The following is a 144,179-nucleotide window of genomic DNA, read 5'->3' on the forward strand; positions in this document are numbered from 1 at the left end:
CCCCGAAAGCTATTTTAACATAGGAATCCACCAGGACCCCCTGCCCAGAATTGGACAGGTTTCATCTGTCGGTGAGTTTCGAACGTTCTGTTATTTCAAAATGATGTGGAAAGTGGAAGCTATGATCCCTTTATGAATTTCCAGATTGTACTCTTTGTTTACATAATAGAAGGTGCCGCCTCATATCTAGCCATGCCCATCATGCGATGTAGACAAACAAGGGAAGTCTGTTGTCATTTGTAGAATTTCGTTGACAAAAAAAATATTATAGAAATCAAATGAACAAAACAATATCAAATCAAGATATCAGTATACATCGATAAAGTGTTTGATCAATAAATGTTTTTTTTTTAAAGTGTGGAATGTGTCTAAAGTCCCCCACCCCTATATAAAGTAAAGGACAACTGAATGGTATGGTCCACCCTCTGCTCCTGGCTGTTTTTGGATCATCTTTTAAAGCGGATTGAACCACCGAGTTGCGTTAACTACAACTGCCTTACAAAACAACGTTTTTATTCCATTAATTTAAAAGGGAAGACTGCTCTGTATAGTCGTAAATACGTATACAACGAGATATACAGTGAAATGGCAGTTGCGTACTCTCTTTGTAGGGAATCCCTTGTGTTCTTTTCCCTCTGAATTTGAGAGAGTGCATTGAGACCGAGAGGTGACTGCTGTCCATTGAAGCAAGAAGCCTCATGTTTTCACCAAGCCAGGAGGAGCAGTGCGCCCCTACAAAAGACCCCATAAAATACGGGGAGTTGGTAGTATTAGGGTAAGTTGAAGAAAAGCTTACGTTTAGTGAGTTACAAAAGTGTTGGTATTTTAGAAAGTCAACAAGTTAGCTAGCTAACAATTTGTAGGCTAGTTGGAGAAGTCGAGGCTATGTTTGACTGATTTAACTTTTTTTTTCAGCACTGAAAACACAGACTGGAGTTAGCTATCTTCGCCGTGAATAAAATTAACGCTTTAGTTACTTCGATTAAGATGGTATAGGAGACGTTTGTTTACGTAGGTACACTGCTATCGTTAGAGGCCACAGAGAACTTGACTCGCCCACGTTATCAGAAATGTGTAACGGTATAGTAGCGATCTGTTTTCATTTACTTTTTCGGAAACGGTATAAACGTTCTATTTATTCACAACGTAACCCACAATGCATGTGTAGATTGTGGTGGAAGGATTTGAGATCATTGTTACATATGAGTAAATCACAGAATTCCAAACCTTGCAACAGTGTTCTTTTAGCGCCTGTGTTGTATATTTTTGTTCCAATAAAAGTTGCTCACAAGTAATGACTGGATTCAGGGCGGATGAGGAATTCGGAAGTGGCGATTTCCCCCATCCCCCAATCCTAACTTTTTTCCTAACATGTTGCTTTGCTTACGTGATAAAGTCATCTCTCATAGCATCAGAGTATGCTAGTGTTTCCACGCGACTTTAATGAAGGCTCAGGCTTAGGCTAATGTAGGCCAGCTACTACGTCCCCAATTTTAACCCTCTTTTTATTTTTTATTATTGGTAACATTTTTTATGTAAACTGATGAAGCGACAATATAGTCTTTGCAATGTTTTAGTGCTCACAACTTTTTTTTTGAACTGACAGGAGCACTACCCACAGAAAAAAAGTAATCAACTTTGTTCTCAATCGATACAAATGCCATTTAGGGAATTTAAGGCTCCTTGATTAATCTCTTACTGACATGTTTTCGGGACATCCAAAACACAAGTGGACATGTTTGTTCTGTTTATACATTAAATGCTATACAGTAAGTAGTTTTACCATTCATAGATGCTAAAACTACCTTTAGCACCTATTGATGATAGCAGGGATGCCACTTTGGGTGTAGAAGTGGGTGGGGGGCATAAAGTCGCGTGGGTCTGGGGGTCCTCCCCCAGAATGGTTTTGTGCATCCAAAGTTGGTTTCCTGCATTTTACACAATCCAATATGTCGTCTCTATTTAGAACAAAAAGTCAGCGAAAATGCCCACAGTCATTAAGCTAGGTAAGATATAATTATTACATATGTTTGTGATTAACAAGACTGAGCTAAATCAAAGGTAATTCAATAATAAATACCTTTAACCAATTGCCTAACAAATGAACCTTATATTTTTGTTTGACATGTTTTGTGTCATTGGGAAAAGCCTCTATCAACCCTTGACACAGTTTGGAAATCAACTTTGGAGGTTTGTTGTTTTAAAATAGAATCTGGCTTGTCCAGTGTCTGCTGCACAGAGAGAACAAAGTGTTGTATCTGAATAAAATACCTCACCTCAATCAGACTGGTGTTCCCTGGCTGTCTGACCCTGCTGAGATCCCTGTCACCATCTGATCCTCTTAAAATGAGGCATGACAAATAATTCCCTTGGTGTACATTTATACATTGATTCTATTATTGGACAATATAATGGTTCCATAATTGAAATGACCATTATTCCCAGATCCCAGACTGTAGATTTAAGCTGCTGTCCTGTTGCTACTATAGGTCTACCCATCACTTCAAATAGAACTTGTTAATATACAGTGCATTCAGAAAGTATTTAGACCCCTTGACCTTTTCCACATTTTGTTATGTTACAGCCTTATTCTAAAATTGATTAAATACATGTTTTCACTCAATCTACACACAATAGCCCGTAATGACAAAGCACATTTTTTTTTACATGTTTTTGCACATGTAATAAAAATAACAAATGGCTTCTTTATATAAGTATTCAGACCCTTTGCTATGAGACTCGAAATTGAGCTACACACTATCCCATAATGACAACGCAAAAACAGGTTTTTACAAAAACATATCTTTTTTTACATTTATTACAAATAAAATAAAAACTTATGTAAATAAGGTTTCAGACCCTTGCTATGACACACGAAACTGAGCCCAGGTGCATCCTGTTTCCATTGATCTTCCTGGAGATATTTCTGCAACTTGATTGGAGTCCACCTGTGGTAAATTAAATTGATTGGACATTATTTGGAAATGCACACACTTGTCTATATAAGGTTCCACAGTTGACAGTGCATGACAGAGCAAAAACCAAGACGTGAGGTCGAAGGAATTGTCCGTAGAGCTCCAAGACAGGATTTTGTCAAAGTACAGATCTTGGGAAAGGTACCAAAACATTTCTGCAGCATTGATAGTCCCTAAGAACACCGTGGCCTTCATTCTTAAATGGAAGAAGTTTGGAACCACCAAGACTCTTCCTAGAGCTGGCTGCCTGGCCAAACTGAGCAATTGGGGGAGAAGGGCCTTGGTCAGAGATGTCACCAAGAACCCGATTGTCACTCTGACAGAGCTCTAGAGTTTCTCTGTGGAGATGTCCTTCTGGAAGGTTCCAATCTCTGCAGCACTCCTCCAATCAGGCCTTTATGGTACAGTGACCAGACGGAAGGCTCTCCTCAGTAAAAGGCACATGACAGCCTGCTTGGAGTTTGCCAAAAGGCACCTAAAAAACTCTTAGACCATGAAATATAAGATTCTTTGGTCTGATAAAACCAGTGGTGGAAAAAGTACTCAATTGTCATACTTGAGTAAAAGTAAAGATAGCTTTTTAATAGAAAACTACACAAAAGTCACCCAGTAAAATTCTACTTGAGTAAAAGTATTTGGTTTAAAATATACTTACAGTGAGGGAAAAAAGTATTGATCCCCTGCTGTTTGCCCACTGACAAAGAAATTATCAGTCTATAATTTGAATGGTTTATTTGAACAGGGAGTGAGAGAATAACAACAAAAATCCAGAAAAATGCATGTCAAAAATGTTACATTGATTTGCATTTTAATGAGGGAAATAAGAATTTGACCCCCTCAATCAGAAAGATTTCTGGCTCCCAGGTGTCTTTTATACAGGTAACGAGCTGAGATTAGGAGCACACTCTTAAAGGGAGTGCTCCTAATCTCAGCTTGTTACCTGTATAAAAGACACATGTCCACAGAATCAATCAATCAGATTCCAAACTCTCCACCATGGCCAAGACCAAAGAGCTCTCCAAGGATGTCAGGGACAAGATTGTAGACCTACACAAGGCTGGAATGGGCTACAAAACCATCGCCAAGCAGCTTGGTGAGAAGGTGACAACAGTTGGTGCAATTATTCGCAAATGGAAGAAACACAAAAGAACTGTCAATCTCCCTCGGCCTGGGGCTCCATGCAAGATCTCACCTCGTGGAGTTGCAATGATCATGAGAACGGTGAGGAATCAGCCCAGAACTACACGGGAGGATCTTGTCAATGATCTCAAGGCAGCTGGGACCATAGTCACCAAGTAAACAATTAGAAACACACTACGCCATGAAGGACTGAAATCCTGCAGCACCCACAAGGTCCCCCTGCTCAAGAAAGCACATATACATGCCCGTCGGAAGTTTGCCAATGAACATCTGAATGATTCAGAGGACAACTGGTGAATGTGTTGTGGTCAGATGAGAGACAAATAGAGCTCTTTGGCATCAACTCAACTCGCCGTGTTTGGGGGAGGAGGAATGGTGCCTATGACCCCAAGAACACCATCCCCACCGTCAAACATGGAGGTGGAAACATTATGCTTTGGGGATGTTTTTCTGCTAAGGGGACAGGACAACTTCACCGCATCAAAGGGACGATGGACGGGGCCATGTACCGTCAAATATTGGGTGAGAACCTCCTTCCCTCAGCCAGGGCATTGAAAATGGGTCGTGGATGGGTATTCCAGCATGACAATGACCCAAAACACACGGCCAAGGCAACAAAGGAGTGGCTCAAGAAGAAGCACATTAAGGTCCTGGAGTGGCCTAGCCAGTCTCCAGACCTTAATCCCATATAAAATCTGTGGATTGAGCTGAAGGTTCGAGTTGCCAAACGTCTGCCTTGAAACCTTAATGACTTGGAGAAGATCTGCAAAGAGGAGTGGGACAAAATCCCTCCTGAGATGTGTGCAAACCTGGTGGCCAACTAAAAGAAACGTCTGACCTCTGATTGCCAACAACGGTTTTGCCACCAAGTACTAAGTCATGTTTTGCAGAGGGGTCAAATACTTATTTCCCTCATTAAAACGCAAATCAATTTATAAAATGTTTGACATGCGCTTTTCTGGATTTTTGTTGTTATTCTCTCACTGTTCAAATAATCCTACCATTAAAATTATAGACAGATCATTTCTTTGTCAGTGGGCAAATGTACAAAATCAGCAGGGGATCAAATACTTTTTTCCCTCACTGTAAGTATGAAAAGTAAATGTAATTACCAAAATTCCTTAAATGAAGCTAACCAGATGGCACCATTTAAAAAATATTTTTATTTATTTACGGATAACAAGAGGCACATTAAAACATTCCAACATAATTTACAAAGGAAGCATGTGCGTTTTGTGAATCCGCCAGATCTGAGGCAGTAGGGATGACCAGGGATGTTCTGTTTATAAGTGCATGAATTGGACCACTTTCCTGTCCTACTTAGCCTTCAAAATATAACAAGTACTTTTGGGTGTCAAGGAAAATGTATGGAGTAAAAAGTACATTATTTTCTTTAGGAATGTAGGAAAAAATATAAATGGTGAAGTACAGATACCCCCAAAAACTACTTAAGTAGTACGTTAAAGTATTTTTACTTAAATACTTTACACCACTGGATAAAACCAATATTAAACTCTTTGACCTGAATCCCTACGGTGAAGCATGGTGGTGGCAGCATCATGTTGTGGGAATGTTTTTCAGTGGCAGGGACTGGGAGACTAGTTAGGATTTGAGGGAAAGATGAATGGTGCAAAGTAGAGCATACAAGACTTGTTTTTTAATAGCCATTCTCACACGGGTTTGTCTTAAACTGGTGGTGGCATAGATGCTTTGCCTGGCAGCGGCCCGGCTGGGTGAGTGGGTCTTAGGGAATGAAAATAGGGATTGATCAGGATACAGCCTCTGCCTCTCCTCAGTCCCCTCTCTGTCTATTCATTGTGCCTGTGGGACTGAAGCTATTGACTGCATTGTGTGAGTCTCCTAGGAACGGCTCTGTGAGGGAAGCTTGTATTCGACTGGGACTTCTCCGGGTAGGTGGAGCACAGACCTCCAAACCACCAATACGGGAGGGTGGTGACTAACTGTAGATGATGTCTGCTGTTGAGGATGAACCAGAAATGTTGTTGTACATTGTAACAGTTTGGACTGGTTGTGACCTAAAGCCCCCTCAACTCTGTCACAGTGACTAGGGGAGTGTGGATGACTCCTGCCTGTGAATGTCAAGGCTGGTGGACTGGGATGCTCAGTCTCTAGTCTAATCCCTGCTATTATCCAAAGGCAAAATCCACTATCTGTCTGGCCCAGGTCAAAAGGGAAAAGGATTACAATAGCTACAGCACAGATGCTGTCCCAGCTAATGCAACGATGAAGATGGCTCCAGGTGACATTACACTTCACTTCCTGTCCTTAAAGATTGATAATGGGCTTGTATTTATGTACAGTCTTCCCATCTGACCCCAAACGGCTTAACTGGAGTGGGGGAGAGATGTTATGGCCCAGTAACATCAAGCTAGCGAGAGATCAACTTTTATGTCACATGCTTAGACTACACCTGTATACGAACAGTGAAATGCCCATCCCAACAATGTTGAGAAATAGAAGACAACCCAAGGAATACATGCACAATGGGTAACGATAACTTGGCTGTATTCACAGGGTACCGAGTCGATGTGTGGGGGTATGAAGTAATTGAGATAGATGTGTACATATGGGTAAAGTGACTGGGCAACAGTAGCAGCAGCGTATGTGATGAGTCAAAATAATTCATGCAAAGGCTGGTCAATGCACATACAGTGAACTCCAAAATTATTGGGACAGTGACAATTTTTTTTGTTTCGGTTCTGTATTCCAGCACTTTGGATTTGAAATTCAGCTTTCATTTGAGGGTATTTTTTAAAATCCATATCAGGTGAACCATTTAGAAATTATAGCACTTGTTGTACATAGTCCCCCCCGTTTTAGGCGACCAAAAGTAAGACATGCTAACCTCTCACTAATACAATAACAGGGGAGGTTAGCATTTTGGGGGTATGATATTTGTGCGTCTAACTTTCTGACTCATCATTATTCACTATTCATTCATGATTATCCCTAATCATGGTAGCACCTAGGCTTTGGCGGTATACCGTATACCAGGGTATTTGAAAATAGCGTCAATACATTTAAAAACTATACATTTTTATATTATTAGCTACTTTTTAAGTAAATACCTGCAGTCAATTTGTATAATATGTTAGGAGTTGAAGATTTTGTTCTTCATTTCACCTGTCATATTATGAAGCTTACTCTAGTTCCCCAGAACAGTTGAGCCAGTCATTTTGTTTGTTTGTAGATAGCACAACTGGAGAAAGTGGGAGCAGGTGAGTCCAGTTGTATATCAACAAGGGTCGCATTTTGTATCGATAGTCAAGTTTTTTTTTTTTTTCTTCTTCGATAGAGTGATCAGGGACCTGCAACTATAGTTTTCTTTCACATATGTGCAACGCTATTTGGCTGGCAGCCACACATGTAGGCTAAGTGATGGTGATGGTAGGCTTTGTTACTTTGGTCCCAGCTCTCTGCAGGTCATTCACTAGGTCCCCCCCCGTGTGGTTCTGGGATTTTTGCTCACCGTTCTTGTGATCATTTTGACCCCACGGGGTGAGATCTTGCGTGGAGCCCCAGATCGAGGGAGATTATCAGTGGTCTTGTATGTCTTCCATTTCCTAATAATTGCTCCCACAGTTGATATCTTCAAACCAAGCTGCTTACCTATTGCAGATTCAGTCTTCCCAGCCTGGTGCAGGTCTACAATTTTGTTTCTGGTGTCCTTTGACAGCTCTTTGGTCTTGGCCATAGTGGAGTTTGGAGTGTGACTGTTTGAGGTTGTGGACAGGTGTCTTTTATACTGATAACAAGTTCAAACAGGTGCCATTAATACAGGTAACGAGTGGAGGACAGAGGAGCCTCTTAAAGAAGAAGTTACAGGTCTGTGAGAGCCAGAAATCTTGCTTGTTTGTAGGTGACCAAATACTTATTTTCCACCATAATTTGCAAATAAATTCATAAAAAATCCTACAATGTGATTTTCTGTTTTTTTCCCTCTTTTTGTCTGTCATAGTTGAAGTGTACCTATGATGAACATTACAGGCCTCTCATCTTTTTAAGTGGGAGAACTTGCACAATTGGTGGCTGACTAAATACTTTTTTGCCCCACTGTATATGTATAACTTTATGAGCTGGACTGCATGTCTTTGCTATTAAAAAATGTTTTTTATTTACCTAGCAGCCTCCATGAAAATTTGCTATTACTTGTGCAACTTTTGTTAGCATTCTGCTAATAGATGCCCAATGGGCTTTTATGCATTTTGTTGGCGCCCCCGTGTGTACTAAACCGGTAATAACGTAAAACCTGGGATAAGAGGACAGGACGATATGAACATCTGGATACTGCCCAAACCCTACTAGCGTCCACATAATGTAGAAGTGTTTAGAAACATTCTTATTTAAAATAAGTGACTCCAAATGACACTACAATATTTAACATATATTTTTGTGTACAAAATAATCTGAAACGTCAACATGTATGGCTGAAAATAACCTCAAAGTAAAGCTGACACTCTGCACTTTAACATCATAGTCCGTTATTTAATTCCAAATCTAAAGTGAGAGCAGAGCCAAAACAACAGAAATGTGTCACTGTCCCAATACATTTTGGATCTCACTGTAGTCCGGGTAGCTATTTAACATTATAGCCATCTTATTGCTTGGGGGTAGAAGCTGTTCAGTGTCCTGTTGGCTCCAGACATGGTGCACTGGTCCTGCTTGCCGTGCGCTAGTAGAGAGAACTGTCTATGATTTGGGTGGCTGGAATCTTTGGAGTTTTTAGGGCCTTTCTCTGACAACGCCTGGTACAATAACTGCTTTAGAGACAGGTGGCTGCCAAAGGCAAACAGAAGAGTGCAATTGATCCTGCCTGATTGTGAGCTGATCACTGCGGTTGTGACTTGTTTCATATTGATCGTACTCGTGTGCAGTCAGTCAGTGATGGCAGAGATAACATATTCCCCTGTGAGAGGGTTGTGTCGAGCAGACCAGCTCTACCCTATTCTGACTGAGGCCATGTGGTTGCCTGGCTGTGGGGACAGGTGGCCTGGGCAGGACAGAGGAGTATTGGGGGGGGGGAGTGGTAGTCGCTTGCTGCTGTTGCATCAGTGTTGTATTAAGGGGGCTTTGGGGATTACAGTGTAGTGGTTTGTTGTTTAGCCCATTCACTAATTAAAATAAAGGTGGTTGACTTATTTACTTAGTGAACATAATTCATTCTGAAATACTGTGATCTCAGTCTACGTGTCAGTCTGAACTCTCTTATTTGCAAGATCATTGTGGGTGGGTGATAGGCCTGTGTTGGATGGGAGGAGAGCATGGGGTTTCCCAGCTGTAGGGGCCAGCTGGTGGAAGTAATTGTTTTGGAAGGGGCGTCTCCATTCACCAGGCAGACCAGGCTTGTAGTAACAGCAGACTGAGAGAGACTGGGCATCACAAGGGTGCACCAAGATGGAATTGTGAACCACACAATTGTTATGATGAGACCATTTTGTCCTGTGTTTTTAAGAGTCAGCCATTTCAGGTTCCAAGATATTGTGACTAATACGCTGTTGAACCTTCATGTGAGTCAGAGAGCCTCACCAGTCTGGACAGTCCTGTAAAAGGGCAGCAGGAGACCTGACTACAGGCTAGTGTAAATCAACAGCTCGAGCTATATCGTGGCTAGCTTAGACAGTGAAAGCATTTAAAGTGCGTTATGTAATAACTCAGTAATAATACAAGGTGATGCTTATATCACAAATAAAATGAATGTGATTTCTGGTGGTGGATTAATGAAAGTGGATACAAATGGCCCTTCTCTAAAACCCCAAGAACACATTTTATTATTCATCGCACATTCCACATTTCCAGACATGCGTGTTCTGTAACATATTCTCTAAGACCTTTTCTCTCCTGGAAGCAAATGTTTACCCACCCTTTGTGGACAATTTAATTCCCCTTGTCTCAAATGTTGAAAACTCACACCTTTCTCCTCTTCTTTCTGACAGGTACAATGGCTCCCTCCCGAACGGAGACCGGGGCCGAAGGAAAAGCCGCTTTGCCCTGTACAAGAGAAGCAAAGCCAACGGTGTTAAACCCAGCACCGTCCATATCCTCAACACACCACAGGCCAGCAAGGTAAACCAGGAACCTAGCCTACTCATGTAGGCTATTCATGAATGAACTAAGTAATTGGTTGGATTAATACTTGATGAGTTCTCATGAATATGTTATGACCCCACTTATCAAGTTGATAGTCTTTTTAAAAAGGTGTTTTTATTTTTATACACAAATAAGATTTTTCATGTGTCTACGTTGGAATCCCAGTCAAGAAAATATTGCTGCTCTATTGATAGATCTGTAACATTTACTACACAAAAGCTGTAGACTGCAGCCAGAAAACTGCCCGATTCTGTATATGTCTGCCCTCTTGCAATTGGTCTCCTAGATAGATCCTTTTTGAAGTTTGCGTCTTCTGGCTTCAGGCCCGAGTCTGGGTTGGTCTCCCACCCTGTAGCCTAACTGTGAAGTCTGCTGGCTGGTTGCTCTTACTGGGAGAAGGTGAGGCGTTAGCTGATAAAGGCTGTGTAATCTCTGACGGCCTGTTTACTTTACTGTACTGTGCTCTTGTCTGTGCTGTTTCATGAGGGCTGACCCCATTTAGTCGATTGTTTGGTCGATAGGCTGTTGGTCGACCAAGATTTCTTTAGTCGAGCAGTTGCAAAAAAAGAACGGTGTACCAGACACCTGTCTGATTCGTTTCTGTCTGAGTGGACTAATCCATTGTGGAGGCCATGGGGAGGGCACAGTCCATCACTCTTAAGACATGTTGTACTGTATTTGTATATGGTTAAGGACAATGGTGCAACACTAAAAATAATATTATTTTATAACATGTGCTTTCTAACGTTTGATAGCGGTCTCTGTCTGCGGTTCTGAAACATCAGTGCGGTGTTGAATTAGTGCCTTTTTACCTGACCGTGTTGCAATGTGGATAATAGCCAAGTTAACCGGCATATTGATGTTGAGAACAATGCGGCAGAGGCAGCAGTGGAGTAAGAAGACGAGAAAACAGCCCTTGCCTTAATTGTCTAGGAAAATTGAGGGGGTTTCCTCTCAACTTAATTTGGTCTATAATAAATAGTCTTAACTGTTGAATGTGCCTGGCTTTTTAAATTATCCATATATATATATATATACACAGAGTATGTGCACACACCTTCAAATTAGTAGAGTTGCTATTTCAGCAACACTTGTTGCTGACAGTTGTATTAAATGGAGCACACAGCCATGCAATCTCATAGACAAACATTGGCAGTAAAAGGACCTTACAGAAGAGCTCAGTGACTTTCAATGTGGCACTGTCATAGCATGTCACCTTTCCAACAAGTCAGTTTGTCAAATTTCTGCCCCGTTAGAGATGCCCTTGTCAACTGTAAACGTCTAGGGGCAACAACGGCTCAACCGTGAAGTGGTATGCCTCACAAACTCACAGAACGGGACCGCTGAAGCAAATTGTCTGTCCTCGGTTGCAACTCTCGCTACCGAGTTCCAAACTGCCTCTGAAAGCAACGTCAAAACAAGAACTGTTCGTCGGTAGCTTCATGAAATGGGTTTTCATGCCCCAATGCATAATGCATGCCCCAATGCATAATGCATGCCCCGAATGCCCCAATGCATAATGCATGCCCCGAATGCCCCAATGCATAATGCGTGCCCCAATGCATAATGCGTGCCCCAATGAATGCCCCAATGCATAATGCCAACTGTGAAGTTTGGTGGAGGAATAATGGTCTGGGACTGTTTTTCATGGTTCAAGCTAGGCCCCTTAGTTCCAGTGAAGGGAAATCTTAAAGCTACAGCATACAATGGCATTCCAGACGATTCTGTGCTTCCAACGTTGTGGCAACAGTTTGGGGATCGCCCTATCCTGTTTCAGCAGGACAATGTCCCTGTGTACAAAGCATGGTCCAGACAGAAATGGCTTATCGAGATCGGTGTGGAAGAACTTGACTGTCCTGCACAGAGCCCTGACCTCAACCCCATCGAACACCTTTGGGATGAATTGGAACGCCGACTGCGAGCCAGGCCTAATCCCCCAACATCTGTGCCCAACCTCACTAATGCTCTTGTGGCTGAGTGGAAGCAAGTCCCCACAACAATGTTTCAACATCTAGTGGAAAACCTTCCCAGAAGAGTGGAGGCTGTTATAGCAGTAAAGGGGAGGATCAACTCCATAATCATTCCCATGATTTTGGAATGAGATGTTTGATGAGCAAGTGTCCACATACTTTTGGTCATGTAGTGAGAAATAAGAAATAAGACAGATCTTGCTAGTATTGGCAGTTTGAGTGTTTGTTTAATAGTCTACTGATTCAGTGAGCGTCAAGCCTCACAAAATTGATAACATTTAAAAAAAATTAAACCAGGCTCTCTGGTGTTATTTATTTGGTGTTTACACTTTCAAATTGTCAAATTCTATTAACAATAATAACCCTCCTTGTTGTTATCATTACTATTATGATCATTATAAGAAGCAAAATCATTAGTAGGCTTAGTATAGCAGCCTAGTATAACCACCGCAGGCCTTAGAGCACGTGCTGTTTATTCTTAGTCCCATAATTTACGTAGGCCTATATTTCAATACTTATTTTTAAATAAAATAACAAAGTGACCCTTGAGTAATTAGCGTAAACAATAAATAAACTGTTCCGTTTTGACAATTTGCATTCGAATCGTCCCTGCAATATGCAACTGTTCAGGGAAGTCAGGAACCAATACATGCAGTCAGTCAGGAGAGCAAAGGCTAGCTTTTTCTTTCTTTCTTTTTGAATTTTACCCCTTTTTCTCCCCAATTTCGTGGTATCCAATTGTTGTAGTAGCTACTATCTTGTCTCATCACTACAACTCCCGTACGGGCTCGGGAGAGACGAAGGTTGAAAGTCATGCGTCCTCCGATACCCAACCAGCCGTACTGCTTCTTAACACAGCGCGCATCCAACCCGGAAGCCAGCCGCACCAATGTGTCGGAGGGTACACCGTGCACCTGGCAACCTTGGTTAGCGTGCACTGCGCCCGGCCCCCCACAGGAGTCGCTGGTGCGCGATGAGACAAGGACATCCCTACCGACCAAGCCCTCCCTAACCCGGACGACGCTAGGCCAATTGTGCGTCGCCCCACGGACCTCCCGGTCGCGGCCGGTTGCGAAAGCCTGGGCGCGAACCCAGGGACTCTGATGGCACAGCTGGCGCTGCAGTACAGCGCCCTTAACCACTGCGCCACCCGGGAGGCCAAGGCTAGCTTTTTCAAACAGAAATTTGCATCCTGTAGCTCTAACTCCAAAAAGTTTTGGGACACTAAAGTCCATGGAGAACAAAAGCACCTCCTCCCAGCTACCCACTGCACTGAAGCTAGGTAACACGGTCACCACCGATAAATCCATGATTATCGAAATTACAATAAGCATTTCTCTATGACTGGCCATGCTTTCCTCCTGGCTACCACAAACCCGGCCAATAGCTCCGCCCCCCCGCAGCTACTTCCCCGAGCCTCCCCTGCTTCTCCTTCACCCAAATCCAGATAGCAGATATTCTGAAAGAGCTGCAAAACCTGGGCCCGTATAAATCAGCTGGGCTAGACAATCTGGACCCTTTCTAAAATTATCCGCCATCGTTGTTGCAACCCCTATTACCAGTCTGTTCAATCTCTCTTTTGTATCGTCCGAGATCTCTAAAGATTGGAAAGCTGCCACGGTCATCCCCCTCTTCAAAGGGGGTGACGCTCTAGACCAAACTGTTAGACCTATATCCATCCTGCCCTGCCTTTTCTGAAGTCTTTGAAAGCCAAGTTAATAAACAGATCACTGACCATTTCGAATCCCATCGTACCTTGTCCGCTGTGCAATCCAGTTTCCAAGCTGGTCACGGGTGCTCCTCAGCCACGCTCAAGGTATTAAACGATATCATAACCGCCATCGATAAAAGACAGTACTGTGCAGCCGTCTTCATCAACCTGGCCAAGGCTTTCGACTCTGTCAATCACCGTATTCTTATCGGCAGAGGGCACAGTCCATCACTCTTTTCTCAAATGACTGCCTCGCCTGGTTCACCAACTACTTCGCAGATACTTCGCAGAGTTCAGTGTGTCAAGTCGGAGGGCCTGTTGTCCATACCTCTGGCAGGCTCTATGGGGGTACCACAGGGTTCAATTCTCAGGCCGACTCTTTTCTCTGTACATATCAATGATGTCGCTCTTGCTGTGGGTGATTCCCTGATCCACCTCTATGCAGACACCATTCTGTATACATCTGGCCCTTCTTTGGACACTGTGTTAACTAACCTCCAAACGAGCTTCAATGACAACACTCCTTCTGTGGCCTCCAACTGCTCTTAAACGCTAGTAAAACCAAATGCTTGCTTTTCAAACGTTCGCTGCCCGCACCCGCCTGCCCGACTAGCATCACTACTCTGGACGGTTCTGGAATATGTGGACAACTACAAATACCTAGGTGTCTGGCTAGACTGTAGACTCTCCTTCCAGACTCATATTAAACATCTCCAATCCAAAATCAAATCTAGAATTGACTTTTGTTTCGCAACAAAGCCTCCTTCACTCATCTACACAATTGCTTCCAATACTCTTCTCAGCAAATTGGATGCAGTCTTTCAGTGCCATCTGTTTTTTTTACCAAAGCCCCTTATACCACCCACCACTGCGACCTGTATGCTCTAGTCGGCTGGCCCTCGCTACATATTTGTCGCCAGACCCACTGGCTCCAGGTCATCTATAAGTCTATGCTAGGTAAGGCTCTGCCTTATCTCAGCTCACTGGTCACGATAACAACACCCACTCGTAGCAATCGCTCCAGCAGGTATATCACACTGGTCATCCCCAAAGCTAACACCTCCTTTGGCCGCCTTTCCTTCCAGTTCTCTGCTGCCAGTGACTGGAATGAATTGCAAAAATCGCTGAAGCTGGAGACTTACATTTCCCTCACTAACTTTAAACATCAGCTATCTGAGCAGCTAACCGATCGCTGCAGCTGAACATGGTCCATCTGTAAATAGCCCACCCAATCTACCTACCTCGTCCCCATATTGTTTTATTTACTTTTCTGCTCTTTTGCACACCAGTATCTCTACTTGCACATCATCATCTGCTCATGTATCACTCCAGTGTTAATCTGCTAAATTGTAATTACTTCGCTACAATGGCCTATTTATTGCCTTACCTCCTCACGCCATTTGCACACACTGTATATAGACTCTTTTTTTCTATTGTGTTATTGACTGTGCGCTTTTTTATTCCATGTGTAACTCTGTTTATGTCGCACTGCTTTGCTTTATCTTGGCCATGTCGCAGTTGTAAATGAGAACTTGTTCTCAACTAGCTTACCTGGTTAAATAAAAAATGCATGACGCTGTTTTTAGTCTTTGCTGTAATAAAGTCTTAAACAACAGACTTTCTGGTACGCTTTTAATTTATTTCGTGTTTACATTGTTCCAAGTGGTCAGAAAAAATTATATTGTAATCTATAATATGCATGCAGTGCTTGTTTCTTGCCCTCTTCGTCTTGATCTCCAGTATTTTCCACAACTAGTCAAATTTATTCCACAGAGCAACCAGTGAACATTCTCCCATTTCGAGTTTATTTGTAACGTCCTCTTCATGTGTTGGGAGTTTGTTATAACCTATTTATTGATATGCTATAAGTCAGACCTTATTGGTCATGTGCATGTGATCCATACTTGTCACATGAAGAGAGCAAGGGTTGAGGGAATAGAATGTTTTTCCTAAGCAAATTAGGGATTTCAGTGACAAAACTTTTCAGTCAAATGGCTGTAATTATGTTGCAGCTTCAGCAACAGCGTGACAAACACTTGATGTTCTGTGGTGGTCGCTGCAGCAGGGAGGAGAGACCGACAACGGGTGCTAGTCAGTCATTTTTCTTTTTTTACACAGCGCAGCAAGTCTGGGCCTGGCATAATCAAATGAATTGCGGTTGGGCTCCCTCTAGTCATTTGTGTGTCATTATTTCATCAAGCATAGCGCTTAAAGCATCAGACGAGCTCAGTGCATATAGTTCATTTGATTAAAACACACAGGATGTGTCTCTGGAAAAATGCATGTTTTAAAATTTCGACCAGATTCTCATAAGACAAAGTTCTGAGTCGGAGACAGCCCTTCATGACACACCACATTATAACAAGTTAGGTTTATGTAGGAGGTCATGTACAGTCTGTGTTTTAAATTGATTTATTACCCCCCTTTCCCTCTGCTATCACCCTGGTATCAGGGCCTGTATTAAGCTTGGTTTAGCGGGTGAAGTGAGGAGGAAGTTGTTGCAGTTGGCTGACCTTCCGCTCACAGTTGTAAACAGAGCTGAAATGGCTGTTCTTTCTGGCAGGCCAGAAAGGGAACCTTGTTTTGAAATTCTCCTTTTTGTGGCCCTCCGTAGCCTACCACTGGTGTCAGTGAATGAGTTCAACATACCTATCGTCCTTGAGCCAGCACAGAGTTCTATTTGAGAGGGCAACTATTATGGATATCCGTGTGTGTCCCCCGATGCCTCCTCTCACTCAGCAGGAATGTGTTTTTCACTCAAGACACACACGCCATGTGAACATAATGAGAAAGCTGACTGACTGAGTGAGTGGGGCTATGCACACTCTAGTAGATAATGAGGATCTCTGCCATTGCCAGACTCCTATTCAAATCCTGCCCTGCTCTCTAATCTGCCCACTTGATCTCAATTAGAGGAGTCTGTCCGTGTGTGTGTTCCTTTGGGTGTTCCCTAACATACGGTTTAGGCTACTTCGTTCTCCAGATCTCATTTGGTTGCGTGGGACTTTAGCACTGGATATGCAGAAACCCAAAAGGAGAACCAAATGTTCTGTTGAAAATGTTAACTCTATCATGGTTTCTTACTCTTGCAGACCCCCGTAGTGTGGCTCGTATGTAGACCGTGCCTAGCGTAGTGGGAGGGCTGTGACTGAGAGTATAAACTGTATCTGAGCCCAGACAGACACCAGTGGATGGATGTTAGCAGTGTGCTTTGTGTTAAGACAAGCCCCTGTATGTCTTGCTACAGGAGCTCTTTTTTTTAAAATTTAAACTTTTTTTAAACACTTCATTTTTTTCTGCAGCTGCACAATACAGCAATCGTGAGTGACCCACTTTTACCTCTCCCTTGCTCACGTGATGGAGCTGTTAGGGGAAATGGAATTTAGATTCCGATTTAGAGTGGATGGGCTGGGTGGCGGCAGGGCTGGGTTGCTTGAAATGAATCCCCCTTCATGAAGCTCAGCTGATAGCCTGGCCTTTGTTGACTGAGCCTAGAGGCCTGTTCATGGTCACTGTAATGGAAGTGTTAAATCTCAGGAACACAGATCCCTACTGTTCCGTTCTGAGTATTACTGTCCCGACTCCTATTTGTTTTTGTCTTCTACCCCCTGTTAAGACTAATCAAATGGTTACCTAACCAAACGGCTAATCAAATGGCTACCCGGACTATTTGCATTGACCCTCCCCCCTTTGTTTTTACGCTGCTGCTACTCACTGTTTATTAACTATGCATGGTCACTTTACCCCTACCTACATGTACATATTACTTCGACTAACCAGTACCCCCGCACATTGACTTGCTACTGTTACCCCCTGTATATAGCCTTGTTATTTTGTTGCTCTTTTATTTTTTTACTTAATTTCGTAAATATTTTTCTTAACTGCATTGTTGGTTAAGGGCTTGTAAGTAAGCATTTCATGTTAAGGTTTACACCTGTTGTATTTGGCGCATGTGACAAAACATTTTGATTTGATCACCTTTTTATAGCACTGAAGAAGCCCTTTGTTTCAAAAGGTTTTATGATTTCATTAGTAAGGAGCTCATACATTATTGTAATTTGCAAATGACTTAATATCCTATTAAGAGTTTCAATGTAAGATAACTATCACTATCAGTCCATTATATGCATGTGTAGAATGCATCTTTTGATCTTCTGCTGTTGTTTCAGGCGGTGAACTGCAAAGGGCAGCACAGTATTTCCTACACTCTGTCCAGGAACCAGACAGTAGTGGTGGAATACTGCCATGACAAAGACACAGACATGTTTCAGGTAAGTCCGTCCGTTTCAATATTCCAGATCCATTGGTCTAAATTTATCAGATGATGTACATTTCATTGTCCATTTTACGGAAAACCCTCAAAACACAAGTTTATACGGCAATCTGCTTAGTAATATACATTTCATGTTAATGCATTTTTAACCAAACTCTGGTCTGTTTTATTTAAATCTTTAATGAAGTCTCTGTCTTCCTCATGGAATTGTTTGCTACGAAGCTGGGCAGTGTTTCTATAGCACTGTGTTCTCTCTGTGACTGTCTGTCCCACTTTCTCTTCTCCCCACTCTCCTTCCCTCAAGTGAACACATGTTCTGTTCTCCCCCTAGCGTTAATCTACAGCACAGAGACCGCTCCACTCCCACCAGGGAGACGTTCTACTGCTACAGACGCGCTTTACATTCTAACCTTTATTGTGTCTGTGTCTGCAAATGGCAGTAAGTAAAAAAATAAAATAAAAAGCCATACCCAGCAGAGAGCTGTTTAAAATCCACTCGGGGACAAACGTTGGCCTACTAAAACAACGTTTGACACTTCAGACAGTTTGATCTTCAACTCTACAAACTGAAAATCGTATTAGTAAATCGCGATACCAAAATGATGAACATGGAAAGAAATTAGGGATAATGTTAGCACACCAGCTGTGTCAGAGAACCGCGAATCAAACCATACCGGAGATAAACGACGAGCTGGGTAAGAGATGTATTGAACATTTAGAGATTAGTTCATGCTTTCTTAACTTTTACTCACAATTATACATTTTGGAATTCGCTGGTAACGCTACCTTATTCAAGACTTTCTTTTAGAACTTAGATATTCCCACAGTTGAACCTGGGATGCTGCTGAATTGGAAGAACATTTCTCTGTAGAAGAGATTATGTTGGCAATTAAATCTATGCAGTGTGATAAATCCTCTGGGCCCGGTGGATTTCTTAACAAATTTTCTCAGGTCAACTTTTTCCTCTCTTGCATTCCATATTTGAGGATTCATTCTCCTCATATTTTTTACCCGGCAGGTAGCCTAGTGGTTAGAGCGTTGGGCCAGTAACTGAAAGGTTGCCAGGTTGAATCCCCGAGCTGACAAGGCAAATAAAAATCTGTTGATCTGCTCCTGAACAAGGCAGTTCCTAGGAACACTGTTCCTAGGCAATCATTGCAAATAAGAATTGGTTCTTAACTGACTTGCCTAGTTGAATAATAATTAAAAAACGAGACAGGCATGTATTTCAATTTTCTAATTTAAAAAATATATATTGTATGTTTCATATAGGCCAATTTCTTTATTAAAATGCGACGTTATAGATGCTTGCCCACCATTTTGAATCAGTCCTTCCCTCCATTATTTCTACAGATCAAACTCTGGGTGGCAGGTAGCCTAGTGGTTAGAGCGTTGGACTAGTAACCAAAAGGTTGCAAGATCGAATCCCTGAGCTGACAAGGTAAAAATCTATCGTTTTGCACCTGAGCGAAGCAGTTAACTCACTTTTTTCCTTGGCAGTCATTGAAAATAAGAATTTGTTCCTAACTGACTTTCCTAGTTAAATAAAGGTGAAATAAAAACTGGCTTCATTTTAAAATCCTCTTTTTCAACAATCAACGTCTTTATAATATACTTTATAATCCCGACTCATCTGACGCTCCAGAGATATTTGATTAGGTGGAATGGGTTTATCTTTTTTATACTCAAACAATTTGGATTTGATCCAAATGTTTTATCCTGGATCAAAGTCCTTTACTCCTATGGCTGCAGTACGCACAAATAATAGGATGAAAGGTTATCTTTAACGTGGGACAAGACCGGGTTCGTCAGCTGTTTGCCATCGCAATACGTTATAACGCCACTATCAAAAGTTTTCCAAGAGGGGGCTTAGAGAATAAACTCTCACTGTGTGGATGACATGCTATTTTATATATATATAGATATAATAACATGTCATCTGCATAGAGTGAGACTTTATTCTCTAAGCCCTCTCTTTGAAAACCTTTGATAAATAAGATAAGTTAAGTTATAACGCCACTATCTGATAATTTTGCAGGTCTCTTAATTTTTTCCAGGAAAAAATTAAGAGACCTGCAAAATGATCAGTTTCTATGGTTTTACTATTTAATAGGTACGTATTTATTCTATAAACTACTGACATTTCTCCCAAATTCCAAATATAAATATAGTCATTTAGAGCATTTATTTGCAGAAAATGACAACTGGTCAAAATAACAAAAAAGATGCAGTGTTGTCAGACCTCGAATAATGTGAAGAAAATAAGTTCATATTCATTTTTAAACAACACAATACTAATGTTTTAACTGAGGAAGAGTTCAGAAATCAATATTTTCTGGAATAACCCTGATTTTTCCATCACAGCTTTCATGCGACTTGGCATGCTCTCCACCAGTCTTTCACATTGATGTTGGGTGACTTTATGCCACTCCTGGCGCAAACATTCAAGCAGCTCGGCTTTGTTTGACGGCTTGTGACCATCCATCTTCCTCTTGGTCACATTCCATAGGTTTTCAATGGGGTTCAGGTCTGGAGATTGGGCTGGCCATGACACGGTCTTGATCTGGTGGTCCTCCATCCACACCTTGATTGACCTGGCTGTGTGGCATGGAGCCTTTTCCTGCTGGAAAAAACAATCGTCAGAGTTGGGGAACATTGTCAGAGCAGAAGGAAGCAAATTTTCTTCCAGGACAACCTTGTATGTGGCTTGATTAATGTGTCCTTCACAAAGACAAAACTGCCCGATTCCAGCCTTGCTGAAGGACCCCCAGATCATCGGCGATCCTCCACAAAATTTCACAGTGGGTGTGAGACACTGGCTTGTAGGCCTCACCAGGTCTTGCACCCACTATGAAATTTGGTGGAGGATTTTTCTGAGCAAAATTTTTTATTAATATATATTTTTTACCAGGTAAGTTGATTGAGAACACATTCTCATTTACAGCAACGACCTGGAGAATAGTTACGGGATGAATGAGCCATTTGTAAACTGGGGATGATTAGGTGACCGTGATGGTATGAGGCCCAGATTGGCAATTTAGTCAGGACACCAGGGTTAACACCCCTACTCTTACGATAAGTGCCATGGGCTCTTTAGTGACCACAGCGAGTCAGGACACCAATTTAACATCCCATCCGAAAGACTGCACCCTACACAGGGCAATGTCCCCAATCACTGCCCTGTGGCATTGGGATATTTTTATTTTAGATCAGAGGAAAGAGTGCCTCCTACTGGCCCTCTAACACCACTTCCAGCAGCGTCTGGTCTCCCATCGAGGGACCGACCAGGACCAACCCTGCTTAGCTTCAGAAGCAAGCCAGCAGTGGGATGCAGGGTGGTATGCTGCTGGCATGGTATTGTTTTGTTGTGGAATTTTTATTGTTGGACATAATTTACTTTAAGAAATCTGTTGCCAAGTTATTCCGCACAAATGTAAGAAAAGATTATGTTTTAGTTAAACATACAGTGGGGAGAACAAGTATTTGATACACTGCCGATTTTGCAGGTTTTCCTACTTACAAAGCATGCAGATGTCTGTAATTTTTTGTCATAGTTACACTTCAACTGTGAGAGACGGAATCTGAAACAAAAATCCAGAAAATCACATTGTATGATTTTTAAGTAATTAATTTGCATTTTATTGCATGACATAAGTATTTGATACATCAGAAAAGCAGAACTTAATATTTGGTACAGAAACCTTTGTTTGCAATTACAGAGATCATATGTTTCCTGTAGTTCTTAACCAGGTTTGCACACACTGCAGCAGGGATTTTGGCCCACTCTTCCATACAGACCTTCTCCAGATCCTTCAGGTTTCGAGGCTGTCGCTGGGCAATACGGACTTTCAGCTCCTTCCAAAGATTTTCTATTGGGTTCAGGTCTGGAGACTGGCTAGGCCACTCCAGGACCTTGAGATGCTTCTTACGGAGCCCCTCCTTAGTTGCCCTGGCTGTGTGTTTCGGGTCGTTGTCATGCTGGAAGACCCAGCCACGAACCATCTTCAATGCTCTTACTGAGGGAAGGAGGTTGTTGGCCAAGATCTCACGATACATGGCCCCATCCATCCTCCCCTCAATACGGTGCAGTCGTCCTGTCCCCTTTGCAGAAAAGCATCCCCAAAGAATGATGTTTCCACCTCCATGCTCCACAGTTGGGATGTTGTTCTTGGGGTTGTACTCATCCTTCTTCTTCCTCCAAACATGGCGAGTGGAGTTTAGACCAAAAAACTATATTTTTGTCTCATCAGACCACATGATCTTCTCCCATTCCTCCTCTGGATCATCCAGATGGTCATTGGCAAACTTCAGACGGGCCTGGACATGCGCTGGCTTGAGCAGGGGGACCTTGCGTGCGCTGCAGTATTTTAATCCATGATGGCGTAGTGTGTTACTAATGGTTTTCTTTGAGACTGTGGTCCCAGCTCTCTTCAGGTCGTTGACCAGGTCCTGCCGTGTAGTTCTGGGCTGATCCCTCACCTTCCTCATGATCATTGATGCCCCACGAGGTGAGATCCTGCATGGAGCCCCAGACTGAGGTTGATTGACTGTCATCTTGAACTTCTTCCATTTTCTAATAATTGCGCCAATAGTTGTTGCCTTCTCACCAAGCTGCTTGCCTATTGTCCTGTAGCCCATTCCAGCCTTGTGCAGGTCTACAATTGACCCCTGATGTCCTTACACAGCTCTCTGGTCTTGGCCATTGTGGAGAGGTTGGAGTCTGTTTGATTGAGTGTGTGGACAGTTGTCTTTTATACAGGTAATGAGTTCAAACAGGTGCAGTTAATACAGGTAATGAGTGGAGAACAGGAGGGCTTCTTAAAGAAAAACTAACAGGTTTGTGAGAGCCGGAATTCTTACTGGTTGGTAGGTGATTAAATACTTATGTCATGCAATAAAATGTAAATTAATTACTTAAAAATCATACAATGTGATTTTCTGGATTCCGTCTCTCACAGTTGAAGTGTTCCTATGATAAAAATTACAGACCTCCACATGCTTTGTAAGTCAATTTGCAGTCAATTTGCTGTTATGCTCTGCCCGCCCGACCATCCGCTCCAGAAAAAATTGGCCCGTGGCTGAATCTAGTTGATGATCTATACGTTATTAAACTTGTACACTCTGGAATCCCTGGACTCTTTTAATAACCAATGGGAAGAGGATTTACGTGAACAACTTTCATATGAGTGTGCTTCAGAGAATCCATTCTTCACCTATATGTCTAAGACATGCTGTAATTAATTTTAAAATAGTTTGTCTGCATTGGTCAAAGGATATCCTAGATTAGACCAGATACATCCCACTTGTGACCGACGTAAGCAGGCTTCTGCTACTTTATTGCCATGTTTTGGAAGTGCCCAAAATCGACAGATTTCTGGATAACAATGAGACATTTTCTAAGATACTGGAGAGACCTATAGTGCCTTCGGAAAGTATCCAGACCCCTTTTTCCACATTTTGTTACAGCAATATTCAAAAACTTTCCTCATTAATTTACACACAATACCCATAATGACAAAGCGAAAACAAAAGTATTAAAAAAACAAGTATTGAGGTCGAAGGAAATTTCCATAGAGCTCAGAGACAGGATTGTGTCGAGGCACAGATCTGGGGAAGGGTACCAAAACAATTCTGCAGCATTGATGGTCCCAAATAACACAGTGGCCTCCATCATTCTTAAATGTAAGAAGTTTAGAACCACCAATACTCTACCTAGAGCTGGCGGCTCAGCCCAACAAGACTCGAGGCTGTAATCGCTGCCAAAGGTGCTTCAACAAAGTGCTGAGTAAAGGGTCTGAATACTTATGTAAATGTGATATTTCAATTAGCAACATTTTCTCAAAGTTGTTTTGCTTCATCATTATGTGGTATTGTGTGTAGATTGATGAAAAGGTAATTATTTGGAGTGGCACCATAGGAGGCCCCCTCTGAACAGTTCTATGGGCAACATGCTGGTAATTTACTACTCTTCTAGGTAGACGTCTTATGCTATTTAAGTGGAAGGATCGGTTTCCTCGTACTTAACGATTGGATAAAGGAAGGCATGCAACATCTCAAGCTATAGAAAATGTGCTGCTCCGTTAGGGGATCTGCAATTACATTTTATAATATCTGGCTACCTTTCATATCCTTTTGAAGAAGACATGGACCAGCTAATTTCACAACTCCATAAACCAACCCTAATTTTCTATCACTATTTTTACTCTACTTACTCACTCTAAAAAATTATATTACTGAAATTCTATATCATGCCTGCTTTAAGTCTGGTTTTAGGGTGGGGCTTTGTTGGAGCATGTGGGGGGGATGGTTTGGGTTCGATCTGGGAGGAGATCCGTGTGTGTTTTTCCCTCTACTTATTCTGTCTGTATAATCATCATTAAAAATGCCACAAAAAAAAGAGAAATTTTAAACAAGGACAAACTTTGAAACAAAATGAAAGATGGAAAAGCATTTCCTTTTCTCTGTGACGCTCAAATTGATCTATCATTATTTAATCCGTATCTTATTGTATTACAATGCATACAAATTCTATTGGTTTGTGACCTTGTTTGATTAAACATAGCATCCTTAGCTAGCTGATGGAGGACTATATGTTGAGACATTCACTGTTCATCCTGGCTATGGAGCATTCATTGACATCCTCTCATTCATTATTATTTTATTTTATTGTGCGATCTCTGGTGCTGGCAGCATCTGAGCCTACTGTTTTTACTATTTATTAAGGAAATAGCCCATGAACGCAGGCACTGCCCTAAAAACAAACACTTTCTAAACCCTAATGGTGCAGGTGTCTGTTGTAACCTGGGCTGACTATATTGTCCTGCAGATTGGCCGCTCCACAGAGAGTCCCATAGACTTTGTGGTGACGGACACTGTGTCTGGGGGTCAGGAGGGAGAGGAGACGCCCATCACCCAGAGCACCATCTCGCGCTTTGCCTGTCGTGTCGTCTGTGAGAGGGTCCTGCCCTACACCGCCCGCATCTATGCTGCTGGCTTTGACTCCTCCAAGAACATCTTCCTGGGGGTAAGACTGGGCTCACGGGGGGGCTGTCCCAGGGTTAGAAATGTCCCCTGGGTTGATTGGTATTCAGATTTTCTTTATTAGCATTTTATGACAATAATGCACAATGGAACACTTCTAGCATGTTTTTACTTTCTCTTGTTTTCCTCCTAAGAATCTAAGCCTGGTTCGCAAGTGCTTGTCTAGCGTTCCAGACAGAATAAACTAGATTAGCACACAATTTATACTAGCACCAGTGTTATGTAAGCCCACTACTGTTTGACTTTCCCCTTGTCTTATCCTTAGGAAAAAGCCGCCAAGTGGAAGAACCCGGATGGTCACATGGATGGGCTGACAACCAATGGGGTGCTGGTGATGCACCCCAGGGGTGGGTTCACAGAGGAGTCCAAGCCGGGTGTATGGAGGGAGATCTCTGTGTGTGGAGATGTTTACACCCTGAGAGAGACCCGTTCTGCTCAGACCCGCGGCAAACTGGTCAGTAACACGGATGATGCTCCACCATTACCCTAATTGAAATCTGTTATCAGTCATTTAGGTAAAATAAAGAACCATTAAAAAATATCAGAGCATTCAACATCATACCGTATACTCTTAAAAACGTAGTTTCCATAGACTTAGTGCTCTAACCCAGCTGTCAGTGTTGAGCCCAGTGTAACCTAATGGAGCTGTGTGTGCTGCGTTGCCCCCTGCAGGTGGAGTGTGAGAGCAACGTGCTGCAGGACGGTTCCCTGGTAGACCTATGTGGCGCCACCCTGCTGTGGCGCACAGCTGATGGCCTCTTCCACACACCCACCCAGAAGCACCTGGAGGCCCTGCGGCAGGAGATCAACGCAGCGCGCCCCCAGTGCCCTGTGGGCCTCAACACCCTGGCTTTCCCCAGCATGCAGCGCAGCCGCGCCCTCTCCTCCCTGGAGGACAAGCAGCCCTGGGTCTACCTGGCCTGTGGCCACGTGCACGGCTACCACAACTGGGGCCACCGCTCGGAACAGGAGCCCAGCGCCCAGCGGGAGTGCCCCATGTGCCGGACCGTGGGCCCCTACGTGCCGCTGTGGCTGGGCTGTGAGCCCGCCTTCTACGTGGATGTGGGCGCCCCCACACACGCCTTTGTGCCGTGCGGACACGTGTGCTCAGAGAAGTCGGCAAAGTACTGGGCGGAGATCCCTCTGCCCCATGGCACCCATGCCTTCCATGCCGCCTGCCCATTCTGTGCCACCCAGCTCTGCCTCACCCAGGGCTGTGCCAAGCTCATCTTCCAGGGCCCCATTGACTGAGCTGCAGGGCCCTGGGGTGGGGGAAAGAACGAGGCAGGAGGGCCAACATGCTGTGAAACTGTTCAGACTATTTAGTGCTTTGTTTTTTTATCACCGACTGTAAAGGGGAGGAACGCTTCACAAGGTTGATGGTGTACTACAACAGTATGTTCCACGTTTCCGTGGAGATGGGCCTGTAGGCAGTGGTCCATTACACAGTGTTTGGTTTGGGCTTCTGGTCCTCTCGATGGCCGCTGGTGTAGTGTACACACAGCGATGTGGACCTAAGGCACAACCACAGAAACCATCATACTCTTTAGCTGCCAGCCATCAGCTTTCAACTCAACTGAGCTAACTCTCTGGACTTTGCAAGCTAAAATGGCTGCTCATTTCAAGTAGAAGGGCTACAAAACGTGTTTATCGATCATAAACTCCAAACGGATTACAGAGAGTAGGTTTAGTTAGGGTATGTGGGAGTTGGGTGGGTTCATGGTGGGCCTGAGGTGCATGATTTTCACAGAGCCAGACAGCTGGACTGTTGGCTGGGAGGAGGGCTGAGCGAGCCAGCAAGGTTCATGGGTAACTAGTTAAGTGCTCCCCATTGGCTCCTCAGCTCTTATTTGGTTTTTAATGGTATCCAGAACATTTAGCCTTTCCAGAGGTGAGCTGAACTCTGTTCTGTTCAGAGAACAAGTCCTTAAAAGAAAACAAGTGTTTTTCTCTCCTCTTGTACAGAGATATATTCCAGTGCCTGGGGCTCCCAGTAAAACCCTGGGAATATTTTTACTAAATGAAAAAAGCTATTTTGTTGAGGGTTATTAAGGGAGGGGAGAATTTTACATAAAGTATAAAGAAATTTAACCCACAGAATATTTTCCATCTTTTTTATTCTTTGTTAAGAAGTATTTTACTACACTGAGGTGTACAGTTTTTTTTTTGTAAATGAAAATGTTAATATATTTTTATCTTGTGTAACTATTATGTGCATGTAGGTTGGATCACATGGGTGTGCTTGAATGTGTCAACACCGGCTCATACGGAGACATTAGTCCCTTGACGTAACCACCAAAAGGCAACAACAGGCCACTGACATCAACCTTGTGGGTCATGACAATGAATCTATTAAAATACCTATTTTCCTCACCATTGGCACGTTAGCCTAAATTATGCAATTGCTTCGCTGAATGGCTAGGTCTGTTCCTTCTTAATATACTGTAAAACTCTGGTGTCTCGTGATATCAGTAAAGGCCTTTGTCAACTCTTGTGAAATAGATTAACTTTTGGAAGTGTAACTCACTCACACATCAACACACACCTGTGAGCTTTCTTTGGTCTTGTCCCATACTCAGTGTGCACTGTTGAATGTGTAGCTTTATCTCATGCTGAGTTTTATCCAATGATTTGTATGCTCCCAAACCTGAGCACAGTCACTGTAGCATTGATGATTATACCAAATATAAGTGTTTTCTCTCTGATGCAACAACTGCATCCTGCAACGCAAAGTGTTACTGTACGCAAATTAAAAACCTAACTGCTTTTGTAGAATACAAATCTAGTTCAGGATCACAGTCAAAGCTATTTGTTTAATCCTTGTGATAATGAGAATAGGGATATTATCATGTGCCAACCCCAAATTTATCTAATCCAATTGTGGAGATGGATCAAGTGGGCCAAATGCGTATGAATGGATAAGAAATGATGTTGTAGTTGGGCTGTGCGGTGGAAATTAGTTGAAACTAAAGAATTTGAATCACATCAAATGCACTCTGTCGATGCGGGCTAGTTTGACTACCCATGTATGTAGAGTGTAGCTCAACATATAGTACCATTCAAAAGTTTGGACACCTACTCATTCAAAGACATCAAAAAATATTTAAATAACACTTATGGAATCCTGTAGAAACCAAAAAAGTATTAAAGAAATCTAAATATATTTTAGATTCTTCAAAGTAGCCACACTTTGCCTTGATGACAGCTTTGCACACTTTTGGCATTCTTTCAACCAGCTTAACCTGGAATGCTTTTCCAACAGTCTTGAAGGAGTTCCCACATATTCTGAGCACTTGTTGGCTGCTTTTCCTTCACTCGGAGGTCCAACTCATCCCAAACCATCTCAATTGGGTTGCGGTCTGGGAATTGTGTAGGTCATCTGATGCAGCACTCCATCACTCTCCTTCTTGATCAAATAATAGACCCACTAAGCGCAAACCAGATGGGATGGCGTATCGCTGCAGAATGCTGTGGGAGCCATGTTGGTTAAGTGTGCCTTGAATTCGAAATAAATCAGACAGTGCTTAGCTGGTGACACTATCACACCTCCTCCATGCTTCATGGTGGGAACCACACATGCGGAGATCATCTGTTCACCTACTCTGCGTCTCACTAAGACATGGAGGTTAGAGCCAAAAATCTCATATTTGAACTCGTCAGACCAAAGGACAGATTTCCACTGGTCTAATGTCCATTGCTCGTGTTTCTTGGCCCAAGCAAGTCTCTTCTTATTGGTGTCCTTTAGTAGTGGTTTCTTTGCAGCAATTTGACCCTGAAGGCCTGATTCACGCAGTCTCCTCAACAGTTGATATTGAGATGTGTCTGTTACTTGAACTCTGTGAAGCATTTATTTGGGCTGCAATCTGAGGCTGGTAACTCTAATGAACTTGTCCTCTGCAGCAGAGGTAACTCTGGGTCTTTCTTTCCTGTGGCGGTCCTCATGAGAGGCAGTTTCATCATGGCGCTTGATGGTTTTTGCGACTGTCCTTGAAGAAATGTTCAAGGCTCTTAATTTTCTGCATTGACTTACCTTCATGTCTTAAAGTAATGATGGACTTTTGTTTCTCTTGCTTATTTGAGCTGTTCTCGCCATAATATGGGGTGGCAGGGTAGCCTTGTGGTTAGAGCGTTGGACTAGTAACCGGAAGGTTGCAAGTTCAAATCCCTGAGCTGACATGGTCGTTCTGTCGTTCTGCCCCTGAACAGGCAGTTAACCCACTATTTCTATGCCGTCATTGAAAATAAGAATTTGTTCTTAACTGACTTGCCTAGTTAAATAAAGGTTAAAAAAATATATACAAAAATAAAAAGTATGGACTTGGTCAACTGATTGGCTCAAACTCATTAAGAAGTTAAAAGTTAAATAGTGGAATTACTTTCCAAGGCACACATGTTAATTGAAATTCATTCCAGGTAACTACCTCATGAAGCTGGTTGAGAGAATGCCAAGAGTTTGCAAAGCTGTCATCAAGACAAAGGGTGGCTGCTTTGAAGAATCTCAAATAAAAAATAAATCAAAATATAACACTTTTGGTTACATGATTCCATGTGTTCTTTCATAGTTTTGATTTCTTCACTATTCTACCCTGGCATGAGTAGGTGTCTCTAACCTTTTGACTGGTACTGTATACAAACCACCACTGTATTAATGGGTAAGAATAGTGAGTATCATGATCTTGATGGTAAGTGTTCTTACTGTAGCTATGTACAAGTTGCACAATTAATGAATATGTTGTAAGAGAGCTATTCTTTTCAGCTACACTGAGAAGCCAAATAATATAGTGACATGTAACGTGTGTCTCTACAATGCACATGGGCTCAGATACAGTACAGAAGTGGTGTGTCCTCTCCTTTGTTGGTGGACTGCAGCAGTTCCCCCTCCACTCTGGAGGGTAAAGACATGACCTTGGTAGTATGAAGCTAACAGTAGGACAGATGTGGTGACATAACAGGTGCTCAGTAGCAGTGTAAAGGAAGGGTATCTTACACTAGTATTCCCCCCACTGCCCAGTCAGTGCTGACAGTATACAGATAAAGACCCTGCTCTGGAACAGCTGTAATGTAGCACAAACTGTGGGAAGTAAGGGTGCTGAGGGTGCTGTAGCACCCCCTGAAAATTCAGAAAGCAACAAAAAACGAACAAAATGTCTCACTAAAGTAGTGCACTGGGCCTTTACCAGTCCTGTGATAGTGGACCGATGTAGCACGTCTCCGAAAGAAATGCAGCACCCCATCCCCATACATCTTCCTGCTGCAATGGTGAAGGGGTCCTGTTGTTCACTCTACGACCTGTTCGGTGCATTTTGTCTCTGAACTCTGCAACCAGGTCATAGCCTACACTGATGCTCCCAAAGCCTACTTGCAAAAATAAAACATTTGTTTAAAACAGTGTTGCTTGTCTTTGTTTGGTTTCAGTTCTGTGTAGGATCTCACTACACGTTAGTCTTTCTGTTCTCCAGGGGAGAGCTCAGACACAGTCTAGTCTGGCTGACACCAAACTACAAAACTTCCTTTGCTGTGTACCACGTGAGTTGCATCAGCCAAACTAGACGCAAGCAGTCCCCAACTACCACAAATTATGTAGTCGCGATTCCCACATTTGGGAAATTCACAGGGGGGCTTGCATTGTAGGAAGGCAATGGCCGAGCCTCATTGGATCTCCCCTTCCAGGTAAGTATACATTAGTATTCCTACAACAGTATGAGCCAACTGAGTTGTGTAAAGGTTATTAGCTGCCCATTGTCTATATCTATGATCAAAATCACTTCAATTGTAAAAGGTAAGGCTCACATTTAGGCTACTAAAGCCTTTTTGAAAGATAATACTCAGGAACACATGTAAGTTAAGACAGGCTTTGCAGAATGGTGACCATGTTAAAACACTGGGAAGAAGATTCCAGTCCTGGTTGACAGCAGTCCCAAGCAGGCTGGGATTCTCTGGCTCCCCCACAGGATAACAGGCATTACTGCATCTCACGGAGGCTTTCTTCATAGTTGCTGACATGTTGCATCATTCCCAATCTTCATACAAGCATATGTAAATAAAGTTCGCTCTATAAAAGTTACAATTTTAGATAAGATGGAGAAAAGATTGCAGCTTTCTTTGTACATGTCATATCTCATCAGCGACAGCCCACTCTTTATTTTACCATACAGAACACATCAGCAACATTTCCTGATACTATCGTTGTTTCAAAATGGTCATAGCAAGTTAGTGTAGGCCTGAATCATATGAACATTTCCTGACCCTTTGTTTCCTCTGTTTGTGCAGGTCACCTTACCAACCACTAGAGGACACTGTTCCCTCAACTATGGACATGGCGCTACCCAGTGTCATGTAAGGAGCGAATGATGTCCAAGGGAACTATTGGACCCACAACTCATTGCAGCAGTGGATGACACAGATAAAAGAGAAGAAATACATTACAACAAATGATGAATAATATTTATAACAGACGGCACATCAAGATTGTATATAGATGTCATGCTTTTTCCCAAATTGACGATATTAATATGTGAAAAGTACAGTCACATGGGCGGGGAAGGTAATGTATAATTCCTTGGCATTCCTCATGTTGCAATTTATAGAAGCTAGCTATACCAGTGCAAATCATGGATCCAAGTCATGTCATTGAGTTTTCTTGACATTGTAGAATAATTGTATTCATGTAGAAACATTGTACAATGACGGTGACATTTTCCCTCAAACACATTTAACTTGCTCCCCTCTAAACTAAGGGCGCATGAAAGGATTTAAATACATAACATGTCATTTAGTCAGTTTGAGGAGGAGGATAGAGCAGTGGGATGCCATGCCTCCTAATTAACATTACTCCTGTGGATGTGAGGGGGTTCATGTGTTTGCACCCTCGCCTGTTTTTCTGAATGACAGAGGAGACACTGAAGGTGACAGAATGCTAATTTGGGAGATCACTGGTTGGCTTTCCTGCTTTAAGCGGGGCAGGGTTATGCAAATGAATGAGACTTAAACAGTGACAGTTTCTAAATGTGAATGAGCTGTTTTATATAGACTTTAGTACACATTTGCTATTGGTAAAATGTTATCAGCCCTTGACATAGGAAAGAAAATATGTTGAAAACGAGCAGTGAATTAGAACTGCCCTTAATTCATATAGTCCATTTTAACAATAACTTCATGAATTCAAGTGCATATTAACATTATAGATTAAAGCAGCACATTGAAGGGATCAGGCATGACTAAAGCATGAAATTAGCTTCCAGTTTTTTGCCATTTGCCAAGGAAGTATTCCTTTTTCGTGTACACTAAATGTCTCTACCATGTATCACAGGGGGCCACCTAAACAGTATTGCTTTAGTCTTAAGCTAGTAACACAGCAGAAGTTTGGGTGGGAGTGATGATACAATGTTGAAGCATTAACTATCAAGATGGACATAACCCATTAGTAGACTGACAGCCGCTTTGGTCTCTGGAAGTGTGGAGCTTAGTGCCTCTGTGCTGTAGAGGCTTCGCAGTTTGTGTGGTGTTGCTGAGCGGTACGCCAAGAGTACACCACAAACAGAAAGGTAGACCGATACAATGTGTCTGATTATTTCAGCCCACTGACAGACTCAGTCAGGATGCCTGTCTTCACAAGAAGCCCGTACCTGCAGGATCAAAGACGGAGGCAGGATATGTCACATCCTATCAGCCAGAGATTCAGGCGCCCACAAAAGGAGAGATGCAGGCACCCAAGGAAGCAGATTGAAACCAGAACAGACAACAGAGTCTGTGTCCTCTCCCTTCTGATAACCTTGACTACATCACTCCTCCCTTTCATGTTGTACTAAAGCATCTTTTGAAGTGATCAGGTGAACAGTGTTTGATGAGTAGGGATACATGTGTGTTTTAACAGCTGTTAGACAGGTGCTTAGATGGGAAGCTGGCAGTGGGTGAGGATGGTGGGGCAGTTTTAAGAGGAGATCAGAAGATGTCAACCTCTGAATGGTGGATAAATTATATTGGGAAGACAGCCTGGTCTTATGGACTAAACGTAACATTAGTAAATGTAAATCCGAGTCGCTCAAATTTGCAGGATATGTTACGTTTGGTATGGTTACATTAGACAGAAGGTTACTAAAGGCAAAAATGAAAGTGGGGTGGAAGTGTTGGCGTATAACGTGAACGTGGAACGTCTAGCATAACCAAAGGTTGCTGGTTCAAATCTCATCACGGACAACTTTGCAACTACTTACTACTTTTTAGCTACCTTACTACTACTTAGCATGTTAGCTAAACTTATGCCTAAACTTAACCTCTAGCCTAGCTAATGTTAGCCACTTAGCTAACATTGGTGTTAGCTACCTAGCTAACGTTAGACACAACAAATTGGAATCCATAACAGACGGTACAATTCAAAGGTTTGGACACATACATTGTAGAATGATAGTGAAGACATCAAAACTATGAAATTACACATATGGATTCATGTAGTAACCAAAAAAAGTGTTAAACAAATCCAAATATATTTTATATTTGAGATTCTTCAAAGTAGCCACCCTTTGCCTTGATGACAGCTTGTACACTCTTGGCATTATGTCAACCAACTTCATGAGGTAGTCACCTGGAATGCATTTCAATTAACAGGTGTGCCTGGTTAAAAGTTAATTTGTGGAATTACTTTCCTTCTTAATGGTGTTTGACTCAATCAGTTGTTGTGACAAGTTAGGGGGGGTATAGAGAAGACAGCCCTATTTGGTTAATACCAAGTCTATATTATGGCAAGAACAGCTCAAATAAGCAAAGAGAAACAACAGTCCAACAACTTAAGACATGAAGGTTAGTCAATCCGGAAAATGTCAAGAACTTTGAAAGATTCTTCAAGTGCCGTCGCAAAAACTATCAAGCACTATGATGAAACTGGCTCTCATGAGGACCGCCACAGGAAAGGAAGACCCAGAGTTACCTCTGCTGCAGAGGATAAGTTCCTTAGAGTGAACTGTATCTCAGATTGCAGCCCAAATAAATGCTTCACAGAGTTCAAGTAACAGACGGATCTCAACATCAACTGTGTGAATCAGGCCTTCATGGTCAAATTGCTGCAAAGAAACCACTACTAAAGGACACCAATAATAAGAAGAGACTTGCTTGGGCCAAGAAACATGAGCAATGGACATTAGACCGGTGGAAATCTGTCCTTTGGTCTGATGAGTCCAAATTGAATGAGTAGGTTTGTCCAAACTTTTGACTGGTACTGTATATGTTTTGCAAATTCGTAACATGTTGTACAAATTGCAAGTCGTAACATACTATTCAAACTGTAATTGGTAACGTATAATAAATTGATGGACAGTCACAAATTAATACACACCACATCAAACTTAAATGGTCACACTAATTGGGAGGTCCTGGATTTACATTTACTATGTTACATCTACCCCTGAGTCCAGGTTGGGGAAGAGAGTGGGGATATCATGAATTCATTTGCAGTCCATTACAAAACCACAAAAAGTTAATCATTATACATCTTACAGAAAGTGTGAGTCTAAATAAAATGTCTGTTGATGCCACATAGGCCTACATAGTTAGATAAGTAAAAAATATAAAAGAATAAGATAATAATGGTGGATAATAATCGAATAGTAGGGGAGTGTTATAAATGCTAGGCCTTAGTCTACTTGAAAACGGTTTAGATTAGATGGCCATGGGGTATGTATGGTGAGCAGCAGAGTATAATGCAATGTCGCCATGCAGCTATGTTGTCTTGTAAACCTTATTATCCTTGCTGGAGACGCCATCTCACTTGCTGTGTCCGAATGGTGTAACCACCCTCATGTCTCTTTGTCTCCTGATCTATTTTCTGTCCAAGACCCGGTGAACTGGCATGCGAAATGCCACAGGTGGCTAGAGGCTGCACGCCAAGCTATCAATAGGACACCTTAGCCAGCGAGTTGGAGGCTGTGATATTTACCTCTCCCAGCATGCTGCGGAGGCAAATGATATGCAGATCATCGTCTGTAAATAAGAGATAGGGTTCTCCCCCCTCGCTTAAAAAAAATGAAGTAACAACACACGCACACCAACTCACGCACAAACATAACAAGACGAACGTTTGTTTCCCTACTTTTTAATTGAGTAAATTTGGCAGTCGTTTTAATCTCCTGGCAAATTGAACCGGTAGGGGATCGTGGCAAGCGTTGGATGAATGCTATTAATTCTTCGCTATATCCGTGTTGCGCAATTAGTCACTGTTTGCTGCGGAAAACGTCTCATTAATTATCAACACCCGGTATTCAACCAAAGTTATATTTACCTCGAAATACGCACCAGTCAGCCCAGCAGCCCAGCAGCCGTCCACGCTTCCCGGGGCCCCTTGGTTCAGCACCTCTGCAAATAAGAGAGGGGTAGAAAAGGTATTTGAATGTTGTTGTTTTTTCATTCCTGAACTCCCAACCTCTATTTTCCTTGATATATGTAACAGTAGGATCCCAGCGTCTCAAAAAAATATGCATAGCCTACTCTAGGTCTAGTTTGAATATTACATATGACATTATTGCTCTAGGATTGTAGTGGTTTTTAATAAACCATATATTTTTAATACACTATATGTGACCCGTTTCAGGAAACTAGGCATACGTCACAAGTCATGACTTCACAGGAGAGCCGTTTTAACTTACAACAATAAATTATATATATTACTGGTTGACTTTTACTTCAGTCATTTTCTATTAAGGTATCTTTACTCAAGTATGAGAATTTAGTACTTTTTCCAACACTGGATGTGGATGGGGGTTACAGCATTTCTTTCACATAGTGGTCATCAATTTAGACAAGTGTGTCTGGGTAAGAGTCATCTAATATTTATAAAATATTTTTATCTGGACACTTTCTATTTACCTGGCATTTCCTTATTGTACTCTACTACCACTTTGTCTTAATCGATACTACATTACTCACTGTTTAGCACATGACCTCACATGTGAATCCTTAAAGAGATGGGTGGGGCTAAAGCTTAAGAGGGTGTGAACAATGCTGAATGGGTGTAGACAAAGGAGAGCTCTCCAGTGGCTACCAAAACATTCAAAGGCCCTTTTCTCAAAATGAAGTTTACAAGTTGATCAACTTTCAAAGCAGAATTACTTTCCCATTTGTCCTCAAATGCAGTGTATGATATACCATTTTGTAGCTCTGAGTCTCAACCTTCTACCAATTAAAAAAAAAAAAAAAAAAATTGTCCTACATAAGACCGAATCCAGATGGGGAGTCACATATATAAAAAAAAGTGTGGACTCCCCTTGATATTAGTGGATTCGGCTATTTCAGCCACACCCATGCTGACAGGCATATAAATCGAGCACACAGCCATGCAATCTCCATAGACACACATTGGCAGTAGAATGGCCCGTACTGAAGAGTTCAACGTGGCACTGTCAATAGGATGCCACCTTTCCAACAACTCCATTCATCAAATGTCTGCCCTGCTAGAGCTGCGCTGGTCAACTGTAAGTGCTGGTATTGTCAAGTGGAAACGTCTAAGAGCAACAACGGCTCAGCCACTAAGTGGTAGGCCACACAAGCACAAAGAACGAGACTGCTGAAGCGTGTAGCGTGTAAAAATCATCTGTCCTCTGTTGCAACACATAGTCTGGGGCTGTTTTTCATGGTTCGGGCCCCTTAGTTCCAGTGAAGAGACATCTTAACACTAGAGCATACAATGTTGGAAGCACAGAATCATATAGACATTCTATATGATTCTGTGCTTCCAACTTTGTGGCAATAGTTTGGGCAAGGCCCTTTCCTGTTTCAGCATGACAATGCCCCTGTGCACAAAGCAAGGTCCATACAGAAATGGTTTGTTGAGATCAATGTGTAAGAACTTTACTGTCCTGCACAGAGCCCTGACCTCAACCCCATCGAAGACATTTGGGATGAATTGGAACACCGACTGCGAGCCAGGTCTAATCGGCCAACATCAGTGCCCAACCTCACTAATGCTCTTGTGGCTGAATGGAAGCAAGTCCCCACAGCAATGCTCCAACATCTAGTGGAAAGCCTTCCCAGAAGAGTGGAGGCTATTATAGCAAAGGGTGGACCAATTCTGTATTAATGCCCATGATTTTGGAATGAGATGTTTTGGTCATGTAGTGTAGGGCTCCCGAGTGGCGCAGCTGTCTAAGGCACTGCATCTCAGTGCTAGAGGTGTCACTACAGACACCCTGGTTTGATTCCAGGCTGTATCACAACCGGCCGTGATTGGGAGTCCCATAGATAGGGTGGCGCACAACTGGCCCAGTGTCGTCTGGGTTTGGCCGGTGTTGTAAATAATAATTTGCTCTCAACTGACTTGTCTCGTTAAATAAATAACATTTGTCATTAAAATTGTCCCCACTCTCCCCTATACAGCATATGCCTATTGGAAGGCAAAACAGACCCAACCTCATTAAGAAGACCTTGACTATGACTAACGGTGGTTTGAAGAAGTGGACCAAAGTCAAATCAAATGTATTGGTCACATACACATGGTTAGCAGATGTTAATGGGAGTGTCGCGAAATGCTTGTGCTTCTAGTTCCGACAATGCAGTAATAACCAACGAGTAATCTAACTAACAATTCCAAAACTACTACCTTATACACACAAGTGTAAAGGGATAAAGAATATGTACATAAAGATATGAATGAGTGATGATACAGAACGGCATAGGCAAGATGCAGAAGATGGTATCGAGTGCAGTATATACATATGAGATGAGTAATGTAGGGTATGTAAACAAAGTGGCATAGTTTAAAGTGGCTAGTGATACATGTATTACATAAAGATGCAGTAGATGATATAGAGTACAGTATATACACATATATGAGATGAATAATGTAGGGTATGTAAACATTATATTAAGTAGTATTGTATAAAGTGACTAGTGATATATTTTACATCAATTCCCATTATTAAAGTGGCTGGAGTTGAGTCAGTGTGTTGGCAGCAGCCACTCAATGTTAGTGGTGGCTGTTTAACAGTCTGATGGCCTTGAGATATAAGCTGTTTTTCAGTCTCTCGGTCCCTGCTTTGATGCACCTGTACTGACCTCGCCTCCTCGCCTCGCCGTGCTTCTACACCTGCATTGCTTGCTGTTTGGGGTTTTAGGCTGGGTTTCTGTACAGCACTTTGAGATATCAGCTGATGTACGAAGGGCTATATAAATAATATTTGATTTGATTTGGATGATAGCGGGGTGAACAAGCAGTGGCTCGGGTGGTTGTTGTCCTTGATGATCTTTATGGCCTTCCTGTGACATCGGGTGGTGTAGGTGTCCTGGAGGGCAGGTAGTTTGCCCCCGGTGATGCGTTGTGCAGACCTCACTACCCTCTGGAGAGCCTTACGGTTGTGGGCAGAGCAGTTGCCGTACCAGGCGGTGATACAGCCCGACAGGATGCTCTCGATTGTGCATCTGTAGAAGTTTGTGAGTGCTTTTGGTGACAAGCCGAATTTCTTCAGCCTCCTGAGGTTGAAGAGGCGCTGCTGCGCCTTCTTCACGATGCTGTCTGTGTGGGTGGACCAATTCAGTTTGTCTGTGATGTGTATGCCGAGGAACTTAAAACTTACTACCCTCTCCACTACTGTCCCATCGATGTGGATAGGGGGGTGCTCCCTCTGCTGTTTCCTGAAGTCCACAATCATCTCCTTTGTTTTGTTGACATTGAGTGTGAGGTTATTTTCCTGACACCACACTCCGAGGGCCCTCACCTCCTCCCTGTAGGCCGTCTCGTCGTTGTTGGTAAGCCTACCACTGTAGTGTCGTCCGCAAACTTGATGATTGAGTTGGAGGTGTGCGTGGCCACGCAGTCGTGGGTGAACAGGGAGTACAGGAGAGGGGTCAGAACGCACCCTTGTGGGGCCCCAGTGTTGAGGATCAGCGGGATGGAGATGTTACTACCTACCCTCACCACCTGGGGGCGGCCCGTCAGGAAGTCCAGTACCCAGTTGCACAGGGTGGGGTCGAGACCCAGTCTCGAGCTTGATGACAAGTTTGGAGGGTACTATGGTGTTAAATGCTGAGCTGTAGTCGATGAACAGCATTCTCACATAGATATTTTTCTTGTCCAGATGGGTTAGGGCAGTGTGCAGCATGGTATGTGTTCATGATTTATTAATAGAACACTGAATAACAAACAACAAAGAGAACGAACAAAACCGAAAAAGTTCTGTCTGGTGCAGACACAAAAACAGAAAACTACCCACAAAACACAGGTGGGAAAAGGCTACCTAAGTATGGTTCTCAATCAGAGACAACAATAGACAGCTGCCTCAGATTGAGAACCACACCTGGCAAAACACACAGAAATAGAAAACATAGAATGCCCACCCCAACTCACGCCCTGACCAAACCAAAATAGACATAAAAAATATCTCTAAGGTCAGGGCATGACAGTGCACCCCCCCTCCCCCCAAAGGTGCGGACTCCAGCCGCAAAACCTAAACCTATAGGGAAGGGTCTGGGTGTGCATCTATCCGCAGTGTCGGCTCTGGTGCGGGACGTGGACCTCGCTCCACCTTAGGCTTAGCCCACTTAGGTGGCGCCTCTGGAGCGGGGACCCTCGCCGCCGACCCCGGACTGGGGACCCTCGCAGCGGGCCCCGGACAGGAGGGAGACTCTGGCAGCTCCGGACAGGAGGGAGACTCTGGCAGCTCCGGACAGGAGGGAGACTCTGGCAGCTCCGGACAGGAGGGAGACTCTGGCAGCTCCGGACAGGAGGGAGACTCTGGCAGCTCCGGACAGGAGGGAGACTCTGGCAGCTCCGGACAGGAGGGAGACTCTGGCAGCTCCGGACAGGAGGGAGACTCTGGCAGCTCCGGACAGGAGGGAGACTCTGGCAGCTCCGGACAGGAGGGAGACCGGACAGGAGGGAGACTCTGGCAGCTCCGGACAGGAGGGAGACTCTGGCAGCTCCGGACAGGAGGGAGACTCTGGCAGCTCCGGACAGGAGGGAGACTCTGGCAGCTCCGGACAGGAGGGAGACTCTGGCAGCTCCGGACAGGAGGGAGACTCTGGCAGCTCCGGACAGGAGGGAGACTCTGGCAGCTCCGGACAGGAGGGAGACTCTGGCAGCTCCGGACAGGAGGGAGACTCTGGCAGCTCCGGACAGGAGGGAGACTCTGGCAGCTCCGGACAGGCACAGGACTCACCAAGCTGGGGAGACATACAGGCGGCCTCCTCCTTGGCCGAGGCACCGGATACACTGGGCCGTGGAGGCGCACTGGCGGTCTCAAGCGCAGAGCCGGCCCCACCCGTTCTGGCTGGATGCCAGCTTCCACCCGGCAAATGCGGGACGCTGGCACCGAGCACACCGGCCTGTGAATGCTCGGCCGAGACAGTGCGCATCACCCCATAGCACGAGGTCTGACCACTCACATGGTCGCTCCGGTAAGCACAGGGAGTGGGCTCAGGTCTCCAACCTGACTCCGCCACACACCCCGTGTGCCCCCCCCCCAAAAAAAACATTTTTGGGGCTGCCTCTCGGGCTTCCTTGTCAGCCGTGTTCCCTCATACCGCTGGTTCCTTTCTCCTGGCTGCCACCACCTGTTCCCATGGGAGGCGATCCCTTCCAGCCAGAATCTCCTCCCATGTGTAGGATCTCTTGTCGTCCAGAATGTCCTCCCATGTCCAGTCCTCTCTTCCACGCTGCTTGGTCCTTTGGTGGTGGGTAGTTCTGTAACGGCTGTTTGAAGAAGTGGACCAAAGCGCAGCGTGGTAAGTGTTCATGATTTATTAATAGAACTGAACAGTGAATAACAAAGAGTACGAACAAAACCGAAACAGTTCTGTCTGGTGCAGACACAAAAACTACCCACAAAACACAGGTGGGAAAAGGCTACCTAAGTATGGTTCTCAATCAGAGACAACGATAGACAGTTGCCACTGATTGAGAACCACACCTGGCCAAACACACAGAAATAGAAAACATAGAACACAAAACATAGAATGCCCACTCCAACTCACGCCCTGACCAAACCAAAATAGACATAAACATAAAAATGATCTCTAAGGTCAGGGCGTGACAATGACCTTTTTGCTGTTATTTTGCATAGGCCTACTCTGAATGTGCATTTTTGCCATCAACTCAATTTGTTTGGGGGCAGATGGCCTTTATTCTTCTGATTTTACCCCCCCACACCCCCACACCCACCCTTCTTTATTTCTCTGTCACTCCCACCTTCTTCAATTTCCTATTTTGTGGCAGCTGTGGCATATAGTCTACTCATCCCAACAAGGGGACAAATTACTTTAATTACATAGCAATTGCAGAGTTGTGTGTTAATTAAATATTTATCAGTTTAAGTAAGTGGATTGCTCCCAGATGGAAGTCATGCTGTGACGTTCAGTCTCTCTCTCCCTCCTGTTATTTCTAAATTCTCCACACCACAGTCCTAGACTATCTTATTTCCTTTATTCTCATACTCTCAGCCCTGTTCTCTCTCTCTCCTCACCCTTCTCTCCCTCTCCCTGTCTAAATGCATTGTGTAGTAGGATTAGTGCCATTTTGGAGGGGTAGTTTGGACCAACTCTGTCAGTAGCCAGCTGCTTTTCTGAAATGCCACAACAAACATGATAGAAACCAGAGTAAGGGAGTGGCCTTCACTGCAAACTGAGATACAAGATTTATCTTCAGGTTCCTGTTGTTTTGCAAAATTGAATCCTCACATTTTAATTGGTCTCCATTAAGTGTACTGCTCTGGGCGATTGGAACAAGGGCTCACTTTGTTGTCCTCTGTTCTCCCAACCCCATTGTGTTCCATTGTGCAAAATGTTGATTATCATTTGTCTTATCCTTTCCATCTTGCGGTCTAGTTTAGAAACATTTTGTAAACCACATGGTGCAAAGGTAAAACAGCTAGCTTTAGTTTACAACATCCTTGTCATTCAGTTGATACACAAGTATGTTGGGACCCGTGTGTATTTGACCCCTGTCAACAGACTTAGATTGAGAGTGGTACCTAATTTGCTTTTTGGAATCACAACAGGATCTGTGAGAATACTTACATCTGAAATGGCTTTGCCACCTGCAGTGTTTAGACCACCTATCAGAATGCACAAAGAAAGAGTCAGTATACAGTAGACCTGGGCCTAACTATCACCTCTGGACATAGAAGATGAGTTTCTCTGGTGTAGCGATACATCCCTGTGCAGCTTTTGTATGAGGCCGACTTTCTGCTTGTTTGCATTTGATCTCCATGGATAAACACCTTGTCTGAATCCTGGCAGTATATGAATATCTGGATCTATATGGATATACACCGTGTCTGAATCCTGGCAGTATATGAATCTCTGGATCTCTATGGATATACACCGTGTCTGAATCCTGGCAGTATATGAATCTCTGGATCTCTATGGATATACGCCGTGTCTGAATCCTGGCAGTATATGAATCTCTGGATCTCTATGGATATACACCGTGTCTGAATCCTGGTAGTATATGAATCTCCGGATCTCTATGGATATACACCGTGTCTGAATCCTGGCAGTATATGAATCTCTGGATCTCTATGGATATACACCGTGTCTGAATCCTGGTAGTATATGAATCTCCGGATCTCTATGGATATACACTGTGTCTGAATCCTGGCAGTAGGCCTGTACTTGTAGACAGTATCACTTAGTCTGTGTGTGCAACTGTTTGGTGGGAGGATGAACAATTCTATTAGGACTGTGAAGCATATTTCACAGAGGCTTTAGTGGATTACACAGGGTTTGCAGGATGCTTAAGGTAAGATTAAAACAGATGTATAGTTAATCATAGTAAGAGGAGGGAAGTCTGATCAAATAGATCTCTTTGAGTAGCCATTTGTCTGTATTGGTGTGTAGTATATAAGCTCTGTATGGGTATTTGACAATGTAAGACATATACACTACCGTTCAAAGGTTTGGGGTCACTTAGAAATGTCCTTGTTTTTAAAAGAAAAGCTTTTTTTGTCCATTAAAATAACATAACATTTATCAGAAATGCAGTGTAGTGTCACACGAAACGAAACATTCTGGGCTGCTCACAGGCAGCTACACAAACAAGATCCCACAAAAAAACAGTGGGAAAAGGCTGCCTAAATATGATCCCCAACCAGAGACAACGATAGACAGCTGCCTCTGAATGGGAACCATACCAGGCCAACATATAAATTGAAAAAACTAGACTACCCACCGTAGTCACACCCTGACCTAACCAAAATAGAGAATAAAAAGGATCTCTAAGGTCAGGGCGTGACATGTAGACATTGTAAATGACTATTGTAGCTGGAAACGGCAGATATTTTATGGAATATCTACATAGGCATACAGAGGCCCATTATCAGCAACCATCACTCCTGTGTTCCAATGGCACGTTGTGTTTAGCTAATCCAAGTTTATAATTTTAAAGGCTAATTTGATCATTAGAAAACCCTTTGCAATTATGTTAGCACAGCTGAAAACTGTGCCTTCCTTCTTTAGACTAGTTTAGTATCTGGAGCATCAGCATTGGTGGGTTTCGATTATAGGCTCAAAATGGCCGGAAACAAAGAACTCTCTTTTGAAACTTGTCAGTCTATTCTTGTTCTGAGAAATTAAGGCTATTCCATGCGAGAAATTTCCAAGAAACTGAAGATCTCGTACAATGCTGTGTACTACTCCCTTCACAGAACAGCAGAAACGGTTTCTAACCAGAATAGAAAGAGGAGTGGGAGGCCCCGGTGCACAACTGAGCAAGAGGACAAGTACATTAGAGTGTCTAGCTTGAGAAACAGACACCTCACAAGTCCTCAACTGGCAGCTTCATTAAATAGTACCTGCAAAACACCAGTCTCAATGTCAACAGTGAAGAGGTGACTCCGGGATGCTGGCTTTATAGGAAGAGTTGCAAAGAAAAAGTCATATCTCAGACTGGCCAATAAAAAGAAAAGACTAAGATGGGCAAAAGAACACAGACACTGGACAGAGGAACTCTGCCTAGAAGGCCAGCATCCCGGAGTCGCCTCTACACTGTTGACGTTGAGACTGATGTTTTGCGGGTACTATTTAATGAATCTGCCTTTTGAGGACTTGTGAGGCGTCTGTTTCTCAAACAAGACACTCTAATGTACTTTTCTTTCAAAAACACGGACATTTCTAAGTGACTCCAAACTTTTGAACAGTCGTGTACATTGTGGATATTAATGATGGGCTGCACTCTGACAAGGTCGGGGAGAGCACCAGTGTCATCAGATTGTCCTGAATGCTTACCTTTGCATAGAAAATATTCCTCCAAGAATTGGAAAAACAACATGACCAAGTACTCATGCAATACTATCAAGAGTGCTCTTTCCCATTTTCAACATATGGGTCTTTGTCACATAGAGGTCATTGATTATTCCTTCCTAGTGAGACTTTAGCGCAGCTTACAATGTGCCCAATGAACATACTGTACAGGAGAATAGTGCTATAACAAGTTAGACAAAAAAACAACAGAATTATAGTTCAGATGCCAGGCACTAACCCACAAGCTCTAGCCTACTTTATCTAGGACCCGTAACCACCACTACCCTTTAAAGTGGATGCCCTTACCCTATCACTGCACTTGACAAATTCCCCTTGCTAACACATGAACTCTCTCTACACCCATATACAACGATAATGAATGTAATACCACACATTACAGAGTAGCAATATTTTGCTAATATGGAACCAGGGCATCTTTGGACAAGCTGTCAATAAAAATGCATTGCATTTTCAGCAAGTGTTGGGGATGCTGGGGATGAGTTCTCTATGTCACTAATGTGGCCTGCCAGCCTGCCACATACTGTACAGACATGCCTCTGTACTTTGTACACACAGTCGAATTTGTAGCTACACTAACAGCCTAGCATGGTCTGTATACAAAATATCATAAATGCAACATGAGACAAATAGAGGTGAATAGTTGAGGTGCGGTGGGCAAATTTGGATTTCCTAGCCAAGAGACGTTTCAAATAACGAATTAAACATGTTTCAAGCTAGAAAATGGGAAAATACAGAGTAGCAGCAGTTCTGTATTGTCCAACGATCCCCTTGGAGAATTCCTCTGTTGACAACCCTGTTGTTTGGAAGATCACTGGAATCTGTGTGTATTTTAATTACACCACCATTCATCTGTGCATCTATACAGTCTGCCGTAAATCCCCCTTTTCTATGTGCTGGGATTTGTGAGGGTAATGGAACAGGGAGTTTAGAAGGAATGCTTCCTGGTGTGCCTGAACGAAGTCCCCCCCCACACCCTCTCTCATATCCCTCTGCCAGCGCTGCAGCCCAGCGGATAACCAAGCGTGGATTAAGAGTGACATCACATCGAAGAGATAGCTGAGCTGAGAGTGAAGAAGTGTGTGTGTGTGTGTGTGTGTGTGTGTTTAAGACTGATTAGACAGAACCATCTCTGAGTTCTTTAGGTGCTGACACCACTCCACCTCGCCAAGGGCTCAATTTACTGAGGGATCAGACTCATTTATGATAGTCGTGGGATTATTAGCAGTTCAATAGGGCCATTTATTTATTAGGGTAACCCTTCAGCTTTGGAAGGTGGACACTTGTGAGACATTTAAGGATGCATGGACACCTAATTTCAGAATCATTGAAAGGTACAGTATATTATTGCGCAATAGCCCACATTTGAACCGATACATAGATGTAGCTGGACATATAGAACAAGGGATCTAGCTAGAAAATATTGGGAAAGTACAGTATGTAATATACTCCCTAGAATTATGTGGCTACACTTCCCTCACAACCATGTTTTAATGCCATTAAATACTTGACTATTTTAGGCAATTTTATGAACAGATTTGTAGAACTGTTCAAATGAATCTGCACCATCTACATTCTACACAAGTGAACATATGATTTGATCTGAGAAGATGCTGACCAATTACCATCGGCTGTATGTTACACTGTGCATATATTAGTGGAGATGCTAATCTCTTCTCTCTCTGCCTTTTTCAGCTTGATTGACTGTATCAACAACCCCGTTAGGGAAACCAGGACAAATGAAGCTTAGTTCAGTCATTCTTTATAAACACCTCACCAGGTTTAAAGGGGGCTCGGATGACCGTGGCGTATAGCTTCTTTCAAAAGGCTCTAAATCCGATAAGGCGGTCGGCTATGTTTGACTTTAGGTTTACCTGGTTTGTCAACATTCTTAAGCTGGCCCAGTGTATGGGCTCCCTTGTAATGCATTGTGCTTCCTCCTCTGACTTGCACAGAGTAGTCCATCATTGATGTCAAGCTCAAAATCAGGTTAGAAGATACAAAAAAAGACAGGGAGTAATGGTCCCCATTCTCAGCATGTTGAGCAAACTACAGGACAACCTCGTCTTGCTCTACCCTTTCTAACTCAATTTCCCTAAACACCTCTGTTTATAAACGTCTTCCATCTTCACATTGTATGGATCCTTATGATTATCACAAGGAAAATGACTTTGACCACAAAGAAAGAACATACCTAAATGTAGGTTAAAATAACTTTTTACCTTCAGTCATACATGGCAACCAAAGTGGCTTTATCCAAATATGATAGCCACTAATCACTCTGCAGGGACTGATAAGGGAGGTGGTGGGTGATTGGTGTCTGTATTTTAGTAAAGAGTATCTATGCTATAAATGGATGTGGTTTGATGGATATGGTTGGTTTGTTTCACATAAAGACAAGAAATAAATGTTTTGCTCTCGGCTACTTTTGGTTTGTTTCCTATGATCAATAAAATGTTGATTCCACATGAGGCTTTCCTGGACTCGATCATCAACAGGTGACAACGAACAACTGACTGACTGACTATATGTGGTTTCCTTAACGGTGGCAAATTACGATCATCAACAGCTGATTGTGCGTAACGACGGAGACAAAGACGCGATAGAAATCTGCTTCGACGTTTGATGAAGCGCTAACAGACTGACATGCCTGTCTAATTAGCCAGTTTATCCTATTGATGATTTTAAAGGTTGGGCCTTTACACATGTAGATCAGCAACGGCAACAGCCAAAAACAACACACCTGCACTCGAGGCTAATGGTCAGTCAATGAAACTTCTCTTTTGCCCAAATATACGGTTGAATTCGGATGTTTACATACACCTTAGCCGAATACATTTAAACTCAGTTTCTCACAATTTCTAACATTTAATCCTCGTAAAAATTCCCTGTCTTAGGTCAGTTAGGATCACCACTTTATTTTAAGAATGTGAAATGTCAGAATAATAGTAGAGAGAATGTTTTATTTCAGCTTTTATTTCTTTCATCACATTCCCAGTGGGTCAGAAGTTTACATACACTCAATTAGTACATACTTTTCCTCCCGCATGATGCCATCTATTTTATGAAGTCCCTCCTGCAGCAAAGCACCCCCACAACATGATGCTGCCACCCCATGCTTCACGGTTGGGATGGTGTTCTTCAGCTTGCAAGCATCCCCTTTCCCTCCAAACATAACAATGGTCATTATGGCCAAACAGTTTCATTTTTGTTTCATTAGACCAGAGGACATTTCTCCAAAAAATACAATCTTTGTCCCCGTGTGCAGCTGCAAACCGTAGTCTGGCTTTTTTTAATGGCGGTTTTGGAGCAGTGGCTTCTTCCTTGCTGAGCAGCCTTTCGGGTTATGTCGGTACAGGACTCATTTTTACTGTGGATATAGATACTTTTGTACCTGTTTCCTCCAGCATCTTCACGAGGTCCTTTGCTGTTGTTCTGGGATTGATTTTCACTTTTCGCACCAAAGTACGTTCATCTCTAGGAGACAGAACACGTCTCCTCCCTGAGCGGTATGACGGCTGCATGGTTCCATGGTGTTTATACTTGCATACTATTGTTTGTACAGATGAACGTGGTACCTTCAGGCGTTTGGAAATTGCTCCCAAAGATGAACCAGACTTGTGGAGGTCTACAATTTTTTCTGAGGTCTTGGCTGATTTATTTTCATTTTCCCATTATGTCAAGCAAAGAGGCACTGAGTTTGAAGGTAGGCCTTGAAATACATCCACACGTACACCTCCAATTGACTCAAATTATGTCAATTAGCCTATCAGAAGCTTCTAAAGCCATGACATTTTCTGGAATTTTTCAAGCTGTTTACAGGCACAGTCAACTTAGTGTATGTAAACTTCTGACCCACTGGAATTGTGATACAGTGAAATAATCTGTTTGGAAACAATTGTTGGAAAAATGACTTGCGTCATGCACAAAGTAGATGTCCTAACCGACTTGCCAAAACCATAGATTGTTAAGAAGAAATGTGTGGAGTGGTTGTAAAATGAGTTTTATTGACTCCAGCCTAAGTGTATGTAAACTTCCGACTTACAACTCTAAATATAATTTGTTACCTCAGGTAAATGGGGCAATGGGCTCCCATCTGTGTGACTCAGTTCGGTGATTCAATAGGCGATAGGCCTCATTGATGTATCAGGTAGGCCTATCCCAGAGATGGGAAACTTTGATGGTGTTGGGGGTCACAAACAATCTGAACTCCTCATGAGGGGCAGCAGTTATGAGCAGATCTGCACACACAAATCCATACCCACACCTAGCCTTTTGGGGGCCCTAACTGAAATTATGTTGCTTACCTTGTGAGCAAAACATTCTAATGGCCACCCTATTGACAGCAGAGATTTTTTGTTGTTTTAAGTTTAATTTCCTGCAATTTTGCCATGGGGCGTAGAGGAAATTTAGCCGTTTTAAAGTAGGTTTGATGCAATTCTACACATTTTGCCAAGGGCAGACTGAAGATTTTGCGATTTTATAGCTCATTTCATGCAATTCTACTCATTTAGCCATAGTGTGGGGAGAAATGTTTGACGTTTTGAATATGATATCTGAGTGAGAGTGACTAACGAAATCAGTGTTGGCCACCCGGCAGTGATGTAAAGTACTTAAGTAGTACTTTAAAGAATTTTTACTTACAGTGCATTCGGAAAGATTTCAGACCCCTTGACTTTTTCCACATTTTGTTACCTTACAGCCTTATTTTAAAATGGATTAAATCGTTTTTTCCCCTCATCAATCTACACACTGTACTCCATAATGACAAAGAAAAAAACGTTTTTTAGACATTTTTGCAAATGTATTAAAAATGTATCAGGTATTTCAGTTTTTTTATTTTGAATACATTTGCAAAACATTTCTAAAACCCTGGTTTTGCTTTGTCATTATGGGGTAGTTTAAAACATATAGATATGCATTTTAGAATAAGGCTGTAACATAACAACATTTGGAAAAAGTCAAGGGGTCTGAATTCTTTCCGAATGCACTGTAAATAATGTTTTGGAGGTATCTGTACGTTACTTTATTATTTATTATTTTTGACAACTTTTACTTAACTATATAACTGAAGAAAATGATATAGTTTTTACTCCATCCATTTTCCCTGACACCCAGAAGTACTCATTACATTTTGAATTTTGAATGCTATTAAGGAAAGAAAATGGTCCAATTCACGTACGCACTTATCAAGAGAACATCCCTGGGCCTCTATGTCACATCCAAGAGGAAATAGAGTGCTTGTGTTAGCAGAGACTGCTACAACTCAGCAATGTTTGTGTGTGCTCGCCAAATGTTTACATTTTAGCCGGATTGCCGAGTTGCAGCAGTCTCTGGAAACACGTTAGTGATCGCGCAAGCACTCTTATCTCCTCTTGGCTGTGACATAGGCTAACCCTGACCCACTTTTTCTCCCCAAATCTCTATCCGTCAAACTGCAGTGCTACTCCAATTTCCTCTGGTTGTCCCAATGTCCATTGGAGAATGCTGCTGATAGGGCAGACCAGGAAGGGAAATCAGCAGTGTGACTATTCGGAGGAATAACCTGTTGTGGACCATGCAAGTACTTTTTGGAAGCTAGCTGTTTATGTTTTTTTTTACAGTAAGACATTTGATCAAAAATAAGCACGCGTAGGTCTGGGGTACAGATATGTCAATGAATAGGCTAGCTAGCTCACATAGTTGGCTGGGCAACGTTAGCTAGGCTGTGTTGTAAAGATTAAATAGCTACTTTGGCAACAAAAAATATATATTTGTAAATAGAGTTCTGGGTGTTAGCATTGACACCTAAAGCTAGCTAGCGATCTACTCATTGTTTCAGTGATAGCCAGCTAGCTTAGCTTTCCGGTTAATTGTGCAAGCTAGTTAACAATTCGTGTTTGTTTTCGCTATCGGACTAGCCATGGTGGTGGGGCGGAGAACCTGGCGCCTGTGTTGCGGCTCTTTACTTTACCTGCCCTGCACGCAAATGGCTGTCCCCGGAGGAGACTCAGGTTAAGCTTATGCAGCCATGTTTTATCAAATCAAATTTTATTGGTCACATACACATGGTTAGCAGATGTTATTACGAGTGTAGCGAAATGCTTATGCTTCTATATCTGACAGTGCAGCAGTATCTAACAATTCCACAACAAACCTAATATCTAACAAATTCCCCAACAAAACTTAATACACACAATCTAGTAAAGGAAAACCTAATATCTAATAAATTCCTCAACATAACCTAATACACACAATCTAGTAAAGGAATGGGATGAGAATATATAAGTATAACATATATGAATGTGCAGTGACAGATAGCAATAGATGGTGATGGATACAGTATATAAGTATGAGATGAGTAATTTGAGATATGTAAACGTTCTTAAAGCGACTAGTGTTCCATTTATTAAAGTGGCCAATGATATCAAGTCTGTAGGTAGGCAGCTGCCTCTCTGTGCTAGTGGTGGCGGTTTAACAATCTGATGGCCTTGAGATAGAAGCTGCTTTTTAAATCTCTGTCCCAGCGCCGATGCACATGCACTGACCTCGCCCTCTGGATGGAAGTGGGGTGAATAGGTAGAGGCTCAGGTGTTATTGTCCTTCTTGATGATCTGTTTTGCCTTCCTTATCAGTGACTAGTGGTGACCTATCAGCTACTCGTGATCTGACAAATTCTACAGGTACATTAGTACTGCCATGGTTAAGGATAACGCCATGGACATCAAAGGGATAATAAGTATTCATGGTGTGTGAGCGAATAACTTTTGCATCAACATTTTCAGTGTGCCTGCAGAAGTATTGTACAGTAGCTAATGTGAGTTGAGTTCCCTACTCTTTGCATTCAAATGTTCTCCACGTATCTATATAGGCTACTCTGATACATCCAGAAAGTTTTCTATTATATTAAGTGTACACCTTTTTGGTGGTGACATCCCAGTGCGTTGAATCTTCTCTTGATATGAGCTGCCTGCGTGCAGCGCTGTTCAGTGGTCGTGGTGCTGAATTGGCGATCAAGTCCTTTGGTGCTATACTGTCCATGGTGCTGAATGTTTTTCATGCGTCCATGCAAACATACTGTAAACATCTATGCCGTTTTATAGGCCTACTTGATCAAATGTGCAAGTGAAATTCAATGCAATTTACTACTTTTACCAAATCTGCTATTTATGGTCTCTTGGGCTCCCTCTGTCTCTTTAGGTGCTTACTTTAAAAACGTTCCTATTAGAGGGGATTATTTTAGCATAAAGTGAAGGTTGGCAGTGCATATTAATTTGGTGATAAAGTATATTTTTCATTCTAATTATGACAATGAAGCGACAAGGAGCTGTGTCTAAAGTTGTTCAGTAATGTATTCCGCAAGCAGAGGTGTCTCTCTGCTTGCCTGCTGGCTGAGACAGGGAATTACTTCAGTGTCAGGATTACTGACGCATAGATGATCATGGATGGGGGACTGTGACATCTATTATTCTACCACAGTATTTTTGTCAGGCTTTAGTGTCAAAAGCCTCCTCTCTTCCACCATTTGCATTGTTAATAACATTAATAACAGTTTCCTTAGAGAAACTGCAAGATCCAAACATTTCTCTCTGTAAGAAAAATCGTTTTGTGTTGTCTTACGTTCAGAAGTTTAACATTTAAACTCGATGTACAGTAGCTACTAAAATGCCTAATTATATGCACTGTTACAGAGAAACTGTTAGAAATCAATGGTTATTTAGTGTAGGTAGACTGTATATATATATATATATATATATGTATATATTATATGTTGTTGCAGGGATAATTGCAGGTACTCTTGATGCATGGTAACAAATGTCAATACTAAATCCTCTTTTGATTATGATTTCATGCTCAGTGTAAGTAGGCTCCAGACTGTACAAGTAGGCTCCAGACTGTTCAAGTAGGCTCCAGACTGTTCAAGTAGGCTCCAGACTGTACAAGTAGGCTACAGACTGTGCTCAGAAAGAACATACCTGTAGGTTCAGAGACAGTGAAAGTGGACGTGGGGACATGAAGGCTTTGCTCAGTAGGCTTGTGTAGTCCTGGAATACATTTTGCAAAGGGGAAGTACATTGAAACTGCATTTTGCAAGATGGAACCATTTTGAAAAGCCTGGGCCAGATATGGGGGGCAGGGGTGAGCGCATGAGAAAAACCCTGATTAGCCCTGCTGGTCGTGCTGCTGCTGCCGAGCGGCCCGGGCCTTAGAAAAAATGTCCAGCCCCTTCTCCACAGCATTTAGGGATGGTGCAGGATGCCCGCTCTGATAGTGCCAGCTGGACACCCTTCCCAATTCTCCAGGTCTCCGTGTCCTAATCTCTTTAGGTGTGATGCGCCCCAGAGAGGCTTGAGCGTAGCCCCGCAGGAATGCTGTTGTCTAGGAATGTGGAGTGTGGAAATGACCGGGATTATGGGAAGACTGGTGTGGGTGCCCATGCTCTGCTATCACAAAGACTCTTGGCGTCCATGCTGCTACCCTGTCGACTGATATATTTTCCCATTTTAGTAATGGGGCCGTAGCAGTGACTCTCTGTGCATCTGCCACTCTGATGTTCTGCCCTTATATTTGTTAGAATTTGATGTTGGTGTGTAAAAGTGTATAATATGGAATATGTCGTTTTGTGTGAAATTGATGGAGGATGAGAGAGTGATGAAAAATTTGGGCAGGAAGTTCTCATGCCAGGTGAAATGGACCAATGGAAATATTTGAGCTGTGCAATTGAATAGGGTTGTGGTTTCATGGCCTATTAAACTGATAAGACTTCATGCTCCAGAAACTCAAATGTGATGATGCAGTGTATCACAGAGGTTAAATGCAAATGAAATTATACTGTAATGTTCTGTAATTTTGGTATTGCATCAAAACCCCAGTTCTTGCAATTCAATCATTTCTGGTAAATATAGCATAGAACTGGAATAACTGACTATTTACAACTATATAGTCTACCGGTTTTTATTGCAAATTGACCACATTCAATACCATCAATACAATTACATATAGACATTTTCAACAATATTTGGAAAGAATCTTATCTACAGTAATGCATTGGTCAAGTTATATTTCATGCAAAACCGTAATGCAAAAAAATTGCAATTCTCATTTTTGAATATAAATTTGAAATTTGACTTTAGCCCAGTCCCCCCCAAAAAGAGAACATAATATGAATAGATACAGTGCATTCGGAAAGTATTCAGACCCCTTGACTTTTTCTACATTTTGTTGCGTTACAGTCTTGTTCTAAAATGGATTAAATAGTTATTGCCCCCTCATCAATCTAAGCACAATACCCCATAATGACAAGGCAAAAATAGGTTTAAATGTACAAAAAATAAAACCTGGAAATATCACATTTACATAAGTATTCAGACCCTTTACTCAGTACTTTGGCAGTGATTGCAGCCTAGAGTCTTCTTGGGTATGACACTACAAGCTTGGCACACCTGTTTTTGTGGTGTTTCTCCCATTCTTCTCTGCAGATCCTTTCAAGCTCTGTCAGGTTGGATGGGGAGCATCGCTGCACAGCTATTTTCAGGTCTCTCCAGAGATTCTTGATCGGGTTCAAGTCCAGCCTCTGGCTGGGCTCTCAAGAACATTCAGAGAAGCCACTCCTGCATTGTCTTGGCTGTGTGCTTAGGGTCATTGTCCTGTTGGAAGGTGAACCTTCGCCCCAGTCTGAGGTCCTGAGTTCTCTGGAGCAGGTTTTCATCAAGGATCTCTCTGTACTTTGCTCCTTTCATCTTTCCCTCGATCCTGACTAGTCTCCCAGTCATTGCCGCTGAAAAACATTTCCACAGCATGATGCTGCCACCACCATGCTTCACCGTTGGGATGGTGCCAGGTTTCCTCCAGATGTGGCACTTGGCATTTAGGCCAAAGAGTTCAATCTTGGTTTCGTCAGAGAGTCTTGTTTCTCATGATCTGAGAGTCCTTTAGGTGCCTTATGGCAAACTCCAAGTGGGCTGTCGTGCCTTTTACCAATGAGTGGCTTCTGTCTGGTCACTCTACCATAAAGGCCTGATCGGTGGAGTGCTGCAGAGATGGTTGTCCTTCTGGAAGGTTTTCCCAGCTCCACAGAGGAACTCTGGAGCTCTGCCCGAATGATCATCGGGTTGGTCACCTCCCTGACCAAGGCCTTTCTCCCTCGATTTCTCAGTTTGGCCGGGCGGCCAGCTCTAGGAAGAGTCTTGGTAGTTCCAAACTTCTTCCATTTAAGAATGATCGAGGCCACTGTGTTCTTGGGGACCTTCAATGCTGCAGAAATGTTTTTGTACCCTTCCCCAGATCTGTGCCTTCGACATAATCCTGTCTCAGAGCTCTACGGACAATTCCTTTGATCTCATGGCTTGGTTTTTTCTCTGACATGCACTGTCAGCTGTGGGACCTTATATAGACAGGTGTGTGCCTTTCCAAATCATGTCCAATCAATTGCATTTACCACAGATCGACTTAATCAAGTTATAGAAACATCTCAAATATGATCAATGGGGCGGCAGGTTAGCCTAGTGGTTAGAGCATTGGATTAGTAACCGAAAGGTTGCAAGTTCAAACCCCCGAGCTGACAAGGTACAAATCTGTCGTTCTGCCCCTGAACAGGCAGTTAACCCACTGTTCCTAGGCCGTCATTTAAATAAAGGTAAAAAAATATATATTTTAAAAAAAAATGGAAACAGGATGCACCTGGGCTCAGTTTCGAGTGTCATAAGCAAAGGGTCTGAATACTTATGTAAATAAAGTATCTTTTTTTATTTGCAATAAGTTTTTTTTAAATGTAAAAACCTGTTTTTGCATTGTCATTATGGGATATTGTGTGTAGATTGATCATATTATAATATATTTTTTTCAAGAGGTCTGAATGCTTTCCCGAATGCACTCTATGTATTTGTGTGTGTGTATGTATGTATGTATGTATGTGTGTGTGTGTGTGTATGTATGTGTGTGTGTGTGTGTGTGTGTATGTATGTATGTGTGTGTGTGTGTGTGTGTGTGTGTGTGTGTGTGTGTATATAGAAAATATATTGCACCAGCAGAGGGTGCTATGTAAGACTCACACATTTATCAATTTAATCTGAATAGAATTTCAATTTTCATGAGTGGGAGATGCAAACATTTCGTGAAAAATCTGTTTAATTGAACGCGCTTTGGGTGTATTCTGGCTCGTTGGGTTTGTGCCCCAAATGATCTGAGGCATCCTTAAATAGCGTTGTGTTGTATGCAGTTTCCACTGCACCCCACACAGAGGTAGAGACAGTTAGAAACTTTGCAACCAGCTCGTGTCCTTAAGCTTACCTCATCATGCTTTCATTGTCACCAATACTGTCTCTGTTTCTGTGTCCTCTCTGGACCAAAGGAGAGGCTGGGAGTGTGGGAACAGAGAGAAAGAGAAAGGAATAGAAAAAGAGGAAGAGAAGGGACCTGGTGCATGGGGAGGACTGGGAGCAATACTCTCAGATCAGCCTACTTGTATGCCTGTGTGGCGCAGCATTGGGGAGGGAGTGTTATGGTGCGTGTAAGTGTGTGTGTGGCGGAGAAGGGAGTAGTGTGTGTGTGTGTGTGTGTGTGTGTGTGTGTGTGTGAGTGAGGGGGGAGTCAGGGGAGAAGCAAGAGATGAAGAGAATGAGCATGCCGCTTAGGAAATGTCACACTGGGAAGATTTGCAGGTTTTGATCCAGGCAAATTAATGCAAAACCCCAGTGCAAGTATTTGATTTGGGAAAAACTTTGGAGCAGACTCGTCTCTTAATAATAATGATTGGGTTTACATTCATTTCCTCCCCTATTCACTTCCACAGGAGAGCTGATCACCGCTGCTTGTGAGCTGGGGGTAAGAATTAGCCTTATTGTTTAATCAATTCACTCATTAACTCTTATAAGCATTAAGGGAGTTTAATTAAGCATGGGCAGAAAGCAGATTAATTTACTTTAAGTCCACATTTTTTCCCATTCTTTTCAATACACTTATTTTACCAAGTTAGAAGTGGAGAATGCTATAATTTGCATCCTGTTTTTTAAATCCAATTAAAGTCAATGGTAAGGCGATGGCTTTTGTGGGCTTTGCCTTATGTAGGGTATAAGGCTTATTATATCCACCCCTCTTTTTGTGTGTGTATGTGTGTGTAAGCCGCGAAGAATGAACTAAATCGGGTTAACAGTTATAATAAGTTGTATTATTTAATAAAGTTTATTACGCCGCTGTGATCCTTTTAGGGAGGCTGTGTCAGTGTCACTATGCCAGTAATCCTGTCGTTAGTGCCGCAGTCCGTGTGGCCTTCCCGTCTGTCTCAGGTCTCCCCAGAGTTCAGAGGGCCACCGGCCCTTCCCTCCAATCCCCAGAGCTCTGGAGCTCTCTCTGCCCACAGCTTCCCGTGGCCTTGGTGCCCCTCTGCCCTTTCATTCTTTAACTATGAGCCTGTCCGTCTAAATCTGCTCCAACATCCCCTCTTTCCTACCTTCACCTCATGTTCACCTGCCTGCCTGTCTGATACAACCATCTGTTTACCAAACTGGGATTTTTGAATGTCTTCCCTTATTTTCTTTCTTTCTTTGCTGTCTGTCCACTTTCCTCTCTCTCTCTCGTTGCTCGCTCTCGGGCTCCTCCCCTTTCACTCTTCCTTTTTGCCACCCACTCATCCTCTCCTTGTCTCTTTCCCTTTGACCATTCATTTACCTCCCTAGCTTTAAAAGCTCCTCCAGTCTCTCCTTAGACCTGCCTGGTTGATGTGGACCCGGCCAGGGGTCATTGAGCCTCGGCAGTGTCTGTGATGATTGGTGGGGTAATCACACTCTCACCTCTCAGTGGCGGCTCCATTTGAAGGGCTGCCCCTGCTCTCCGGCTGGCCCAGCCTTATCAGTGCCAGGGAATGAGTCTGTGTTTAATGACTGAGCCCTTATCGGCCTGGAGGAGACTTAGCGGCTAATTGCAGTGATTTCTGGGATCCCCAGGGCGGGAGTGGCTGCGGCACCGAGGTAGTTTGGGTCCAGGGCTGGCGAGCACTACGTGCTGCAGCACGGACTCCAGAGAGGTGCCTTGTCCTTGGGAAGTGATGAGGGGAGGAGGAGGAATGGGTTTTGTAGAGAGAAAGAAGAAAGAGGGTTGGGAGGCCCTCTCATTGCGGAGTCAGTCAGCGGTCAGGTCACACAGTAACACTATGGCTCTCTAGGCCAGGCCTGCCACTCCATCCATCCCTTCACCTCTACCACCGCTCCCCCAGGGTCACACACTCACTGCAGGGAAAAGATGCAGCTCACGTACAGTACTGGTGGCAGTGGGGCTCATTCAAATGATAGGCTTTCATTACCCTTCTACCCTCTCTCCCTTTCATCCTGCCTCAGCCCCATGCCCCCTCTCCTTCCCTCACTGTATTCTTCCACCACACTTCATTTTGCACTCCTCAAACTCTTTAGCCATATATCCAGGGCCAAGAGTATTTCCTCCATTGACCAGGAAAACCATTTAGCTATACCCCAATGTTCTCAGTCTGGGACGGATAGCTGTCTTTCTCCGGTCTCTCTCTTCATAATCCCTCCCCTGGTTACTGACGTGTCCTCTCTCTGTGTTGGTCGGGGCAGGTGGCTCACCCCCCGGGCTACCCACTACCCAGTCTTCACCCTGCTGGCCCGCCTGGCTCTGACCCTGCTGCCCTGCCTCTCCATGTCTCCGGCCCACAGTGTCAACCTACTGAGCAGCCTGCCGGGGCCAGCCGGGCCCTCTGCTTCACTGTCTGCAGGTAGGACTACAACTTAACGCCAAGGTCAGGAGTTCTCCTGATCAGGCCACCTAGTCAGTGAAAACTCCTGGTCCTTCTCATCTACTCATTATAGTCAACATGATTAGTCTGCTGCATCCAATAGTGCTGTAACTCTGCAGTTACACGTCTGTTAATGGACCGCCGCGACAACAGTAGGCTTGAATGTTACATTCAAATCTCCTATCATCATATCTAAGCCATTATGATGCCAATGTCGATGAAAATTCGCAAATCACCTTGTTTGGAGGTACACAATAAACTCCCTCCTCTCGTCATGAGTTGTCAGGCCATTAACGAGAACCACATACCGTATTTTTAACAGGGTCGTTAGCATTAGGAGTAAGGCAATTCTTTGCCCCATCTTAGCGCAATATCTAGGCCTCGGATAAGGAGGAGACTACAGCATCCACAAAGTGACCATTAGACATACCACCTTTCAGACTGAATATGTTTGTAGGGGCAACAGTTTTGATTTAAATTAATCATTTATCGCTCTCACCTGACAATAGAAAACCAGCTATGTGCTACCTTTTTTGTAGCATTTCTGACAAAGCTCATCTTTTTCAGCCAAAGCTCAAGAGTTCTAATACCAGGTCAAGCAACTCGGTTGCTCGGAAACTCAGAGGTGCTGCTTCACCAGGCTGCCAATCATAAGAAGTGTATGATAACAAACCTGGGCTGCTGTAGATAGGTAGCTATATGGTGGTTTTTATTTTAAGCTGAGGTTTATCAATAAATGCAAACAGATCATTTGATTAGCTAGGTAGCTATCTAGCTAATGTTAGTGAGTGCAGCAGCTAGGCTCTGTAGCTAGCTAACACCAGTCAACTGAAAGCAAATTAGCTAGAAAGGCAAAGAAAGGTAGCTGGCTATATTTGGTTATTTAAGATTTTTACACAAATTCCTTCAGCCATTAGCTAGCTAGCTAGCTAGCTAGAGCCAGACAACAACAGCTGACCTCAACACAGAGGTTAGCTCATGTCCAAATTCCAGTGCTACATTTTTCCACAAAACATAGCTAGCTAGTCTGCCTGACACATTTCATTGTCAGAAAGGACACAACTCAAACTGAGAATTGCTAGCTAGCTCCACATGTAAACAGTGCCTTAGCTGTACACCACTGCAGTGTGCAAATGCATGCTTTTTAGCATCAGAAAAACTCACCAGTTTCTAGCATCCATAATAAATTCCAGTACGCTCCTTCACTTGTCTTCTTGAAATTTTTATTCAAATGTGTGCCAAACTAGCAACTCTGCGATGTGTTGGATCTTCGTCAACAACTCTGCCGTGCACAGCTCTAGGGGAGGGGGCTTTGATTTATATAAATGTATAGGATGCATAACTGCAAAGCTGTAGGCTAGAAACAAGCTGTAAAAGGCACAAGAAAGACACACCTCTAGTGTAAATGGAGGTATTTTTGTTTAGTCTCTATGGAGTTATGACTTTCAAAAGTGAATTCTTACTTTTTACTTGACCTTCTGAAAACTGCAGACAATTTCTTTTGACTATCAATGGTAAATTCTACACATACTTTAACAGTTAGTTCAACTTTTATTTTAGATATTAGAGGGCAACAGCCAGCAGACCAGGGTTTAAACCAGCAACCCTTGCAGTTATGCAAGTACACCACCTGTGTGTGGCATTAAGGTCCAAACCTTTTGTCAGATGCTGCATTACAGGTTACAATAGCACTGCCAATGACAGCCTTTTGGTTGCTTAAAAAAAATCAGGCTTTGCATTTGGAAATGTTTTATAATGCTCCTTTAAAAGAAAATCACCCTCCGGTGTAAAAAACATGGAAATAAAAAACAAACCTTGTTTTTAATAGATAATGTACGTTTAGGTTGGCCTAATAACTAACCTGGACAATTACTAAATGAGCCAACAAATGGGATTTTATCACAACATTTCAACTCCCAAAGAGCAGTTCTTCATAGCATAATTCTGTAATCCCTGAACATTTTCCAACTGACGTTTGCATCTTGCTGCTTAGAGAAGGGGTTGGTGATATTTGTGGGTTGTCTCTTTCAGCTAGTAGTGTTTCTGATCCCCTGTTCTGTATTCAGAACAGAGTCCCACCACACTCCTCACCCACAAACACACCCAGCCTGTTTACCCATTGCCCTCCCATTGTCACAGTGTGTGTGTGTTTGTGTGTGACACAGTCACGCCCCCTCCAAGTCCCTGACCCCCCCTCTCATCGCCCAGCATGCTCCCAATCCTGACATGGCATGATTTCTAATCTCTCCCCTTCTGCCCTCCTGGGTCTAAGACGGACAGGATCACCACTCCTCCCTCGCTATCACCACTCCTCCCTCGCTGTCCCTCCCTCCCTCAATCATGAGCTCAGAATGTGTTATGTTACTGTGTCTCTGCACATTCCCATGCCAACCCGCCTGTGGTGGTCCTCCTACAGCTCAGCCTGCCTGCTGACCCCATCATGAAAGGAATCTTTTCCACTCTCTCTCTTTGTGTGCGTTTATCTCACACTGTCGGCTGGCATACCTTGCATAACCGTTTTCTGATTGAGGTAGTTTCCTACTTGTGTGCGCTGTGCACCATTGGTGGCAGTTTACTGTTAGAATGTTTTCCCTTTGACATAGTTTTACATTTTACAAGGCCCATTTATGCATGCAGTGCTATATTAAATATATATCATACGCTGTGTTTGATTTACCATTCCCACACATTAGTTATGGCATATGTTAAAAACTGTTTTAGCACAGATACAGTACCTATCAGCAAGCTGTTTTGGGCCAGAGAAAGGAGGTGATACAGCTGTGAGTGTCACTACTCCCATGTGCGCTGCAGTGGGCTGGGTCCATTTCCTGTGTGCTTGGCCGGTGGTGGGCTAGGTGGCAGATGTGCTGGAGGGGTCAGGGTATAGGGTTAGCCCTGCTGGAGGCTGGAGCAGGACAGGGGCTGAGGAGGAAGTGCTCTCCCCATGTGGACTTTCCCTCAGCCCGGACTGACTGACTGCAGCCTTAGCCCCTGCCCTGCCCTGCCTCTCCCTTTCCTTTCCACTCTTACTCACTGCTCTGGAGCTGTTCTGTTGTGGTTTGGGCTCTGTGGATCTCTGAGTCCCTGTCTCTCTGATATGGACTCAACTCCATTTTGGAATTGGTTTCATAAACGATCAATAGCACCATTTCACTAAGCTCTGGCTAGCCACTTCCATACTGTGATTTCTGGAGCCAGCAGCTATGCATGCTGTCTGAAGATATTTGGACCACAGCACATGCAAAGTGCAGCCCTGTTTGTAATCTCTAAGGATTTAGATCCAATTTTGGATTATAGTTAGACTAAGTGAAAAGTCATTATGTAGACCCCCCCCCCCCCCCCCCACTGGGCTGATGGGCACTGAGGACTTCAGCCAGAGCACCAACCCACACTCTGTAAGCTCTTAAGTATGTATAATCTAGCTTTTCAATTTGAAAAATAGGCATAAAAGGTTTTAGTCATTATCTGTTTGGGGCTTGGTTTGGGTTTAGCCCGTGGCTGGAGTTCAGCTGGCAGACTTGGTGTGGTACTGGTAGGGTTTGAGGGGGCAAGGGGGTAGATGGTTTCCGGAATGGTTGTCTGGGGGCCTTGGGTGCTTTGCCTGTGCCCAGTAGGGTGGCAGAGATGGCATGCTACGCCCCTGTGGGGGTCCCTCCGGCCAGACCAGTCCTTCAGACTATATGCCAAACCTGACCAGTCTGCACTTCCTACCTGCCTAGCCCTCTCAGGGACATTTAGGTTAAGCTCTATAAGTGGAATTCTAGTAATACCTATAATATGGCTGTGATTGGCATTTCCCCTGGTTTGTATCCAATTTGCGTAAGTTTTGTTAGTACCCCAGCAGAATTTTGAGAGTGGTTATGGAAGTGGGTGCACCAGAGGAATAGTCCCAGTTTTAAATGCATAGGGACTTAGTATCAATTGTCTGCAGACCTATTGCATTGAAGTTATTACATGTTATGCACTTTTATTTTTTTAGACTTGAAATGTTAGTTTCTCACGAACAGTAAATTGCAAGACCTTGAAATTTGTCTGGAATATTGCCAAAATAGCAAGCCTTTGATGTATCAATTTAAATTAGTTGGACAGATTGCCATGTTTAATGTGGTGGAATGTACGTTGATAGGCTTGGAAGCCATTTCTCCCTAAACTGCCAGTTGCGTAAGTTTAAAATGTCGCACTTGGCTTCCCTTTGATTTGTCAATTACAGCACACTTGGCTTGATCACATGGTTTGATGGCCAAATTGCACATCTCGTTATGTTTTCACACCAGGACTTGATAGGCCTTTGAAGATGGTGGCCATAATGATAATAATTAGTATCGATTGCACTTGAAACTTCATAGGAATAATATTTGGCCCTATCAGTCTTAGATGACAATCCAGAGAGCTCAGTAATTTGGTGCTCCCTCATTTCAGTTTATCTGCTAAAGCTCCTCTGAAACTGTGCTACCTGAGAGGAATCTCTCTCACTTCAGAGAGAGACAGAGCACACAGACACAACCAGAGGAGCGCTAAAACAACAACAACATTGTCTGTTACAACCACTAACATCCAACAATCAGCACTTTTGACACGTTGTGTAATAGTAAGATTGCAAAACAACAGGATTCGTGAGGCTCACCAAATGGGCCCCATATCCCTCCCTTGTCCCAAAGGTACACCTGCGAGACACTCAACTGCCAAGAGCAGGCCTCTGTGGACCAGCTGATAACTCAGTGGACTGGCAGGGGCAGGCGGTGTGCCAGACCCCTTAAACGGGCCTCCACCACATGGTCCTGATGGTGCACCCCCTTCCTCGTTGCTGCTCCCTCAGATGGGTTGTTTTTCCAAAGGGCTGAGGCTGCTGGAGGGACGTGTGTGGCGGGGTCATCACTGAATCAGTCTGTGTATGTGTCTTTTTGGGTGCTTATGTGTGTTTTTGTCTGGAGTTTTATAGGGGTTAACAGCTGAACATCCCCCTCTATCCCCATACGCTACCCCCCCTTTCACATCAGACCCTCCCTTTCACATCTGTTGTGGTCAGGCGCTCAGTGTTCAAGGCGCTCAGTGTTCAGAGCCATAGCTTCTCTCAACCATAATTGAAGAGGGTAGTTGTATTGTTTGATAGCTTTTAAATAGGTTATGTTTGGACCTTTGCCCTGTCTGTATGATATCCTACTGTCTCCTAAGACATGAGGCCTCCTGCTCCTCTCACCCCCATCCTCAGCATGACCAATGGTTCCCCCCAGGACTCATTCTGTAATGCAGTTAAACAGATGTTTAATGAAGATGTTATTTCCTCATTACTGGCAGTGGGATGGGGTAGGAGGGGGGTATGAGGGGGGTAGATAGACAGCATAACAAAGTACCATTTTTAATATTCCTCTCGCCCGTGGGCCTGAGATTGTGTCGGCCTCGGACGTCAATATTACATCCCTCAGCCACCACAGGCAGTCTTAATAAGGCACCAGGCTAGGAGATGGATCAGACTCTGCAATTACAATTCTTCCAGAATTAGTTAATGGAATCTGTAGAGCAACATTTATATATCAGTGGTGGCTGCCTAATGACTTTGTTAAAATAGCAGCAGCAGCTGTATAAAAATGGCTTTCTATGAATTGCATAAACATAGGATTTCTGTAATTTGTTTTTTTCTGTTTTATGTCATTTTTGTGTGTTGGTCTGGAGATTAAGATGGCATTCTGGGACAAATTGTCATATCATAGGCTGCATTGTTTGAGCAGGATTGTGGTGATTAATTTTGCACGCGTGTTCGGGCGGGCACTTTCCTGGAGGAGGGGTGTCTGAATCTCATTCCGCTCTCAGGTCCTTTTTACCTCTCTCCTCTTCTCCTCTTGTTGCTGCTGTTGCTGCCTCTGCCTGATTGGAGAGTTTAAACAGAAATGGGTGCACATTGAGGAAGGTTAGTTTACTAGCTGTTGGAAGGCACATACTAGGCATTATGAATACATGTATTATGTTTTAATAATTATATACAGTACCAGTCAAAAGTTTGGACACCTACTCATTCTAGGGGATTTCTTTATTTTGATTTTTTTCTACATTGTAGAAAAGCAGTGAAGACATCAACAATATGAAATTACACCAATGGAATCATGTAGTAACCAAACAAATGTTAAACCTATCAAAATATATTTTATATTTCAGATTCTTCAAAGTAGCCACCCTTTGCCTTGATAACAGCTTTGCACACTCTTGGCATTCTCTCAACCAGCTTCATGAGGTTGTCACCTGGAATGGATTTCAATTAACAGGTGTGCCTTGTTAAAAGTTAATTTGTGGAATTTTTTCCTCAATGCGTTTGATCCAATCAGTTGTGTTGTGACAAAGTAGTGGTGGTATATAGAAGACAGCCCTATTTGGTAAAAGGCAAGTCCATATTATGGCAATAACAGCTCAAATAAACAAAGAGAAACGACAGTCCATCATTACTTTAAGACATGAAGGTCAGTCAATCCGGAAAATGTCAAGAACTTTGAACGTTTCTTCAAGTGCAGTCGCAAAAACCATCAAACACTTTGATTAAAGGGAAAGGGGTTAAGACCTCGTCAGTTGTACAACTGAAGGCCTTCAACTGAAATGTGTCTTCCGCATTTAACCCAACGCAACCCTCTGAATCAGAAAGGTGTGGGGGGCTGCCTTAATCGACATCTGTGTCTTCAACCAAACTGGCTCTCATGAGGACCGCCACAGGAAATAAAGATCCAGAGTTACCTCTGCTGCAGAGGATAAGTTCATTAGAGTGACCAGCCTTAGATTGCAGTCCAAATAAATGCTTCACAGAGTTCAAGTAACACACATCTCAACAGCAACTGTTCAGATGAGACTGTGTGAATCAGGCCTTCACAGTCAAATTGCTGCAAAGAAACCACCACTAAAGGACACCAATAAGAAGAAGAGACTTGCTTGGGCCAAGAAAATTAGACCAGTGGAAATCCGTCCTTTGGTCTGATGAGTCCAAATGTGAGATTTTTGCTTCCAACCATCGTGTCTTTGTGAGACGCAGAGTAGGTGAGCGGATGATCTTTGCATGTGTCGTTCCCACCGTGAAGCATGGAGGCAGTTTTGGGGTGCTTTGCTGGTGACACTGTCAGTGATTTATTTAGAATTCAAGGCACACTTAACCAGCATGGCTACCACAGCATTCTGCAGCAATACGCCATCCCATCTGGTTTGCGCTTAGTGGGACTATTATTTGTTTTTCAACAGGACAATGACCCAACACACCTTCAGCGTGTGTAAGGACTATTTGACCAAGAAAGAGAGTGATGGCGCTGCATCAGGTGACCTGGCCTCCACAATCACCCGACCTCAACCCAATTGAGATGGTTTGGGATGAGTTGGATCGCAGAGTCAAGGAAAGTCAGCCAACAAGTGCTCAGCATATGTGGGAACTCCTTAAAGACTGTTTGGAAAGCATTCCTCATGAAGCCGGTTAAGAGAATGCGAAGGCAGAGGGTGGCTACTTTGAAGGATCTAAAATATATTTGATTTGTTTTAACACTTTTTTTGGTTACTACATGGTTCCATATGTGTTATTTCATAGTTTTGATGTCTTCACCATTATTCTACAATGTAGAAAAGAGTAACAAATAAAGAAAAACCCTGGAATGAGTAGGTGTTTCCAAAAATTTGACTGGTCCTGTATGTAGCAGCCATACAATCATGTTCATGAGCTACTATACATGTGTAATGTACTTTATCCCTTTACACTTGTGTGTGTATTATTTAGTAGTTGTGGAATTGATAAGTTAGATTACTGGTTGGTTATTACTGCATTGTTGGAACTAGAAGCACAAGCATTTTGCTACACTCGCATTAACATCTGCTAACCATGTGTATGTGACAAATACAATTGATTTGATTTGGTATGCTTTATATGACATAGTTTTGTTACCCCTATTTTTCCTAGCTTGGCCCAAAAACAGGGTTGCGTGTCTGTTTTCCAAATGTGATACAACAGAGCACTAAGCCACAAACACTGTCATATTATCTAAAGATCCTCAGTGTTCAGCCCACTGTCCTGTCCTGGCCACAGCTAAGCCCTGGGGTGTCAGTGTTACTGAGCCAAGGCCAGCTGGAACCCTCTGTCACACCAGACCAGGCCGGGACACCACTTCATGGGCTTCATCCTAGCCTCTTCAGGAATGTGTGATTCTTTTCCAGCCATGTCTCTCTCAAAGCGCCACTCTCTGGGTGAGGGAACAGTGGTGGGCCGATCTGCGCTGGCACAGCTGTGGCATTGTGTGGTCCCTGGGGTGTTGTGTGACAGTCCATCCCCTGGTCTGGCCCTTTGTGTTGCCTCATTCACTACACATTCACTACAGACGGCTGCTTCCGCTGGTGGTGGCGCTTTGTGTGGTATTATTGTGGCCAGCCCAGGCAGGCATTTGGTGCTGGGCTGCAGTGTAGTGCTGGCAAGCCTCTGGCCCATGTTTAGGAACTGAGGGGGTAAATGAGGCATTTTCTGCTTTGATTCTTCAACGTGACAGTGGCAAGCTATTAGTGTCCTACTGTCTGTCCTTGTGGAAGACACTGGTAACTACAGTGCATTCAGAAAGTATTCAGACCCATTTACTTTTTCCACATGTTGTTACCCTACAGCCTTATTCTAAAATTGATAAAATTATTATAGTTTCATTTTTTTTCTCATCAATCTACACACAATACCCCATAACAACGAAGTGAAAACTGGTTTTTAGACATTTTTGCAATCGTATTAAACATAAAAAACAGAAATACCTTATTTACATAAGTTCAGATTTTTTGCTATGAGATTCAAAAATTGGGCTCAGGTGCATCCTGTTTCCATTGATCATCCTTGATGTTTCTACAACTTGATTGGGGTCCACCTGTGGTAAATTCAATTGATTGGACATGATTTGGAAAGGCACACACCTGTCTATATAAGGTCCCACAGTTGACAGTGCATGACAGAGCAAAAACCAAGCCATGAGGTCGAAGGAATTGTCCGTAGAGCTCCGAGACAGGATTGTGTTGCGGCACAAATCTGGGGAAGGGTACCAAAATATTTCTGCAGCATTGAAGGTCCAAGAACACAGTGGCTTCCATCATTCTTAAATGGAAGAAGTTTGGAACCACCAAGACTCTTCCTAGAGCTGGCCGCCCGGCCAAACTGAGCAAATAATAAGTACAATTTCAAGAACTTTGAACGTTTCTTCAAGTGTCGTCGCAAAATCCATCAAGCGCTACGATGCAACTGGCTCTCTCGAGGACCGCCACAGGAAAGGAAGACCTAGAGTTACCTCTGCTGCAGAGGATAAGTTCACCAGAGTTAACTGCACTTCAGATTGCAGCCCAAATAAATGCTTCACAGAGTTCAAGTAAACAACACTCAGTAAACGATCTCAACATCAACTGTTCAGAGGAGACTTCGTGAATCAGGCCTTCATGGTCGAATTGCTATAAGGGAACCACTACTAAAGTACACCAATAAGAAGAGACTTGCTTGGGCCAAGAAACATGAGAAATGGACATTACACCGGTGGAAATCTGTCCTTTGGTCTGATGAGTCCAAATTTGCTTTGTGAGATGCAGAGTAAGTGAACGGATGATCTCCGCATGTGTGGTTCCCAACTTGAAGCATGGAGGAGGAGGTGTGATGGTGTGTGGGCTTGCTTTGCTGGTGACACTGTCGATGATTGATTGATTGATTGATTGATTTAGAATTCAAGGCACACTACCAGCAGGGCTACCACAGCATTCTGCAGCGATACGCCATCCCATCTAAGTTGAGGTTAGTGAGACTTTGTTTTTCAACAGACAATGACCCAACACACCTCCAGCGTGTGTAAGCGCTATTTGACCAAGAAGGAGAGTGATGGAGTGCTGCATCAGATGACCTGGCCTCCACAATCATCCTACCTCAACCCAAGTGAGATGGTTTGAGATGAGTTGGACCGCAGAGTGAAGGAAAAGCATCCAACAAGTGCTCAGCATATGTGAGAACTCCTTTAAGACTGTTGGAAAAACATTCCTTAAGAAGCTGGTTGAAAGAATTCCAAGAGTGGGCAAAGCTGTCATCAATGCAAAAGGTGGCTACTTTGAAGAATCTCAAATATGAAATATATTTGATTTAACACTTTTTTTGGTTACTACAAGATTCCATATGTGTTATTTCATAGTTTTGATGTCTTCACTATTATTCTACAATGTAGAAAATAGTAACAAATAAAGAAAAACCCTAGAATGAGTAGGTGTGTCCAAACTTTTGACTGGTCCTGTATGTAAATGTGATATTTAGCTTCTTTTTTTTCATTTGCAAAAAAATCTAAAGACCTGTTTTTGCTTTGTCATTTTGGGAATTTGTGTGTAGATTGATGAGGGGGAAAATATTTTAGATTAAGGCTGTAACGTAACAAAATGTGAATGGGTCTGAATACTTTCCGAATGCACTGTGTGTCTGTTGGTTTGAGGACAATGTCTACAGGGTTTGTGGTTAGGAGTGTTTATGGGTATTTGTGTTTCCTTGAAGGTATTTGTTCTTGTTCTGGTTACTGACTTATATACTTTCTTTTAGGAGATTTTATTTTACAAAGTGAATTATTATATGATTTGGGTAGATTTATTTTTACTTCAATAAGAGCTTGATGATTATGGTTCAAATTCCCAGGAATTAAAAAAATATTTTAATGAAATGAATTTCCATTATTTATGTTTAGCAGAGCTAAGATCTCCCAATTCATGAAATACAATTTATTTACAGAATTTCTGTATAGAATTCCTTTGTCATCCAGTTAGTTACCCCAGTGATGAGACTGAGACTGAGACATTCTGGCAAGCTGGATCAGTTCAGGGTAAAATACCCATATATTATTCTCCTGCCATGTCTCAACATTACAGCTATTGTCACTGAGCCACAACATTACAGAACAGCAGCACCCTGCACCACATTGAGCTTTGATAACAGGAAACATGGCCGCAATGGTGTCATATTCTCTCCCTCTACATCTCCCTACCGTGGGAGTAGCTGGCCCCCTCCCCAGCCCAGAGAATGAGCCATGGAGACGCTGACTGGGACCCAGGTGGTCCTCTGCAGACAGACAGGTAATTTAAACCTAAGTGTACACACATCACTGGGTTTTGACACACTGACAGGCCCTGAGAGAGAGAGATGTCAGCCTCTCAGAAAGAGAGGACAGGAGTGTGTATGTGTCTGTCTCGACAGGCATGTCCGTAGAAGCCATAGCGAGCCTGGTGTAATAGCCACATTACTTCCAAGGACCCCCACTACTGCTCAGCACCCTGCTTTACCCCAAAACCAGCACCCCTGCTAAGTGTGTGAGCGGGGTGTTAATTGCCACACAGGGGGGTAGAATTGAGGGCGAGGGGCGTCCCTGCACCTCAAGAAAAGTCCCCATCCGCCCCCCACCCCCTTCTCCTACCGTTCAAGTTGCAGCTAATTCCTGGAGCGATGCAGTGAGAAAGACGCTGCTATCTCTTACTAAGACTGACCCCCCCCACTCCCCCACTCCCACCACTAGACCCCCCCACCCCAGTCCTGCATCACATAGAACACAGAGCAAAAAGACTGGCAGAAAGGAGAGGGAAAAATGAAGGAAAAAAGTCATCAGCAAGCAATACTTTTTTTACTCTCCTCCCTCTCCTTTTTTTCTGATTTACGGCGCTTTCCTCAGAAAGCTCCATTGTTCCCCTAGCCTAAGTCTCATCAGGCCTTTTGTGGCTGACTATCACAGCGGCAGGCAGAGAGCTGGAAATGTATAAATGGTATCATGCCTTGTGATTAATGGCGGTACTTATGAGTCAGGTCTGATAACGGGCCTGCTCTCTACTCAATTTCAGATACCGTTAATGGAATCTGTCTTCTGCGATTGTAATGTGAGAGCGCCTAATTTGCTATGGAGCTTGAAGCTGTCACCGGCAAGGGATTGTGGGGTCATAAGGGACCTGGCAGCCGTTTGGCCTGCAGCTTGTATCTGCCGTGCTGAATAGAGCAGCTCTCTGCCTGTCAGTTAGCTGATAGGCTGATGAGGACTCTAAGCCACTCTACACAATGGCGGAAACGGCCATACTGCCTGACTTCCTTAATTGTGGAGCCCGCTCATATTTCAGAGCCAGCGTGCCAGGGACTGGGCGGATTTTTTTCTTCCTCTTTTCCCCCCCTCTCTCCTCAACTTTTTTTCTGTTTTCTTCATTTCATCCTCACGTACTCTGACCCCCCCCTCACACATCTCTGTACTATTTGAGTCGTCTTCCCCTTCTCCTCCTCATCATTTGTCGTCACTCTCCCTCTGTGTCTCTTTTTAGTAAGTGGTGGGTCTTGAATATGACAGATTTATCACAAGTTTGCTTCAGTTACCACTAAAGAGATGGAAGAGAGGAAGAAGGGGGGGGGGACTTTTGAAGTAAAGGAGTACATCTCCCATAGTGGTTATCTATGTCAGGCTGGCGGATGAATTTGCTTCTGGAGAGAGAGGCCTGAAGGATGTGGTATGGGAGTGGTCAGAGCTTTAGATAGTTCCTATGGCTACGAAAATAGAATTGTTTCAATGACCGGTACATGGACATTTTCAAAAATATGTCAATGATTTTGTTTTGCAGTCGTGGTCAACCATATCCGTCTATCATCATTATGAGTTTTCTAACTTTGGATAGACACAAACCATACGCTTACCCATACCTGGGGTTGGACATGTGGTCACCCCTGTACCTGACACCTCTGCCACTCCTCCAGACTGGCAGACCCGGGGCCAGGTGCGGTGCTGGCTGGGGGGTGTTTGCTGTGTCCAGGCCCAGCTGGCAGTGGTCGGTGGTGGCCGAGGTCTTCTTCCTCGACCTCTTCGTTGGGCTCTTCTCCCTGACTGCCAGCTTCCACTGTGCAAATAGTGCCCCCCAGAGGAGTCAGGTAACTACACCATCCTTCTATACCATCCACCCTCACACAGGACAAGACATGCATATCAGCCACCTGAAACCAGATAGACCGTTCCATTGTGATATCACAACTGTGTGCCCGAGGAAACTATATGGTACAATTTATAGAAATATGGTATGTTAATATACAGACTGTTTATTTTTTCAATGACAAATGCCATATGTTGATACATTTTAAGGAGTTGTTCACGATTTTACAACTTGATGTTAGATGGTTACCCTGAAAGTAGTCTATCGGCCAAGAGACTAATCCAGGTTTCACTTTTCTTTAAACAGCCACTACAAACGTCTGCTAACCTTAGCCACCATAAGCTAACAATCAATGGATGTGATGGGGGCATGTGAGCATGTTTTTACAAAAATTATGTCCAAATCACCTGAAATCAAATCAACTCCATATTTGGTTTGCTGTTACTTAAAGGTGAATTGGCCATAAACATTTTTTTAACATGCTCACATCACTTCCATTAATTGTTAGCTTGTGGTGGCCAAAGTTAACTGAAGTTTGTACTGGCTGTTTAAAGAGAACTGAACCATGGGTTACAGTTAATACTGGCCCATATACTACTTTCAGGGTGAGGAACCATCTAACTACTCCTTTAAGTCTCGTCTTGTTGTCGTCAGGTTGCCCATTGGGGGGCGCTGTGCTGTGACCTGGGCCCGTGTAACCAGCACACTCTGGTGTTGTACGTGGTGGTCATCATTCCCAGGGTCCTGCTCCACCTCTGCTCTCACAAAGTAAGTTTGAGACACACCGCTCTTTTCCATCTGAGTGGCCATAGAGACGTAGGCCGAAAAACTGGCCTATCTGTTGCTGGGGAGACCAGACTTCCCTCTCAGGCCTCCTCACTCACCTACAGAGGACTGAGTACGGCACCTTTAGCCTGGTACACACTTATATACATTTACATATACTGTACCAACATACATTACAGTATATTGGAGCTGTGGGAGGTGTGGTAGTGAGTGTTAATGTGTTTCTTTCTTTAATAATTGACCCTAGGCCAAGACAGAGGGAACCTCACCATGATGCTAAAGTGAGTATTAGTCACTTTATTTTACAGATGAAGTCATTGCTATAGCATGAATCTTAATTCAACAGTTTGTTTACACATTGTTTCCATTTATTTGAGCTTTTAGGGTATTTTATTTCGAAATAGTTTTCTGGAATATTACATTAAATGTTGAATATTGAAGGTAATTTATTGGATAATGTGATCTGTAGAAGTGAAAGAGTTGTTTTCTAATGCTTTTGACTCTAGACAGACAGGTTTAAACATCAGACAAAAACCCATCAGTTCTGTTCTGAAGGAGGGAAACCATCCATCGCCAGTACTGGAGGCCGTCTCTCCCTCTCTTTCTCCTCTCCAGCTTTTGTTCTTCCCGCTCCCCTCTCTACCATCAAAGCAGAACTGAACCTGCTTAAAGGACCACATCTCTATGTTCTGTTTCTCCAGCAGTTTGAAATGATCACTCAGCTCTGGTGTTTAAGCATGACAAGCTGTGATGACAGACACTGCAATATAGCTGGAGAGATTGTGTTTTCCTCCAACAACCCCCTCTATCCCCCCCTGTCATCCAACTTCTGGTATTTTTCTACAGCTGACGCTTCTTAAGACCCCCACCACCAACCCCCTCAGCCCGGCCCCTCCCACTTCCATCACCCCCGCTGGTTGATGGACAAACATACCTTCAAGATGAGGGAGAGAGGCAAACATGACAAGCATGTCACATTGGGGACGTAAACCTCCCTAGAGAAGCTGACACAGTCTTACACACATATGCACATAACACACACACACACACACACACATCGGCCTACACTCAATGATATGGAGACTCAATACGCTGTCAAAAAGAGATTGGTATTAAAGAAGAGGCAGGGAGCTATCTCTGCTCCGGGGAAGTGTCTGTGACTGACAGGCTCTCTGACAGGGGTTGGGTGGAGGCCACATTCATTGGTGTCTGTCAATCGGATGGAAGGGTGCATACAGTCATTAAAGTTAGTCTGTTTGATTGGGGAGGGGTCAGTTATTTGTGTCTTCCAGTCACAAGAAAGGGAAGTGGGAGGTTATTCAATAATTGCTGTTCTTCAGTTTGATGAAGGTTAGAGGGATGCGGGTCATGGAGACATTGGTGTCTGCTAATCAGAGGTTATTGGGGTGTGTGTGTGTGTCAGGGCTCAGCTGACCCACTGTATTGCTGACCTGTCCCTCTTTGTGCTGGTCCTGGCTGGACTGGGCTTGTTCCTCTCCTCCTGGGACAGGTAAGGAAACACACCAGACAGACAGAAATCACTCTCTCAGACAGACAGGACAAGTCCATATACACTCACTTCATTCCTTAATGAGCAATTAAACCATTGCCAAGTGCTTTTAACATAAAAATAAACTATTCGACCTGTCATGCTGCCATGGCACTGTACAATTAAAAGAAGAAAGGGAGATTTTGATGTGTGTTTGTCTACTAGTTGTAATGATGTGTATGTGAATGCATGTATCTGTATGTAGCAGTGCTCTCTGATGCAGTAATTCATTACAGTAGTGCCTATGCTGGGGTCGGTTGGGTGCCACTGATAAGGCAGAGCAGAGCCAGGCAGTCCCCAGGGCACAGCCAACCCCCTGCCTCCCCCTGCCTTCCCTGGGGGGCACCCAGACACACTTGGCTTTACAGACACACAAGCATGAACGTGTGCAAACATATGTGGGTCATTCCATTGAAATTCTATGAAAATGTCAGCAACGTTTTCTGAAATACAGCACAAATAAATATGTACTTTTATTTCCACTTTTTGTTTTCAATTTCCATATGTGTTTAGATTACCACTAGGGGATAGTGTTTTGTCGTTCTTTTATATGACCATTTACAACTGTCCTCTGCGTTGTAATGGTGATGTGAGGCAGAGTGGTAGGCCCCATCACACAGTGACTCACACTCTGTCATCCAGACCCAGCATTAGGAAAGCAATCATGCTGTGGGCTACAGAACATGTTAGCTGTGATAGTGTGTCTGTCTACGGGTGGAGTGACGTTATCTCTCCTGTACCTCGATACATTTGGGAGGGAATTGCACTGCACTGCAAGTACTGTATTTTCATGTACTTATTAGGAGATTGAAAAGAAATGTGATTTGTAAAATGAACAGGTACCCTGCACATGTATTGTTGTTTTGGTTCTGTACTCCAGCACTTCACATTTTAAATGAGACAATGACTGAGATTGAAGTGCAGACCCTCAGCTTTCATTTCAAGGTATTTTTGATCCAAATCGTGTGAACCGTTTAGAAATTACAGCACTTTTTAAACATAGTCCCTTCATTTTATGGGACCAAAAGTAATGGGAAAAATTCACCTATTTGATTACATCAAGCTTGTGACTCTGCAAGCTTTTTGGATGCATTTCCTGTTTGTTTTGGTTGTGTTTCAGGAATGAATGGTAAATAATGTATTTTATCAAAACAAACAGCAAATGCATCCAACAAGTTTGTAGAGTCACAAGCTTGATGTAATCATTGTGTGCTAAGAATATGGGACAAAATACTATATACACATATAAGTGAATTAGTCCATATACTTTGGTCACCTAAAATGAGGGGACTATGTTTAAAAAGTGCTGTAATTTCTATACGTTTCACCCGATATGGATGAAATTACCGTAAAATTAAAGCTGACAGTCTGAATTTTAATCTCAATCATTGTATAATTTCAAATCCAAAGTTCTGGAGGTAAAACAGAGGTAAAACAAAAATGTGTTACTGTCCCAATAATTACGCAAAGAACTGTATATGGTATTCCTGTCTATATACAGTAACTATGTGTAAGGTCAGTGGTCTTATGGTGATGAATGCCTGTCTTTTCCCTTCAGGATGCAGGGTGTTGTTCCCTGACTTCTGACGGCCATGCTGCTACTCTACTCCCTGTTCTTCACCTGGAGATTCAACCTGGACACCAGCAGACAGGGGACCCCTACCCCTGGGAGTGGTGAGTGATGGGGCGTAGTTAGGGCAGGGAGATGACTGGATGGGCCTGAGTTGGGCTGCCACAGTCTCCTCGGCCCCAGGTAAAGGCTGTGTTGTGTGTTTAGTCTCTCTGGTGGAGCAGTTCTGGCTTCAGAGTGATGCTGTGGTGTGTGTGCTGGCTGGGCTGGGCCTGAGTTGGACACACACAGGCCTGGGGAGGAGGCAAGGCCATGGGGGTCTGTGGAGGGCCGGAGGCTCTTCACTATAGGTCTCCTGGTACACATGGTGCACTCCAACCATCGGTAAACATCATATCCAGTAAAATCAACTGACTTTGGCTTGATGGCACCATCCTGTGTGTAGTGTTATAACACTGTAGTATCTTTACCTGCACCAACTGATTTCAGGATGACCGTCAAACTGTAAAATAAATGTTGTCTTGTAGCTAAAGCTCGTGTCAAACTCAAGAATATTTATTTTTGCGGGAAATAACGATCTCGGGCGACATTGAAATGACTTAAACTAAATCAGAACTGTGTAGAAATGATAATGACCTACATTTATAGTCTCCTCACTCTGTCCAGCTCACTAACAGTCATCAAACGGAGGCTTGGCTGTCAGGGAGCATCGAACCATTTTAAAGCGATGGATAGAGGACAATTCTTTTGCAGATTTAGACTGCAAGGAAATATAATCCATTTTAAGTGCGGTCCTCTCGACCTCGATGGAAAAAGTTTGCCCCTCGGGCTGCATTCTGAGTTTGATACCCCTGGGCTAGAGGGTCACCCACAAAACATCTTGAGAATTTTACTGACAAAAATCTCTGCACTTGTTTCATCTGAGCTAACCCAATCATTTTCTCTGTAGCTCAAACTGGGGCCCTGCACTCCACATGCCAGGTATTTTATTCTCCCGTCTCTCCTCATCCCATGGTGGGGGCTAAAGAGAGGCACGGTTAGCACATAGATTCCACTGTGAATGCTGAGTGTGAGATGTTAGCCGTGAGAGGTAGCAGATTACACCAGTGTGGTGCTGCGCTCTGCCAGGCAGACTGAGGGAGCATCACACAGCTGCTTTGATCAGGGGGAGGGCATACCCTGTCAGACCCATCACACCTGTCTACCCACGATTAGATAGACAGAGCTGGGGTGGGGGCACTGACAACTTACCACAGAGGCACTTGAAAGCATACATAGAGTACAAACACACACACACACACACACACACACACACGGAGACCATCCTCAGTAGTGGAGATGGACAAACATAACTCCACTCAACAACAAAAAAGTACACAGACACACAGTTGTAAGAGAGTATATAACTCCTGTTGACTTGTAGAGGTTTGTGTTGCGTCCCTCCCAGGGAGTGTGATCAGAGCAGTAACAGTGTGATGGAGCAGTTTGGGCGGGAGCTTCTGGTCTCTGTCCCTCCACACTCTATCATCCTGACCCAAGGAGACCTCCCAGGGAACTCCCTGCGCTACTGCCAGAGACGTACGCCTCGTTGACCAGGAGGTTACTACTTTGTCACTTAATGTAATTTGCATTGGTTTTAAGTCCAGGTCAGGACTTCCATTCATTCAGCGTCATGATAACAGCATTGTTAGAAGCATTTTGGTAGAAGATCCTAGTAAGACTCCTGTCTGTTGACCTCTTTGCTCCTCCAGATGATGATGTACAGCTGGTACGTGGCCAAGCTGGGCCAGCATCACCCTGGGGTTCACTTCCCAGGGCGCTGGTGGGACCCGGTCCACACGGAGGAGAAAGACACCTTCAGTCTGGAGAAGTTCCTCTCTCACAACACACAGTGAGTCACTGGGAGAGAAGGGAGGGAGAGAATACCATAGAGATACATACAGTGTCTTTCTTTATTGAGAATGTATGGACTGACTGAATGGACTAGTGAGAAATAGAGAGAGTGAATGAAGAGGACAATAATGGACGGAGTAGAAAGTGAGTGTAACTGATGTGAAGTGGCTAGCTAGTTAGCGGGGTGCGCGCTAATAGCGATTCAATCTGTGACGTCACTCGCTCTGAGACCTTGAAGTAGTTGTTCACCTTGCTCTGCAAGGGCCGCGGCTTATGTGGATCGATGTGTAGCGATGCTTCACGGGTGACTGTTGTCTATGTGTGCAGAGGGTCCCTGGTTCGAGCCCAGGTAGGGGTGAGGAGAGGGACGGAAGCTATACTGTTACATGAGGAATGGCGAGATTGTTGGAGAGCACCGAGTGGTTGAAACAATAAGGAGGAGATGAAACATAAAACCTACAGCATTAAGGACTATAACACCAGGCTACTGCCCCGTGAGGAGTCACAATACTTCATCCATGTCTGAAAGACTGCAGAGAACGACTGAACAGATCTATTCTGTCTATTTATGTTTTATCCATCTGACTATAGTACTCGAAGGATACAGAGAACAAATGGGTTGGACAGGACTCCTGTAAATCCCCAGCCCACCAGGGGGCAGTGTTTGCTTGGCCAACAGGGGGGCAACACTGACCAGTGGGATCAACCCTCTGGGTACAGCACTGGAGAGGAGAGTGGATCAGTAGGAATGGGAGAGAGCTGAATGGTGGGTGTGTGTGCATGCTTGTGCTTGTTGGGAATGAGGTGGATGCACATGTGCTTCCCATGTATGCCTATTCAGTTCTATCAGAAGTCACCTGGGGTGAGAGTGAGTAGTGTTTGAGGGGAGATAGATAGCTGAGGGTAGTTCCCTTTAGGGACTCCAACACTGTGGTTCTGCTCTGTCCACCTCAGCAGCATGGTCACGGTGCCTGCCTGGTTGTGTGTGTGTGTGTCTGCAGGGGGGCTGTGCTGGCCTGCATCAGGCTGCCTAACCGGGACCCCAGCTGGGAGAGGAGCTTTTCTCACTGGCTCCTGGGTGTGTGGACCACCTGGTCCTGCCCAGGAGCCCTTCCACCCGGAGGAGTGGACCCGCCACACCCTCTACATCTGGACCGAGCCACACAACAGGTACACAGTATACATACAGCCCAGAGGGCCCTCTGGAGAGGTGGGGGGCCTGCTCAGCAGGAGAGGCCTACAGTTCATGGGGAGTCTATGGTGTTCTGCTAGCTGCCATGGAAATGGTCGTACTGTATGCCATAGCATGACGAACATGCTAGGCCTGTTAGTTAGGAATCCTGTGATCATATATTTCTATAGCAGAGTAAGAATCTTCTGTTCAGTGATACTCTTTGGTGTTGACTATTTCTTCTCTGTGGTCTTTCACAATACAGGCAGAGACTTAACGGATGTTCCTACAGCAAGGTTTCCTCTGTTCTCCGTGCTCTGATCCTGCAGCTCTTTTTGCGTTATACCAAAGCAAGACATTAGGCCTCCAGCCATTTGAAATGAGGCTAAAGATGAAACATAATTAGTTTCTTATTGCGTTTTGTCAATAAGTGTGTCAAAAGTGGAATTAGTCAAAGCTCCATTTTTCTGTTGCCGTTGCCAGCCGTCCCTCATTCACTGCGATAATCATGGCTGAATACTGTGACGTTATTTCCCTCACTACAAGCGTGTCCGTCGATGCCCACAAGCCAAATATTAGCTCGGAACCCTGCTAAAATATTATTTTGAAGAAGAGGTCAAGTGTTTATACGCAACAACATGAAAAAGGAAATGTGGTTCCTTCCATGTCTAATGTGCTGGTACTGTTGCTCTACAGTACTGTACTGTACTGTATATTCACATTGGGTTTGTGAACCTAAACCAGCACACTTTGAACAATGTGTATTAACATCCCATAGTGATACATGAATGAATATGATTGTGTGGAAGGAATGATGCATGAGAAAAGCCCCGGAGGTGTTGAGATATAGAGCTGTGTCTTGTTCCATTTACCACCTAGGGTCCTGGGTAAGGGGGTCTAGGAGATGTGGCCGGCCAGGTAAAGTAAAGAGTAAACGCTGAAGACACTGACTCTCTTTTCTCTTGCAGTCACTGTATATATGTATAGTTTACAGAGAGCCTCTCTGACAGATCAGCCTAGTCTGCCAGCTAAAACATCTACGTAACCCACTCTGGTGTGGTAGAGCACCAGCTATTCTACATGAAATGCTGTTGTGTAGCTAGCATCTACATAAATCACTATATTCTCCTAGTGCATCTCTGTGGATAAATCTCCACAGTTCATCCATCCAGAACTTAGCTCTGAGCCTGTGATATGGTCTCTTTGTTTCAGGATGAAGACGGCTTTCTTTCTGTTTGACCTGGCTGAGAGGATCCAGGGAGAGGAGAAAGCTGGTCTGTTTGACCTGGCTGAGAGGATCCAGGGAGAGGAGAAAGCTGGCCTGTTTGACCTGGCTGAGAGGATCCAGGAAGAGGAGAAAGCTGGTCTGTTTGACCTGGCTGAGAGGATCCAGGAAGAGGAGAAAGCTGGTCTGTTTGACCTGGCTGAGAGGATCCAGGGAGAGGAGAAAGCTGGCCTGTTTGACCTGGCTGAGAGGATCCAGGGAGAGGAGAAGCTGGTCTGTTTGACCTGGCTGAGAGGATCCAGGGAGAGGAGAAAGCCTGTTTGACCTGGCTGAGAGGATCCAGGGAGAGGAGAAAGCTCGCCTGTTCCAGGGAGAGGAGAAAGCTGTGACCTGGCTGAGAGGATCCAGGGAGAGGAGAAAGCTCGCCTGTTTGACCTGGCTGAGAGGATCCAGGGAGAGGAGAAAGCTCGCCTGTTTGACCTGGCTGAGAGGATCCAGGGAGAGGAGAAAGCTCGCCTGTTTGAGCTATCCTACACAGAGAGTCAGTCCTCCCATAGCAAACAAATGGGTGTATGAGCATTAACCATAATCACATACAGTATATGGTCAAGATTTGTACAGTGGTGCTTGTTATGGTCATTGTATACAAGTTGTGTTCTTTGTGATTGACAGCTATGTAAGGAAATCGTGGAGAGGCACACAGGCTACCCACCCAACTGGGATAAGAACCTGTCCCTGGCCAGCGAGAGGCTCCTGCAGCATCCAGCACTTCAGCCTGTACCTGGACAAGGAGCCCACAAACTCCCAGGCCCCCGGGGTGGTGTTGTCCAGACAAACAGGACCCTGACTGCACCTCACACTGCGGGAATGTTTTCCACTGGGGACGTTACATGACTTTTGCAACCTGGACTGAACCCAATCAAGCTGTTCATCTCTCACACACACTCTTTTATTTACTATTTCCCTGTCTCTCTCTGTATCTCTTTCTCTGCCTCTCTCGCGGCTTTTAACGTTGTGATTATGTGGCCTCCAGCTTTAGTTCTCCCATTAGGACGGTCAGGCTGAGATTGAGGGAAACCCAATGTGTGCGCAGAAATGGAGGATTAGAGCAGGCTCTTAATCTAGGACAGACTTGTTCCGTGCCACGCTTTCCTCTGGACTCTTAGCATGACCCAGGCTCCAAATCACCACCGCTGCCCACCGACTATCCATCCGGCTGAGATGGTCCTTTAAAAAACAAATGGATTCAAGGAGCTTTTTTGCTCCTTTTGACAGCAGAGCTATAATCCCTCACGGATTTAAATGACACATTAAATGTTACAATGCCAGGGACGCATTTAGAGGTGTGTGCTCCTCCTGTGATACACAGACACGAGGACAGAAACACACACCACACACACACACACACTGAACAGTGGAGCACTTTCAACTTCACAGAGACATTTTGTTGCGCAGACATTGAGAGTCACAACTACGCTAACACAGACAGAGACATTGCACACAGACATGCAAGGGTCCTCAGCAGGGACTCATTCCTCTGTTCTAGGAGAGACCTACCTCGCTCACCTTCCATTCCCTCGTTCCTCTGTTCTCGGAGAGACCTTCTACCTCGCTCACCTTCCACATTCTGACTGTGAACATGCTATTTTTTTTCTGCTGTCCACAGATTAAAATACTCTAACAAAGATTCATTTTTCCACTTAAAATGTTCTCAGAGCTTTACTTTTTTTATACTGTGTTTATTTTTTCTATGAGACATTTTATTTCTGGTGTAAGTATTTATTGATGTATACAAATATGACAAATTAGTATTAGAAGGAGATGCAAAAAAATCTATGAATCTATAGTACAATGTGCCGCTGTTGAATATATTTAGTGTTTTTTGCTCCGTCACCTTACTTTATCATTTACCTTTTCTTGTGTCCTCTCTTCTGCTTGAATCTCCCTCTATCTGTCTCCCTCTCCTGTCTCCCTCGCTCTCTCTCATCCCTCTCTTATGTCCCTCTCTTCCACTGTCTCCCCCCCGCCCCCTGTCTCTGAGAGTCGGTTGCCCACCCCAAATCAGCAAGCTGCTGAAGGATTGTAGGAACCCATGGAATCGCCGTGACCACGGATGCAGGCAGGCAGCCACGGCAACGCTGGAATGTGGGGCGTCTGAGGAGATAAGAGCTGTGAGCCCAGCCAGGGAGAGAGGGAGAGGGAAGGGATGGAGGAAGAGGGGGAAAGAGACAGAGAGAGGGTGAGAGAGAGGCAAGCCTGTGAATGGGAGACAGAGAGACAACACTATAAACAGCCGGAAGAAGAGAATAGCGACAGAGCAGAAAAGAGAGGGGGGGGGCATGGAGGCACACACTGGAGATGGGAAGCCAGTCTTATTCCTCTTTGCATTTCATTTACATCCCTGGCCGTATCGACCATCCGGATTGGGAGCAAAGCCCAGGGCTTAGGAGCGGAATAAAAAGACAAAATGCCTTTGCTGCTCTCATCCCTGCCTGATAATACCCCTTCTGTTTTTCTTTTCTCTTTTTCTCCATCTATAAGTAGATACTGTCCGAAATGCCAGCGGAAAAGCGACACCTCCGCTTGCTGTGCATCTCAGATAGACCGAACGGGAGTAGGGGCTGAAAAGATGGCTTTAGAGGCTGGGCCTATCTCCTCTCTGGCTGGTTGGAGAAGGTTGGGTTGTGGTAGGGGGTGGAATAGGCATAATGTACTGAGCTGGCCACAGATTTTGCATCATCTTACACTCTGGAAAAACTTCCCTGCAGATCAGTTTCCTAAGCAGGGAAACCTGTTTCAAGGGTGTTTAATCTACGCCGCCCATTTCTGTGATCATGGCCAATGGCTGAACTTGACATATTTTTAGCACAGGATTGTTCTTGTTATTCATCCATACTTGTAGGTTTGTCTAATGCAGCGGCTGTTGATGGTTGGTTTTGCACCGTAGGTCTTATAGATGGGCTCCCGAGTGGCACAGCGGTCTAAGGCACTGCATGTCAGTGCAAGAGGCGTTCCTACAGTCCATGGTTCAAATCCAGGCTGTATCACATCAGGCCGTGATTGGGAGTGCAGGTTTGGCCGGGGTAGGCCATCATTGTAAATAAGAATTTCTTCTTAACTGACTTGCCGAGTTAAATAAAGTTTTTTTTTTAAATGACAAAATATAGATGACAGTGTGGAGTGTCCCCATTGTCGTGCTGGGGCTCCAGAGTGCCTCAGCACCAGCAGACTAGCTGGGACATCCAAGGTGTTTTTCTAGTGTATGCTCAACAAGCCAAAAGTCTAATAGAACATGTATGGGACCAAAGCGTTCCTTTGTGTTATGCGCTGTAGGTTATTTTCCTCTTGGAGAATGACTTTGTTGACATGTTTTAATGTGTGAATTGGCATGCTTGCAGGTTTAGTTGGTTATTGCCTTAATGAGTGTGTGTCTCGGTGTGTGACAGCCATTGTGTAAGACCCTGCAGGTACCGTGTGTTTGTGGCTTTACAGAGAGTCTGTTTGTACAGGTGCTAGCAGCTCTCTCCATTGTCTTTACTGTATATGTCTTTATGTTGGTTTGTTTGTCTCCTGTTGTGCAGAAAGTCTAAATGTGTATTCTCCGCCTGTAAGTGTCCCTGCCTGTTTTTAAATGGACTAAGTCATTGTGTTGATGAGAACATTGTCCAGGTCTTTGTGTAGGAATACTAGGTATATAGTGCTGTCATAGGACCTTGTGTTGCTGCTGCTGAGCTTATTGAAAGTGCTTGTTGTTGAACAGATGAGTATCCACAACAGGGACCTAAAACAAAGCCTGTAGACAGTGTGAGGAAGAGCGTGTTACCTGCCTCCACCAGATGCCTGGGGGTGATGGTCACCTCACAACCCCCTACCACACATCCACAGCATCCTCCTCATCGTCTCTTTAATAAAGCCCTCAACAATAGGGACAGATATAGGAGGGGTTGGGGGATTTGGCCATCTACATTTTCAGGATCAATCTTGAACCCTTGCTAATATCTGTCCCCAGCCCCCACATACCTCCAATGGGTTGCCTGGCCCTAGCCTGGGAGATGCCTGGCCCTAGCCTGGGAGATGCCTGGCCCTAGCCTGGGAGGTGCCTGGCCCTAGCCTGGGAGGTGCCTGGCCCTAGCCTGGGAGGTGCCTGGCCCTAGCCTGGGAGGTGCCTGGCCCTAGCCTGGGAGGTGCCTGGCCCTAGCCTGGGAGGTGCCTGGCCCTAGCCTGGGAGGTGCCTGGCCCTAGCCTGGGAGGTGCCTGGCCCTAGCCTGGGAGGTGCCTGGGAGATGCCTGGCTCTGCCTGGCTGTTTTGCTCCTTCAGCAGGGCATGGAGGGCTGGTGGTGCCTGGCTGATAGGAAAGGAGCCATGTTCCTCTGTCCAGGTTGGAGAGGTAGTTGAGGGATTTACCCAGGCAGACAGGTGCATGGAGGACCACAGGGGATGTCTGGACAAAGGGTTTTTAACGCTGTCTCCATAGTACACCGCCGCCCTACATCTCGACCGACAGCTTTGTGTCTGGTTTTTTTTTTCAATATGTATTTTAGTATTACGGTATAGTAAATGTAAAATAACCTCTTGGAGTTATACTTGGCTAACTGAATTGCCATTGTTATTTCCCTAAATTCCCATTGTTATCTTGTGTACATACATTTGTTTATTTGATATAGCACCACTGCACTTTCGTATATCAAAGACAGCAGTGCAGAGCATAATTGAAGATAGCTACTGTGGAGAAAGGTCTCTCTCCGCATTACTACGGAAAGGCAGAAAAAGCCCCTTTCTCCGTTCCCTTCTTAGACCTATTTAAATAATTGAGGAGTAAACTGACAAATTAGGCACCTTTATGGACGCCCCTGGACTCTCTCAGGGGTCTCTCCGTTTCCCCTATACAACAGAGCGCCACTGGCCATGAGATAATATCTCTGTTTGCTTTGAGAGGGGCTGAGGGAGGGGGGTTGGCGGGGAGTTGGCCAGAACGAGAAGCAGGCCACACTTCCTCCCCCAGGTTCTAATTTTGTGCGACATTAAAGAGCTTGGCCTCCATTTAGGACACAGAGGCTTTTTCATCATTTGCAGCGTCTTAGCTCGCTTGGGGTGCCTCTCTTTCTCTCTATCTCTCTCCAGTCTCTCTCTATCTCTCTCCAGTCTCTCTCTCTCTCTCTCCAGTCTCTCTCTCCAGTCTCTCTCTCCAGTCTCTCTCTCCAGTCTCTCTCTCCAGTCTCTCTCCAGTCTCTCTCTCTCTCTCTCTCTCTCTCTCTCCAGTCTCTCTCTCTCTCTCTCCAGTCTCTCTCTCTCTCTCTCCAGTCTCTCTCTCTCTCTCCAGTCTCTCTCTCTCTCTCCAGTCTCTCTCTCTCTCCAGTCTCTCTCTCTCTCCAGTCTCTCTCTCTCTCCAGTCTCTCTCTCTCTCCAGTCTCTCTCTCTCTCCAGTCTCTCTCTCGCTCTCTCTCTCCAGTCTCGCTCTCTCTCTCCAGTCTCGCTCTCTCTCTTCAGTCTCTCTCTCTCTCTCCAGTCTCTCTCTCTCTCCAGTCTCTCTCTCTCTCTCCAGTCTCTCTCTCTCTCTCCAGTCTCTCTCTCTCTCTCCAGTCTCTCTCTCTCTCTCCAGTCTCTCTCTCTCTCTCTCCAGTCTCTCTCTCTCCAGTCTCTCTCTCTCTCCAGTCTCTCTCTCTCTCTCTCCAGTCTCTCTCTCTCTCTCCAGTCTCTCTCTCTCTCTCTCTCTCTCTCTCTCTCTCTCTCCAGTCTCTCTCTCTCTCTCCAGTCTCTCTCTCTCTCTCCAGTCTCTCTCTCTCCAGTGTCTCTCTCTCTCTCTCTCTCTCTCTCTCTCCAGTCTCTCTCTCTCTCTCTCTCTCTCTCCAGTCTCTCTCTCTCTCTCTCCAGTCTCTCTCTCTCTCTCCAGTCTCTCTCTCTCTCTCTCTCTCTCTCTCTCTCTCTCTCCAGTCTCTCTCTCTCTCTCTCTCCAGTCTCTCTCTCTCTCTCTCTCTCTGTCTCTCTCTGTCTCTCTGTCTCTCTCTGTCTCTCTCTGTCTCTCTCTGTCTCTCTCTGTATCTGAATGAGATGCCTGGGGATGAAGAGTGATTCACACCCTTGGTTTCTGTCGGCTGACTATGTTCCTGCGTAAGGCAGTTGGTAGTAGGTGAGGATACAGTAAAAGTATAAAACAATCTCTGTTTAGACCTGAATTACCTGTTAAAACATGTTTCATGTCAGGAGTACATCACTACAGGTGTGTATCATTTACAACTCATAGTAATTAAATATGCAAAGAGATAAACAATGTGACCCTATTAGAAATCAGCTCACATTGTTCCTAAACACACGTCTTTTGCCTGGTAAAGTTTATTTTGTATATATTTTTTGCTCGACACCACCACTCATTCATGCACAGCACCAGCATGCGTAAGCATTTATTCACGGGATTGGTCACCTCATTCACTGTCTCATTGGGGCATTTCACAGCTGACATACAGACAAGCTAATCTAAAATCACCCAATTTACAAATGGAAATCCCATCATCCAATTGAGCTAATAGAGGGACTTCAATGGGGTAATAAGATGTGGCGTAATACTGTGTAAAAAGCCTGTAATGTTGTGTTGGTGTTTGAGACTGCGTGACTGGGTGTTTGACTGTGCACAGTGATTTTTGAGGCCTGCGGGGCTGACGGCAGCTCCGTGGCTGGGAAAGGGTTCCCCTCTCTGGGCTAGCAGACATGCCTGTCTACCCCTAGTAGTGGAGCCCTCAGTACCGGGACCAGAGGTGCAGGAGTGAAAGTACTCCCTGTGCGCTCAGTTCTTCTCTCTCACTCACTCTGTTTCTCTCTCTCTTCCTCTCTCTCAATGCTGCTGCAGTGCTTGCAGATGTGCACAAACAAGGGAGGATTAAAGCAAAACGAATCTAAACAGACAAATGGAATTAGAGTGATGGGTGTCGGTGGGCTGGTTTTGGAGTGATAAACATAATGATGGTGTGTGTGTGTGTGTGTGTGTGTGTGTGTGTGTGTGTTCCAGTGTCAAGGGGATTATCTGTGGTTAGGTGTGTTTGGCTTTGTGACTGCTTCTGGGTGTCTTTGTGTATTTGCCTCCGTCTGTTTTTGTAATTATGTGTGTATATATTTACTCAGTCTTTACTTGTGTATGTGACAAATGTGTTACTACAACTTGCCTCTCAAATATCAGTCTGTGTCCTCTGCTTGTGACGATGTGTATGTCTCTCCTCTTCCTGTCGGCGTTTGTTGCGATCATATTTTATTTTTGTTTATCACATTACGTCTGTGTACAGCTGTTAATCCCAGACAGACAGGACTGGTTTAGTCTACTGGATATACCCTGTGTGTTCAAATCTTTAAGAACACCTGCTCTTTCCGTGACATAGACCGACCAGGTGAATCCAGGTGAAAGCTATGATCCCTTATTGATGTCACTTGTTAAATCCACTTCAATCCGTGTAGATGAAGGGGAAGAGACAGGTTAAAGAAGGATTTTTAAGCCTTGAGACATGTATTCTGTGTGTGTGTGTGTGTGTGTGTGTGTGTGTGTGTGTGTGTGTGTGCCATTCAGAGGGTAAATGGGCAAGACAAAAATACTTAAGTGCCTTTGAACGGGGTATGGTAGTAGGTGCCAAGTGCAGCGGTTTGTGTGTGTCAAGAACTGCAACGCTACTGGGTTTTTCACACTCAACAGTTTCCCGTGTGTATCAAGAATAGTCCAACGCCCAAAGGACATGCAGCAAACCTGACACAACTGTGGGAAGCATTGGAGTGAACATGGGCCAGCATCCCTGTGGAATGCTTTTGACACCTTGTAGAATCCAAGCCCCAACGAATTGAGGCTGTTCTGAGGGAAAAAGGGGGTGCAACTCAATATTAGGAAGGTGTTCCTAATGTTTTGTACACTAAGTGTATGATGTGTGTCGGCTAAGATGAAGTTTCCTGTGCCAATTAAAATATGAACATTTCCCACGGTGTACAATATCAATTGTAATGGCTCTGATGTGTTCTTGTCAATGTCCAGCAGTTGAAGACTTCTTGTTTTTCTCTGGTTTCTACAGCAGGCTATGTGTCTGCTGAGGAATGAATAGGGACCAATGGGAGGTTCTGATCAGCAGCCTGGGGCTCCACTGCCTAGGAGCTCTGGGATTAGGGCTAAATCCTGCCCTGCCAGATGGGCACCAGCACCACATCAATCCCACCCACCACCACCAACCTTAGACCTCAGGGCCAGGCCTTGCTCCCCCTGGCCTGCACTGGGCTCTGTGGACCGGACAATAGGGAGATGGAACCCCTTCGGGAGCTCAGAAGGTATGGTTCTCCTCAACACATGGAGGTAATGTTGATAATAAATTATTATGTTGATTGTGATTAAATAACATTTCAAATATGTATAACTGTTTCCTTAAGCCCTGGAACTGTCCTACACTGCTAGTTTACAATACTCCTGCTGTACTTGCAAATAACTTTGGATGGAAATCTGTTAAGTTTGTGTGTGTTGTTTGAACAGTCTGGCTGAGGTGTGTATGTCGAGTGCCCTCTGCACCTGCTTGGAAGTAGCAAAATAAATAATGTATTATTAAACTGGTGTTAAATCAGACTAATTGGAAGTATTAAGGTACAATAGGAAACATTAAGACTTCAAAGTCATCCCTGACAAGCAGACATCTTTAAAATATCTACACTGTAGTATTTCCCTACCTGGATCAGTTATCCACAGCCTCTCCAGCAGCATCACTTACAAAATATTCTCTGAATTACTAGAAAGCAAATTACATCAAAGAAGTGTACAAACAAATAAAAGATTACAGGCTGTGTACATGTTCAGTCTAATGCCCTTTCAACAAGTAATGCACCACACAATGCCTTTCTCTCCCCAAGCTAAATGTGGATTTCTCCCTAAATACTATCCCCTGCTGGTCAGCCATGTTCTCCTCCAGGAGCTGTGAACAGTGAATCAGCGGCACCCAGGTAATGACAGTGTTCCATGCCACTGCCTTGTCTCCTTAACTGGTATTAGTTAGGCTTTGGAGTTCAAGTGGCTACAGGTTTTAGATGCAGATTTTCAAAAAGGGAAGAAAGAGAGTCTGGCTGTTGTTCTTGAAAAGCTGTGTTTATCCAGGATTAGAGACAGCAACATGTTAATAATTGTTTCTCACAGAACTCCAAAGAAGTACTTTCCTGTAATCCCCTAATCAGGCATTACACCTCTGAGCGAAGCCACAACGCAGGCGCATGCTGGCTGTGACGCAGCACACCCGCACTGTATTTAACACCACATCACACCCGCGCTGTATAAAACACCACATCACACCCGCGCTGTATAAAACACCACATCACACCGGGCACTGTATAAAACACCACATCACACCGGCACTGTATAAAACACCACATCACACCGGCACTGTATAAAAAACACCACATCACACCGGCACTGTATAAAACACCACATCACACCGGCACTGTATAAAACACCACATCACACCGGCACTGTATAAAACACCACATCACACCGGCACTGTATAAAAAAACACCACATCACACCCGGCACTGTATAAAACATCACACCGGCACTGTATAAAACACATCATCACCCGCACTGTATAAAACACCACATCACACCGGGCACTGTATAAAACACCACATCACACCGGCACTGTATAAAACACCACATCACACCCACTGCACTGTATAAAACACCACATCACACCGGCACTGTATAAAACACCACATCACACCGGCACTGTATAAAACACCACATCACACCGGCACTGTATAAAACACCACATCACACCGGCACTGTATAAAACACCACATCACACCCGCACTGTATAAAACACCACATCACACCGGGCACTGTATAAAACACCACATCACACCCGCACTGTATAAAACACCACATCACACCCGCACTGTATAAAACACCACATCACACCCGCACTGTATAAAACACCACATCACACCCGCACTGTATAAAACACCACATCACACCCGCACTGTATAAAACACCACATCACACCCGCACTGTGTAAAACACCACAACACACCCGCACTGTATAAAACACCACATCACACCCGCACTGTATAAAACACCACATCACACCCGCACTGTGTAAAACACCACATCACACCGCACTGTATAAAACACCACATCACACCCGCACTGTATAAAACACCACATCACACCGGCACTGTATAAAACACCACATCACACCCGCACTGTATAAAACACCACATCACACCCGCACTGTATAAAAACACCACATCACACCCGCACTGTATAAAACACCACATCACACCCGCACTGTATAAAACACCACATCACACCCGCACTGCACTGTGTAAAACACCACATCACACCCGCACTGTGTAAAACACCACATCACACCGGCACTGTATAAAACACCACATCACACCGGCACTGTATAAAACACCACATCACACCGGCACTGTATAAAACACCACATCACACCGGGCACTGTATAAAACACCACATCACACCCGCACTGTATAAAACACCACATCACACCGGGCACTGTATAAAACACCACATCACACCGGGCACTGTATAAAACAAATCACACCGGCACATCATCACCCGCACTGTATAAAAACACCACATCACACCACATCACACTGCACTGTAAAACACCACATCACACCGGGCACTGTGTAAAACACCACATCACACCCGCACTGTATAAAACACCACATCACACCCGCACTGTATAAAACACCACATCACACCGGGCACTGTATAAAACACCACATCACACCCGCACTGTATAAAACACCACATCACACCCGCACTGTATAAAACACCACATCACACCGGGCACTGTATAAAACACCACATCACACCCGCACTGTATAAAACACCACATCACACCCGCACTGTATAAAACACCACATCACACCCACACTGTATAAAACACCACATTTTCCACATCAACTCATCACATCCACAGAAAACAGGAAGTCCCCAGTGCAGACCACATCACACCCGCACGGTCCCCAGTGCAGAGCCACATCACACCGGCGACGGTCCCCAGTCCAGAGCTATAAAACACCACATCACACCGGCGCACGGTCCCCAGTGCAGAGCTTAAAACACCACAGCACACCCGCACTGGTCCCCAGTCACAGAGCTTAAAACACCACAGCACGGCGACGGTCCCCAGTCCAGAGTATAAAACACCACAGCACACCCGCACCGGCGCACGGTCCCAACAGTCCAGACTGTGTAAAACACCACATCACACCCGCACTGTGTCCCCAGTCCAGAGTATAAAACACCACATCACACCCGCACTGGTAAAACCCCATCACAGCACTGTATAAAACACCACATCACACCCGCACTGGTAAAACACCCATCACAGAGCATTCCGGGCACGGTCCCCAGTCCAGAGCATCACACCCACACGGTCCCCATTTTCCAACTCATCACATCCACAGAAAACAGGAAGTCCCCAGTCCAGAGCTTCCGGCGACGGTCCCCAGTGCAGAGCTTCCGGCGACGGTCCCCAGTCCAGAGCTTCCGGCGACGGTCCCCAGTCCAGAGCTTCCGGCGACGGTCCCCAGTCCAGAGCTTCCGGCGACGGTCCCCAGTCCAGAGCTTCCGGCGACGGTCCCCAGTCCAGAGCTTCCGGCGACGGTCCCCAGTCCAGAGCTTCCGGCGACGGTCCCCAGTCCAGAGCTTCCGGCGACGGTCCCCAGTCCAGAGCTTCCGGCGACGGTCCCCAGTCCAGAGCTTCCGGCGACGGTCCCCAGTCCCGGAACCTCCGGCGACGGTCCCCAGTCCCGGAACCTCCAGCTCCATGGCCGGAGCCTTCCCCTGCGTCGATGTCGGAGTCTTCCTCTGCACAGGTGCCCAGTCCAGGCACGGCATCCAGTCCAGCTACATGGCCTGAGCCTTCCCCTGCGCCGATGCCCAGTCCGAGCACAGCGTCCAGTCCAACTCCATGGCAGGAGCCCTTCTCTGCCCCGATGCCCAGTCTAGACACGGTGTCTAGTCCCGTTCCATGGCAAGTCTTCTTCTGAGTCTTCTTCTGCACCTAGGTCCAGGCACAGTGTTCAGCCTGGGTCCATGGCTGGATCTGCGGGATGAGTGGGTTCTTCGTCCCGCACCAGAGCCGCCCCCGATGCTGGCGGAACCGTGGGATGAGCGGGTACTTCGCCCCGCACCAGAGCCGGCACTAGACACCCCCCATACTGTCAGGTCCTCACCATAGAGAGCCTTTATTTTCTATGGTAGAGTAGGTCAGGGCGTGACTGGGTGATTAGTCTAGTTTATATTCTCTATGTGGGGTTCTAGGTTGTTTTTTCTATGTTGGGGTTTTGGTATGATTCCCAATTAGAGGCAGCTGGCTATAATTGGGGATCATACTTAAGTAGCATTTTTTCCACCTGTGGGTTATGGGATATTGTTTTTGTTTGGACTTAGTGCACATAGCACCTCAGTAGTCACGGTTTGTTCATTTATTGTTTTGTTAAGTTTCACTAATAATAAAGTATGTGGAACTCAAATCGCGCTGCGTCTTGGTCTGACCATTTATTACAAAAATCGTGACCGATTGATGTGTGTCACCCATTCATTTATGGGTTATTTTCAGAGAGAAAACTTGTAAATTGGTCCAATTCGACTGGAACACAGCAGGAGGGTAAAACAGTACAACATGTGAATTTCATCTTAAGTACAATATACTGAAAATAGGATTTTGTGCATTTTGATGGGTGTGGTGAAGGTGATAGACTCACTGAGTACTCATTCCACCGCCCTGCTGCCCCACTATTGGTCACAGGAGTAAGACATGAGTGTTAGATAAGTGTTATTGCCTCATAATACAGGACGTCCCGTAGACATGCTGACATGAAGAGGCCAGAGCGGGGTGGTCTGTCTGTAGACTGGCTGTTCTGACAGCCCAGCTCCTGGTCGTCAGAGGGTGGTCTACAGTAAGTAACCACAGAGGTCAGGCCCTCTGCTCTGGGACTGGAGATTATTGCTCGGATTGACTGACACTTGATAGTTCGGTCCTTAACAAATCAAATCAAATGTTATTTGTCACATGCGCCGAATACAACAGGTGTAGACCTTACAGTGAAATGCTTACTTACAAGCCCTTAACCAACAATGCTTTAAGAAGTTAAGAAAAAAATAGAAATAAGTGTTAAGTAAAAAAATTAAAGTAGAAAACAGAAAATTACCATAACAATTAATTAAACAGCAGCAGTAAAATAACAAGCGAGGCCATATACAGGAGGTACCAATACAGAGTCGATGTGCAGGGACACCTTTTAGTTGAGGTAATTGAGGTAATATGTACATGGAGGTAGAGTTAAAGTGATTATGCATAGATTATAAACAGAGTAGCAGCAGCGTAAAAGAGGGGTCTGGGTAGCCCTTTGATTAGCTGTTCAGGAGTCTTATGACTTGGGGGTAGAAGCTGTTAAGAAGCCATTTGGACCTCGACTTGGCACTCCGGTACTGCTTACCTTGCAGTAGCAGAGAGAACAGTCTATGACTTGGGTGGCTGGAGTCTTTGGCAAATTTTAGGGCCTTCCTCTGACACTGCTTGGTAAAGAGGTCCTGGATGGCAGGAAGCTTGGACCCAGTGATGTACTGGGCCATACGTACTACCCTCTGTAGTACCTTGCGGTCAGAGGCCGAGCAGTTGCAACCAGTCAGGATGCTGTCGATGGTGCAGCTGTAGAACCTTTTGAGGATCTGAGGACCCATGCCAAATCTTTTCAGTCTCCTGAGGGGGAATAGGCTTTGTCATGCCCACTTCACAACTGTCTTAGTGTGTTTGGACCATGATAGTTTTTTGGTGATGTGGACACCAAGGAACTTGAAGCTCTCAACCTGTTCCACTACAGCCCCATCGATGTGAATGGGGGCGTGCTCGGTCCTCCTTTTCCTGTAGTCCACAATCATCTCCTTTGTCTTGATCACGTTGAGGGAGAGGTTGTTGTCCTGGCACCACACAGCCAGGTCTCTGACGACCTCCCTATAGGCTGTCTCGTTGTTGGTGATCAATGTTGTGTCATCTGCAAACTTGATGATGCTGTTGGAGTCGTGCCTGGCCATGCAGTCATGAGTAAACAGGGAGTACGGGAGGGGACTGAGCACGCACCCCTGAGGGGCCCCTGTTTTGAGGATCAGCGTGGCGGATGTGTTGTTACCTACTCTTACCACCTGGGGCTGGTCCAGGATCCAGTTGCAAAGGGAGGTGTTTAGTTCCAGGGTCCTTAGCTTATTGATGAGCTTTGAGGGCACTGTGGTGTTGAACGATGAGCTGTAGTCAATGAATAGCATTTCTCACGTAGGTGTTCCTTATGTCCAGGTGTGAAAGGGCAGTGTTGAGTACAAAAGAGAGAGCATCATCTGTGAATCTGTTGGGGCGGTATTAAAAATGGAGTGGGTCTAGGGTTTCTGGGATAATAGTGTTGATGTGCCCTCAGACTCTGGTTAATAAAACACAATTGTGTCTGTTGTTAATTGTGCTATGATCTTATATGATAGCCACCATATTCAGCGTCCGTGGAAGAGATGTCACCACCCAGCCCAAATCTACCCCCCATCCCCTCAATAGTTTGGTTGGCCTCCACCCAGTACCCTGCCCTGAACTTAATCACGGTCACTAGCCGGCTACCACCCAGTTACTCAACCCTGCACCTTACAAGCTGCTACCCTATGTACACTACTGTTCAAATGTTTGGGGTCACTTAGAAATGTCCTTGTTTTTCAAAGAAAAGCAAAAAATGTTGTCCATTAAAATAATGTCAAATTGATCAGAAATACAGTGGACATTGTTAATGTTGTAAATTACTATTGTAGCTGGAAACAGCTGATAAAAAAAAGAAGGAATATCTACGTAGCTGTACAGAGGCCCATTATCAGCAACCATCACTCCTGTGTTCCAATAGCACGTTGTGTTCGCTAATCCAAGTTTATAATTTTAAAAGATTAATTGATCATTAGAAAACGCTTTTGCAATTATGTTAGCACAGCTGAAAACTGTTGTTCTGTTTTAAAGAAGCAATAAAACTGTCCTTCTTTAGACTAGTTGAGTATGAGTATCTGGAGCATCAGCATTTGTGGGTTCGATTACAGGCTCAAAATGGCTAGAAACAAAGAACTTTCTTCTGAAACTCGTCAGTCTATTCTTGTTCTGAGAAATGAAGGCTTTTCCATGCGAGAAATTGCCAAGAAACTGCAGATCTCATACAACGCTGTGTACTACTCCCTTCACAGAACAGTGCAGAATGGCTCTAACCAGAATAGAAAGGGGAATGGGAGGCCCCGGGCAACAACTGAGCAAGAGGACTAGTACATTAGAGTGTCTAATGATCAATTAGCCTAAAATGATAAACTTGGATTAGCTAACACAACGTGCTATTGGACCACAGGAGTGATGGCTGCTGATAATGGGCCTCTGTACACCTATGTAGATATTCCATTAAAATGTTGTTTCCAGCTACAATAGTAATTTACAACATTAACAATGTCTACACTATTTCTGGTAAATTTGATGATATTTTAATGGAAAGAAAATGTGATTTTCTTTCAAAAACAAGGACATTTCTAAGTGACCTCAAACTTTTGAACGGTAGTGTACATGGAACACTGGTCACTTGTTTTACCCATTTCATATGTGTATATACTGTATTCTAGTGAAGGCCATCCTATTCAACTATGCTGTACATGTACTGTTCTATCCTACATATACTTCAGATATACTAATCTCAGCAAAAAAAGAAACGTCCTCTCACTGTCAACTGAGTTTATTGTGTGAAATGTGTGAAATGTGAAATATTTGTATGAACATAACAAGATTCAATAACTGCGACATAAACTAAACCAGTTCCACAGACATGTGACTAACAGAAATTGAATAATGTGGCCCTGAACAAAGGGGGGGTCAAAAGTAACAGTCAGTATCTGGTGTGGCCACCAGCTGCATTAAATACTGCAGTGCATCTCCTCCTCATGGACTGCACCAGATTTGTCTGTTCTTGCTGTGAGATATTACCCCACTCTTCGACCAAGGCACCTGCAAGTTCCCGGACATTTCTGGGGGGGAATGGCCCTAGCACTCACCCTCCGATCCAACAGGTCCCAGATGTGCTCAATGGGATTGAGATCTGGGCTCTTCGCTGGCCATGTCAGAACACTGACATTCCTGTCTTGCAGGAAATCACGCACAGAACGAGCAGTATGGCTGGTGGCATTGTCATGCTGAAGGGTCATGTCAGGATGAGCCTGCAGGAAGGGTACCACATGAGGGAGGAGGATGTCTTCCCTGTAATGCACAGCGTTGAGATTGCCTGCAATGACAACAAGCTCAGTCCAATGATGCTGCGACACACCGCCCCAGACCATGACGGACCCTCCACCTTCAAATCGATCCCGCTCCAGAGCACAGGCCTCGGTGTAACGCTCATTCCTTCTACGATAAATGCAAATCTGACCATTACCCCTGGTGAGAAAAAAATGCTACTCGTCAGTGAAGAGCACTTTTTGCCAGTCAGGTCCAACGGTGGGTTTGGGCCCATAGGTGACGTTGTTGCCGATGTTGTCTGGTGAGGACCTGCCTTACAACAGGCCTACAAGCCCTCAGTCCAGCCTCTCTCAGCCTATTGCGGACAGTCTGAGCACTGATGGAGGGACTGTGTGTTCCTGGTGTAACTCGGGCAGTTGTTGCCATCCTGTACCTGTCCTGCAGGTGTGATGTTCGGATGTACCGATCCTGTGCAGGTGTTACACATGGTTTTCCACTGCGAGGACGATCAGCTGTCCGTCCTGTCTCCCTGTAGCACAGTACGGATATTGCAATTTAATGCCATGGCCACATCTGCAGTCCTCATGCTTCCTTGCAGCATGCCTAAGGCACGTTCATGCAGATGAGCAGGGATCCTGGTGTTTTTGGTGTCAGTAGAAAGGCCTCTTTAGTGTCCTAAGTTTTCATAACTGTGACCTTAATTGCCTACCGTCTGTAACTGTTAGTGTCTTATCGACAGTTCCACAGGTGCGTGTTCATTAATTGTTTATGGTTCATTGAACAAGCATGGGAAACAGTGATTTAAACCCTTTACAATGAAGATCTGTGAAGTTTATTTGGATTTTTACAAATAATCTTTGAAAGACAGGGATCTGAAAAAGGTACGTTTCTTTTTTTGCTGAGTTTACTTATTCTATACACATACTGTCCATAATGTCTATACATCCCATCCCATCATATATGTATTCAATTTGGGCTGCGACATTGCTCGTCCTAATATTTAAATATTTCTTAAATCCGTAAACATGGGCACCCTCATAGATATTATCCTGACCAACTTGCCCTCCAAATACACCTCTGCTGTTTTCAATCAGGAGCTCAGCGATCACTGCCTCATTGCCGCGGTCAAACGACCACCACTCATCACTGTCAAAAGCTCCCTAAAACACTTCTGCGAGCATGCCTTTCTAATCGACCTGGCCCAGGTATCCTGGAAGGATATTGACCTCATCCCGTCAGTCGAGGATGCCTGGTCGTTCTTTAACCTCTCTGGGATATTACCTGGCCAAAAGTCAGGGAAAATGCAGAGTGCCAAATTCAAATAAATTACTATAAAAATCTAACTTTCATTAAATCACACATGCAAATTAAAGCTACACTTGTTGTGAATCCAGCCAACATGTCAGATTTCAAAAAGGCTTTTCAGCGAAGGCAAACAATGCTATTATCTGAGGATAGCACCTCCGTAAAACAAAGAGAGAAAAGCATATTTCAAACCTGCAGGCGCGACACAAAAACATCACAAATGGTCCTTTTGTTCGATTAATTCCGTCTATATATCCAAAATGTCCATTTATTTGGCGCGTTTGATCCAGAAAAATACTGGTTCCAACTTGCGCAACGTGACTACAAAATATCTCAAAGTTACCTGTAAACTTTGCCAAAACATTTCAAACTACTTTTGTAATACAACTTTAGGTAATTTTTTACATAAATAATCGATAAAATTGAAGACGGGATGATCTGTGTTCAATACAGGAGGAAAACAAACTGTAGCTAGCTTTCTTGTCACGCGCCTCTATCTAATAGTGCACTTCAAGTGACCCTCGTTCAAGATGGCCGTACTTCTTCATTACACAAAGGAAAAACCTCAACCAATTTCTAAAGACTGTTGACATCCAGTGGAGTCGATAGGAACTGCAAGAAAGGTCCTTAGAAATCTGGATTCCAAATGAAAGCCCATTGAAATGAGAGTGACCTCAAAAAGAAAATCGGAATGGTTTGTCCTCAGGGTTTCACCTGCTCTGTTATACTCACAGACATGATTCAAACAGTTTTGGAAACTAACTTCAGAGTCCAAATCTACTAATAGTATGCATATCTTATCTTTTGGGGATGAGTAGCAGGCAGTTGAATTTGGGCATGCATTTCATCCGGACGTGAAAATACTGCCCCCTGTCACCAAGAAGTTAAAAGTAATTTCCTTACCGTTTTAAATAAGCATGCCCCTTTAAAAAAATTTAGAACTAAGAACAGATATAGCCCTTGGTTCACTCCAGGCCTGACTGCCCTTGACCAGCACAAAAACATCCTGTGGCGGACTGCAATAGCATCGAATAGTCCCCGTGATAAGCAACTGTTCAGAGAAGTCAGGAACCAATACACACAGTCAGTCAGGAAAGCATAGGCTATCTTTTTCAAACAGAAATTTTCATCCAGTAGCTCTAACTCCAAAATGTTTTGGGACACTGTAAATTCCATGGAGAACAAGAGCACCTCATCCCAGCTGCCCAGTGCACTGAGGCTAGGCGACACGGTCACCACCGATAAATCCATGCTAATTGAACATGTCAATAAGCATTTCTCTACGGCTGGCCATGCTTTCCTCCTGGCTACCCCAACCCCGGCCAAAAGCTCTGCACCCCTCGCAGCTACTTGCCCGAGCCTCCCCAGCTTCTCCTTCACCCAAATCCAGATCGCAGATGTTCTGAAAGAACTGCAAAACCTGGACCTGTACAAATCAACTGGGCTAGACAATCTGGACCCTCTCTTTCTAAAATGATCCGCCGCCATTGTTGCAACCCCTATTACCAGTCTGTTCTCTCTTTCGTCCAAGATCCCTAAAGATTGGAAAGCTGCCACGGTCGTCCCCCTCTTCAAAGGGTGTGACACTCTAGACCCAAACAGTTACAGACCTATATCCATCCTGCCCTGCCTTTCAAAAGTCTTTGAAAGTCAAGTTAATAAACAGATCACGGACCATTTCGAATCCCACCGTACCTTCTCCGCTGTGCAATCCGATTTCCGAGCTGGTCACGTGTGTACCTCAGCCACGCTCAAGGTACTAAACGATATCATAACCGCCATCGATAAAAGACAGTACTGTGCAGCCGTCTTCATCGACCTGGCCAAGTCTTTCGACTCTGTCAATCACCGTATTCTTATCGGCAGACTCAATTGCCTTGGTTTCTCAAATGACTGCCTCGCCTGGTTCACCAACTACTTCGCAGACAGAGTTCAGTGTGTAAAATCGGAGGGCCTGTTGTCCGGGCCTCTAGCAGTCTCTATGGGGGTACCACAGGGTTCAATTCTTGGGCCGTCTCTTTTCTCTGTATACATCAACGATGTCGCTCTTGCTGCGGGTGATTCCCTGATCAACCTCTACACAGACGAAACCATTCTGTATACATCTGGCCCTTCTTTGGACACTGCGTTAACTAACCTCCAAACAAGCTTCAATGCCATACAACACTCCTCCTGTGGCCTCCAGCTGCTCTTAAACGCTAGTAAAACCAAATGCATGCTTTTCAACCGTTCGCTGCCCGCACCCGCCCGTCCGACTAGCATCACTACTCTGGACGGTTCTGACCTAGAATACGCCGCCATTGTTGCAACCCCTATTACCAGTCTGTTCAACCTCTCTTTCGTCCAAGATCCCTAAAGATTGGAAAGCTGCCACAGTCGTCCCCCTCTTCAAATACCTAGGTGTCTGGCTAGACTGTAAACTCTCCTTCCAGACTCATATTAAACATCTCCAATCCAAAATCAAATCTAGAATCGGCTTTCTATTTCGCAATATAGCCTCCTTCACTCACGCCACCAAACTTACCCTAGTAATACTGACTATCCTACCGATCCTCGACTTCGGCGATGTCATCTACACAATAGCTTCCAATACTCTACTCAGAAAATTGGATGCAGTCTATCAAGCGCCTTATAAGCGCCTTATACGACCCACCACTGTGACCTGTATGCTCTAGTCGGCTGGCCCTCGCTACATATTCGTCGCCAGACCCACTGGCTCCAGGTCATCTATAAGTCTATGCTAGGTAAAGCTCCGCCTTATCTCTGCTCACTGGTCACGATAACAACACCCACCCGTAGCACGCACTCCAGCAGGTATATCTCACTGGTCATCCCCAAAGCCAACACCTCCTTTGGCCGCCTTTCCTTACAGTTCTCTGCTGCCAGTGACTGGAACGAATTGCAAAAATCGCTGAAGCTGGAGACTTACATTTCCCTCATTAACTTTAAACATCAGCTATCTGAGCAGCTAACCGATCGCTGCAGCTGTACATAGTCCATCTGTAAATAGCCCACCCAATCTACCTACCTCATCCTCATATTGTTTTTATTTTTTGTTTGCTGCTCTTTTGCACACCTGTATCACTACTTACACACCATCATCTGCTGATCATCATCTGCTCATTTATCACTCTAGTGTTAACCTCCTAAATTGTAATTTCTTTGCTACTATGGCCTATTTATTGCCTTACCTCCTCATGCCATTTGCACACACTGTTTATAGACTTTTGTTTTTTTCTATTGTGTTATTGACTTACGCTTGTTTATTCCATGTGTAACTCTGTGTTGTTGTTTGTGTTGCACTACTTTGCTTTATCTTGGCCAGGTTGCAGTTGTAAATGAGAACTTGTTCTCAACTAGCCTACCTGGTTAAATAAAGGTGAAATAAAAAATAAACACTTATGAGTAATGAATGCTGGGAGAATGAGGGGGCCAAGGCCCATCTCAGTCGGCAGGGTGCAGGGCCACACACTCCTGGCTGGGACCAGGTCAGACAGAGATGGCAGGTTAGGAATAACAATTATAACAATTATTCCACATAGCTATAATTGTCACGTCTAATCAAGGTGGGTGGAATCAGGCGCAGAGAGCAGATAGCGATATAAAGTTTATTCTCCGGTGAACAAAACAAACACGGTCAACCCAAACACACACAGGGTGAAATTATCCAACACAGGATAACAGACTAACCGAAGAATAAGAAACACAATAACACCGACAGACGAAAATGAATGACAAAATAAACAATCCCGCACAAAACAAGGGTGGGACAACCTACATTATATACAGACACTAATTAACTAAACAACACACAGGTGAAACCAATCAGACAAAACCAACAGATACACGAAAAGGGATCGGTAGTGGCTAGTAGGACGGTGACGACGACCGCCGAGCACCGCCCGAACGGGCAGAAGAGCCAACCTCGACGGAAGTCGTGACAATAATATACAGTAAAATGTGTTGGACCAAAGGCAGTGGTTGGTAAAATGAACTATTTACTTCGCTGGGAGAGTATCTTTTTTTGGGATGTATAAAGGACATCCTTTAGATTATGTCTGTATTGAATGTATAGCTCTGTGCATTTTATTACATAGGATGCAATGATGGGTGATGGATATTGTTCAGGATATTTAGCATGCACAGGTTAACAGTTTGGTCATATTAACATATCTGTCAATAGTGGCAAATGTTTGTTTCTGTTTTACGTGTTTTGTTGAAGTGCTTGTTTATAAAAAGGCTTTTCATGAAACATGCGTGCAATACAATAGGCCTGCGCTGTTCCAACCACACTCATCCTCCCATCTATTGTTTCCTTATTTCACTCTGCTTTTCCCCCTCCTTTTGGTTTTCATTTTGTTTGTGTTCCCCTGGCTTCCCTCTCTCCCTCTCTCCTTGCAGGGACTGGCCGGAAAGTGTGATGAAGGGATTGGCAGGGATTAACCTGGGAAATGTAATTAGTGGAGCTGTCGTCCCTGCCCTTAACATTTCAATCTCCCTCTCTCTCCCTGCCTGCCTGGCTGGCTGGAGCTGGGGCTTGGCCTATGGCGGCCAGGCGCCATTGGATGGGGCTCGAGGGGCAGGCGTGCAGAGGCAGAACACACGTTTCACAAACAGATTAGTCACCCAGCCCTGAGTGTCTCTGATGGAGGAACGTGATGGAGAAGGGGGATGGAGTGATGGAGAGATACAAGTGTTGTTTTTCCTGTTGTAGAGGATGGGTGGTTGACTGACTGTGTGCCTGGACTCTGTGACCAGTGGCCTGGCCACACCCATCCCCAGGGAGGGGGGGTGTTGTTGAACTTGGAGAGGAGGGGGAGTGGGTGTAGACAGTGTGAGCTTGGGCTAATCGCCACTCAATCCAAAGCCGGCACTGTTGCATTGTAATCCTGATGCTAAACTCCTCATTAACCCATCTGGGACCCCCATCCCAGTCCCACCCCCTACAACACAAACACACACTCACCAGGGCTGTGGTGGTTGTGTGGTAGAAGTGTGCCTGGCTATCCACAGAGCACCTGTTGGGAGCCTGTCCAGACAGATCATATTAAAGACCTGCTGGAGGAATGTTCCCAACTCCCCCAGCCCCTCAGGAACTACCTTCCCACCCCTCTACCAGCCCTGCCCCCTGACCCACTGGTCACTGATGATCCCCTGTTAATATTCCACACACGTCTGACTCTGGGGACGGGTCCATCTGAACCCCTGTGGGACCCCTGATAATTCAAGTCAAATATGATGCCTCTGCTTGTTTAAGTGTGCCAAAGTGTTTCATTCAGTCAGGGTGGGCAGAGGCAATGTCCTAACCTTGACACAATATCAATATCACACCATGTTTATAGGAAAATCAATTTAGTTTGAAGGAGTTCCCCCTGTCATTTTACAAATTCGACAGAGATAAAGGGAATGAATTTAGTGTATCCAAGTAAGTATGATGGACTCCTATTTGGTTGAGTATTGGGGGTGTACTAGATCGATTTGATGGAGTGTTAGGAGGTAAGGTCTGCACTGTATCTTTGTATCTTTGTGCCCCCTCCCCCTTAGCTGGCCTGCACTGTGTCAGTGTGTCCCACCCCCCCTTGCTGGTCTGTGCTGTGTCAGTGTGCCCCTCCTTGCTGGTCTGCTCTGTGTCAGTGTGCCACTAATTAAGGACTCTATGGCCTGCTCTCATTAGTAAACTGTAGCATCCTTACTGTCCAGGGAGAGAAGTGGGGGGGAAGAGCCCAAGCTTTACATCTTATTCAGTTTGAGGACCTGCTGTCTCTTGTGGAAAACACTTCTGTTGGTGTCCATAAGGTCACGAAGAACAACTATTGGGTTAAATATACAATGTGTATATATAGATTTTTGTCATTCAGTTTTTCACTGTAATTGTCATGGTCTTCTTCCATCAATTTTAGTAGCATGCACTATCATTGATGTTGCTGATATGAACTGTTCTCTTCAAAGGAAATACTGTACCAATACTGGAGCAATTTGTTGAGCTCTGTTTGTTTTATTTCATTGTCCTGTTCTCTTTTGTTCAGTATTCAATGGCTATTAGTATACTTTACAATTGACTAAGTCGGCGTTAGAATAGCATTTTGTTGTTTGATTCATGTGAGTACTGTTTGTCCGCTCTTTTAGGTGTGGCCATTGTTGCCGTTTTTGTTGTTAAACTCCATCACGACTTCCCCCTCCCCCCCCAACGATTCAGCTGCCACTCCACTTTTTTCTTCCTTTTTCATGGAAATGAAAAACAAAAAGGTTGTGTTGTTGTTTATGAAAGTAGGCCAATCAACTGCTGACAAACAAGAGGGTTAGTTGTAGGTCAGGACAGCACAAGCCATGCATTACTGTGTCAGAGAGGACAGGCTGTCGTCGTCGTCCACAATAGCACAAGAATAACATACATGCTCCCCCTCTGAGATGATGTAGCATAGTCTAGACTGGGTGTTACAGCACACACACCACGTTATCAACATAATTATTATCACAAAGTCCAAACATAACTCAGAATACGAGAGATTGCAACCACTCCGAATTCACAAATATACCTTGTAAAAAACCACCCATACTTACTACTTTAGATTATATTATGGCAGATTGGATGGAACAATAAAGAACCAAGTACATGGAACGATACAACATAGGAGTAGCGTCTTGACATGAAACACAGAAACAATACTGCCTGGGGAATGAACCTAAAGGAGTGCCAGATAAAGGGGAGGTAATGAGTGAGGTAATGGAGTCCGAGTGTGCCTCATGATGAAGCACAGGGGCGTGTAATGATTGATGTCAGGTGCTCATAATGATGGTTGCCAGGACTGGTGGTTAGTAAACCGGCGACGTCGAACGCCAGAGGGGAGGAGCGGGAGTAGACTTGACATTGTTTCCGACCGTGCTCTCCAATTCACATCATGGGTATGGAGAGCCTTTATGGACGCGGCTTCAGCCACAGGACGACGCCGGCCCCGAGGATGAGGTGCGGGCCAGTCTGGGCGACGAAGATGGAATTCACGGATGATGTTGGGATCCAGAATGTCCTCCAGTGGAACCCAACACCGCTCCCTGAGCCGTACCCCTCCCAGTCCACCAGGTACTAGAACCGACCCCCACGACGTCGGGAGTCCAGTAGGGATCTGACAGCATAGGCGGGACCTCCCTCGACATCCAGGGGGGACGGCGTGGTGTCTTGGGGGACAGCATCAGCCAGGGGACCAGGAACCACCAGCCTGAGATGGGAGACATGAAAAGGTGAGATACGGTAGTCACTGGGAAGCTGTAACCTATACGTCATCTCGTTGACCCTCTGGAAAACCTTGAACAGCCTCACAAACCGGGGGCTCAGCTTCTTGCAGGGCAGGCGGAGGGGGAGGTTCCTGGTAGAGAGCCAGACACCATTCCCAGGATGGAACACAGGAGTCTATCTGCGGTGGTGGTCAGCCTGCTCATTCTGGCAGTGGACGGCATGCTGGAGTCTCACGTGAGCATCGCGCCACACCTCTTCTGCACCCCTGTACCACTCATCCACCGCATGAGCTTCGGTCTGGCCCGGAGTCCACGGAGCCAGTGCCGGCTGAAAACCCAGAACACACTGGAAGGGAGTCAGCCCGGTGGAGGAGGGACGTAACGAATTCTGGGCGAACTCCACCCATGGAAGGAATCTCCCTGCCGGTCCTGGCAGTGACTCCTCAGGAACCTCCCCAGCTCCTGGTTCATCCTCTCCACCTGCCCGTTAGACTGGGGCCTATACCCGGAAGTGAGGCTGACCATGACTCTGAGTTTCTCCATAAAGGCTCTCCATACCCGTGATGTGAATTGGGGGCCACGGTTGGAGACGATGACCTCCCGGGAAGGCCAAAATGCCGGGAGACCTGCTGGAATAGTGCCTCAGCGACCTCGAGAGCAGTAGGGAGACGAGAGAGAGGGATGAGACGACAGGATTTTGAAAATCTATCAACAACCACCAAAATGGTGGTGTAACCGTCAGAGGAGGGGAGATCAGTGACCAAGTCAATGGACAGATGAGACCACGGAAGGAGTTTCCCTGCTGGAGCATGCCGAGGGGATTTGGTTTGAGCACATACGGAACAGGAGTTGACGTAGTCCTTGGCACCCTCCAGCCAGTGAATCCACTCCTCTAATGCCAACTTCACCGCCAAGAGCTCTCGATCACCGATGTCGTAATTCCTCTCTGCAGGGGACAGTTTCTTAGAGTAATACACACACGGATACAATTTGTGGATTACCCTGTCGTTGAGACAGAACTGCCCCCACACCCACCGCTGAAGCATCCACCTTCACTACCGAGGGTGTCGTGGGATCTGGGTGTTTGAACAATGGGGCGAAGGTGAAACGTCCCTTCAGTAGACGGAAAGCCTCGACTCCACACCAACCTACGAGGACCACCCTTGAGGAGAGAGGAAAGGTGATGGAGCTAAAGTTCCAAAACCCAAAAAACGTTGTAACCCCTTTATGGTGGTTGGGACTGGCCATGACAAGCTATACTAACGGTTTCTACTTAACCAAGTTACAATTTATTTTTAAAGGTTGTGTTGATAATTGGCATGTTCCATGGCTCAGTATCTGACATGTTGTCTGTTTAATGTTTCAGTTGACCTGTAGGTTAGGATCCTCATCATCACAACCAAGAGGGACATGACCTCAGTGACCCCTAGATGCTTCTGGCACGACCCCAATAACCTGTCAAAGCTAGTTTGCTCCACACACCAAGGAGTTATTAAATCAAAGACCAACACAGCCTCTGGTGGATCTGCCCAATCTGAAGTGAGTAGCTAATCAATTTTCCATTTCAATTAGTTTTATTCTTCTGTGAAACAAGTATTTCCTATGAGTGATTAAAGCATTATCCCTACTGCCCTGCAGCAGCAGCCAATGGCTGAAGTACACAGAGACTTCATGGTTTGGTTAAAATCTCTGGGGGATCAGCCATCAGTAGGCTATAGAGGCCCAGTTCCAACAGATCTGAATACCCCAGGCAATTGACTGAGGGGAACAGACTGTAAACAGGTTCAACTAGGTGGTGCTGGAGGACTGTTTGAGGGCTCCCAAATGCCTATTTATTGAACTTCATTGATTGGTTGTCTTTCAGCATAGATGGCACCTCACACTGATGCTGTATCAGGAAATGGATTACCATAGTTGTCTACTACTCTATACTTTAATGAATAAATAACAATCAGTAAAGAGAATACAAGGAAAAAATTATATATTGTGACTGCACTAGTAAACAGCTGTAATTGACAGCGGTGTGTATGTCAACAGCAGTGGATACTGACCGGTTATGAGTGGGTAACGCTAGAGCCCACAATGCATTTCTGTCTAGATCTCATTTAATCATAATGAATACAATTGTTTAAAAAAATAACAAATAATAAACAACCCCATCCATTTCCTCTGTGCCCCTCCTCCTTGGCATAATACCTCGGGTGACACACACATAACAGATGCCCCCTGACACTCACACACACAAGCGGGCACGTGATTCAGGAGCCTGTGGCCACAGGCCTGCCAGCCTCATGGCATTGTGTTCCCCTGGGCAGGCAGGCTGCCCCCGGTCACCCTAAATACCCCTTTGTCTGGGGTGTGATAATAATCAGTTTCCAAGCCGCTGATATGGCACGCGTGCGGCCGCTCAGCTCTCGTCTGTGGCCCAAACAGGTGGGTAGGAGAGTAGGGGAGGGGAAATAATGAGAGGGAAGGGCTGCATCTGTCCCTATACCCAACAACTCCCTTACGTTTTTCAGCCTAGACCCTGACCAGCCCCAGCTACCACCACATATGGTCTCAGGAGAGAGGGAGGCAAACCAGGGACAAAAAGGTGGAGGGGGTTAGGGGAATTAGAAGAGGTAGACATCAGAGAGATAGAAGACATTGGAAAAAATTCAAATAAGCTTAATAAGTAAGATTTCACTTGGATCAGACCCCTACCCCTAAGCCATATTAAATGCTTGGCCTTCAGTAAGAGATGCCCTGTTGTCTGGGCTCAGTGGCCTGCCATACTAGACCCAGAGAACATCACCCCTCCAACATGAGACAGATACTATGCACGACATGTCAATGTGTTTGTTGGCTACACTTCCAAGCCAAAACACTGGCATATTTATATAATGGGAATAGGGTCGACTGGAATGGAGAACTAATTGAGAAAACAAAAGCCAAATATGGCAGGAGCTTGATGAGCTGATGAGTACATATTAATTTATGAAGTGGAATGGGACTCAGCATTTTTGGATGATTATTACATTTTTATTTGACCTATTACTTATTGATTGTGTTCTTTCTGTGTAATAAAATCCATATATATAGTCATATTTTTGTAGGTGCCTTTATCAACAATATGTCCATCAGTTAGTTATATGAATATCTAGGCCTGGTTTAGTCAAACATAACTAGGCCTGGTTGTTTAGTCAAACATAACTAGACCTGGTTTAGACTACCATAACTAGGCCTGGTTTAGCCTACCATAACTAGACCTGGCTGAGCCTCTGCAAGCATTATGCCAGTGGCTGGTTATGGTCTGCTGTGGTGTGGGCAGTGCAGTAGGCAGGCTCAGCAGGAGATGGGGTCTGGTTCCAGTAGTAGTGTTGGATGGGTCAAGGAGGGTAAGAGGAGAGGAGGGCAGAGCAGTAAGATGATTGGGAGCAGAGCAGAGTGGAGCAGGGCATGCAGACTGGGCTCTCCTCATTCTGTCTAATCCTCTTTTAGCTCAGCAGCACTGGGCCTGCCTGGGTGACAGCTGACAGTATTATGACAGCTGTAGCATATTCCCTTGACCCTGCATAGTAAAATAATAATATAAAAATTTAATTAAATTAGTCAAGGTCCCTTGGAGGTGGCGACAGGGTCTGAAGGGAGGGATGTGAGGGACAACCTTGATGGAGATGGTCTCTCTATGTTTCCTCCAGTTTCCTTTGTCCCACTGCGCTTACACTTCTACATGTGACTAATATGCTTTACGTAGCCTAAATGACATGTAGCACTATGTACATTTTTTATTTTTATTCTAAAAAACATGTTTTGTGCAGCGGTGTCCCCCTATATCCCACAGGGACATGAAGGTCAAATGTCAGATTACCCCAGTCACTGTGGTAGAGGGGGATCAAGGCACTGGTTACAAAAACGCACTGTTCGAGATTCAGCCTCCTTAATCCTACCCTATTCTCAACAATTGAGAAGTAAACAGTGAAACTGGCCTTGGAACAGTGCTTTGGGTAATTAACCCCCTACACCGCAAGGAACACAATGCAATCTTGAATGAGGGATTAGATATCTCCTGCCTTTATATCAAGATAATGAGGTGGTCCTGTGAGGGCTCAGTCACCTTTTCTCCTAACAATTAGATGCCGTCTGAACCTTTTTGAGGAGGTATTATCGCTCAGATGCGGGCAATATAGGAGTATCATGGCTAAAACTGTCAGACTGGCCAACAGCGAACATTTACTCTGCCCCCACACCCCAATGGACATTTATCATTTCTACAATTGTAAATGTGTATATATTTTTGTTTTATTATAGTCTCATTCATTTCTCTTTTTTTAGTTGCACTGTTGGAGCTCGGAGCATAATAATTTCACTGCACCCTCTGTGCATGTCTAATCCAATCTAATCTTTCAAGTACAGAACTAGAGAGTTGAATAAAAGACAGAGGGGCTTGGAGGACAGCAACTCCTTTCCTTTCCCTTATCATGTGCCCAAATTGATAACATAACCTCTTAGGAGTGTTTCAGATTTTCATCTTGAGGCAAAGAATATGTGAAAAAGCTTTGGTTTGAGTGGAAAAGTGGATGTATTGATGCCCAGAAATGCAGTGTCTCTAAACCCGGAAGTGATTCTAGAACTTCAGTGAAGAAAGTTCTGCGTTTGCGTCCCATGACAGATATTCAAAGCATGTTGGTTGTAGGCCTATAGATGAGTGCCATGACTTCAAAAGGCTTATATTCTGTCTGGATGACAACTCCCAACAGTTAATTGATGTGTATATATCACTTAATGAAATAAGAAGGAGCAATAGTTCTGTGTGTCGGGGGGTTTTACAACCTCCCAACATGTAGCAGCTGTCCGTCTAGGGGAGTCTCTAAACTCTAATCTGTTGGTTTCAACTAATACATTTTTGTTTCCTAGTACACTTTCACACAATAGTATCTTGTTCGTGGGAGATTAAGAGCTTTTTATTTATTTTATTTGACCTTTATTTAATTAGGCAAGTCCGTTAAGAACAAAGTATTATTACAATGACGACCTACCCCGACCAAACCCTCCCCTAACCCGAACGACGCAGGACCAATTGTGCGCCGCCCTATGGGTCTCCCGATCACAGTTGATTGTGATACAGTCTGGGTTCGAACAGTGCCTTAAACCGCTGTGCCACTCAGGATCCCAGAAAGAGTTGGCGAGAGTTCTTTCAAAAGTTGTAAATGATCAGAGGCCTCATCACGTGCACCTGCCTAATTGCCATAATGAGGTGTCTCAGTGGGCTAGTGTGGGAGAGAGAAGTAGCTATAGCTCACTGCAACGTGCTTTGGGTGAGAGTGTTTTGGAGAGTCATTCTGATAGACTTTGGTTTTTAATGTAAATATATAATTTAATCGTATTATTATATGTAGTAGAAAGCGATGGGTTAGAAGAAGCCTACATAACCAAACCATAAAACCATTGAATGGTGTGTCCAAACTTACAGTACCAGTCCTAAGTATGGACACACCTACTCATGCAAGAGTTTTCCTTTATTTTTATTATTTTCTACATTGTAGAATAAGAGTGAAGGCATCAAAACTATGAAATAACACATATGGAATCATGTAGTAACTCAAAAAGTGTTAAACAAAATCAAAATATATTTTATATTTGAGATTCTTCAAAGTAGACACCCTTTGCCTTTGCACACTCTTGGCATTCTCTCAAACAGCATCATGAGGTAGTCACCTGGAATGCATTTCAATTAACAGGTGTGCCTTGTTAAAAGTTCAGTTGTGGAAGTTCTTTCCTTCTTCATGCCTTTGAGCCAATCAGTTGTGTTGTGACAAGGTAGGGGTGGTATACAGAACATAGCCCTATTTGATAAAAGACTAAGTCCATATTATGGCAAGAACAGCTCAAATAAGCAAAGAGAAACGACAGTCCATTACTTTAAGACATGAAGGTCAGTCAATGCGGAAAATTTCAAGAACTTTTAACTTTTCTTCAAGTGCAGTCGCAAAAACCATCAAGCGCGCTCATGAGGTCCGCCACAGGAAAGGAAGACCCAGAGTTACCTCTGCTGCAGAGGACAAGTTCCTTAGAGTTACCATCCTCACACATTGCAGTCCAAATAAATGCTTCACAGAGTTCAAGTAACAGACACATCTCAACATCAACTGTTCAGAGGAGACTGTGTGAATCAGGCCTTCATGGTCGAATTGCTGCAAAGAAACCACTACTAAAATACACCAATAATAAGAAGAGACTTGCTTGGGCAAAAAACAGGAGCAATGGACATTAGACTGGTGGAAATCTGTCCTTTGCTCTGATGAGTCCAAATTTGAGATTTTTGGTTCCAACCGCCGTGTCTTTGTGAGATGCAGAGTAGGTGAACAGATGATCTCCACATGTGTGGTTCCCACCATGAAGCATGGAGGAGGAGATGTGATGGTGTGGGGGTGCTTTTCTAGTGACACTGTCTGTGATCTATTTAGAATTCAAGGCACACTTAACCAGCATGGCTACCACAGTATTCTGCAGCGATACGCCATTCCATCTGGTGTGCGCTTAGTCCCACTATCATTTGTTTTTGAACAGGACAATGACCCAACACACCTCCAGGCTGTGTAAGGGCTATTTGACCAAGAAGGAGAGTGAGGGAGTGCTGCATCAGATGACCTGGCCTCCACAATCCCCCGACCTCAACCCAATTGAGATGGTTTGGGATGAGTTGGACCGCAGGGTGAATGAAAAGCAGAGAACAAGTGCTCAGCATATGTGGGAACTCCTTCAAGACTGTTGGAAAGGCATTCCAGGTGAAGCTGGTTGAGAGAATGCCAAGAGTGTGCAAAGCTGTTATCAAGCCAGGGGTGGCTACTTTGAAGAATCTCAAATATAAATATATTTTGATTTGTTTTAACACTTTTTTGGTTATTACATGATTCCATATGTGTTATTTCATAGTTTCGATGTCTTCACTATTATTCTACAATGTAGTAAATAGTAAAAAAAATAGTTAAACTTTGAATGAGTAGGTGTATCCAAACTTTTGACTGGTACTGTTGGGCTCCCGAGTGGCACAGCGGTCGTAATTGGGAGTCTTATAGTGCGGTGCACAATTGGCCCAACATCGTTCGGGTTAGGGGAGGGTTTGGCCGGGGTAGGCCGTCATTGTAAATAATAATTTGTTCTTTTTTATTTTTTTATTTCACCTTTTATTTAACCAGGTAGGCAAGTTGAGAACAAGTTCTCATTTACAATTGCAACCTGGCCAAGATAAAGCAAAGCAGTTCGACACATACAACGACACAGAGTTACACATGGAGTAAAACAAACATACAGTCAATAATACCGTATAAACAAGTCTATATACGATGTGAGCAAATGAGGTGAGATAAGGGAGGTAAAGGCAAAAAAAGGCCATGGTGGCAAAGTAAATACAATATAGCAAGTAAAACGCTGGAATGGTAGATTTGCAGTGGAAGAATGTGCAAAGTAGAAATAAAAATAATGGGGTGCATGCAAAGGAGCAAAATAAATAAAATAAATACAGTAGGGAAAGAGGTAGTTGTTTGGGCTAAATTATAGGTGGGCTATGTACAGGTGCAGTAATCTGTGAGCTGCTCGGACAGTTGGTGCTTAAAGCTAGTGAGGGAGATAAGTGTTTCCAGTGTCAGAGATTTTTGTAGTTTGTTCCAGTCATTGGCAGCAGAGAACTGGAAGGAGAGGCGGCCAAAGAAAGAATTGGTTTTGGGGGTGACCAGAGAGATATACCTGCTGGAGCGCGTGCTACAGGTGGGTGATGCTATGGTGACCAGCGAGCTGCGATAAGGGGGGACTTTACCTAGCAGGGTCTTGTAGATGACATGGAGCCAGTGGGTTTGGCGACGAGTATGAAGCAAGGGCCAGCCAACGAGAGTGTACAGGTCGCAATGGTGGGTAGTATATGGGGCTTTGGTGACAAAACGGATTGGACTGTGAGACTGCATCCAATTTGTTGAGTAGTGTATTGGAGGCTATTTTGTAAATGACATCGCCGAAGTCGAGGATTGGTAGGATGGTCAGTTTTACAAGGGTATGTTTGGCAGCATGAGTGAAGGATGCTTTGTTGCGAAATAGGAAGCCAATTCTAGATTTAACTTTGGATTGGAGATGTTTGATGTGGGTCTGGAAGGAGAGTTTACAGTCTAACCAGACACCTAGGTATTTGTAGTTGTCCACGTATTCTAAGTCAGAGCCGTCCAGAGTAGTGATGTTGGACAGGCGGGCAGGTGCAGGCAGCGATCGGTTGAAGAGCATGCATTTAGTTTTACTTGTATTTAAGAGCAATTGGAGGCCACGGAAGGAGAGTTGTATGCCATTGAAGCTTGCCTGGAGGGTTGTTAACACAGTGTCCAAAGAAGGGCCAGAAGTATACAGAATGGTGTCGTCTGCGTAGAGGTGGATCAGAGACTCACCAGCAGCAAGAGCGACATCATTGACGTATACAGAGAAGAGAGTCGATCCAAGAATAGAGACTGCCAGAGGTCCCGGACAGCAGACCCTCCGATTTGACACACTGAACTCTATCAGAGAAGTAGTTGGTGAACCAGGCGTGGCAAGTATTTGAGAAACCAAGGCTGTCGAGTCTGCCGATGAGGATGTGGTGATTGACAGAGTCGAAAGCCTTGGCCAGATCAATGAATACGGCTGCACAGGGATGTTTCTTATCGATGCCAGTTAAGATATCGTTTAGGACCTTTCTTAATGGACTTGCCTAATTAAAGGAAGGTTAATTCAATATTTATAAGTCCAAAAATGGACGTACAGTTGAAGTCGGAAGTTTACATACACTTAGATTGGAGTCAATAAAACTAATTTTTCAACTTCTCCACAAATTTCTTGTTAGCAAACTATAGTTTTGGCAAGTCGGTTAGGACATCTACTTTGTGCATGACACAAGTCATTTTTCCAACAATGGTTTACAGACAGATTATTTCACTTAGAATTCACTGTATCACAATTCCAGTGGGTCAGACGTTTACAAACACTAAGTTGACTTTGCCTGTAAACAGCTTGTAAAATTCCAGGAAATTATATCATGGCTTTAGAAGCTTCTGATAGGCTAATTGACATAATTTGAGTCAATTGGGGGTGTACCTGTGGATGTATTTCAAGGCCTACCTTCAAACTCAGTGCCTCTTTGCTTGACATCATGGGAAAATCAAAAGAAATCAGCCAAGAAAAAAAAGTGTAAACCTCCACAAGTCTGATTCATCCTTGGAAGCAATTTCCAAACGCCTGAAGGTACTATGTGCATCTGTACAAACAATAGCACGCAAGTATAAACGCCATGGGACCACGCAGCTGTCATACCGCTCAGGGAGGAGACGTGTTCTGTCTCCTAGAGATGAACATACTTTGGTGCGAAAAGTGCAAATCAATCGCCGAACAACAGCAAAGGACCTCGTGAAGATGCTGGAGGAAACAGGTACAAAAGTATCTAATATCCACAGTAAAACGAGTCCGATATCGACATAACCTGAAAGGCCGCTCAGCAAGGAAGAAGCCACTGCTCCAAAACCGGCATAAAAAAAAAACAGACTACGGTTTGCAACTGCACATGGGGACAAAGATCGTACTATTTGAAGAAATGTCCTCTGGTCTGATGAAACAAAAATAGAACTGTTTGGCCATAATGACCATTGTTATGTTTGGAGGGAAAGGGGGAGGATTGCAAGCTGAAAAACACCATCCCAACCGTGAAGCACGGGGGTGGCTGCATCATGTTGTGGGGGTGCTTTGTTGCAGGAGGGACTGATGCACTTCACAATGAATGACCCACTGGGAATGTGATGAAAAAAATAAAAGTTGATATTATGTATGTATGTAAACTTCAGATTTCAACTGTAGCAACTACAGATTGACTTAAGTCTATCAAAGTTTGAGCACGTGTCCATTAGGCCTATGGATTCATATTTTTTTATCAGCCTGAATTAGATTGAGCAATAAAAGCCCCACTTTTATTCCATGGGCTTTGATCCGCACTATGCAGCTGTTGGAAGCCTGCATTTTTCCACTGGCTGTCCACTGATTTAAAAAACAGTCAGTTTAAACTTCTTGGATTCCACCATTATTGGGATCAAATGCACATTTAGATTTGTGAACAGCCATCCACAACTACCACAATCCGTAAGGGGCGAATAGCAAAATGAGAGAGCAGCAGTGTGATTCACATCAATGCGCTATGTACAGTAGATATCAATAATACGTGATATCCGTGTCGCCGTAGACTACACCACTGCTGTCATCCTTACCTTCAAGCATTTATTCAAATGGAATAATCTTTGGATGCCGACAGCAGTCGCACCATTGGAAGACATAGCTTGGACTGTATTTTACCAAAGCCTTTCCTGCTCTTTTCCCTCAATCCATCAAACACATTTGGTGTGCCATCATAGTGGGCTCTAATTTGTGGTCAGACTCGCTCAGGTGGAACAAATTTAAACTTCCACCTTTTTTCAATGCTGATTTGAATGTCATTGACATAACAGAGAAGTGTCAACGATTTTTTTGTCGCAAACATCTTTTCTGAATTTAAAATGAATCCTCGAAGTAATCATCTAGTTTTTCAAAAGTATCTGTAATCTGATTACAAAAACAACAAAAATCTGGTAAAGTAATGTTTACAGTTACCGGTTTTTTTTTTGTAATCCCGTACATGTAACCGAGGCTGTAGAAATATTATCCGTTTTGAAGTTTAGTAGATAGCAATTATTATTTTGCACTTTTTGACCTGGATCGAATAGGCTATGAGTTAGTTAGAAGGCCTATGCACTTTTCAGAACTGAAACTATTTCGATCATTCAAAGAATATCGGATTGTTGATGCATGTTACATGTTGGGATAATCAAGCAAATAAGCAAGTCAAAAACATAGTTTTGCTTAGTCAAACATTTTGATTGTAGCTTTTAACCGAGCTTGAGCAATATGCTACAGTACGTGGAAAGAGTGTGTGGTCTTCTAGTTTATCAGACCTCCAACTAGTCACTGTTGGTACTGTTATTAGTTTCAGATCTCTGTCAATCCAAGGATTTGTGTGAGCAGTTGGAAGAAATTAAAATCACATGCTTTTTAGTGTGCTTACTCCAATCCCTTTACACTTCATTTTGAAAATATATGAATCTGTTATTATGGGTACAAAACGATTTTAATTGAATATTTGACAAGATTAAACTTAAATAAGTACTGCAGAAAATATAGGCCTATATGTGTGCCGAGCCTGAATATGCAGAAGCAAAGGGATAGTGCTGGATTGATGTTTGATATAATAATAATTATTATTATAATTGTTATTTATTATTGTACTGTAGTAGTTGTTGTATTATAGCTCAATGTTATTCATTGTGCACAAGCAAACCAGTCGGTCGCAACTGCATTTTGTGATGGAAAAAAACAGTAATCAATGACTCTCCCTAACGCCATTTATCATTTTCAAGTTTACCCGGAGTCATTAAACATTTGCCAAAAGGTAGATCTCTAAATGATGGCTTAAGTCGAAATCTGCACAAATCTTTTCTAAATCAGTCATTTGAGAGAGCAGCATGTGTAGCCTACGGATAGTTTGCCAGTTTTTCATTGTTCAAAGTCAATAATGAGTTTGTTTTGTTTACATGTAGGCTACAGTATTTCACAACAATATATTTCCAGAGCCATAGAGGATTTGTATCGTCACCCGAGACTGCAGGAAAGGACAAAGGAAATGGGGTAACAAATTCAGCTTTTGGGACTGATAACGATAGAGGCTTTTGCAAACTATTTTTGCAGGATGGTTTTAAACTGATGGTCGCCAACCTTTTGGAATTAGTGACAGGGTATGAATGCTCATGATGCACACATTACCCTATACACCCACTTTCCAGACCATAGACCTATTATTGCCTAAATCAGTGAAATATACCGTTTAGGAAGGAAATTATAACGTCTGATATGTGAAAATAATTTACCAAAAGAATATAAGACTAGGATTATCAGTCATCAACAGCAAAATAGAGGACTTGGTTGTCATAGGCCTACAAAAGTAAAGTAAAGTAATTCCTAAATCGTTATTAATTAATAACAGTTGACTTGACTTTGCACAAACTATCAACTACCTAAAGGCTATATATAGGCTAATCTGTAGCCCGCTGTATAGTCCTACCATACACTGACATGCGTCCTTCATCCTGATTTTACCCATTTACACTTATGATATCTGATCAAAATATCTTGTAATCCTCTACACCTGACTAGAAATGTGGGCACAATCAGAATGTGGACACTAATATGATAGTTCATCCTGTCTAGTAAACGGTGCGCATCACCTGTTTCTCTGTTGAAGCGTCTGTCGATGATGACCTCGTAGGCCTATGTTGCCTATAATCACAGATCATGATCCGTTACTCTGGGCTATTAATCTGAGTATGCGTTGCATCGTGGCGTCTCCAGTGAGGGCTTGGAGTGGGTCGTCACGACCGTGGTGTTGCGGTGCATTGCTGGGCAGGACAAGGAGTGCTTTAAGTGTAGCCTATTGTTTTAACACTGACAAAAGCTAGGAGGGATAAATGCAGCGTCTGTCGGTCCCACATGCTCTTCAGCGACGTTTGCGCTTGATTAAAACTCGGAGACTGACTGCAGGAATGGGGTCTTCAAGACGGATATGCGTGCCTGATGTCTAATCTCACAGCGATTTGTGCACTCTTAAAACAACATCACATTCAAAAGGTATAACCCTCAGTGAGCCTATTGTGTCCCTCAGAATGTCACTGCACTTATCAATCAGGCCTGCTTATTAGTAGGCCGTGATTGTAAATAAGAATGTGTTCTTAACTGACTTGCTTAGTTAAATAAAGGTTACATTTAAAACGTAAAAATGAGTGCATTATTGTTTAGTCCGGCTCGAGGAAGCTGCAAAAGAGATCATGACACGATGAATGATTTCTCCTGCGTCTTCGTTTGATCTCGATGATTAAACACATCAGGAAGGCAAATAAGTAACATCCTTCATATGGAGGAACGCATATGGATAGCTAGTTACCAATGTATTTTAATAATACAAAAGCAATTGGGGTTTTGCACAATCGTGACATAGCAAGATTTTATCCTTAATTTTAAGCCTCATCCAGAAATGAGAATTACACCAAAATTGAAAGCAAATTGTCTAAGGATGATGCTGGACCATCTGACATAAATGAAAAGTGGACAGTTTGAATAAAAATCTTTAAATAAAGGTTAAAATCCAGGCATGTTACATGATTGCGCTAAACACAGGGCCCTTATAGGCGACAGTTTGGTGACTATTGTGATGGTTATGATGACTCGACTTCTTGGTATTATTATTGGTATTATTTGTAGCGTTACTATTATTATTCTGGTTAGGTCTATTGTTGTTATTGTTATAAATAGTGGTTGCCATTTTGTGCGTGTGTGAAGTTGTAGGCCTACGTCAAGTTGCCCGCGTAGACTTGCTCCTCAGATGAATGTGCTACACTGTCTGACAGTTATTTAGCAGGCCATTTGACTTCTAAAAATGTTTGTTGAATATAAGCATTGATAGAAGATATTTAGCTATTTACCTGATGTTAACGCTCTCATCATTATCAGTTTGGTCTAATTGCAAAGGGATTTTATTGTTAGTTAGTTGATTTAAAAAATATATTACCATTAGAATCGCTCATGAATGTGGTGTGAATGGCTCTGTGCGCTAGGGTCCAATCAGAATGCTTAATTCCCGCAAGTAAATCGAATTTATGAGCTAATCCCTTTATGCACAAATGCATTTAAATATTAACTAACGCGTTTATCGTTAGGATTTCCCATTAAGAACACTGATCATTTATGTCAAACGCTCAAATCAAATACTTATAGCATACCAAAAGTTGTCAGTTGATATCTAAATTTGTTCTTCCTGCGAGTGACCTTCAATTCCAAACACTATGGAAACACATTGTACAGTCTGCAGGGCAGAGGCCAGTTGATGTTGACACAGCACGAGGAGACGCCAGCTCATGAATAAGCATGCAACAGATAATTGAAGCTATTGTTTAAATGTTAATTATTATTATTGTTTCATTGTTAATTGTTGCATACAGTATGTATGTAATTTTTGTTGTACAGTTTTGTACTTGCACTCAAGTAGGCCTTTAGTATGTTAATACGACTGAACTTTTTACCTACATCTAAACTGTCTATCTATTTTAGCTGATCATTATTATAATTCATATTACACACACGCAGTGTTCATTTGCCTACCCTTTTCTGCAAAGGAATAACATCTAAATCTTTATTCTTTTTAATGGTTCGATTATTTCAAGCCCGGGTTTTAATTAGCGTGTGAGGACTCGAAAGAAAGAAGGATTGTTTGCAATGTCAAGGATACTAATTGAATGTTCGACTTCTAACAATTACCGCAGAGGCATTAAAGATTCGATTGCTTTTCTGACTTTGCCTCTCAGTTAACTCACAATAACGTTGCATGCCTAGAGTCAGACTTTCCGAAAGAACCCAGAGCCGACGTTAAAACCCCTTTCCCTCCGCCTTTCTTTGCCTTCTCCAGATTTAGCTTTGTAGAAGTTCTCCATTGGCTTCAGATGACTCCGGGGTGCCAATTGTTCTTATAAACATTGCACCCCCTAACAAAATCGGATTTGGTCCAAAAACAACTATGAATGCAAGCTTGAAACTTTGTGCAATTACACGTCATAGTGGAACTTTTGCAGAGAGCTGTGCTTCAATATCTTTGATTAACTTAACTAATTAGACGTCTTTTGTTCCCTTTTAATTGATTTTAACAATTCCAGTTTGCTGAATATGGGCAGCTTCAGTTTAGCAATATGCAATTAGAGTTTCTTAAAAATTTGTCCATAGTATTACCAAGTTGCATGAATTTGAATAGCTATAACCTCATTATTTTTTTTGAGATCGAGTCAATCCATGTTTTGAACAAAAAACTCAATCAAAGTTTGTTTGTAGAGAGGCTGCTTAAAACGAACTGGTGCAGTAGGCCAGCCTATGGAATGCAGAGTTGGGTAGAAGCATGCAGTGGTGCTTGAATTAAACCGCGGTTGCCCTGTGCCTAAAGAAACCCGCTAGTAAAATATTGGGATTAGTTTCTCTTTGAGGCCAGGATTAACACAATTTTCCCAAGAAGCACATTCCTGTCGCTGAGACTATCTAAAACGAGGGACAGGAAACGAACAAAGAAACATAGGCTAATTAAAATGTGCTATAGCCTACCCTGGACCCTGGCTGATTCTGAAATTATAAACTCTTATTTTGTAATAGCGCAATTACACGACGCAGAGCTGTTCACTGTCATCGTATCATATTTATTTTGGATTCAACGTGAATAAGTCAAATCCACGTTTTGTATCACTGGGCTTGACAAAGAAAAAAAGCAACAACCATTTTATGGCTTGAAATAGGCCAACTCTGGTATTATTTATCCATGATCTATTATGATTGAAACACAGCTAGGTTTACACCGTATGTTTTCTTTATTATAGCAATGGTCATTGTAGACAGCAGGCTGCCTGTTTACCGTTTGAGGCGGATTGGAGGATATTGAACGGCCAAGTGTGGCTAATGATTGCTTACTAAGATGGTAATTACAGGCCTAATTAACACACCTCCTAAAACCTGAAGTAGCGTTAAAATCTCTCTGGAAATGATAAAACAGCCCGCCCTCTTGCTGTCAAAAGGTAATCCCAACTAGTCAACAGGGTTTTTTTCTATGTCGTTTGAATATTAATATGATCGAGGTTGTTATTGCTGTTGTTATTGTGAGTCTTTTATATGACTGACATTCGTTCATTAATTTATTTGGGAAAGATCTTATTCTGAGGAGATAACATTGCATAGGCCTAGACTACTGGCATTTATCTTGCCTACCAAGATTTTGTTAGACTTTTTGCTTGAATGGCTGAAGTCCTGTTAATTTTGCAATAAACATATCCTTAAAACACACGAGACGGGTGTTCTTTCTCTATTATTCCAATAAATTGAATTATGACTCCTATGAGGATCATTATCAGCAAAATGATCATTATCAGGCTAATAATGGGGGCAAAGAAAATGGGAGTGTCCTCCTGTTAGAAATGCCAGGGCAGATGTTTGGTCCCATTCCGCCCCTGATTCAAGGTGAGGGGACATACAGTACATATAAGACCTACTTACACAACGTTTAATCCATATTGGTCCAAGGATGACCTTGTAAAATACATAAATATGATAATCAACACACACACACACACACTCACACACAGTCAATAGTGAATCCATATTAAGTTAATTGATAAATGGGGGGAGGGGGGTCAGATCACAGGACCTTTATTCATGTCTGTTCAGCGGTGGGGTCACACCATCTTTGGAGCCATGTTAGGTATCCACAATCAGCGTGTGATCAACGGAGAACAACGCGCAAATCTAGAGAGCTCTCAGCAATCAAGTTTCTTTTCCAGTATCACCTCAGATGTTCTACCATGGGTTTGGACAGTCAGGTTGTCTCTTGCAATAATAATTATTTTCTCATTATCCATTATTTTTTTGTTGATCAAAAAGTTACAAATCTATTAAAATCACAGCAGAGAGTCATCGCTGATGCGAGGGAGCTCACAAATTGCATACAATACAACAGATCACAGTTTCGAAGGCTAGCACAGATTTTAAAAAACACATATGTACCATTTATATAAGACACACACTGATTGTCTCTTAGAAACTACATATTGATTCCTTATAAACACTTTTTCTTAAATAAAGTAGTGCATCCATGTCGCCTCGGGTGCGCGCAGTCCACACACCATCCTGATCAGTCTCTCTACCAATAGGTCGGCAAGTTATAAGGCTTAAACGAAGCCTGTCCATCCAAAGCTCTTAACCAAAAGATCCGCTCCTCTAGCAATGTTGTTCTGGGATAAGGATTTGTTCCCTGGCTGTGATGTACCATAAATTACTACGGGTCACCTCCGAGTTTTCCTTAAATTAACCAACAGGTGTTGTAAGCATAGAGGCACACACTGACAGACATACATGTGAGAGGGCTACAACCTGTGAAGTTAATGAAAATAAAGTCTCTTAGCCAACGCTAAAATAAATTCTAAATTCTCCTCTACAGGCTGGGGCCAAACATCATGCCAACAACGCGAGGCGCCACCGATAGCCCCCTCTCTCTCGCAGTTCCTTACCGACGACACGAATATTCAGTATTTTAAGCATATATCTTATTGAAGGATGTCAGAGCTATATGTTTGATTTATCATTGTCTTTGTTTGAATAGTTTACACATTGTTTTTTTCACAGGACTTGGAATTTCCAAGATGAAGTCTGGTCTTTATAATCCAAGCAATCTGCATTGAAGTTCAGTTTCCAGGATGCCGCTTGGTCCTTATAATCCAAGCAGTCCGCCGTGGAGTTGAAGCCTAGCCCCGAGGCTCCGTAGCTCTGAGTGGAGAGGGACGCAGGGGACTGGCTCAGATGGCTTGTGACAGCGTTGGTGCTCATAGGACTGAGTGTCGTCCCGGGGCCAGACAGCTGGTGATGCATGGGAGTAAGGTAAGAACCACAGTCCATTCCGCCGAAGTATGACGTTGATCCGCCATAGCCTTGGCTGTATCCCGAGGCCTGTGTGTAGGTCATTGGGTATGATCTTTGCATGCAGGAAGAGGAGGTAGAGAGAGGGTCAGCCATCGGAGAGATAGAGGCTGGACTCCAGATAGATACCGGTGCGGTGCTGGTTGAGATGGTCGGGACTGAAGTACTTGAGGGCGGTGTGAACTGGCCACTCGCCCCGCTTTCAGAGCTCGCTTCCCTGGCTGGAGAACTCTTCTTTTTGGCTGGTCGCACCTTGTTCTGGCCCCCGTTCTGCTGCTGCTGTTGCTGCTGGCGACACTTTGCCCTTCGGTTCTTAAACCAAACCTAAAAAAAGACAAAATAGCAAACACAGTTAACCACCCAAAACGTTTAAGGCAGGCCATCTATTATATACAGTTTCCAAAATGTGACGAAAATAGGCATTTGACGTATAAACCAAACAGTTCTTTATGCACGTGTAAACCAAATAATGATGAAAATATGTGTTGTGTTGATCATAGACTTTGGATATGCATTATTATACTGAAGTTGAAAAGCACTGGTCAACAGTTAACTTTTAAAAAGTAGACTGATTAATCCATTAACTTTTTCAAAGGTTCTCTTTATGAATGCTATGCCAATATTTGTTATGACTATCTGTCTCCTCGTTTGAGTTGCCACAAACAGAGGATATTTATTATTATTATTTTTAACCTTTATTTAAGTAGGCAAGTCAGTTAAGAACAAATTCTTATTTTCAATGACGGTCACAGGGTTATATAGATAGAGAATGTTTTGCGTTGGTCAACATTCACCTGTACACGAGACTCTGGTAGGTTGATTTTTAGTGCTACTTCCTCGCGCATGAATATATCAGGATAGCGAGTTTTGCCGAACAGTGCCTCCAAAATGTCAAGTTGGGCGCGTGTGAAAGTCGTCCTTTCTCTTCTCTGCTTGCGGGGTGTCGCTGTTGAAAATAAACAGATGCATAACTTAATTTCATGTGGGTAGAATTAACATTTTAACAGAAAGTGAAGCAGGGTTATTGAGACAACTGGGAATGAATTGTATTCCATTTTAAGTGTAACTTATAAAAACGTTATTTCACATGTATTTGCTATCCAGAGCTAAGACGAATTCAGGACCAATGACACGTTACAAACATTTAATGAAAGAAGATTTTTAAAGTCAGTACTACAGAATGCAACAGTTAGTTGACGTCTTCCCTCATTGCAGCAATATAATTACGCATTATTAGCAAGAATCCATTGGCATGTTTTTGTAATTAAATGCATTAATGCTTTAGCAGGCTATAGGCCTACGTGATTTGATCCTAATTGGAATATTTAATCAAATGAAGAGTTGACATAAATTATTAAAGCATCCATGCGCAAGCGTAAAAAGTTCTGAAACCCACCTGGATAGCCTACGGATGGATGCAGAAGGTCCATTCCGGAGGTCGTTAAGCTCAGTCCGTTGACTGTGTAAGGTGGTTGCTTCAGATACGACATCATGCTAATGTTGGACTGGGGGGTAAAGTTGGAGAAAATGTTGAAAATTGGGTAAGGCCCGTAGATGTCCTTGGTTGTTTATCTGTTCTTTTTCTCACTGTCTCGATTTTGCCGCTGGATGCCTGTTCCAGAAATCACAATAAGATAAGACATTTAGTAAAGCAAGTTGCATTCGGTTTAAATAGCATTTGATGGACTCAGCGCTGTGATTACTTGGGAAACAATATTATCCAGCCGCAGTGTGTTCTTAAAACAGTCCCAGACCCCCAGCTGTCCCCTTGAGCTTGGCTCATCTTGACAAACGTTGCCCCCCCCCCAACACCAACCCCCCCGGCCAAAAAAGCAACATCCTATAATTGCAACAAGTTCTCTCAAAGAACAAAACACAGTCGCTCAAATGCACACACACTGGGAATCAGCTAGGACCACAATTTACATAGAACCCAACTAATTGTGTCAAATATAAGGGAATTGATGGGGGCCGAGACAAAGACACTTTAGAGCCGACAAATAACAAAAAAAACCTTGGCAAAAAGTAGCTAACAATGCAGTGAATTTATCGGGACCATTTTGTACATTTAGGTATTTCACTACCCTAAGCTTTTCACTCTGCATCTTGGTTTTGTCCGCACCAGTAATCGCTGTAAATGTGAATAGGGTGTCATTAAAGTGTGAAAACAGAAGTCTACTTCAGCTAACAACTTAAAACTTGAAGGGAACTCGACTGTGCCCAATAGGTTCTTCACCATTTCCATCCTAATTAATTGCTCTCTGTAATTAGATTTCCAAGGTTGAATAACGTTCAGAAGGCAATCGAAATGTTTTGATAACGAGGCCATATGCTTAGGGGACTTGAGTTAACCAAACAGACAACCCCATTCCAAGTTATAGGCTAACTCCCCCTATCTCCCACTGTCAAAACGCCTCTTGACTCATCTAAAGGTACTAAAACCCATTAAAAAAACCTTAGTACTGGGCTGGAGGACACATCAGCCCTGCCAGTCAAACTGTTATAAAGTAAACTATTTAGACAAAGATGATTCATGCAGGGCCTGGATTATAGGCATAGGTCCTATTAATAGGCATAAATAATGTCATTTATTGCTAAATGCATGCTTTATTCATGCTATGACATTGGTGACGAATCAATGAAATCTCAAAATAATATTACACAGGAAAAAAATCCGTTTTTGAGTTTACAAATGAGAGCATAATTCGACTAACTGTAATGTATTCGATAGTATGCCACTTTCCACGTCAATGACTTTACAAATATATTTCAGATTTTAAATTAGGTTAATATATTTCCAGGAGTATTTTTATTTATTTTATTTTACCTTTATTTGACTAGGCAAGTCAGGCAAGTCAGAGTATCTTCATAAAGATTGAACAATTCGATGATATTGGAATATTTCTACCTGGAAAACTGGCTTAAATTCAATGTGTGGTGACCCACACCCTTATCCCCTCTGTGTCTCTTGATTATTCCATCTGAGTTGCATTTTTGAATATCCATCCAACGTTGTTTTTTTTTTTTTACCTCCACTCAATCTGTCACTCTTAAAACAGACATCGTATAGCAGTTGCACACCCGTTCAATAATAATGACCCTGTCCAATAATTAATTCTGATACATTTTTTGGGTGATTAATTAATTAGATAATCCTGGTGGCACGCGCACCCTAATTACAGGACGCTATCCTCAACTCTGCACAGCATTCGGTCATAATAATTTTGCAAACTGACGAAAATAAGTGTTAACAAAAATACATAGGTTCCTCTATTTTATGTAATATCCATATGGCATGCAGAATCATGATAGAACAATTCATAACACGTTTTTCGTTGTAGTTAGCCATATGGATAATGGAAAGAAATCCATTTACAGGCGTATATATGCTACATTTTAGCCTAGCCTCTAGGCTATATTTTTAAAGAATATATTGACAATTAAATTAGCAGATAGTGTTGTTTTTAGTCTACTCAATTGATATTAAAGTGTTAGAAAAATATTCACTTTTAGAATGGGAATTGGACTTTTTGATTTCTGACTTTTTTAATGGATAAACACACTCCCTCCCTGCATCAAACAAAACATTTTTTAAGCAAATGTGTGCAATTTGTTTTGAAGCTGTTTGCCACGACAAATATAGCATGAACCAACGAAAACAGCTCTGTATAAAAAAAAGTGCAACATTTCTGCAATGCAGGCTATATTTGAGAGAATTGCCACGATCCTCCCGCGTGCCCTGTCCCGCCTGGTTGTTCCATGGTGGACTGAGCGGGGAGGGAGTTGTTGTACCTACAGGCAGAGAGAGGCTTCACTACACGCCTTATCAATTATCGCCCTTTGTCTCCATGCATTTTCACACAAACTGAGAGAATTAACTGGAATGCAGATTGAACAAAGTCATCTGAAGTGTCGAATAAACATTAGCTATTCCATTTTTTATAAGATACTATTCATTTTGAAGAACATTACGGCTCAAATTATTGGCCTAACTTGGATTTAAATGTATCTACAAACTAGCACTGAGTTTAAAAACTATCAAATTCATTGGCACGTAGAACAGAAACTGCGTCTTAAAACTGTTTTCCAGTGTCCTACAGTAGGCTTCACATTGAAGATCCATACACAATAGTCACCGGAGTGTTCAGTGGGCTAATGAGTTTAGTTAGTCGATTACCATGTGTCAGGACGTTTCTCTCTTTCTCCTGGATAAATATGACCGTAAATATGCTATACAAACACAGTAACCTAATACGGCCTAATACACACTTTTATTTATTTTATTGTTATAGGCAATTTTTTTCTGCGGGATGTTTCCTGTGGGATGTCGCTTGTATAGCATATAGGCTAATAGGTAGCCTATTCATCATTTTGTCCTATAATTACGACTCTATACCTATAATAATGATAACCTCTACTACTACTAATAATAATCATCATCATCATAATAATAATACATAGCAACTTACTCAGGATTGTGGCCGGAGAAGATAGTTCTTTGTCCAATCCTTTCCTTGAATCAAATAGCTCTCTCTATAATTTCGAAATCCTATAAGATAACCAATCAAAAGTAACTGTCGCTTTGGATATATTAGAATAAAAAGACCGACAAAACTTTCATCTTTAACACTTGCACCAATGTATGGTAGAGTGCAAACGCGTTTTTGTTGGTAAAATACATACGGTTATAATTTGTTAGTCTGTTCTGAGTGAAGTTGCTGAGTTGGATTTGTAGAAAGGTCTGGCCAATGAGAACGTCTGGAGCACTCGGAGATGGGGGTCTGCCTCTCTCGCGGGGAAATTTGCTGAGAAGCAAATGTCGCCAGCTACTTTTTGACGCAAACTCCTCAGCCAATGGCAGCGAGGGGGCGACTGACAACATTCTCATCCCGGAGCTGACAGTAAATTAGTAATAAAACCTCAAACTCACAGGGCTGGGAATCTTAGCAAAGGAATAGGAACAGTTGTTTACCTGCATCAGGACTCATTTGAGTGGTTAGTGGACAGAAGACATTTAACCATTTCGTGAATATACATTATTGACGTCTGTTTAGCACATATAACAATTTTGATGTAAAATGTTCCCAATCATGGTAAAAGGGAAACTACTCTCACGATTCATAAATGGTTCCAGATCAGTGGGCAAGGTAAAAGCAATATCCACAGCCTGTTCATCTCCCGAATAATGACTAATAACAAGAACTAATAACAACATGGAGCACTCCCCACGAATCCATGACAATTCTGGGGCCATGACAAAAACCGTCCTAGCGAAAAGCAAGCGCTCCAAGTGGAGGCAAAAACACGGTTCTCTCACATTCCATTGCGTAGCAAGGGGGATTTGGGGAGTCTTATTTCCTTATAACTTTGCTCCCATCCACAGAGCGCCCGCTTCGATCAAGTTGATATACCAAAATTCAGCCAGGATAGGGAAGACGAGGCAGACTAACCAAAAATTTGGGCCTCATATATTATTGCCAGAGTAATAATAATTCCTGGTGGCTTATTTTTTTATTTTTTTAAATTAATAGATTTAAATATCCAGCCATGTTAACACATGATGTCGTGGTTGGAACACATCAGAGAGAAGACCATCCCTGCAGGAGTTGGGTGATATCCGACTTAAATTAGTGGATGCATTTTTACAGCAACCTTGACATGACTGGAGAACTCAGTGGACCACATGCACTTCAGGAGAAAATCAAGGCAGACTGTTTTTCTCTCTCAAAGGTATAGTTCTTTTAAATGAATGTGAATAATGAAAACGTCATTTTTTTCCACAAAATGTATTTCCTAATGGCTTACATTTTGAATGATCGGTTCACAACAATTTGTGATATGTGTAAATAATAATAGGTTGAATTGCGTTATGGAATCCCTCTACAAAAAAACAAATGTATTTTATCCATAGCTCACATATGTTATCTTCATGTTTATTATTATTATTATAGTTGAATAGGGGCTTTAGTTGAATAGTTAATAGAACAGAAATTGTAACTGATTTCCGCCATTGATATTGACTCAAGCCACAACTAATAGCCGACGTCACCTGAATGTTAAACCTGTATACACACAAAAACAATATGCCGAGGGTTTTGTCACGGCTTGGTAAATGTATCATCTTAAAAGCTTTGAGGAACACACACACAGAAACACATAGACAACACACACACACACACACACACCACAGACAACAAACACACACTCACACTGGCATACCCGCTCACTTCAAACAGATTTGAATATTGATTTAGATTTATCAACAGAGACAGACCCGTGAGTTTTATGAATCGTCAGTTGCCTCTCTGGCAGTCTTTTTAGATAGCCTAGGCTATGTCAAAAGTGCAGTATTTCATCGTTAGACCGATGTTTACGCTTTGAAAAGCTAAAACATATTGACTAATGCAAAAATCAATGTAATTTCTTTTGACAGACTTTGATGAACGGAAATCGTAGTGGAACACGCCCTCTAGATTTGTTTTCTACCAAACTTCAGTTCCGGACTCATCATATCTGCATCTCAACTGCATCTCAACTGGAGCAAAGTTTTCAACGTGTGATCTAATTTATGACCGGGATTTCTTCAGTCTACAGCCGCTCTCTGTCCATGAGGGATGGCGCATGACAAGGTGTGAGGTTTACTACTGTTTATAGGCGTACTGCATCTGTATTTATTTATTTATTTATTTTTTCAGTATGTTTTTGAAGCCAATTAGAACTTTTCATGTGTTAACATTACTGATATGTGACTGGCCCGGGGTGCTTTTGAGTATGGTAACTTTAAAAAAAAAAACAGTATAGGCTATTTGTTTATCCGTCTACCCATTTATGAAAGTATGCTTTCAAAGTGGTCCGTCTCTCTTTTGTACCTGCCTCTCCTTAAATTCAAAGGTTCTTTCTGAAGCAAGTTGCATTAAGCCATATCACACAGAGATCATGACTAAATGTATTGCTAAAACAAACTACATTTACTAGCTTTAAAAAAAAATAGGCTATATTGAAATCTATACAGATTTTGAGGCCTAATTTACTGTATGCCATTTCATTTATTAAGCTACATAGAGAATTATTAGCTCACATATACTAAAATAATAGCCTGATCGTATAGGTAGCACGAGCTATCTCTAGCCATAGCTATCAAATAACGCACAGATTGTTTACCTGCGTGTGTTTAATAGCCTAATACTTTACAGTGCTGTGTGGGAAATAATTGTGCGTAATATCGTTATCTGTTGGATCTCGCTTGCCCCTCGCCGTTTAAATTGTTACATTATTTATAAAATTCTAAACACCAGCCCTCCTCAGGGACTTTCTATCTTAAAAGGAGGACGACGTTAAAGCGAAAACGAGTTAACGCCTCTGGCAATCAGCGCTCCCACTGACTCACGGCTAATTGGCGACGACGATGTCTTTTATCTGTGCCTCTGGTAAGTGAACCCTCTGGGTTAAGAGTTGCGGGATTCAAATCCCACATTTAACACAATTTGGATGTATGAATCAAACTCTACCTATACCAATTCTTCTTCCTCGTTTCATCTTTTCGCGCTATGATTTAGGCCTACCACTTAACATTGTAACCTCAATCTTGTTTAACCAATTATTGAAACCCCTTAGCCTTCTCACATGCATGTGCATCTATGCCATCTATGCCAATCATTACCATCATCAACTTTAAAATATATACATTTACACCGTGTTAAATTTACACAAATGCAACTGCCTTTTCATGAAAAACGATTATACATCTTCAGATGTGCATGCACTCTCTCGCTCCATCTCTCTCTCTCTCTCTCTCTCTCTCCCCCTCTCTCAGATGCACACTCCTACACACATTAATTTTTTTAGACAAGAATAGAACAAACAGACAAACAAGTACATACATAGGCTACACGCACAAGTAGCCTACATTCAGCTATCTGCACTTCACTGTTTTGCCATGTCGAGCATCACTTTGGTCCTCGTTTGAAAATCCCGCATGACTGATTCAGTGGAATGTACGGGGAATTTATTCTGCGCCAAAACAATACGATCTGGTTCATATAAAAAAGGACAATCTCAGGATCAAGAGAAGACGTCGATAGTCTATTATATTGAAGGATTTATATATGTGAATTAACTGCATACAATACCATTTCTATATAACAAATTACATAGCATAATATAAGCTTTCTACTTCTATGAAATACATTTAATAAACATATAATGAAACAGAACGAATACAATAACTTTTCTTCAGCAATCTCCTTCATTCATCCAAGGATGCTTCATTTAGGAGAACCTACTAAACCCTAAGGTTAGTTGTATATGCTCAATAAGTTGTGTATTCAAGAGAGAGTTCTTATATTATCTTAAATATGTTATGCTGGACATAATACAAATACAATAACACAGGTATAGTATAAGACTAACAACAACATGGAAATGTACTTGTAAATATCATTCATTCAGAATGTTGGTAGACCCAGAAACATGTTACTGTACATGGAACAACTTTTTCTGGTAGTTTGTGCAGTGCACTTTATATAAATATGAATGGGAGATTCTGAGTTTTTTAAGCAAGAATCATTTGTTTGAATTATGGTTATGTTATTGAGCAGTAGTTGGTGTAAAAAATGCCAGATGATTGATATTATTAGGCCTACTACAATTTATGTTGAGTAAGAGTAAAACAAACAAAAATCTAGAACACAAAGTTAAAGAAAATGTGGAGAGCACATTTAATGTAGCTGTAGATGGAGCTAGCCCTCCCTCTGTGACTTTGTGAGGGAAGAGAGGGAGGGAGAGATAGGGGGGTGAGGGAGAGAGAGATGAGCAGAAGAACAGGGATCATCACAAGCTGTATTGTAATGAGCTCAGCATGTTTGATGGCTGTACAGATGTAGGATCTTAATTTGATCACCCTGTTGCAAGAGAGCGTTCGTGCAATGCAGGAAATGGAAAACTTGTGTATTTGACATTTAAAAAGTCTTCTGAAGTTTGTAATTTCAACATTGAAATTTCAGACTTGATTTTCCCTTTCGAAAAATGAATTAAATCTATTATAATCTACATAATAATTCACATTTCCTGTTGCTGCAGAATTATTTTCCTGCGGTAACAAACTGGCTCAAATTAAGATCCTACATCTGTACACGTGTCCTGGTCAAGGTGTGTTACATCAGGGCTTCAATAGAATCCTTGTTTTATCTGCTATTCCCTTAAGGCAAAGTGGCTAACCCTTTGTGTAATGTAACATGTAACACTGACCTATGAGATCATCAAAACACATTCAAAGTGCTCCCCTGGGATTAGTGCGGGCAGGCCTTTTCACTGTCATTTCTCAGTCTAATGGGATAAATGCTGAGATGTACACTCTCCTTCCTGTGTGATATAGTGTGCTTGTTTTAAAATAATTCATATTGTAAATGAAATCCATGGGTCTGTGTATCACTGGTATGATAATCATACTCTATACTAGACCTGTAGAATAACACAGTGTTGTTGAAGCTAAATGTTAGCTACCACATTTAGTCAGGATCTGCTGTGTGAGCTTTAGATGTCTTTGCTACAGAGAGATTGTCTTGCCTCTTGAATGAGTGTGAACAGATGGGTAGTGATATGGTGATAACATGGCTGATTCAGACGGGTTGGGTTAAACGCGGAAGACACATTTCAGTTGAAGGCATTCAGTTGTACAACTGACCTTTCCTTTCCTTTTAGTCAAACTCACTTTGCAGAAAACCGGAAGAGATGCTCTTGAAAAATTGCATCTGTTGTTTGTAGATGTTTATTTTCTGCTCAGTGTTAACTACACCTATTTTATTTCTAGGGCTGAATATGAAATTGAAAACACCAAGTGTATCAGCATTGGTGTTCTCAGTCACTCGCTGTATTTACTTATCTTGGCAATCTGTTATCATGTGATAAAAGTATCATACAATGGTAGCACTATAATAGTAATGACTGTATGGGCATTAGTCCTATAGAATATTATTTTCCTCCGTAAAACTGGATAGAGTGTTGGCTCAGCGTGTGTTTGCTGCTGCCGTTAGTATGGCATGCCTATTAATCAGTGCTGTAATTGTTTGTCTTGTGTTTGCACAGGGCTTCTGCAACAAACACATGGATTACATTTACTACACTCTCCTCCAGACCATCAATAAGTCAAGACCCGTTGGAAATCCAACAAGGACAAATAATACAAAGATAAAAATACCTCTCTACCACCCCCAAGATGAAGCCAGACTGATACTGTGCTTATGTTCATTAGCTCACTGTAAAATAAGCTGTGGCGTGCCACAGGCAAGTGTGCTTGGGCTTCTGTTATTCCTGCTGTACATTAAAGATATCAAGGATGCTTGCTCAATGTCACCCGTGTCTTTATGCAGATGACTCTGCACTCCTGGTGTTTCACATAAACCAAACCACTCTGGAGAGTATACTGAGTGCAGAGCTCACTAACATCAACAAGCTGTCTCCGCACCTCGGCAAAACAGAAGGAATTCTGTTTGGGTCCAAAATGAAACTAAGCGAGTCCTCAGACATCAGGGTACAGCTAGCAGAACAGGTACTCACAGCCAGAACAGCAGTTCATTACTTAGGATGTACACTAGATGGCAACCTGGCAGGGGAGGAGTATGGCTACTAAGGTACTAGGTAAAGTGCTAGTGTTAAAGGACATCACGCTGCTTTACACTGCTAGAGTAAGGGACATCACGCTGCTTGCTTAGTGTCGCGAGTGCCACTTCCTCCTGATTCGGCTCACACCGAGGCTTGAACCCAGGACCTGAAGCGTCTTACCAGTCGGTGACACGGAAAAGCTAGCTATTCGTTGGTGCAAGTGGGGAATCTTCAGGCTGAGGAGTATGTGCTACACCAGGACCAAATTCTTGGCTATGTAGTCTAAGCTGTTGGAAAAAGATTCAAAGAAAGTGCTAGTGTGCTCATCCAATGTCCTTTTTGATGCTAGCACCTCCTGGTTTGAAGGCTTAATAATCTACTAAAAAGCAAGCTCAGGATATCCCAGAACAAGTTGAATCTGAGCCCACCTACAGTACTCGTATTGGTACCAGACAGTTTCAGGAGCTCAACTGGCTGCCCTCTAAGTCAAGGGTCACACAGACCAGACTTAGTCAGGTTCATAGGATCATTCATGAAGCAGCTCCTAGGCATTTTGTCTCACTTCCTTCCCCATTTTAGAGACTCATACAAACCCAACAATAGAGCTAGCTAACGTGTTGTGTGTAGAAGCCTGGCAGGGAAAGGTACTTTTTTATATTCAGGAGCCTCTGAGTGGAATAGTCTGTTAAAACTATTCCTACTCTGAGTAGCTTAAAAAGGAAGGTGAAATGCTGGTTAATGGATAGGGTGCCTCTGTGAGCAATCCATCCTAGCCCAATGATGATGTCCAAGTAGCCTTCTTTTGTCTATAGTGTGTGTATGTTGTTGTGCTCTCATATGACTAAGTAACCATATTGACCTGCCATTTTAGCTTCTGTTTTTTTATTTTGCCACATATGCCATATTTGACAAATGCTATCTTGAAAGAGGACCACAATTGAAATAGGTTGTAGACTTTTTTGTGTTTATCTTCAACGATTCTTAATCATGTGCATCAATTTGAACATGTACTTTGTTTTTTAAATATCCAATAAACATAATAATAAAAAAGAACAGCAATGCCTCAAGATTAGCATTGAATGTAACTTATGAATATTATGATTTTTAAAATGAATGTATGTAATATCAAGATGTATCGTTGATATTACATGTATTTGATTTAAATCATGTCCCTTGCATTTAAAGTCAGTGTTTGTGTTTTTCACCAAGCGATGAGCCAGCCCCAGCAGTGTGGAAATAAAGATATCTATGTTGATGTAACTGTCAAGCAGCCTCTTTCTCTGCTCCCAGACATCCTGTGGACCTGGGTATACATACATTCTCGCTCTCTCTCTCTCGCTCGCCCAGTGCTAGGCTAGCCCATTCTCTCTGCTGAGGTGTCTCTGTCTGTGCCTGGAGTGGTAAAACCTGCCCTGCAGACCGGACCTCTCCCAGTTACAGAGTTCAAAGGAGTAAGAACTCAATGTGAAGGATTTGTTCAGGCTTATTTGGTAACCCAGGATTTGAATTGGGTTCTGGGAAGCATTCTTAACACATTTGAAAATGTAACATTGTGTGATTTTGTGTGTAATCCCCATAATGCATTTAGAAATGGGCCCAGCGCACTCGTACAACTGTGACTATTTCTGATTTCTATCAAATGGTTTCTTGTCTTGCCTCTTGGGGGCTAGGTAAGTGTTGGAGGGATTGGTGAGATCTCAGGCGTTGGGAGGGAGAGCCAGTTATGTATTGATTCTTCCATGTTAACAGTCTCTCAGCGCTGTCTTGTTTCTCTGACCTGAATATGAAATGGGGGTCAGCCACCATGCTCCCTGAGGTATTCGCTCAGGTCTCCCAACAGCAGCGGAGCATTTAAACCCCAAGTGAATTATTCCTCCCTGGAAAGGAAGGTGAGATATATGTGCATGCACGCACACACGCACACACTTTGTGTCCCAAATATAATAATTGTTTTAAGATAGTGAAATATTTAATGTCATGGTCTCTACCCTGTATGAATACATTGTATGGCACTACTGTTAGGGGAGAATGAGAGAGAGAAGTGCTCTTATGTCAGTCAGTCAGTCAGTGTTTGTACCTTGTCCAAACCCCACTTTGCTTTGACTGACACTTTGGCGATGCCCCCAGCTCCCTGCTTCGACTTCTCAAGTGTACCCCCGTTAGCCCTGACACTGCCAATTCCTCTCATGTCTTTAATATCTCTCTTTCTGCCCTCAGGTTTTGCCAGTCAAGGCTCCCCCATGATAGTTGGATGTTGTTGCCATCACATTTTAGAGACAGTGCTGGTTGGGTGTTTGGGGTGTTCCAAGCCCCTGGCCTGTCTGAGATGGGATGGCTGGCCCGTCAATCAGCCCCTCCCCTATAATTAGGAGTGTAAACACAGAAGTGGCCCAGCCTGGGAGGGAGGGTAGGGGGGAACAACCGGCTCCTGTAATGATGCTACTTGAGCTGTTAGGCTCATCACCCTCTCTCAACTTACCAAGTCCAAATAAAGTAGTACTGTTGCTCACATTTTGTAAGATCTAGAAGAGACTGCCATCAGTTCAGTTGTTGTATCATCTTTTGACATCTGATGCCATAAATCTTTGTTCTTTTGAAATGTTGCTGAAATGAAATGGATAGACCATGAAGGTGCTTTGTGTTTTATTGAACATGCTACAGATCATTTTATACAGACTGCTGTAGCAGACCACATGTTTTCTGAACAGTGCTATTTTTTTTATTTTACCTTTATTTTACTAGGCAAGTCAGTTAAGAACAAATTCTTATTTTCAATGACAGCCTAGGAACAGTGGGTTAACTGCCTGTTCAGGGGCAGAATGACAGATTTGTACCTTGTCAGCTCGGGGGTTTGAACTTTCAACCTTCCGGTTACTACTTCCAACGCTCTAACCACTAGGCTACCCTGCCGCCCCTGCCGCTATCTCTGAAGGCGATGCTGGGCTGGGACAAACCTTTGAGTAGTTAGTATAATTTTCTTCTTCCATTTGAATTTGCTCTGGAACACAACTGTTAAGGATATGTACAGTACATATTTAGGTGAGTGTTAAAAAAGAATCAAAGAAACAGTTATCCTGTCCTATATGCCTGCATTCCTAGACAGGACCTCTTCAATGCCTGACCGGAATCAATGAAACTATTCCACAGTTATATATCCTGCTCTCCTTCCCTCCTGGCTCACCTCTCCTCACCTCTCCTCTCCTCTCCTCTCCATCTCCTGGTTGCTGAGGGGACTGGATAGTGGCTAGTGGAATGCAGTGTGGGCTGGAGCTGCAGACTGGGACAGGCCCAGGGGGAGCGGAGCACCATAGCAGCCACCACCACTGCTCCGGTCAGGCAGGGAAGCTGGCTGTGGGTATGCCGAGAAAAGGAGACAAGGAATTTCACAGGAGAGACTGCCAGAGAAATGCCATTCGGGTAGTGATGAGAGAAACTGAGAGAGCGAGGGAAAGAGGAGAGGGAGAGGAGCAGGGCCAATTGAAATGCACTTGGGTTCTACACTTGTAAGATACCTAGTGATGGGCCAGTAGCCTGATGAGGTGGTGCAATCCTCCAAACGGAGAACAGTAGATTAGTCTTCATCTCAGGTCTGGAATCAAAACTAAATATGGTCTGTTTTAAACAAACACACTAAATGCCTGGGGATTTGAGACTAACCTTCTGTCACATTTGACTCCATTATAAGCCATTCATAATAATATATGCCACTTAGCAGACATTTTTATCCAAAGCAACTTACAGTCATGTGTGTACACATTTTACTTATTGATGGCCCCGGGAATCAAACCCACAATCCTGGCATTACAAGCACCATGCTCTACCAACTGAGTCATATAGGGCCACGCTTTATCTGCATTGTATTGATCACCATCCCTCACAACTGACCACACTTTTTTTCTGACGGTGCCCATTTGTATGTACAATTTAGTTTTCGGTGTGTTCATTTGGTATTAATAGTGTCAATGTGTAGGCCAACATGCGGCAGAGGGAGGGGGCACGAGAAGGCCCAGTGTAGCCTAGCTAGCCTACTGGCCAAAGCCATGGAGGTGCCCAGAGAGACATGCTGCAGCATCATGGTCCACAGCATGGTAAGACATGGGGCAGATGGGTTCAGTGTAGCAGCACAACCTCCCTCTTATCCTCCCAAATGTGAGGCAGCAGTGGTGGGAAAGGCACAGTGTGAGAGGGAGCCTGGGATCAGAAAGGCTGTTGGGGAGGGAGCGGGGGCTGAAAGTAGTTGGAGGGGGGTATGGGGGTCATAGGTTTTGGGGTGGAGCGGGAAAGCCAGTCTCCCCTGTCACATCCCTTTGAAATCCCAGTGCAGGGGCACGAGCCCAGGGAGGAGTGGCGGTGTGGCCCAGCGCTGGGCAGACAGGCAGTCACCGCTCTGGGCCATGGTCCAGCTCGCCTTGCCTCTCCCAACCCCATTCACCCGATCCCAGCCCACCCTGTCTGGCCCAGGCCTCAGGCAGCCAGGCAGCCAGCCCCCAGTGGACAGGCTGGAGCCCTGCACGGTGGAGTCCCAGCCTCAGTGAGGCTCTCCGAGCTCTTCCAGTGATGGGGATGCCGCAGAAGACATGAATCCACTTTTCCTTTCTCCCTTTCCTGTTCCTCCTGTCGTCCTGTTGTCCTACTGGGCCCAGGCCCTTGGACGGGGCCCAGTAGAGTCTGCTGGTGATGATAACCCCCACCTCTCCACCAGGCCACTCTGCCTCCAGGGCCTGCCCAGCGCAGGACCACACATCCCCATGGCAACAGTGGCAGGCCCTTGTGAGTCCACACAATGTGAGTGGGCATTGCGCCAAGGGCGGCCAAATTGGAATGAAGGAGAGTTTTTTGGGGAAAACAACTCCCAGGAATACAGAATCTTTTTTAATCCTTCACTATGTCCCAGTATTATTTTTTGGGCCCTCTTGACAGAATGTCACAGACTCTACTATAAGTGTCCATTTGTTCAAAATCAGTGTGTGAAATCCTCCTGGTCTTTGTTAGAAATCGGCTTTGACCATGAGACCTATGCAATGTCATTGTGAGGCGCTCTCTATCTGTTCCATGCCGCTCACTCTCCTCTGTCATCTCTCTTGTGGCTGGGATATTTGATTTGCTTTAGGTTATTTTCAATTTCATAACTGTTGTGCAGAGAGGAGCATTTCTAAAAGCAGCCCCTTGGGTAGAGTTGACCTGATGCATTCCGGAGCATTCACTGTATATTTAAAGAGAGCTTGTCATAGCAATACTAAGCCTGCGCAAACACAAGTAGTTCAATGACATTCACAGCTACCACCTAAAGTTGATCCCCGCCCCTCTAAGCCATTGGGAAGACAGAAGTGTTTGGCTGGTGTTTATTGAAAGTGGATCTCTGCTGTTTGTTTTGTTGTTCTCTCCTCCCGACTGTCAACACTGCCTAGCTTCCCTTGACTAGTGTTAGGAGCCGGTGAGTATGTGGACCATGTGGTATATTTGCTGATAACAGGATTTACTCAAATTGTGACTCGCCAGTTGAGAAAGGTTAATTGGGAGTGCAGCTGGTAGAATGGCTACATGCAATAATTATTAGTGTAAGTTGCTTTATTATTTAGTCGTGCTAATTAGGCATTAACTGTGTCTGTTGCCTTTGGATCACCACTTCAATCGCATGTCAAATTGCATTAAGTTCTCTTTGACAGCCATTTATCACTATAGTAAAGTAAAGCTGTTTTGTAGATGTCCTTAGCCTATTTATTATTAGGAAATGTATATTTTTTGAAAATATTGATACAGAAAATTAGAAAAGAGGATTTGAGCGAAATGGAATGTCTCTCCTCTCATTTTGTTCTTCTGTGAAGAGTACTTCACATTTCAGTTTTTAGTGTTCAGGTGCTTTATGTGAAAAAATTACATGTTTAGCAGCATTACCTAATATTTCTCACAGCTGATATTGTTTGTGTATTTTTTTCTGCAAAGGCTGTAGGCCAATCTCACACAGTATTCCACTCTGTCACAGCAATTAATCCACAGCTACCTAGTCAGACATGTGTAGTGGTTTGTTTTTGTCCTGAGTGTTTCGATGTGCCCACAGATGAAGATGAAGCTGGCATGGGCCTCGCATATACTATAGGTGAGACAGAGAGGGAGCGACAGAGAGAAAGCAATAGATCAAGGCATGTCATTGACCTACACTCTCATCAAATAGCCCTGTGCTGCTTATCTAGCTGCCATAGCCTCTGCAGAATCCCCAACAACCGGATGCCCCTGTTTTCAGGGGAAACAGAAAGAGAGTCTTTGACGCGACTTACGTTAAGATGACACTCCATCTTAACTCCTCCTCCACGTTTACTGGATTGGTTGAACAGTGCAGAAGAGAACCTCCCCCAACAGTTTTTCTTCGTCAAGACCATTATGTAGGGGATCTAGTTTCAGGCGTTTATTTTTTATTTTATGCCACGGTTAAGTTAGGTTAAGCTGCCAGACACAAATTAATTTAGATGCCTGGAAAGGCTGCGATGCCCTGGACCCATCCCTGCTCCTTAGAGAAGAAAAGACACCAGCGGAGAGACTCTTCCAGGGAAGGGGGCAGGGGGCAAGAGAGGCCTTTTGATGGGTTTCAGTGGAGGGCAATAGAGGAGTCTGGAATAAGATGGGAGGGTGGAAAGGACACGGTTGAATGTGCTTGTCCGGCTATGATGACTAGATGGCTCAGCCACCACTGTGCCTCCGGCCTCCCCATCCCCTCCCTCTATACTCCCCCTCAGGACACTAGTGGATAGGGAGTGAGGGGGAGGCTTGGCTGACGTTTTATCTTCTCCCTGGCTCACCATAGATTCTTTCACCACATGCCCCCTCCCTAAATCTGTACCTGCTCATCCCTGGGTCTAGGCCTGCTTTACCGGGGGGCTCTTGATCAGTGAGCTGATGGAGAATCGAGGTCGTCACACACTCCAAATGGGATGGGATTGCCCAGGAGTTAAAAGGTGAGTGAGTAGGGATGGGGGTTAGCTACCAAACACCACCTCCATAATGAGACCCAGCAGCACTGTTTGGGATGGAGTTTACAGGGTGGAGGAATAGGGGTTTAGGGGGTTGTGGTGGCTAAGACTACACCTCAATATACTAGTTGGTCAATAAGGTGATAGGCAGGAAGAGGGATGGAGAGGAAGGGAGGTGGTCTTGTTTTCGGCTGGCACGTCGTTAGTCTCCCAGGGCTCAGGGAGAAAATAGTCAGGCCGCTGTGCATGCTTAAACCTCAGTCCTTGTTTGTGGGGTTCCAGGGGAGTGCTGGACCCCTTCAGGAGGACAGGGTAACAAAACAGCAGCTTGCTGACAGGAGGGGTGAAAAGAGGGAGGGCGAGACACGAGTTGAGGGGTTAAATGAAAACATACAGAGTCCCCCATCAGAGAGAGAGAGAGGCATTGTTTTGAAACTTCTATATGTGTAATGTTAACTGTTAATTTTGATTGTTTATTTCACTTTTGTATATTATCTACCTCACTTGCTTTGGCAATGTTAACACATGTTTCCCATGCCAATAAAGCCCCTTGAAATGAATTGAATTGAGAGGCAGGCGCTTGAAACAAAAACTTGGTAAGTGTTGGTTGGTATTGTGATCAAGTATCAGTGGTGACAATACAAACTTCTATCCCTCTGTTCTATCCCTCTCCTCCCCCACTCTCTCTCTCTACAGTAGAGCCCCTTTTTCTACTTCTTTATCCCTTTTAATTAGAAGGCAAATTCTGCAGCCTGGAGAGTCCTAATCCCCTACTGCACAACAATGCACGGAGTGGCTTTGAACCGCTGACCTGCAACCCTCATCCCCGCAAAATCACCACTACCCCCAGAGGACGAGTACCAAGGGGGTAGTTTAGGCCCCCATTGGACCTGCTTGGGGGAAGGGTCCAACTCCTGGTAAGCAAGCTCACATTGTAACAAGCACACATTGTACCCCAAATACACACACAGAGGAAATCCATGTCTATTTTGCTTCCTTATGATCATTATAGGAACAAGGTTACATAGGTGACACAAATGACTCAAACTGAAAAGGCATTGGGTCAGTCTACCCTGTAGAGAGTCTACTAGTCTGTTTCCTCTATTGATTTACATATATTAATGTCTCTCAATGTAAGCAATGGATCCCATTGTGGTGATTCTTGTATAAGGAGCAGACAGTGTGTTTTTAAAAGACAAATAATTGCCTACCTTTTAGGAAATTTAACAAGAAATAAACACTTTCCAAACATTAATTTCATGCTAAGTCCTCTTACATACATCTTGAGTTTCAGTGTGTTCCTCTATTTCCATGCCATTAAATAAATTGGCCCACCCTTGCTCTTCCACACCCACTCTGACAATTAACATTGTACTAAGTGATCATTAACTGAGCAGAAAGTGTAATGAGAGTGATAAAGCTGTCAACGCCTGTATCGCTTTACCCCTCCTGTGTCATCCGGGGGAGAGAGGTCATCAGATAACCACAGAGAGAGAGTGTGAAAATAAAGAAAGAGAGATAGCGTGAAAGAAAGAAAGAGAGTGAGGTACAGAGACATGGAGGATAAAAAAGGTTAAATGGACTGATTGGTGCTCTTGATTTATAGAGACCTAAAACACTGTTACATTTCGTGGGCTATTATCTAGACCAAGCATGGCAGCAAACCATACTGGGAGTGTCTGTGTCACTGTGTGTGTACTATATTGCCTCCAGTGGCCATAACACAGGAGAGTCAGTTCCTGAACCTGACACAAATCAATTCTATCCCTGCTACGGTGGCAGTTGTTTATGTGCGACTGCCTGCCTGCCCTATATTTCCAGTCAAGAAGGTATGTGTATTTGAGAAGCAGAGGCGAGACAGTAAGGGTCTGTCAGCGGGAGATAGGTCATTGTTGCATGTATGCTGTTGCTGCTGCTGTGGATGAAATGAATTGCCATACTCATCTTTTGTTAGCGTGAGATCAAACCATGAAGGAGAGAGAGGCATTGTGGGAGAAAAACAAAGCTGGCCAAGACCGACTGGGCTGAATAGATTGATATGCACAGTGGAATAGTCAACTGGAGACAGTTGTTCTACCTGTGTCCACCTGTCATATTTCATTATTTACTGTCCATGATGTTGTGGTGATGATGTTGTCCAGCCTGGTCTAATAGACTAGATGCAACCTAGTAAACGTAAATGAGGGACACTTAAATTGGTATGTTATGTTTTGTATGGTTACATAAGACAGAAGTTGACTTAAAATGTCAGTAGGGTGGTTGGTTGGGGTGGATGGGTAGGTGTATAAAGTGAATGTTTAGCAACCCAAAGGTTGTGTGTTTGAATCTCATCACAGACAACTTTAGCATTTTATCAGCTTTGCTAACTTTTTTTAGCTACTTTGCAACTAGTTAGCATGTTAGCTAACCTTTCCCCTAACCCTTTAACATTACTCCTAACCTTCACCCTAACCTTAACCCTAACCCATCGCCTAGCTAATGTTAGCCACCTAGCTAACATTAGTGTTAGCCACCTAGCTAACGTTAGCCACAACAAATTGGAATTCATAACATATCATACGTTTTGCAAATTCGGAACACATTGTACGAATTGCAATTCGTAACATATCATACAAATTGTAATTAGTAACATACCAAACAAAACAAAATGGATATCCACAAATGAATACATATCATTCAAAACGTAACATACTAATTGTCCCGGATTTACATGTACTATGTTACGTCTTCCTTTCTCTCTCTCTCTCTCTCTGCACCCTCTCTGTCATTCCTCCATCATCTCCTTCCTCTCTCTGGGAGACAATGTTGTCCTATAGGAATTTAAACAGAGTGCTACTGACATAATGAAAGATCTTTCAAAGGAAACAGATTACATGAAATAACTTTGTTTAACTCTCAAAATAATCATTGCCTAGCTAATTAACATTAATAGAGATGCCCTGAGCAGGGATAGGGGAGTGTGGGGGGGATTGGATATGGGGAGGGGGCATCCATTTCCCTTCTAATTTACCCAGAGAGCTGAGCGGATCTTTTCTCGCCTTCTGTCTCAATTAGTTACTCACGCTGTCAGTCTGTCTGTCACTTCATGGTGCGTCTCAACATGGAGTGGGCTGTCAGGATGAGCATTCAACATCTCAGAGCGTTGTGTTTCAGGGCGATAGCGTGGGTCACACTCTTGCTGAAGGCCACCATATTCTCTTCCTACCCAAGGGCAACATTTTCAGAAAGCTACTTACGTATTATTCTAATCCCTACTCTGCTTCTTTTCCAATGCCCAAAAATCTAGTTACCGTTTGGACAGGCATGATAGAGCAACTTGATCAGGCATGAGTGTAAAATAGTTTAAAGGAGTTTTCATGGTTCAGTGTGACTGTGGCATAAGATGACAACAATGGTGTGCTTGTCATAGATGCAGTAAAGAGATCAATGGAATTCGACCAATGCAATGGCAACGCCCCATACGTCTCCCCCTGTGGGGGAAAGATTCAGAATCTCCTCATTGCCGCTCATCAAAATTAGTGTACATTTAGGCTATCGTTTATATGTATATTTCACACAATGTTGGGGTAAACATTTGAGGATAATGTTTGTTTGGATGTCAACCCCAATACACATTCATGTCACCACCACAAATCAACTGCATTACATTTAAAAAATGTCTTCAACTACCACCAACAAATTCTTTATGGCTAGCTATGCTACCAGCTTATACAAACGGGAGTTCGCATTTCGCAGATATTTTATTTAAACCCGATAAGGGACAGATTGAAATTGATGTGCACTACACAAGTATGTGGACACCCCTTCAATTTAGTGAAATCGGCTATTTCAGCCACACCCGTTGCTGACGGGTGTATAAAATCAAGTACACATCCATGCACTCTCCATAGACAAACTTTGGCAGTCGAATGGCCTTACTGATGAGCTCAGTGACTTTCAACGTGGCACCGTCATAGGAAGCCACCTTTCCTACAAGTCAGTTCTTACAATTTCTGCCCTGCTAAAGCTGCCCCGGTGAAATGTAAGTGCTGTTATTGTGTATTGGAAACAACGGCTCAGCCATGAAGTCGAAGGCCACACAAGCTCACAGAACGGGACCGCCAAGTTCTGAGACGTGTAGCACATAAACATGGTTTGACCTCGGTTGCAACACTCAGTTCCAAACTGCCTCTGGAAGCAACGTCAGCACAATAACTGTTCGTCGGGAGCTTTATGAAATGGGTTTCCATGAGTGAACAGCTGCACACAAGCCTAAGATAACCATGCGCAATGCCATGCGTTGGCTGGGGTGGTGTATAGCTTGCTGCCATGGACTCTGGAGCATTGGAAACATGTTCTCTGGAGTGATGAATTATGTTTCACCATCTGGCAGTCCGATAGATGAATCTGGGTTTGGTGGATGCTAGGAGAACGCTACCTGCCCGAATGCATAGTGCCATCTGTAAAGTTTGGTGGAGGAGGAATAATGGTCTGGGGCTGTTTTTCGTGGTTTAGGCTAGGCTCCTGAGTTCCAGTGAATGGAAATCTTAACGATACAGCATACGATTACATTCTAGACGATTCTGTGCTTCCAACTTTGTGGCAACAGTTTGGGTAAGGCCCTTTCCTGTTTCATCATGACAGTGCCCCCATGCAGAAAGCGAGATCCATACAGAAATGGTTTGTTGAGATCAGTGTGGAAGAACTTGACTGGCCTGTACAGAGCCCTGACCTCAACCCAATTGAACACCTTTGGATGAATTGGAACGACGACTGCAAACCAGGCCTTATCGCCGAACATCAGTGCCCGACTTCACTAATGCCTTTGTGGCTGAATGGAAGCAATGTTCCAACATCTAGTGGGAGTCAACTCCATATTAATGCCCATGATTTTAGAATGAGATGTTCGAGTAGGTTTCCACATACCTTTGGTCATGTATTTATCAGAGTTATTGACCTCACAATAAGACAGATTCGAGTAACTTGCATTGTGGCTCTGAAATTTGAAACAGCAGCTGTG

General features: G+C 43.6%; 3 protein-coding genes, 2 long non-coding RNA genes and 1 pseudogene across 5 annotated transcripts; 4 read left to right on the plus strand and 2 right to left on the minus strand.

Moving 5' to 3' along the window:
* Positions 1-422: 422 nt before the first annotated feature.
* On the plus strand, positions 423-27,711 carry peli2 (pellino E3 ubiquitin protein ligase family member 2). The gene is made up of 6 exons (XM_024430175.2): positions 423-775; positions 10,070-10,199; positions 18,074-18,175; positions 25,004-25,201; positions 25,484-25,672; positions 25,891-27,711. The coding sequence occupies exons 1-6, from the start codon at positions 699-701 to the stop codon at positions 26,467-26,469; spliced, it is 1,275 nt and encodes a 424-aa protein (XP_024285943.1). The 5' UTR covers positions 423-698; the 3' UTR covers positions 26,470-27,711.
* A 3,051-nt stretch (positions 27,712-30,762) lies between these two features.
* LOC112257206 lies at positions 30,763-30,896 on the minus strand (annotated as a pseudogene).
* Positions 30,897-35,522: 4,626 nt separating this feature from the next.
* tmem260 (transmembrane protein 260) lies at positions 35,523-79,583 on the plus strand. The gene is made up of 12 exons (XM_042326282.1): positions 35,523-35,588; positions 56,222-56,253; positions 57,999-58,156; positions 70,896-71,066; positions 71,720-71,833; positions 72,099-72,132; positions 74,959-75,074; positions 76,418-76,590; positions 76,722-76,861; positions 77,865-77,933; positions 77,971-78,033; positions 79,247-79,583. Exons 9-12 carry the CDS (start codon positions 76,722-76,724, stop codon positions 79,581-79,583), a joined length of 609 nt encoding a protein of 202 aa, XP_042182216.1. The 5' UTR covers positions 35,523-35,588; positions 56,222-56,253; positions 57,999-58,156; positions 70,896-71,066; positions 71,720-71,833; positions 72,099-72,132; positions 74,959-75,074; positions 76,418-76,590.
* Positions 79,584-79,651: 68 nt separating this feature from the next.
* Positions 79,652-80,965, plus strand: LOC121846890. Its single transcript, XR_006083877.1, has 2 exons — positions 79,652-79,800; positions 79,932-80,965. It is a non-coding gene; the product is annotated as an uncharacterized LOC121846890 (long non-coding RNA).
* Positions 80,966-117,048: 36,083 nt separating this feature from the next.
* On the minus strand, positions 117,049-126,406 carry otx2b (orthodenticle homeobox 2b). Its single transcript, XM_024430174.2, has 4 exons — positions 126,086-126,406; positions 123,013-123,228; positions 122,411-122,562; positions 117,049-121,940 (listed from the first exon to the last, which is right to left on the minus strand). Exons 2-4 carry the CDS (start codon positions 123,107-123,109, stop codon positions 121,320-121,322), a joined length of 870 nt encoding a protein of 289 aa, XP_024285942.1. The 5' UTR covers positions 123,110-123,228; positions 126,086-126,406; the 3' UTR covers positions 117,049-121,319.
* Positions 126,407-126,590: 184 nt separating this feature from the next.
* On the plus strand, positions 126,591-133,434 carry LOC112257152. Its single transcript, XR_002954520.2, has 3 exons — positions 126,591-127,346; positions 128,050-128,245; positions 131,700-133,434. It is a non-coding gene; the product is annotated as an uncharacterized LOC112257152 (long non-coding RNA).
* Positions 133,435-144,179: the final 10,745 nt, after the last annotated feature.

Source organism: Oncorhynchus tshawytscha, linkage group LG08 (assembly GCF_018296145.1).
Source record: "Oncorhynchus tshawytscha isolate Ot180627B linkage group LG08, Otsh_v2.0, whole genome shotgun sequence".
Lineage (NCBI taxonomy): Eukaryota > Metazoa > Chordata > Actinopteri > Salmoniformes > Salmonidae > Oncorhynchus > Oncorhynchus tshawytscha.

What these genes read in the sequence shown, in the direction of transcription:
- peli2 (XM_024430175.2), top strand. Translation starts at nt 699, where the DNA reads ATGTTTTCACCAAGCCAGGAGGAGCAGTGCGCCCCTACAAAAGACCCC. An exon ending in ACACACCACAGGCCAGCAAG is followed by an intron (nt 10,200 to 18,073) that starts GTAAACCAGGAA and finishes CTGTTGTTTCAG; the next exon opens with GCGGTGAACTGCAAAGGGCA. An exon ending in CCAAGAACATCTTCCTGGGG is followed by an intron (nt 25,202 to 25,483) that starts GTAAGACTGGGC and finishes TCTTATCCTTAG; the next exon opens with GAAAAAGCCGCCAAGTGGAA.
- tmem260 (XM_042326282.1), top strand. Translation starts at nt 76,722, where the DNA reads ATGATGATGTACAGCTGGTACGTGGCCAAGCTGGGCCAGCATCACCCT. An exon ending in TTCCTCTCTCACAACACACA is followed by an intron (nt 76,862 to 77,864) that starts GTGAGTCACTGG and finishes GTGTGTCTGCAG; the next exon opens with GGGGGCTGTGCTGGCCTGCA. An exon ending in TGGACCGAGCCACACAACAG is followed by an intron (nt 78,034 to 79,246) that starts GTACACAGTATA and finishes TCTTTGTTTCAG; the next exon opens with GATGAAGACGGCTTTCTTTC.
- otx2b (XM_024430174.2), bottom strand. Translation starts at nt 123,109, where the DNA reads ATGATGTCGTATCTGAAGCAACCACCTTACACAGTCAACGGACTGAGC. An exon ending in TCCATCCGTAGGCTATCCAG is followed by an intron (nt 122,563 to 123,012) that starts GTGGGTTTCAGA and finishes TATTTTCAACAG; the next exon opens with CGACACCCCGCAAGCAGAGA. An exon ending in TACCAGAGTCTCGTGTACAG is followed by an intron (nt 121,941 to 122,410) that starts GTGAATGTTGAC and finishes GTCTTTTTTTAG; the next exon opens with GTTTGGTTTAAGAACCGAAG.